At 36.9% G+C, this 144,179-nt stretch overlaps 4 protein-coding genes and 1 long non-coding RNA gene across 8 annotated transcripts in view; 3 read left to right on the forward strand and 2 right to left on the reverse strand.

The window, feature by feature from the left end:
- The first annotated feature begins 7,150 nt into the window (after positions 1 to 7,150).
- Positions 7,151 to 59,187, forward strand: Cont (Contactin). The gene is given in 27 exon segments (XM_067100561.1): positions 7,151 to 7,283; positions 16,710 to 16,947; positions 18,504 to 18,736; positions 18,960 to 19,216; positions 19,332 to 19,474; positions 19,589 to 19,766; positions 21,372 to 21,572; positions 22,026 to 22,128; positions 32,579 to 32,760; positions 33,075 to 33,212; positions 33,501 to 33,656; positions 34,604 to 34,747; positions 34,979 to 35,000; positions 35,002 to 35,105; positions 40,074 to 40,255; positions 41,889 to 41,930; positions 42,069 to 42,152; positions 42,325 to 42,463; positions 42,645 to 42,799; positions 43,056 to 43,187; positions 46,634 to 46,723; positions 47,137 to 47,322; positions 47,657 to 47,842; positions 48,225 to 48,393; positions 49,298 to 49,431; positions 53,579 to 53,762; positions 55,293 to 59,187. Coding segments are annotated over 26 exon segments (3,906 nt in total). The 5' UTR covers positions 7,151 to 7,283; positions 16,710 to 16,713; the 3' UTR covers positions 55,421 to 59,187.
- Positions 58,507 to 100,909, reverse strand: LOC136836367 (uncharacterized). Of its 4 annotated transcripts, none has more exons than XM_067100556.1 (9): positions 100,722 to 100,909; positions 97,011 to 97,221; positions 92,955 to 93,041; positions 82,431 to 82,595; positions 81,393 to 81,585; positions 72,120 to 72,271; positions 70,428 to 70,617; positions 65,490 to 65,600; positions 58,507 to 61,159 (listed from the first exon to the last, which is right to left on the reverse strand). In XM_067100556.1, exons 2-8 carry the CDS (start codon positions 97,137 to 97,139, stop codon positions 65,515 to 65,517), a joined length of 1,002 nt encoding a protein of 333 aa, XP_066956657.1. In that variant the 5' UTR covers positions 97,140 to 97,221; positions 100,722 to 100,909; the 3' UTR covers positions 58,507 to 61,159; positions 65,490 to 65,514. The 4 variants fall into 4 exon arrangements, with proteins under 4 accessions (XP_066956657.1, XP_066956660.1, XP_066956656.1 ...); XM_067100559.1 differs by having other exon boundaries at positions 100,706 to 100,816; XM_067100555.1 differs by having other exon boundaries at positions 60,942 to 61,849; positions 100,722 to 100,856.
- A 6,726-nt stretch (positions 100,910 to 107,635) lies between these two features.
- Positions 107,636 to 115,286, forward strand: LOC136836458 (small ribosomal subunit protein eS19-like). Its single transcript, XM_067100725.1, has 5 exons — positions 107,636 to 107,719; positions 110,963 to 111,036; positions 111,222 to 111,264; positions 113,186 to 113,312; positions 115,047 to 115,286. The coding sequence occupies exons 1-5, from the start codon at positions 107,714 to 107,716 to the stop codon at positions 115,268 to 115,270; spliced, it is 474 nt and encodes a 157-aa protein (XP_066956826.1). The 5' UTR covers positions 107,636 to 107,713; the 3' UTR covers positions 115,271 to 115,286.
- Positions 115,287 to 118,118: 2,832 nt separating this feature from the next.
- Positions 118,119 to 132,021, forward strand: LOC136836371 (uncharacterized). The gene is made up of 3 exons (XR_010852379.1): positions 118,119 to 118,232; positions 122,676 to 122,958; positions 128,587 to 132,021. It is a non-coding gene; the product is annotated as an uncharacterized lncRNA (long non-coding RNA).
- A 4,868-nt stretch (positions 132,022 to 136,889) lies between these two features.
- LOC136836370 (transmembrane channel-like protein 7) overlaps positions 136,890 to 144,179 on the reverse strand; it is a 101,097-nt gene continuing 93,807 nt past the window's right edge. Inside the window, exons 14-15 of the mRNA XM_067100562.1 lie at positions 141,521 to 141,751; positions 136,890 to 141,170 (exon numbers count right to left, since the gene is read on the reverse strand). Coding sequence (XP_066956663.1) covers positions 140,872 to 141,170; positions 141,521 to 141,751 — 530 coding nt within the window. The 3' untranslated portion in view covers positions 136,890 to 140,871. The remainder of the gene's footprint in view (positions 141,171 to 141,520; positions 141,752 to 144,179) is intronic.

Raw genomic sequence — 144,179 nt, forward strand, 5'->3', positions numbered from 1 at the left:
AATTAAGTATAATGAAACTGGAGCAGACGAAACGGAAAATTAAGTATAATGAAACTGGAGCAGACGGAACGGAAAATTAAGTATAATGAAACTGGAGCAGACGGAACAGAAAATTAAGTAAAATGAAACTGGAGCAGACGGAATGGAAAATTAAGTATAATGAAACTGGAGCAGACGGAACAGAAAATTAAGTATAATGAAACTGGAGCAGACGAAATGGAAAATTAAATATAATGAAACTGGAGCAGACGGAATGGAAAATTAAGTATATGAAACTGGAGCAGACGGAACGGAAAATTAAGTATAATGAAACTGGAGCAGACGGAATGGAAAATTTAGTATAACGAAACTGGAGCAGACGGAATGGAAAATTAAGTATAATGAAACTGGAGCAGACAGAATGGAAATTTAGTATAATGAAACTGGAGCAGACGGAACGGAAAATTAAGTATAATGAAACTGGAGCAGACGGAATGGAAAATTAAGCATAATGAAACTGGAGCAGACGGAACAGAAAATTAAGTATAATGAAACTGGAGCAGACGAAATGGGAAATTAAGTATAATGACACTGGAGCAGACAGAATGGAAAATTAAGAATATGAAACTGGAACAGACGGAATGGAAAATTAAGAGTAATGAAACTGGAGCAGACGGAACGGAAAATTAAGTATAATGAAACTGGACCAGACGGAATGGAAAATTAAGTATAATGAACTGGGGCAGACGGAACGGAAAATTAAGTATAATGAAACTGGAGCAGACAGAACAGAAAATTAAGTATAATGAAACTGGAGCAGACGGAATGGAAAATTAAGTATAATGAACTGGAGCAGACAGAACGGAAAATTAAGTATAATGAAACTGGAGCAGACGGAATGGAAAATTAAGCATAATGAAACTGGAGCAGATGGAATAGAAAAGTTAGTATAATGAAACTGGAGCAAACGAAATGGAAAATTAAGTATAATGAACTGTAGCAGACGGAACAGAAAATTAAGTATAATGAAACTGGAGCAGACGGAATGGAAAATTAAGCATAATGAAACTGGAGCAGACAGAATAGAAAAGTTAGTATAATGAAACGAGCAAACGAATTGGAAAATTAAGTATAATGAACTGTAGCAGATGGAACAGAAAATTAAGTATAATGAAACTGGAGCAGACGGAATGGAAAATTAAGTATAATGAAACTGGAGCAGACGGAACGGAAAATTAAGCATAATGAAACTGGCACTTATGGAACGGAAAATTAAGTATAATGAAACTGGAGCAGACGAAATGGAAAATTAAGTATAATGAAACTGGAGCAGATGGAATGGAAAATTAAGTATAATGAAACTGGAGCAGACGGAACGGAAAATTTAGTATAATGAAACTGGAGCAGACGGAATGGAAAATTAAGTATAATGAACTGGAGCAGACGGAACGGAAAATTTAGTATAATGAAACTGGAGCTTATGAAATGGAAAATTAAGTATGATGAAACTGGAGCAGACGGAATGGAAAATTAAGTATAATGAAACTAGAGCAGGCGAAATTAATCCAGAGCAAAGATAATTAAAACGGGCTTCCTCTTGGAAGAAAAATATCTTTTTTTTTTCTTCCTCCTTTTTGGTGTTGTTGCTCATATTTTGTTTTTCCTTGTTTTGAATCTCATACCACCCCACCCCAACCTCTCTCTCTCTCTCTCTCTCTCTTCAAGATTTGGTGGACTTTTGATTAAAGTTCTCTCTCTCTCTCTCTCTCTCTCTCTCTCTCTCTCACCCTTATCTTTGCCTTTTTGTAACTTGTCTGTCAGACTCTTTAATCAGGATTTCTTCTCTTGATTGGTTTAGCACTGAGTGTATTTTTTCCCCTCTGCTTAAGGCCACGGTGATGACAACAGTTATGATATATCTAGACGTTATTTATTATTATTATTTTTTTTTCGTCGATTTCATCGTTCGTATTGTGAAGGTGTTTTTCCAGGTTAATTATCACATTCTTCGCTCTTTGTGGTATCTCAGCTCTCGTTTATTTATTTATTTTTTTAATGAATTTCGTCGTGACTTTTATGCAAATTCCTTCAGCAAAGGGCCAACGATGTTGTAATATTTAATACAGCATCATGTTCCAACACAGTTTCTCGCGCAAGTTAAAGAAGCATTCCTTTTAGTTTTCTGTGAAAGAAAACTATTGTGCCGGCTTTGTCCGTCCGTCCGCAATTTTTCTGTCCGCCCTCAGGTCTTGAAAACCACTGAGGCTAGAGGGCTGCAAATTGATATGTTGATCATCCACCTCCAATCTTCAAACATACCAAATTGCAGCCCTCTAGCCTCAGTAGTTTTTATTTGATTTAAGGTTAAAGCTAGCCATAATCGTGCTTCTAGCAACACAAACCACCACGGCCGGCTGAGAGTTTCACGGGCCGCGGCTCCTACAGCATTATACTGATTATGCGTTGTACAGAAAACTCGAATGCGCCGAAGAAACTTCGGCGTATTTTTTACTTGTTTGTAGATGTCTTCAGTGTTCCTGGGTGTGTCTCTGTCTCTTGGCTCATTTTCGTCGTAGTTATAGAAAACGGGAAGGAGCTCATTTCCGTCTTGCCTTTTCGTTGCTTTGTAAATCAGAGAAACGTTATGGAAGCAATTTTGATGTGAAATTTTACTGGTGAACATTGAGTTAATTTGATTTATGGCGTTGGACTTTTTTTAATACAAGATAAACGTTCCGCTGATATATATTATATATATACTCATATGTATACACGCACATGTATATATATATACTCATGTATATGTGTATATATATATATATATATATATATATATATATATATATATATACTATATATCTATATATATACTTGTGTATCATCTATATAAATTTTGTATTATATACATATATATGTATGTATGTATGTATTACTGTCGAACTCATTATTTTAGTATTTTCTATTTGATGTTTTGTAGTTATCTAAACAACTTTTTCTCCCCCCCCCCACTTCTCAGAAATCATAAAAGATTGTGCGTATTTTCGCCCTTTTAATAATCGACATCCGTTTCTTCGCCTGGTGGCGACGTCGCCGGGACTGAATTAACATACGTGGAAATGCGTACTATATTTACCCTACCCTTTTGTTCGAGGATGAAAAGAACCCTCTGTAAAAGCGAAGTGTCCACTAAAGATAGAGAAAAGGCTCAGCCGTAGGAATAGGGGATTACCCAGATGAAAGAGGAAAACAAACAACTTATAAAAAGTGCAGACGAACTTGTACGGTTGAATGGAAGGTTCCACCTTGAGAAGCATAACAGAAGGAAAAAGGGAGAGAATGGTCTGTGCAGTAATTACCATTGACTTGATTAGAAATTGTCTAAGAAAGAATATGTCTGCTGGTAGTATTTTATACATACGTGTGTGTTTCTCGTGATTTTTGTGTGTGTATGTATGTACGTAGGCAGACTTGCCTGTACAGAAAATAGAATTTCTAACGTTCCATTCACTCTCTGGCCTTCTCAAATGGCAGTTGTATGTGTCAGCTCTTGTGAATACACGACGTTCTTATAATTTCCCCAGAACTTCCACTTGGCAAGAGCCCAAGTGACATCGAGTAAAATCAACAGAATACAACCTAACCTGGCAAACCCAAGGCCTTAACTTAAACACACGGGGCCGGACTTCAGAGAGGAGTCATAATAGTGTCCCATTCAAGGATCATTTGAAGCGTTAGGACGCTGTGTAAATACGGCTGACTAGTTTTGAATGTCAAAAGGGGAGGCTGATGGATACTTTCTCTGTAGGTCCCCTCCGCTGGATGGACAGTTTCAATTGCGCGTCGTGTTTGAAACAGAAAAGGAACGCGTTTAGGGGAATCGGGGCTGCGAAAGCTTCTTTAGAAGATTTGGTCAGTAGTGTAATAGGATGCATATGTATCGTTAGCAGATGTGTTCTGTATGGTATTAATTATATACAGTGTATATATATATACTTATATATATATATATATATATATATATATATATATATATATATATATATATATATATATATATATATATAACTGGTTGTGTTGTCGTTTCCTAGAAAACTTCAATTTAAGGATGAACAGGATAGCCAGAAGACGTGGTAAAATTGCAGACATTATTATTTCTTAGAATATAAGAGGGCACAGCCGAGCTTTCGGGAATACATAACTTTTCCCATCATCAGGGTCATTTATCTATAGAATGACGTAAAAAATAAAGAGAAACAGTAAGAAAACAATACTGATAGACTAAATCTAAAAGTATTAAAACACTTGTAATTGACAAAACTTTAAAATACGTAATAATATCAAGTAAAAAAGGAACATAAAATCCTAAGTTAACTGCAAAAGAGCAATGACTAAGTAATAAGAAATCACGTATTAAACAGAAATCGTCAAATAAAATTACTGAGCAGATAGATACTGAGAGGGAGAGAAAGAGAGAAAAAAATGAATATTCAAAATAATAAAAATGATAATGTAGAACAAAATACCGGAGAACCTACTGTTCATGTCGTAGTTAAATGACAACTGGGCGAGTTAGAAGATTGCGAATGGAAGAGGGTGGAATGGTGTGGAGAAAAAACAAAAAGAAAAAAAGAAGAAAACTATGCAATGAACAATGGAACAGAGGTGGTTTGGCTACTGAGTGTTGGTGATTGTTGTTTAACATGGAGGGACTCTAAAAATGGAAGCGAATGGCTGTTTTTTGTTTGTCCGAGTATTTGAAAAAAATGTCTGCAATTTTACCACGTCTTCTGGCTATCCTGCGTGTGTGTGTGTGTGTATGTGTGTGTTTAACATATGTGCTTGTTTTGCTTGCATATATGATTACAAACCCTGTATACTCCATCGAGTATAGTACGTTCTTGCGCGAGCGTTAGGAACTGAAAGTCAGCTTCCGTCGCACCTTCTCCGGAAGTCCCACGATTGCACTGGCTCCCAACCCATCCCTGTCTCGCTCGGGCTTCTCTTAACGAGGTTCTCAAGCAAAGTGGGATTAGAGTAAACGAAACCACTGACGAAGTGACAATAGTTTTTTTTTCTTCTTCTTTTTACAAAATATTATGTATTGCAAGCTCCTGCAAAAGTGGTGGGTCTTTTCTTAAGACGCAGAGCTGGGCCAAAATTATTGTTCCGTTTCAAGTTGATCCGCTGGTATAGTGGTTAGTGTCGTGGCATGTCACTCAAATGATCAGTTACTGCTGCAGTGTGGGGTCTGCAACATGAGTCTTTTCCATCACGACATTCATTAATGAATCAACTGCAGGCTCCCCCACTCACATTTTTTATCGGTCCTATATCCCCTTCTTGTCTGAAATTTGATACTTCTAGCCCGTTCCTCCTCCTCCTTCTCCCCCTCCTCCTCCTCCTCCTCCTCCTCATCATCATCATCATCATCATCATCATCAGCGAAGTTTTTACATCAGACTTTCCCTTTACGAGGTTAGGCATGCAATGCTTTCTCTGCATTGCATTCTTTCAGATACACTTTTTGTGTAAACTCCAATCTTGTCGAGGTCCTCGTACAGTGGTCCTTATTTCATGATTTCCAGGGCCTGCCCACCGGCTCGTCATGCCTGTTACATGTCTGCTACTTATTTTTCCAAGCCTTCTTTCTTTCTCATCACATGTCCAAACCATGTCATTCTCTGAGATTGCAGTTTGTTTCTCAGGCACTGGACACCACAGATTCCTAATTTAAATTAAGATTTTTACAACCGCACCCCAGCCGTGAATATTAGCATTTTTTAGTCACACTTCCAAATCTGTACTATCTTTGTAATTGCTCCTGTCTTTAGCGAGCGTTTTCATAGTCTATTTTTGGTCTTGAACGCCCGTATGCCATAACTTGCGGAGAAATGATATTCCATATGATCGGTTCCGTGCTGGCATTTCTTAGTTTCCAAACAGTTTTACTCAGAAAATCAGTTTAACTAAATTCTCGAACATGTGATTTCATTATTGGCAGCCACCATGCCAGACATCTAACACGGTCTGATTCTTTTTATTAATGTTCTAAGTGCCATATCTTTCATGTAACTGAAAATTTCCTTGTTCATTGTATGTGATGCCCTTCTGTAGGCATATTTTAGAAGATTAATGTTGTTTAGTTGTATCAAAATAGATTTACAGGCTGCCTGTATGAGAATATTGATTTACAATGTGTGGCGGGCTCAGCATGAAGTCGCACACTATCCGAATGCGGTATAATACTTCTTTGTTTCATGTTGGAAAACATTCCCACTTTTACTTTTGTATGGAATCTTCACCAGAATTCCTCAAAATGATAAAACTTATGTTTACAGAGAATCTGATTTTATTTTATATATATATATATATATATATATATATATATATATATATATATATATATATATATATATATATTATAAGCAAAATCCACAGGAAAATGACAGGCACAAATTTGTGCCCAGACTATCACGTTAATAAACGTGAAAGCGCTTGAAAGTACTGAACTTCTGCCTGTCATTTTTTCTGTAGGATTCGTTTCTCCCCACTGAAGTCACGTGCATCTACTGCGATTTTTTTAAGCAATATATATATATATATATATATATATATATATATATATATATATATATATATATATATATATATATATATATATATATATATATATATATATATATGTGTGTGTGTGTGTGTGTGTGTGTGTGTGTGTGTGTGTGTGTGTGTGTGTGTGTGTGTGTGTGTAATGTAATGTAATTACGTCTCTCACGTAAATTTATTCCTTTACATTAAATTGTTGTAGCGTCCCTTAAACATTTGACTGGGTCTGCAGTTAGAATCAATATCTTGCTTGGGATGGCTGTTTTAGTTTCAATTCTTGACAACCACGTTGCTGCAATTTTAAGATTAAAATAAAATATGAATACTTCAACCTGAAGTGTTTCCCGATACACAGTATGCCATTGATGAAGTCAGTGAATACGCTCGTCTTGTGTCGAGGAATCTAACAAGTAGATGATGTGCTTATCCGATTGCGTTGTTGTAGATGAGTAGCATTTTTTTAACTATTAATAATTCCACGTTGATTATTCTACTTGATAACTTACGTTTATCAGTTATTGCGCTTATATTCTGTATGCTGCAGTAACTATCTTCCGTTACCTTTAGTGAATCGAATAAATCAATAATTATTTGTGTCTCCACTTGAACAAGAGAATCGGACGAAGGATGTTTTTAAACCAAAGGAAGAGTAAAGGTGTGGTTGTTGTTATGTTGTAACTCCGTCAGCCTCGTAAATGTTTGTGAGTATTTTCGTGTGCTGTGCTTCTCCTTTTTGTTGTAGTTATGCGACTGACATTTCTGAACTGTTTTTGTATGGAACTGAATGTAATTAATCCCCTAAATGCGAAAAGGTGAAATCCGGTAGGAGTGTCTGTGAGTCATTCGGTACCCTAGGACGCCAGGTTGCCTGGCTTGGTGGTCCTACGCTAATCCTAGATTCAAAGCTTGGGTAAGCCTACCCAGCCCCTGATGGTGTCTTTGTTCTGGGGCTAATATTAAAAAAAAAAAAACAGTTTTATACGAAATTTCCTCACAGTGCCCTACTATTTTGAAATAGGGCAAGCCCACGGGTCCCTTAAGGCTGTATTTAGGGTATTTCCTATATTCGAATGACAGATCACACAATTGAGGTGCATTTGGCAGCAGTCTAGCTTTATTGCACATAAAATTCAACATATTAAAGCAGATTAGCCTAACCCCAAACAATACCCTCCTTTTTATGACAGGCTAGCCTACCAGTTGCGTAGGTGTCCTTGCCTAATGATTGTTATATACTCAAGGCTAGTGTTAACACCCAAAATGGAAGCGTAATCAAAACCTAGCTGAACTAAAGAAGGGCTATTACCGTATCCCTCTGGGTCACAACTAACAGTATTTTTTATTTTTTACTGACTGATTTTGCAAAAAAAAAAAAAAAAAAACTTTTTCCTGTAAAGACCTGCAAGCTATAACATGAGTTTGGAAGGGTAAAGTTAACTGAAAGATGCCCCCATTTGAAAGTTCAATTTTGCATGTGACGCTGAGTATGTAACAATGGAAATATAAATTACTGTCAATACAATTGATACACTTGATGAGTTGAAGGCATGTCAATTACCTAGGTTGCAAGTAGCGATTACTAATATATTTGGTATTTCTAAGTAATAGAGACACCGCAGGTATTTAGCGAGAAATGGCAGTTTCTTATAGTATTTTGGTTGCTTATTTACAATTCAACGTTATTTTTTGGCGGTCGGCTGTAATTAACCTGTAATTGTCCCCTGAAGTACATCCAACAAGGGGTTTCCTAACGCGATCTTCACAAGACAGAGCACGGCTACGTCTGTTTTGAACGATTCATATCCCGTCCGGCAAGTCACTGGCGGTGCAATAAGTGCATTTGTTTGTCGTCGGCCAAATGGAATGTCCCTTCGCCGTGTTTAGTACTGGCCCGGGGGGGGTTGAGTTACCCATACGTTAACAAGTTATTGCACTTGCCAGACAGGATATGAACCGTTCGAAACATGCGTGCTGGTGCTCTGTCTCGTGAAGATCGCGTATGGAAACCCCAGATTCCCATCGAAGTCCCCATACGTGGGGTAGAGTTCAAAAGGTAAATTGTAAGTTAGTACAGCCGACCGCCAAAAATTAACGTTAAATTGTTAATAAGCATCCAAAATACTATAAGAAACTGCTATTTCTCGCTAAATACCCGCCGTGTACCTATAACTTAGTTCTACCATATATTTTTTTAGATTTGGGTTATGCACAGATTTGGAAAATTATACATTTACTTGTGTATTCATTAACATTTATCCTGTGATCTATGGATTAATCCCAGATTAGAAGTTTATATTATCTGTGTGATGATCCGTCTCAGGTTTATGTAATGATATTTGTGGAACTCTTAACCATTATCTGCTCTGGTATATTTTTGTTGCTGTGTATTTTAGATCTTTTTCCTACAGCTCATTCATGTCAGTATTTCCATTTGTTGATAAACGAATGTTTACTTCAGAGACGGATGGTTGGACGTCAAGTTTTAGGTGTTTACAGTTGAGAAATGTAAATAAATGTGTTGCCCCAGGTTCAGGTACATAGTCTGCAGCTTGCCACTATTACTGAAGCAAGTGTTGTGAATAGTTGTACAGAGGAGCAAGGTAATATAAATTATATGAAGGTAACTAAATAGTTTTGTTGCTGTGTTAGGCTTTTGAAAAGTCATTCTTTTTGATGTAGACAGTAACACGTTAATTGTTTGTGTTGATGGGTCCAAGGGAGGTGTGAATATATTTGGTATGCTTTCACAGGAATAGTAACTAAGCTATCCTAGGCTATACAGTACTATCTTAGGCTGCCCCAACATCTTAAACCAGGCTAGCCTATGAAAACGTACGTTAGCTTAAAACTTATATAGAATCCAAAGAAATAAGAATTATTCATGTAGTTTTTTTTTTAACTCTACATTAAGCACAAAAAAAAAACTAAAATACGACACAAACAAGAAAAAATGTCACTCGAGATCTTCATCTTGGTAGCGTGGCCTACCCAAATTACATATTCATTATTAAGTAACTATCACCAGCACCAGATATTCTATTTAATGTATGTGTGTATTTATAAGAAATACTGTGTATGTACAAGTTTCACAAGAAACTGACGATATGAAAGATATAACACAAGTAAGCGCAGTGCTGCCACACTTTAGCTAGACTTCACTCTTATTTTACAAATATTATGGTTCCTATTTTCCAAGTACTGAACAGTACAGTACTCAGTTGTATTAATATCAGAGCCTAGCTTACACCAAAGAAGCAACGGCTTCCATAGCGAACAACTGGTAACAATCTATAGGGCACAGGTCAGACAGCATGTCATATGATTGAAGCAGATCGAGTGTGCAAATTTATTACAGCATACACCTTACACTTTTGATTACCCTTTTCATCCCCCATATCCTGTGCTCGTGATTGCCCATTTCATCACCCCCTCATTTGTAAGACACAAAGAACACATTCTCATTGAGCCAGTCAGTAGATATGCAGTACTCGGGTAGTTCACATGGCTGAGCTGAGTTAGTCTTCCCATCTAGACACCTCAGACTTCCCTCTGCGTCATGAATCAAGTGCTTATACCGTTTAAGTGAATATTTCTACCATGTCTGTTAAAATTTTTAAATTTGTGAGAATGGTTAGTGGTCATTTGAGAAATCGCAAAATGTAAATTTCATATTAAACTACAATTAAAGTACTGTGCTGTGTTTCATAGCGTTGGAGACTTTATTTTTTCCTAAAGTCTTGGTAATTTATCATGCAGTGTAGATCCCAAAGATTTTTTCATTGGCCCATTCTTAACCCAGTGGAAGGTTATCTTTGCTAGACAGTAACCAGAACTCCTCCTGTATGTGACCTATAAGTGAAGTGTATAAATTATTCCTAGTTAAAATAAGTGAAAAAAAGTATAAAAACAAAAAAAGTGTGTAGTCACAAAGATTCCTTTTTCCTCTTTTCAAACATCCCTGACTTTAAGGGTACATTATGAGCTGACAGCAGTAAAATTGGGTATGTACTGGTAAATCATACCGTAGGAACAACATCATAATCAGTATGTAAATTTTATACTAGATTGCTTTTTCATGATATTTTCTTAGAAATTCAGTCCACTTTTTTATACTTGGTAATGGTGTGTAAAATATTTAAGGTTTTGAAGATTGAAGTGTTTTCCAATTTGTAGGATCTGTATTGAGAGGAATTTAGTACTGTATTCTATTTCTGTTGTGTTCTTTTTGGGATGTGCTCGTGCAGTGTTTTAAAAAGTGTACTGTAACAGTGCAGTAAAATGTTATTCCTTATTTTTAATATTTCCCATTGCTATTTGATTAATAAAAACTACTGTGTAAGCCTGCGTCCAGTATTGTACCATCAAAATCTCTAAGTACTGTGACAGTTGTGGCTCCATTGTATTTGCATGAGCTGAGACACCGTTGACCAGGAAAATTTCTGACACAGCACAGCTAGGCAGATCATATCATGGACATTACATCCTAATCTGTTCAAGTTTTTCAGTTTGGTGGTATGTCAGTCTTCAGAAGTGCTTATTTAATATTGAAAAAAACATGAAACAAAGATTTTTTAGGATAAATACTGTAAGTTGAAAGTTACAATTATCATTATGCCATTATAACCAAACTCACAGTACTTCAGTGCATTGGGACTGTGAAATGTGCACAGTGAACCAATCAGAACAGACATCAATGCATGAGTTACACTCCACCTTATATTTATTTGTATTTTTTTTTTTTTTTTTTTCCAAAAAATTTGCTATTCAAAATTGGGGTGCTTCTTTGGAGGGGGTGGGAATTCAGTATCAGGAAATAAGGTAAAAAAATTTTTGTTCTGACACGATATACAAACTGTCGGTCCTTTACATTAGGAATTACTTTCAGCGTAGGCTGGAAACAGCCACTGAACTTTCAAAAAAGGTGGTTAGGCAGTTAACTACCATCCGGGAGGCGGAAGTATTGCCTCCCCTGGATGTAAACATTCCAATTTGCTTTCGGCCATCGTAGACTTCGGACGTTGTTTTCTCACTCTCTGCCTGACTGCTGTTGAGCATTTCCCGGTGGAAACTTTCCTTTTTGTCTTTCATTACAAATGTGGGTGGGAGGCAAAAAATGTAACACATTTAGATCTAGCGTGGACACGGACCCACATGCCCTCTGCCCCACCTGCAGGGGACGTGTGTTCACGCTCTTCGCCCTTTACTGAGTGTTGCTCCTGGTCTGTCGAGTGGAAGAAGTTTGAAGGGAGGAGACGATACCATAGGAAGCCCACCAAGGGAATGTCCGAGGGTAACACGCCCCCCATTTACTCCCCATGGTGGCTGATCCGTCCCGGATCGTTTCTCCTCCTGGCAAGCTTCCCCCTTCTTGCTGCCTCTCCCTCGGTGAGACTCCCCTTCCTTCCTCATTGACGTTTCATCTCAGGTGTAGAAGGCTGCGATGGAGAACGGTTGCTCAGACATCTCTGGAGCTCTCCTCACTTCGGGGAATATTTTCCCCGGAGTGAGTAGAGAGGCCTTTGACCCGACTCTGTCCTCAGGTTTGGGGTGGAAGTGTCCCTCTGTTGGCCAGGTACCTGATCTCACCTCTGCCTGGCTGCACCTGGGTCTGCCTGGCATTCCGTCACTGGAGGGTCTGGTGTCCCATTTGTCTGGCGCTCTGATGACGACCCACACAGCCACCACTTCCACCACCACGACTATCACCATGTCGTCCTTCGGCAAGCTGCCTGTGACGATGGCCTCGCACCTGGACACCCAGGTGTCAGCTGCTCCTGCTACATACCCCTCCGTGCCGCTGCCTCCTGGGTTCCTGGCCCCTTTATCCCTGCCTGGCCTCTCGCACACAGTGACTTCATCGGTGCCCTATATGCCGGTGCCTGCTCCTGTTGCTGACCCACGCTCGTTTATGACTACGGTTCTGGCTCCTTGCTTCCCTGACACTCAGCCCGGCCTGGCTTCCCATGCACCACCCATGCCTCCAACCCTGGATTCGTCTCCTGACTGTCCTGGCTCCTGCACTGCTGCACCTGCTGCGGTGGACAAGCTTTGGGCTGATGACAGTGACCGGCTTGGTCACCAGGCAGTGGCCAAGACCTCCCCTCCGGATCTTAACGTTCCACTGTGGCCAGGCCCTCGGGTCAGGCTAGCACTTCTTTGGCCCTAAGTCCCAGTCTTCAGAGGATCCCTGGAAACACAGTCTTCTTCTTCCTCTGGAAAGGTGGATCTTCCACCCCTTTCAGCCCACTTCCAATCCGGAAAAGAGAGGGTGGGGAAGAAGAAGAAGAGAAAGAAATGGTGGCATCTCCCCAGATGCTGCCGAGGGAGGTTGTGCCTGCTCAGCCATTGGGCAACATGGCAGCGACACGAGCCGAGACCTGGATAGTGGATGTTCTTCGGGAGGGATATCTACTACCCTTCGAATCTCGGCCACCCCTCACCTACTCTCCGGTCCGTCTCTGCATCTACATCCAAGGAACTCAGAAGGACTCAAGACCACGGCAAGAAGTGCAAGCCATGCGAACAAGGGTGCTGTGGAAGTCGTGTCAGACCAGTCCCCAGGGAGTTTTTACAGCTGTGTCTTCCCCCTTAGAAAAAGCCATTAGGGGATGGAGATTGGTCATACTCTCTCCCCTTGAACTGATTCATTCGCCAGACCAGTTTCACGATGCGTTAACATGTTCCATGCTCGCTTCCATCAGGGAGAACGACTTCATGCTTACGGTGGACTTGAGGGATCACGTGTTTCCAAATACCCATTCATCCGTCTTCTGCTAAGTACCCCGCTTTATCCCAGGAGACAGTCTTCCAATTCAGGGCAACTGTGCTTTGGGCTCGACCGCCTTCCCCGGTGTTCACATGAGTCTTCTCTCATGTCAGCTTGGCCCATTCGCACGGGATCTCGTCTACTGGGGTATCGACGACCGGCTAGCCCCTGGCGAGGTCCAGCTTGCAGTTGCTGCAGGACAGGGATCAACTCCCTGAGTTTTTTTCGGATCTTGGGATCATGGTGAATCTCAAGTCAGGTCTCACCCCAAGCTAGAGGATAAAGTACCTGGGCATTGCACATAGACACGGCAGCAGCCGCAGTCTTTCCTCGGACTCTCGTATCAGCAGGTTCAGGCAGGCAGCACAGCTGTTCCTTTCTTGACAGGAACAGCCAGCCCGGCAATGGCAAGCTGTCATCAGTCACATATCGTCGCTGGAGAATCTGGTACTTCTTGGGCGTCTTCACCTGCAGTCTCTACAATGGAGACTAAAGGAGTATTGGTCCCAGTCCTTTCTCATCCCTCTTTCCGAGGAGGTGAGAGGGGACCTTCACCCGTGGATGGACGACAGGAACCTCTTGATAGAGTATCCGCAGACTCCCCCTCCGGACATGCTGCTGTTCTCCAGGCGCATTGACCGAGGATACACACCTGGAGTGAGTTGTGATTTGGGAGTGTGGCACCGAGGCGACTAAGCACCTTCCACATCAACATCCTGGAACTCAAGGCAGCCTTCCTGGCTCTCCAAGAGTTCCGGGATTGAGTTATGGGACACTCCATGGTACTGATGAGTGACAATACCACCAGTTGATGGTGCAGGTGCATGAGTGGGCTGTGGTTCACTCGGTAGAGCTGTTAGCCAGGTACATTCCAGGCAAGAGGAATGTCGTGGCAGACAAGCTCAGCCACCCGAATCAGGTGATCAGAACCGAATGGTCCCTTCACTCGGAAGTCACGGAAAGGCTATTTAACCTGTGGGGGCGTCCAGTCATCGACCTGTTTGCCACCCAACACAACAGAAAACTCCAGGCCTTCTGTTTCTGTCATGCCGGACCCATGGGCGCCTGAGGACGCGATTCCAGCACCCATGGGACAACCTCAGTGGTACCAAGCCTTTCCTTCATTCTGTTCGAGTTCCCAGGTGATCAGCCAATGATGATCCTCCGAGATCTCAGTATGATTTTGGTGGCACCCAAATGGCATGCAGGCCGTTTAGATCCCGACCTACTGGCTCCTCTCTGAGGCGCAGAGATCCCCGGCCCAACCTGCTGCGTCAACCCACGAGCGGTACCACCAGGCAGTGCAGTCCCTGTCTTCACGGCTGGAGGTTATACACCATATCTTTGAAGCAAGAGGCTTTGCATCACACAGCAACAGAGATGGCCGGGTACCTCAGACGATCCTCCGCAGCGGTATAGCAGGGGAAGTGGTCCATCTTCTGTGGTTGGTGTCGTGGAAGGGGTGTCTCTTGGTCAGAGCTACTATTCAGCAGGTGGCAGACTTCCTCGTCTTCCTTCACCGAGAGAAGCTTCTCTATGTTTCAGCTGTAAAAGGCTACCGTGCCGCACTCGGCCTAGTCTTGCAGCTGAAAGGAGTAGACATCTCCCCCTCCTTCGAGATTTCCCTACTGATGAGAAGCTTCGAAAGGTCTTGCCCACCCAGGGATCTCAGGCCCCCTGCGTGGGATGTGACTCTCGTTCAAGGAGCCTGACTCATGCACCATATGAGCCTTTACGAGAGTTGTCAGACAGGGATCTGACCCTCAAAACTGTCTTCCTGCTAGCCCTGGCATCGGCGAAGAGAGTTGGCGAACTGCACGGACTTTCCTTCGATGTTAAACACTCGAGGGGATGGGTATTAGTTACGCTCGATTTCGCCCCGGATTTCGTGTGGCGAAGACTCCAGGAATCCTTGGGGTCCCTGACGACAGTTCCAGTCCTTCGCAATTCCCTCCTAGAGGACTTTGTGAGTAATGAACCAGACCAGATGCTTTGTGTCCTGTTGGGTGCTGCGCGCTTATCTGAGGACTACGACATCTCAGCCTGAGTGTTGCGACTCACCAGTAGTACTGGCCCGACCAAGAAAAGCAAAGTGTCAAGAACACGATCTCTTTCTGGCTTTGTGAGACGATAAGAGAGCGTATTTGCTCCCTGGGAAGACACACAGTGCGCTTCATCCGAAGAGCTCACAAAGTCCAGCATTGGTCCGTCCTCACATTCCTGGAAGATCATGTATCCCAGTTCTGCAGGTGCTGAAGGCCAGATGTGTGGTCCCAACAGACCACCTTCACCTCCTTCTACCTCCAGGATGTTGCTCAAAGTCCTTGGACACTTGTTCCTTAGGTCCTGTAGTGGCTGCTCAACAAGTTGGCCACTTACCCGGCTCCTCTGACAGACAGATTGCATCTCACCTAAGATGTATGGTTGTTATTGGGAGAATGAATGTGGAGTTACAGGCATCTCTTCTTTCTCCCCATCTCATCTGTCTTCCCATGGGCAGGGAGGGGACGTGCCGTTACATGCTGGATCTGGCAGTCGATGCAGGTAAGCACCCAATAGGAGCTCCCGATCTATTTTCCGTTCATGCTTATAGAACCAACCCCACTCCTTCCCGTTAAGGAGGGGAAGAGACTGATGACAATAAGACAAACCCAATGCTTGTGATTGCCATAGTGTCACCAACTCCAAGTTCTTCCTAGCCTACTTTGCATGAGTTGACGATTCTTCTTTCATGCAAAGGGACCCAGAAGTCTAACAAATTGATCCCGCGTTTCTTACAACCCGATCATTTTGTCAGAGGCAGTTTTCCCTTCCCGCTCCATCGACCAGGAAGGGAAGACAAGGTGTCGTGAACCAGTCAGTTCATAGAGACTCACTCTGTATTCCTCCCTCCAACCAGTGAGTCTTCCCTAGCAAGGACCAGCGGTTTTGTATATCGTGTCGGAACAAATCACAATTTTTAAAAAGTATTGTATTTTCCTAACTATACAAACCTGAGGTCCTTTTACATTACATTCATGCCCACCCTTGCCACACCTCATCCTGATACCTGGGCCAAGGCAGAATTGGAATGTTTACATCCGGGCAGAATGGTACTCCCCACCTCCTGGCTGTAGTTAACTGCCCAATACCTTGTTCCAGAAAGTTCGTGGCGGTTTCCAGCCCTCTACGCTGAAAGTAATTCTAATGTAAAGGACCTAGGGTTTGTATAGTTAGGAAAATACAATTTGCTTTTAAAAATTGTGATTTTATAATCTTTTTATTTTGCATTCAACATTAGTTCAGTGTTAGATTAACCCTCATTAATGTTTATCTCTGTTACAAATTGTTGATATGGAATTTTGTATTTTTTCTCTTTCAGTGCAATGTTGTTAAGGGACATATGTGCGCTTTTGGTGACACTTATAATTTGTGAGCAGCTACTTTATGCAGAAGGACAAAAGCCTGTGGCAAAGACAAATGTTTTATCGGAGGCAAAAGGTCCAAAAGGTGAAACTGATGTACAATGTCCAACAAACTGGATTCATTATAAGTTATCATGCTACAAGTTTATGAGGTCTCCTGTCAAGACACGAAAACAAGCAAGAATCCAATGCCAGGTTAGTATTTGTTTATGAGGAGTAAAATGATTTGTTAGTATTAATTCATGAATTAAGAACTTACGGTAATATATTCATTTTAGTACGTTTAGATTTTAGACAGTACATTTTAATAATCTTAATCTTGAATCATTTGGTTGTAGATATTAATGATCTGAATTATGTGAGAATTTTGGAAGCTCTTGCATAACAACCCAGAAAAGAGAGTGAGTTACTTTTCATGTACAGGCAGTCCCCGGTTATTGACGATCCAGTTTTATGGCGCTTGTCTAGTGACACCAGTAACTGCCGATCCCCACTTAGCAATGGCACCAATCCCTGGGTATTGGCAATTTTCGGTTATCGTCACACCATCGGGAACGGAATTCCCACCGATAACCAGGAACTGCTTGTACTGTTCTTTTTCTCCTAAAGAAGGAGGAAGATATAGTGTAGCAGTAGTGAATTTGCTACATACTGGGTATACCACTTTCTTGGCTTTAGCCCCACTTTTAGACTTGAGTCTCAATACCATGTATTACATCTCTTTTTGTTTATAAATAGGTTAAGGTCCTTCACTCACAGGAAGGGTAGGTTCTTACAAAGAAGTTGGATTCACCCTGATAGGTCAGACTGGTTGTTAACTTAGCTACAAACAGGTCAAGTTCCCTTGTGTCAGACAGGTTTGGTTCCCTCAATTAAAAATAGGATAGGTTCCCCAGTTTACAAAGTTTTAGTATCTTACAAATAAGCTAGATTCTGTTGCTTATGAAGAGGCTTCGCCCACAAGTTAATTAGTTATGTTCCTTTCAGGAAGGTTAGATTTCCACGATAATAAAAAGGAACGATTCCCCTTCTTACAAATAGGCGCAGTGTCTACAGATCAGTTAGGTTTCCCAATTTTACACAGACAGGTGAACATTTTCACAAAAATAGGCTGGGTTCACCCATCTACAAATAACTTTTGTGTCAGTATTAGAACAGGTTAAGTTCATTTTCATATAAAGAGATGAACAAAACCTTTTGTTTACAATTATTTGGTCTTGAGTCTTATGCTGTGTAATGCTTGATAACTGCTTAAAACACTGAAGGGTTTAACTACAGGTAACTATACAAAATAATTAGTGTGCAACCAGTGGAGAAAATGAGAATTTTAAATCAACTTTTATGAGCTTAAATAACACTGATGGTCTCTCAGAAAGTTCATTTATTAAATAATATTATGATCTTATTTTGATCTTTTTTAAGCTAATAATTGATTTATCTTTGTACATCTGTTGCATTTGTGGAAATTTTCCATGATTACTTTTTCAAAGATTTACCAAGTGAAGCTGAAAATTAATATGAAATTTAACCTTCTTGTAATTCCATTTTATGATATTTTTGAACTGTTGGTTTCTTATGTAATTTGGTTTTGTGTAAAGTAGTATTGAGAGGAAAAAGGTCTACATTCATAGTTGTTTAGATTTGCTCCAAAATACAATTGTTTATGCACTGGAATGATTGACAATTTGCTACGTATCGAACAAACAGCTCCTGGAGAAAAAAATGTATTTTTATGGCTTTTTTATTTTCAGGCATATGGGGAAGGTTCTGATCTAGTGAGTGTTTCCAACAAGGAGGAGCACGGGTTTTTGATACGCCACCTCCGTGAAAATGATCCCCTTTTGAGGAACTGGTATACTTCTGGTATACAGAAGACACCTAATATATGGGAAAATGAAGGGGATGGTACATCATATCAGGATATGATGGAGGCCTTCCTGCCCAATCAGGGATCTAGTCCTAAAAAGCAGTTCTTGGCATATATGTAAGTTTGTATAATTCTCTCTCTCTCTCTCTCTCTCTCTCTCTCTCTCTCTCTCTCTCTCTCTCTCTCTCTCTCTCTCTCTCTCTCTCTCTCTCTCTCTCTCTCGTGTATTGCCATTTTGTCATTGGGGAATTCATGCAGATACTAACAGTCTTTATGTTCAAAATACTCCTGACCATTAATTTTAGCGCATAATAACAGTGATTTTTATCTCTCATTGCAGGTATTCAGTTCAGTACAAGGAATGGGGTTTATTGATGGTGGATGGCGAAGACCCTCTTTTGTATGTTTGTGAAATACCTCAAGCCAACCTCAACAATCTGTATGATGAATCAATTGAACGTAGTCATGAATATGGCCTGATCATCAGTGATCCTGAAAAGGTTCCTCGTGGTCCAGCTATTATCAAGCAGCCTAGGAATACTATGTTTGATCTTGCTCGTCGAGAAGTGATTAATTATGTGTCAGTTATGTGCTTAGGTAGGTTGAATGGGTTAAATTGAAACATTATAATGAAGAGTTTTAATAAGGTTAAACTCTACTATTAATACCGTAGTTGTTACAGGAACTAATTTTTCTAAATTTTCTTCCTTAGCTGAAGGATATCCTCATCCAGCGTATGACTGGTATAAAGAAACCTATGAGGAAAATAAACTCACACCTAAGCGTATAGATCCTCTGCAAGACCCTCGATTTACTGTTTCTGGAGGAACCTTAATAATAAATAATCCAAAGCAGGTATGAATAAAGAAACTAGCCATGCACATGTTGATATTACTGTTGTGGAGAAGCGCACACCTTCTCTCTGCTTAATAAGGATGTCTATAGTAATGGTGTGGTTGATGCTTACAGGTTGAAGACCGAGGGAAGTACCATTGTCGTGCCACCAGTGAGTTTGGCAGCGTTACATCAGAAAGTGTTCAGCTATCATTTGCATATGTTGCTGAATTCAATCTGAAGAGATCTGATGAACAAGGAAACCAATTTTGGGGCAAAGCAATATATTGTGACCCACCTCAGCACTTTCCTGGTTAGTAAAGTAAAACCAAAGAATATTCATGTATCTTAAAATTGCATAGTAAATAAGAGATAGTACAGTAGTCTGAAGCATTTAAGAATCGATCGGTATTTTTTAAGAAATGTATAAGGCTCTTCAAACTATTAATGGAGCATCCATGAAATTTGTTTAAAACCCAGTGGTTCCTATGGAAATACAAACCTTCACCTTCTATATTGGAGTATCCTGTAGCATGACTTGGATCAGTCGAACTTTGTCACAAGGGAATTAACTTGCTGGAGATAGGGTTGACTGGGGGAATACCCAACTCACTCTCTCTGGCTGTCAGCTAGTGTGGACGTGCTTCTCTTGACTATGTGCCCTAAATGATCCATGAAAACTTAGATGAGTAGCCTGCTATGCTGCCTGCTTGTTTGTCAGTATATTTTGTACTTTATTGCTGTATTCTTTCACAATGAATAAAAAACATGAGCAATGCCATTGCAGGGGGGTTGGGCAGCTTGATCTGTAGCCACACACCAAACCCTCAGAGGATGGAAATAGGCCTTCCAGGTGCTAAGCTATAAAATCTCATTTGAAGGTGAGTGGGTGGCCACCAGAACTGTTTCAGAGGATGAAGGCCATGAAGATAGATTCCTGTCACTTGGCAAAGGGCCAAAGTCTGCCCAAGGTTGGTCTGCTGGGGGTCACTAAGGGATCATTTTCTTTTTTGGGGAAGGTGTACCAAGAATGAGATAATTGCAGAGGCCATTAGGGTACAGGAAGATGCCTTGCCTGATAGTAGGGAAGAGTGTTGACGATGATGACGGCCTTCCATTTGGGGCTACGTAGGGTAAACAATAGTTGGATTTAAACTCCTTAAACATTGTTTCTGAATTCTTAATGATTGCTGTATCTATGGTCTGGGAGTAAGTGGCTCCCCTAGAGAAACCAGCTTTGTGGTGCAGTCCCATAGCAGCAAACGTGCAAGCGCCTGGAGGAGGACATGGAGTAAGTTGACACTTACTCTAGATAATAATTCACTACCAGATACTACACAGTTCCACATAAATATAAAGTTAGACTGAAGCAAAGTTTCATCTGAGTAAAATTGACCAGTCCAGACAAAGCTAAAATTAAGATGAAAATTATAACTCAGTAACCCATTCTAGGGAAGTGAGGAGATTTCCACACTATATACTGGAAAATTGAAGGGAAAGTAAGCATTGATAATATGAAACAAAGAAGGAATCATCTACCAGTGAATAAGGGCCTTCAGAATAAAGAGAAATGTTAGAAAGTAGAAGCACAAAGGCAATCTAGGAAAGTCCTGCTGAGACTGCTAAGGATTCACACATTGGAAGGAATGTAGTTTCGAGTGGCAATAGGGTGTCAGCTGGATGGTGGGGTATGGTCTTTTAAGGATTGTGGTGCAACTGTGATCATCTGTACACAGAATAAGGCATCTGATGATTAATGGGTTGTAATGAACAATCTAAAGCTGGTGGTGTACTGAAGCAGGGTTTTGGAATTTGTTAAGTGTCATTTTTATATGGTAATAAGGGAGAAATACAAAAAAAACTTGAAAAGGCCCTGGATAATTATATTGTCTAATAATTAGATGTTTTTGTTTTGCAGATGTGAGGTATTACTGGGCAAAGGGTTATTTCCCTAACTTCGTGGAAGAAGACAAAAGAACTATGGTTTCATTTGATGGCAATTTATACTTTTCTTATCTTGACTACATCGATAGTGGTACTTACAGCTGCAATGTTCAGAGTTCAGTGTCAGGAATTGGTAAAAATGGTCCTTTCTTCAGATTAGAAGTCTTTCCTCACCGTAAGTAATTGCTTTTTATGTGCAATGTGTAATGGATGTTTTCCTCAGATGTTATAACATCACATGTCAGATATTAATTTGGGTAGGCTACATATACTGTACTTTTCAAGGTCATCATCTTATAAATATATATATATAAAGTTCCAGATTGCTGTTGAATTTCATGTTTTACATTTTGCTGAAGCAATAAAAATATTCCTTTTGTTGTCTGTGCACTTAATTCTATTTTTTATACATTAATACTTGTAATTTATTGTATTCTTAAATCTAATCTAAAGTAGATTTGAGTTGTTTGGGAAACAGTTGCCTCAGAGATAGCCATGGAAATTTAATCGAGTATTTTTTAAGCTTTCCAGGAGTTGATTGCAGTTGCATACATGAATTATGTCTTGTGAAAAGAATTAGATAAATTTATTTTTGGATGACATCTTCATTAAACAATTATTTCCACAGCTAACTTCCAGCAGCTGAAGTTTGCCAATAATTTCCCCAAGGCATTCCCAGAGTCTCCTGTTCGTGGGGAAGATGTGAGGTTGGAGTGCATTGCATTTGGCTAGTAAGTAAATTATGAGTCGTGTTTTTATTTGTAGGGGATTTCAAGCTATTTGATGATTTTACTTATCCTTCATGATTTCTTTCCCTTAAGATACAGTGTTATCTGCTAATAACATCCTCTGTGCACATTTAACTCTCCTATAGGTATCGTGTCTGATAGCCTTTCCCAGTATTCTTGCTTTTCTTCATCTTCATGATTGTGGCAAGTAACCTGAAAACTCAACCATTACCTTCTTTACTATGATCATCTTAATCTTCACTGTTCTTTCATTTATTTACTCCACTTAATTGCATCTTGAGCCATGTCATCTTCAAGTAGTATGCCTACTCGCGTTGGCTCATCTCACAGATGTTGTACCAGAATTTATGCTTTGTTGCATTACTAGCTATAGATTTTGTGTCAGCCCCCTTATACCTTAACCTCTTGAATGATGTGTGTCCACATTTCTACTCACCGATGTGCACCTCATGTATGCCTCCTTTCAGTATTGTTCCCACAATTATGATGTTCATTTTCATTGAAATTGCCATGTTTTATTCTTTCCCTCAGATTCTTCATGCCCCCACCTACTCAAAGGATGCTGAGTGTGGGTGGACAATTTGTTTTTATTATAAAGTAGAGTGAATTAAGCACAATAGAAGTGGTATTATTCTTTCAGAGAATTTGGTAGGCGTATTTAATGTGTAGGTACTTCATAGTGTCCGGTTATAAAGAATATGTTACAATACTTAGAAACACATTTTGTATGAAAGCCCAAATTTCATTTGACAAGGCATGACAAGTACAGGAACACAAGTCACAAATGGGTAATTGGCTTTAAGGGGAGTATCGACGCCATAAGGCCCCATTATAAAGTAAATGACTGTTTCTACCTTATGATTAAAGGGATTTGCTTCAAATTGTTACAACTTATTCCACAACTAATTATGAAATTCTCTCGCAGGGAAATATATAAATTCAACCTCTTAAGTTCATTTGTGTTGCAGTTGAAAAAATCATGATGTCACTTTTCAAAATTAATATGTAAAATTAAAAGTTGCACATTTCAAGATATGCTTATTTACACATAAAATAGTCCAAAACAATTATTAATTCAAACGTGATCCTATCCAGGATTATTCATAGACTCTTTTATGTGTTTTACAATTTGTCGTTTACAGTGCCGTTTAAGCAAAGAACAAACTTGTCTGTGAACAATCTAAACAATTTTTTTGTAGCAACATTTCTAGATATGTTTGTTTACACGTAAAACATTCCAAAACGGTGTATAACTTACTTGATCCTATCCTTTGTTTACACGTAAAACAGTCCAAAACGTTGTATAACTAACTTGATCCTATCCTGAATTATTCATACAGATGTTTTTTTACAAGTCATATGAACAAAATTGTCAATAAACCAATCTAAATATTTTTTTTTTAGCATTATCGTTTCAGGATATGTTTCAGACATAAAACAATTGAAAACTGTTGATAACTAAAATCTGATACAGGTAGTCCCCAGTTATTGGCGGGCTCAGTCATCTGCGATCTGGTTTTATGGCGCTTGTCTAGCAACAAAAATCAGCGATTCTCAGCGCCAATATGCACTGATTTCTGCTTATGAAAGTTGATAATGCGTATTGTTAACGCCCGATACATGCTAACGAAGTCGATAACTGAAAATCGCTATTTATCTCGTAACTTCCCAAAAGTAATTACATGGCTATTGGTTCCCTAACCTATAGCGGCAAAAATTCAAAATTTAACAGCGGCAGCACTACTATCACCAGTGTGTAGGTGACGAGGTCCTGCCCACTATCCGGGACTCAAAAGAACAACATAGCAGAGAGTTCAATTCATTTCCTGCGGGCTTCCAGTCAACATCAGAAGTTTTATGCAGCTGCTTCTTCGCTTTTCGGCTAGTTATTTGCCCGATCTTGGTGAAGTATTCAGGATTGTTGCTTTGTGGCTTTCTGTCATTGATGATGATGAATTGTTGTTTCAGGTTAACTGTAGGAATTAATTTAGTTAACGATGTTGGTTTCCAGTTCATCCAGTGTCCACTTCTGTTCTGAGGGTTGTAGAACTAGGCTAACCAAGCTTTCATACGATTCTCGTACAAAATGCACTAAATGTTTCGGGCAAGAGTGCAGTAAAGATAATACTTGCATAGAGTGTCATGATTTGGGGGATAAGAAATGGAAAACCTTTAAGTCTCATCTAGAAAAATTAGAAAGAGATAGGAAGAGGAAGGCAGCCATTAGGGGTGAGGATAGGGCTAATGCAGGTTCTATTCCTTTGGATAATGTAGGGATGATGGAACTACTACTCCTCCAATTCCTCCTCCTCCTCCTCTCCTAGGTCTTCCTACGTTACCATCTACTCCTGTTCCAGGTTCCCATGATTCTGCTCTTAGTGCCATTGCCAGCCTCAAATCAAGGTTCAATCAGAAGTTTAGTGTGTTATCTAATACAATTACAGAAATGGGACCGGCCATTAGATCTCTAATGGAAAAAAATGTGAGTAATGAAAGTACACTGAGAAGTGAGAGTGCTGTGAATGTTGAGGAGGTGGCTGTCCGTCCCACCAGTGCTCCTAGATGGTCACTGTCCTGCTCCCCCGCACTGGGGAGAAGACATACTGGAGGTCCAAGGGAGGCTGGTTGGGTTTGCCCACAGGCAGTCACCCCCCTCTGTCTAACCTGTCGGTTGCCCCAGGCTTCGACTAAACACCATTGGAAAGCCATTCTAGTGCATCAGCTTTCTTCAGATTTGGAAACTTCCAGTCCATACAAGAAGCTTCCATATCACTACTCTCTTTCTTTGCGCCCGCTCATGAGACATGCAGATCTTGGCGACACCTCTCCCCTGGCTGTCAAGAGGTACAGGGAGGCTAGCCCACAACTTCCTGTAGTTTTCAAACCCAGCCTGATTCTCCTGCTCATCGTCTTCTTTTGTTGAGAGAGTCCTGAGCGCTATAAGCATTCTAAGCGCCCAACCTCTTCTGAGCACCCGGCGCCCACAACTCACACCAGACTTCCACTGATGAGCGGCCACCGTCTCACGCCAGACTTCCACTCTTGAGCGCCCGGCACCAGCTCCCGAACTTCCAACGCTAACAGCTGAACGCCCAGCTTCTGCTTCTGGGACCTGTGCACCTTCTTCTATTAATCCGTCATCCTCTTCGGTTCAAGAAGATTCTTTAGCCCCACTCAACCATCAATTGACCTAGCTTATGGGTTTTTTGAAGAAATCCTCTTCTGCTCCGGAGTCCAAGGATAAATCCTTGTCTCCTGTCTCTTCAGAGGAGGAAGAGGTTGTTCAGGATACGGTCCCCCCCTTCTGCTTACTCATCTCTTCTGCGTTTCCTCCAGCTCCTACCTTCCTCATGAAAAAGCATTTGTCAGAAGGTACCAGGTTACCCAAACTAGTTCTTTCCTCCTCCTCGAAGAAGGCCCAAAAAGAAGTTCATGTCTTGCTGGCTGCTAAGAGAGAACAGGGCAAAGCGACATTTGCTTTTCCCCCCAGCAAATTGTTAAAGATAAGGTACTCTTCTATGTCACTGGGAGGCTCCTTCCTTCGGAGTTTCTGCCTCCTCCCAAGGGGTCTTCTCCAGTCTTGTGGATTCGACTCGTAGAACGGCCTTTCCTACGGCCAAGATAATGTTTTCCTCATCTGAACTGGAACATCAAGAATATTTTTAAGGTGTTTTGAGTTTTAGTTTCCTCAGTTGGGCCATGAGGGCGCTAACGAGGAAGATTGAAGATTGTCCTGATCTAGCTGAAGACTTTGCCTCCGATTGGCTAGGAGTTCGTTCGTGCTTAGATACAGCAGTTAGAGACAGCTCTTTAGAACTTGTATCCCTCTTTTCTATGGGTGTCTTTGCTCCTTTAGATAGGTCTCACCTCTTTCCACAAATCACTGTGAGGGAGATTCTATCAGACTTGCAGAATAAGTCTACCACTGACTTGATGGCACAGTCCACTAGACGTCCGAGGGAGCCTGTGCCTTCCACATCAAGATCATTCTCCCCTCTACAGTCTTAGCCCTTTCATGGAGGGAAGGCTAAAACCCAGTCTAGACCTAGATCAAACTTGCGACCTCCTACGAAATCCATTAAGAGGTTCCTTCAAGACCAACTCCAAGAAGTGAGAAGGTAGTCCTCCACACCCAAGTAGGAGCCAGACTTCTACTTTATTGGAAGGATTGGGAGCGCAGAGGAACAGATCCTTTGGTTATCAAGGTTCTCAAGGAGGGCTACTCCATTCCTTTCGTAAAGACTCCTCCTTTAGTTACATCCCCAATCACCTTGACAGCGTATTCAAAAGGTTCCACGAAGTTTTTGGCCCTCTCTCAGGAAATCGAATCCCTTCTTTACGAAGGAGCAGTGGAAAAAGTGCTAGATCCCCACTCAGAAGATTTTTACAATCGCCTTTTCATGGTTCCAAGGACCTTGGGGTGGCTGGAGGCCTGTCCTGGACATCAGCACCTTGAATGTGTTTTGAAGACGAAATTTCATATGGAGACCGTTTGCTCAGTCATGTCCTCGGTACAAAAAGGACTGGATGGTCACCCTGGGTATATGGAATGTGTATTTTCACATCCCTGTTCATCCAGACTCACGGAAATTTCTACGCTTCGTTTTTCAGGACAGAGTACTACAGTTCCGGGCCCTATGCTTCGGTTGGTCGACGGTCCCTCAAATTTTCACATGAATCCTTGCTCCTCTAGGGAATTGGCTTCACCTTCTGGGGATCAACATCAACTTAGATCTAGGCTGATCGAACTACTCCGGCTCGTCGTTGGAGAAAAAGTGCGGAGGACTTGAAAAAACTCTTTACCTGACACAGAGTTAGGTATTCTCATAAATGAAAAGAAATCCCTTATGACACGATTCAGAGATTCCTATTTAGGGATGATACTGAACTCTCAGACTTTGGGCTTTTCTGTCGCGATGAAAAGAGTCGAAAAACTGCCTTCAGACTGTCAGTCAGTTCCTTGCTCTTCCTTCCTGCTCGGCAGTGCAGTGGATGAGTCTTCTGGGGAATCTCGCTTCAGTAGAGCAGTTTGTAAAATCAGGCAGACTGCACATGAGACTCCTTCAGTTTTTCCTCAAAGCGAACTGGTGCAGAAAAACCCAGCAGACTCTTTTCGTCTTCTGAGTTCGTCAGAAATAAAGGATCTCTAGTGGTGGTCATGCATGAAGAAGACTTCAGGAAGGAATTCTCTTCTCCCAGTGCGCCCAGACCTTCAGTTTTATTCAGATGCCTCCAGCCTAGGTTGAGGGGCTCTTCTGGACGGCAGAAGTCTCCAGAACATGGACTATTTTAACAGAATTCTCATCAGCGTAAAAGTAACTGAGAGCAATTCACCTGGACCTTCAGTCTTTCTCGGATCTAGTTTGCGGCAAAAAGATAGTAGTGCATGTGGACAACACCACTGTACTTTCATAAATTCGCAAATGGGGGCACTCATTCCTTCGCACTGTACAAGACGGTGAGAGATCTCCTTCTGTGGGAGGAGGAGAACCAAGTCACTCTTGTCACCCAGTTCATTCAAGGAAGAACGAACGTAATTGCAGACGAATTAAGCCACCTCAAACAGGTCCTTCCAACCGAATGGACCTTAGACCCATTAGTCTGCGACAGTCTGTGGAAACTATGGGGCAAGCCCACAATGGATCTTTTTGCAACATGGAGAAACCAGTCTTCCACTCTTTTGCTCTCTGGTCCCGGATCCTCAAGCATGGAGCGCGAACACTATGCTTTTGGACTGGATAGGCTTAGATGTGTATGCCTTCCCTCCCTTCAGAATGATCAGGGAAGTAATCAGCAAGCTGTCGACTCATCAGAACACCTCCATGACCCAAGTCGCTCCATTTTGGCCGAACAACGGATGGTTTCCAGACCTGATCGACTCCTGGTAGGTTACCCAAAACTCCTTCCACAAAAACGGTCTCTGCTCAGACAACCCCACTTTCTCAGATTCCACCAAGGGTTGTCCACTCTGTCCCTGACAGGCCTCAGACTGTCAAGTGCCTCGTTAGAGCAAAAGGTTTTTCGAGACGGGCTGCAGAAGCAATTGCGAGATGCAGATGAGCATCTTCTACAAAGCTCTACCAATCAAAATGGGCAGTCTTCAGAAGGTAGTGCAGCTGCTATAACGTCTCTTCTTCTGAGACATCTATAAGTCAAATAGTCGACTTTCTGATATTCCTGAAGTCCATCAGGAAGCTGTTGGCCTCTACCATCAAAGGGTATAGGTCGATGTTCAGCTCAGTCTTTAAGCACAGAGGATTGGATTTGTCTTCTAATCAAGATATCAGCGACTTGATCAAATCCTTCGATATGTCTAAGAAAGAAAGTTCTTCCAGCGTCTCTTGGAACTTAGACGTTGTACTGAAGTGGTTTTCAGGTCCTCATTTCAAACCTCTCAGTTCTGTTTCCCTCAGGAATCTCACGAAGGAGACTATCTTTTTAGTGGCTCTCGCTACTGCCAAACGTACTAGCGAGTTACAAGCAATAGACAAAGACAAGAGAATAGGTGTTGCGCAAGGGGACGCAGTCTGCTCTCTTTCTCTTGGTTTCCTCATGAAGAACAAGGACCCCTCTAAACCCTGGCCTAGATCCTTCATCATCAAGAGTATGGATATCTTAGGACATGGAGAAGAAGAAAGACTTCTCTGTCCAGTGAGGTGTCTCAGGTACTACCTTCATAAGACAGAAAAGATTAGAGGACCTACGAGCAACCTCTGGTGCTCTGTAAGAAACCCAGTTCACCCACTCCCCAAAAATGCCATATCCTTTTTTCTGAGAGTTAATATTAGAAGCCCACTCTCAGATCCAGGAAGAAGCCTTTCCATTAGTTAAGGTTAAGGCTCTCGAAATTAGGGCAGTTGCAACTTCCTTGTTTTTAGACACAACTTGTCTCTTTCTACGATCTTACAGTTGACGTTCTGGAGATGCAAGTCCATTTTCGCCTCATACTTCCTCAAGGACATAGAGACCGTGTTTGAAAATTGTAGTAGCTGGCATGGTGCTGGGAGAGGAAGCATAGGGAGCTCTCTGTTCCTTTGCTATCCACTCGCCTTGACTTAAGGTTTTGAGTCGATGGGAAGCCTGGGGATACTTTGTACCTGGAATACCCATCAGTTTCGTTTTTTATTTTGTAATGGTTGGGTTATGGTTTTAATTCTGTGGTGTAGGTGATAGTGTTGTTATTTTGCATTCTGGTCTTCACCCAGGGCAAGGGCATCCTTTTAAAACTTTGTCAGCATACAGTACTTCCTCCGCTGCAAAGTTCCCACTAATGTAGGGACGACCCTTGGCTACACTGCCACGCCCACTGCAAGTTGAGAGAAGCACCAACCAGAGGCAGTACCTACCTGCAGCAGCTCTCTCAACAGGTAAGGAAACAACAAACATTTATTCAATGTTAGCAACCTTTCTATTTAAAATTTATTATACTTATTACTTTGGAGTAGAATATGCCCATGCTCTTTCCCACCTCCTAACAATGTGGAATCAGCCATCTAATTGCTTGGTAAGTTACTTATATGAAAATTACATTTTTATAATAAAATAAAGTTTTTTATATACTTACCCAGTAATTACATGATCGGAGCCCGCCCTCCTCCCCTTGCTTGGACATTAGAGCATGAAACGAATTGAGCTCTCTGTTAAGTTGTTCTTTTGAGTCCCAGATAGTGGGTGGGACCTTTTCATCTGCACACTAATGATAGTAGCACCACCGCTCGAATTTTGAATCTTTAGGCTGCCGTAGGTTAGGGAACCAATAGGTATATAATTACTTGGTAAGTATATTTAAACTATTTTATTATAAAAATGTTATATTTTCGGTTATCTCCGATTTTCGCTTATCGTCACACCGTTGGAACGGAACCCCCACCAAATTAATGAAGTCTTTCATATAATATAGAATGCTATGTCTTCTCTTAAAGCTCAGTAACGCATTCTTTTTCTTGGCTCTGGTGGTTCTTTTGATTACATTATATCAGTTTCATATCATACCTATGTACAGATTGACCATTCATTTAAAATTTTCACAGGGTAAGTAATATAAATCTTGAAATTAACCACTGATGGCCAAGGAACATCTTTTTTCCCATTTTAAGTTGTGTTTATCATTCATCAGTTGTCACATGCAACATAACCTAGAGCTTCACATCAAGAATATGCTCTTTTGCTTGCCAAAACTAAGCATCATATGATCACAAATTGCTACTTGAAAATGTTACTTACAGCTAACACTGGTTGCCTGCCTTACCAGGTTCATATGCTGGTAAAATAAATGTATATTTTATTAGTTTTCATTGTGCAGCTTTACTTTCTGGTTTTCTTTTTATTGATTCTAAACCGCAAATTAAACACCTTAAGGGAAAAAAATCTTCCATCAACCAACTTCATTCTCACCAGACTCCTGTTGACAGTGTGCAAACCTCTGTAAACAGAATAAAATCTATGAAAATAGTATTGCAGATGTATTATTTATAACATACACTGAAGAGTTTTACATATAGGCATTTTTTATCAAATTCTGCTACTTCCAAATAATAACTATGTAGCAATGTATGCGTTTAAGCCATTAACCTGTAAACAAAAGTTGATAATAAAATTGGGAGTCCTTTATTGTTTATTGTTCACCATAACTTTCAAGTACATAAATATATATATTGTACAGTATATATGCTATATTCTGTCCTAGAGTTGTGTAAGGTAAAAGCTGATTACATTTTGATGCCAACTATATCTTAGTCCTTTGTGCAGTTCTAAGTTTGTGATGCGACCCCTTACAATTTAGCTAAAAAGGATGCTTGAACCATGTGTATATGCAGCATTCAAGATAGTTTGAAAATGTGCAAATTATACAGGTTTACATGAATTTTAGATTTACGGCACTAAACATTAACATTTTGGAACCTGAACAGGTGTGACAATGACAAACAGCTTATCTTGTTATGCAGTACAGTATATTATACTGTTATTAATTTTCATTGTTGAGCTTTTTTATAAAGTAACTCATTGAGGTATAGAAAGTTTTATTTATTTTATTAGAATAAACCATTCATGTTGATTTAATTTTTACTTGAACGCAAAGGGTTCTTAGCTAACTAAATGATGCCTGGCCTGATCAAGTGACTCATAGTATTACCCATAAGGGATACCTGGCTTGATGAAATGACCCATAATGTTACCAAGTAGTAGCAGTGTTTATTTTTCCATGCCTTAAACCCTTTTGCTTGTTTTTCACTTTTTTGGATGTAGTTTTGATTCATCATTTTCTTACTGAGTAATCCTGCTTCATCAGAATTTAAAATTTGTTTTAGAATGCATATTTTTTTCCTATTTCATTCAACTTCAATTCTGCTGGAAATCTGGCAGCTGCCACTTTATCAGCAAATGCTGCTTCAGAGTTATTTTTTAGTTTGCTGACTCAAGTGTGATGAGCTATTGTTTTACCTCTAGCATTGTCCTAATTGGCAGCAGCATCCTTGAACAGCAGGTTAAAAAAGTTTTGCAAGTTACTTATCGCTTTCAAAACTTTATGCATGTAACTCATACCTTTCGTATTAGAATACCTTTTAGATCTAGTCCTTGCAATCCATAATTTTGGCTTTGATCTTGCTTAAAGATCAAAATTCAAACCCATGTAGCGAGCTCTTTTGTCTTCTGACAACAGTTTGTAAGTTAATACAATTTCTGCATCTGTGATCCTATCCTTTTCTCATGATTTTGCCATTCTACCAGATCCATAAGGGTTCAGGGCTTTCTGACACAACATTACAACCTATTGAAGCATATTTTCTGTTCATGCCAAGCCACAAATTCAATGTTTTTGCAGTCTTCATTTAGTGCTTATCATCTCTGACTCTTCATGAATTAATTTTTCTTGTACGTTGGAACAACCATGAATTAATTTTTCTTGTACATTGGAACAACCACTACGTTTTTACTTTTCTTTATTCACTGAGTTGGGAACTTTATCTTTTCTCAGAAAGGAAGGACTTTTGTGATTCTCTTTGACTTAGCAAATTTGACATCCTCACGATTAAGCTTTGGGCTATGTTAATCAAAAGTTATAGTTTACAGATTGGGTGACTGGGAAAACATTTGACTAGGGAATTATTCACAATACTGCCTGGTCAACCAGGCATAGCCCAAATGTGAAATCAAATTGAAGAATTTCTAAACTTGGGTTAGTTTTATTTAAAAATGTATTTAATACAGGTAACTCAAACCACATATGATCTATTAGATAATAGGGAACACTGAACTTATGTTCACTCCCATGCAGTCAAGAAAAAACTTTAATGTATATTAGACTTGAAGATTTTAATGGTATTTAAGAGGCCAGATATCCAGTAATGTTGATTTAGATATAATTCGTAGAAATATTGTGTGAAGTTTTGCTGACACTCAATTAAAGGTTTTAAACCCCATTCTATACCAGCCCTGTGCCATCATACAACTGGACTCGAAAGGATGGCCAGCTTCCCAGAGGTGCTTATTTTGCAAGCTACAATAGGGTCTTGATTTTACCAAAAGTAGAACCCTCTGACATGGGAGATTATGTATGCCGTGCTCAGAACAACAGGATTTCCATTGAAAACACCATTTCTCTCAGCATCCAAGGTGAGTTACATAGATTTTTCATGGTTATAGTTTTTGGTTATTGCAGGAAGATGAAATTATCATTGGTTCAGGTAGACAATCTCCCTTGTTTCATGAAATATTTAGTTACAGGAAATGTACGAGATTGAGCAGTGAATATTCAACCAGGTAACATGTAGTTTGTTGTTGTATATCATAGTGATGTTTATTTTGATAGTGTATCACAAATCAGTGTTTTTATGATACCCTTTGAAAAAAAATATTTCTGTGAAGAGATCTTCAGGTGCTGACTTTAACATTCAGAAATGTAAACTGATATTTTTTCCCGTATGCAGCAAAGCCTAGCTTCACTATCCGTCTTATGGACCAGTTTATCGCCAAAGATGCTGATCTCATATGGGAATGTGAGGCCTTTGGAATACCAGATGTTGACTATGAGTGGTTAAGAAATTCTGAACCGCTAAAAGACGTTTGCTGATGAAGGACTGACGATGAAGTTTCTTGTGTGTTGACATGATGTTATTCTGACGTATTATTATGGCGGTGTTTGCTTTCTGAAACCTGTACACAATGATATTGTTGATAGTCCTTGTTGTGGTTATGCGATGTGGTGAACATTGGACAGTCTTCTTTATTCTTTATTTGTTACTAATCTAGTTGTGTTTTGCCTTTTCTATATTATATTTAATATACTAAATGTTGGTATCAGTAAATGTTATGCCATAAAAAAGAAATGTAATTTACAAAACCCTGAAATAGAGATTTGATAAATATGTCCAGTACTCAAAAATATGTTCCTCTCTAGGATAGTATTTTGAAAATCAAATCTGTTACTGAAGAAGACCAAGCAATGTACCAGTGTAAAGCTACTAACCAATTGGGATCATCTTACTCATCAGCTGAACTTAAAGTCCTCAGTAAGTATTGACTTCTCAGCAAGTTTTTCTTAAGTTCTTTTAGTGGTGTCTGTATTGCTGATTTGTATTTATGTTTTTAAATGTGTATGTTTTAATAGTATTTTCTCTTCATTTAGTTCCTGTGTAATTTTTATTCCATTTTTTTAATGACTGCCATCTTTTATTAATAGAATTCAGGAAAACAGGTTTTTTATTGAGTTTTTTGTATTTATTACATAGAAATAATTATGTACAAGTTATAAAGTTATAATTTTTCCCATAATCTGTAATATGCATTTTAACCAAAGGTTGAAAGTTATTGTTCATGCATTATTAGTGGTGTAACCACTGCCTACCATTTATCACTCTTTGAAAACTAGATTTAGAGCTCTCATACTTAGTATAGTGTTTGTAGACTTCAGATTGTAGAAACTAACTGGATATTAAAAATTTGATGGATTTATATTGATTTAAACATATAAAGTTAACAACATTTGGCCCACATCCATCAGCAATGTATGCACTACCCCTTGAGCAAAAGCACTTTAATCTTGAAGTATTCATTCTGAATGTACTGGTCAACTTTTCCATTCTCAGGGCTTTACTAGGTGTATATCCAAAATTGTCAGAGCTATTCTAAAATTAAGTCTCTTGCTTTTCAAATAAAAATGCACAGAAAATTGTAAATGGGAGTTTTCTGTGTGAAAACTTGCAATTACACTGGGTAGTTAAACCGAGTAGAAATTGGAAGGGTTGAATGATTTGCTGCTTCCCGTGGAAAGTTGAGAAAAGCATCAGACTTATATACAGGGCATGTTACAAAATATTAAGATATGTTTGATTATTGAAGATTACTCATGGAAAAATTATATTTTCATCAGCTCAATCTTGGCACAAAATGTTTGTTATATTTAATCTTCTGGAAATTAGGAAAGTGCTTAATTGTAAAACTGAATATTTTTCTACAGAATTGGCTCCTTCGTTCCGTAAGAAACCTCTGGAAGTGGAAATGTATGGGGCTGAGGGAAAAAATGTAACAATTGTATGCAACCCAGAAGCAGCACCAAGACCTAATTTTGAGTGGAGGAAAGATGGATTAGTTGTAGGAAATGGTAAGTGCATATAAATCTTTTTACTTTGTTACATTATTCCTTCCTCTTGTTTTCTTATTAAGTACTCTGTATACATTATTCCTTCCTCTTGTTTTCTAATTAAGTACTCTATATCATAGAAATACTAGGAGTGTTTTCTTTTGTAGAGTAGAATGTTGAACAAGAGCCCAACATTTTAAAATTTTTATCCTCTAAATTTTGTTTAGAATTTTTGTGCTTTGTTATTTTTAGGTGGTAGGAGAAAAATTCTTATGTAACAAGTTGTGTATTGATTTCGAGAAAGATGAAGGTAATTACACTTGTACTGCCAAGAATGTTTATGGAGAAGATTCAAGCACAGGCAAACTTATAGTGTTGCGTAAGTACATATTTTTTTTTTTTTTTTTTTTTTCAGAAACAGTATAACTTATATTGAAGAAGTAAGATTGTGTATTGTTTTTGTTTAAACGCAGCAATTTCTTATTTTAATGTAAATAAGACAATATTTTTTTAAATATAAGTTTTTGTTATTTTAACTTATTTTATTTCCACTATGTGATTTGCACTTTTTTTTCATTGTAGATTTATTATTTATGGATTTTTAGTGTTTCTTGCTGACAGATGTAACGTCCCACACTCTGACAGCAGATTTTATTTTTACTTATTTTTACTCATACTAACAAAAACATTATAAAGTTACAAATGAAGAAGGCAAAATAATGAAGGTGGAAGTATATCTGTATAACAGTATTAAAAATATATCAAAAGCAAATGTTATACATTATAGCATCTTAATGTATGCAGTTTGGTTAATGTTGTCTGAACCTGTATGTGTGAGTTTTACATTTCTAAGTATAAATTCTTTAACTACAGGTTTCTAAATCGTAAACATGCAGTCATTTTTTTACCATACTATGTTAAATAAATGTTATATAACTGAAGTTGAGTAAATATTACATAAGATAAACTCTGGAACATAATTTTGTAGAAAATGCTGTAATTATTAAGTTTTGTATACTGTGTACCAGTATAATGACACAAAATGTCCTAATCCTTCGTCTTTCTCTAAACATATATATTTGACATTACCATTTTGTTAATCTAAAACCCCCTCATTGTACTAATAAAAAATATAAACATAAACATGCAGTGCACTATTATTAATAGTAAACAGTTAGGTACGGGCTCTCATAAGAAATGCGAGAAAACAGGAAAATCAAAGATTTTATATACTGGGAAAATTAATCAGACGATCTAACTAAATGTTGAATTTATATTTACTGATAGTACAAAATTCCGTATGTTCAAATTTGTTAATTGGTTTTTATCATCCATACTGGAAATTTATCATCAGTTTGTTATTTTTTAATAAATAATTGACAACTATAAATCGAAATCTTTACTATTCATATAAATATTTGCAAATTAGAAAATTCTGGGCATATGACTCCATTAGTCATTTTAAGTGGTATATTTAAGTGAAGAGCATGCAGCCCTAGAATATCAAAATTAGTGTCTCTTTTCCCATAAAGTTTATTCAGAAACTTATTATTAACTCTCTGGTGATCCGATGACACGAAACAGCGTCAATAAATTTTTTGCCATAATTGCTCCAATGACGCGATTTCCGCGTCATCCGTAAGTTATTTTCGGGGGAAGTTCACAAAAAAAAAGTTATCCGAAGAACACGAGGACTGTGCCATTGCGTGGGCAGATCTCAGACCAACAAGAAAACGTAAACAGGAAACCGATAGGTATCACGCATGCGCCACAGTCCTCCCCCAGTTCAATCAGTTCACCTCCTGTTTTGACCGAGTCCAGCACGTCTTTTTAGTGCTCTCACTTTTTTTGCTTTGTCGTCATTTATCTGCGTTTGTGAAGTACTTTCGCTTTTGTTATTGTTATAAAAGTGTTCAAGTGAATGTTGAGTATTTTGAATAATATTTCAAGTGTTTATTGATAAGATGAATAGTGAAGAACAATGGCCTAGGGTTTAAAATAGTGAAGAACAATGGCCTAGGGTTTACAAGTGCGTGAATAATTTTTTTACGCCTGTTTGTGCATCTGTAAATAATTTCTATGTGCATGTATTATATATTCGAACGGCCATTCTTTGTACTTTATCGGGCTGAATGGCAAAATGTAAAAATATCAACATTTACTCTATAAAAATCTTTAGCGAACAGTTGACTTTACATGAAGAAAATAAAACTTACATCTTTGAGCTTCAATTGCTCAATTATTTACTGGGAACACCTATTGATTTTAGGATATATATATATATATATACAGGTATTCCCCTACTTACGATGGGGTTAGGTTCCAAAAAACCCATCGTTTGTTGAAAAAATCGTAACTCGAATATGGCCTAGCCTACACTAGGGTAATCAGTACCATCTATACATATATGGTAGCCTAGCCTACACTACACAGTATACTTTATACATATATGGTATAGTAATTATTAGTGTCAGTTAATTCTGCAGGTTCAATGCAGACTGACATGATAAGCCAGTATTAAGAGAAATTGAATAACAAACATGGCCTGGCCTGCACTTTCGTATATCATATACGGTAGCCTAGCCTACATTATACTGTATTCTATTTTCACATAACACCGCCGTATTATACAAACATCAAAATAGCGAATGTGCATCTTTTCCATGGACCTTTTAAAATGTTATGCTTTACTACACTGTATCCAATCGTAAATATTTTTATATTACTTTTGCATTATAAATTCCGATCATAGCGATCAAATGTTTTGGTTTCGGAATCGATCACGCGGTCTTTATTTCGATGCATTTAACTCGGTTCAGAGGGCATTTCTTGCTTCTAGTTAGCGTAAATGAATCTCTAGATACTTTATTTATAAGGGACATATGTATTTTTCGTTATACGAAGTGTTTTTATGTTGAAATATAACTTAAATATGTCTCGTTGTGAAATTATTTTAGCCATTTTTTTCGTTAGTAGATGACGTTGGCGGCTGGCCCTTTGTTTTGTGTAAATAAAAAAAATAAAGATTCTGTTCGCTTTTTTCTCTTGATTTCATCATCATACCACGAGCTTTTCGTATGTATCTTTTATCGGCGTGAAAACAGCAGTAAGATGTGTTCTTTCATGTCCAGTAGTTTTGATTAAAATACTTTCCAATTTTATTTGCGGTCGAGTTTCATCCATGTTGCCAATGTACGATAATTTATAGTCATTAGCAGCTTGAACATTCTTTTCTCAGCGTCAGCTACAACTTGCAGCTTAATTTTACTGTAGCAGTATATTTCCTTGCCAATCTTTTCTCCAAAGCGGATAAGGGTAGTGTAAAAACATATCAGTACTTAACGTCATTTTTAATATAACTACGATAATTGTTTAACCGTACGATGGTTGAAATACAAGCAAAACAGTTGTTATCCGATTTGGTTATTAGCAAAACAAGTCTCGTTCGGTTGTTTATGGCTGTACGCATTTTCGCAAGAGTATAAGGTTACTAACAATGCTTTTATTATTCTCTTACTTTTTTAACTAGAAGATGGAATAAAGAGATGGAGAAAAAGAAGTTGGTCTATTGTAAGTTGGTCTTTCTTGCTGCCTGATTCTACGGCAATTGTAGTGTACGCTGTTGCTTGTGCCCGCTCGAAATTTAAAAATATTTTCTAAATATTGTTGTACCGGTATTAATTGCTAACTCCATCGTAAACTCGAATTATCGTAAGACGAATTATCGTCACTCGTGCACTACCTGTATTTACAAACGCACAAAAATTGCAAACGAACACTGACCTATTTTAACTTCTGACACAACGAGAGCAAGTGAGGTTAGCTCATTGAATTAATGTACCTATTCCAGCCAGCCTCTCGGGCCAACGTATCATACACCGTACGCTGCCTGGTTGTACGATGTTGCCTGCGCCAGTCACCCGCGAAATTTAAAATTACGTATTTTCAAAATATTGTCGTATCGATATTAATTGCTAACCCCATAAGTAAATTGTGAATTATAATAAGTCGAATCACATCATATTTCAAAGCACTACTGTATATATATATATATATATATATATATATATATATATATATATATACTTATATATATATATATATATAGAAAATTATTCAACTTACCATTGCAGTTCCACTTTTTCTAGCATTATTGTACAAGTATTTACGAAAAATGTCAGCATATATATACATGATTGAGCATGTAGTTCAACCAGTTGCTTTGTCGTAAGAATAATTTTTATGCTGTTTATCTTTGACTGTAACTAACTTCTAATGTTTATGTACTATATATCATTCAAACAACCATTCTTGCACCTTATCATGCTGAACAGTAAAATGTAAAAATATCAACATTTCCATATAATAATAGTTACTATTTTGTTGCCTGTGAAAAAAGATCAGTCATTAATCTAACATAACACTGAATTTTATTCTAACAATACATATATCTTTCTTTGTGTGTTTTATAGAGGAAATTTATTCAGCTTTCTAATGCCACCTATATTGTTTTTATCTTTATTCCTTACTTAGTTACGATCTAAACGTCAACATAAGTAGATTGAAAATCTGAAAATTGCATATAAAAAATTAGTATTTTTAATCGGTAATAACTAATTAGCAAACACATTTATAGCAAGTAATTTCTTCCATGTGGAAGTTCAAACATTTCCATAATTTATTTATAAAATAAACTCTATGAAAACCTAATTATTATATTTTTCATGCTTATTTAAAAAAATATCTCTGCATTTTACTTAAAAATTTCTACATTCATCACGCCTTATTATTATTTCTAAGCCTTGTAAAGATTTTCTGATTGCTTTAGGAAAAAAATTCAATCATTTTCTGACATCATAAAACAAACAGAGAAGAGTATATCAGTTATAGTTTGACGACGATTTTTACAAAGAAACTTTTCCACGCGAGCCCCACTTTTCCCTCCACAGCATAAGTCACGTACCGGGTAGCACTATACAGTAGGAACCCCCGTAAACGCGAGAGGGTTAATAATTTTAACGTCAGTATCTAAGAGGGATCCTGTATTTTAAGGGTCATTATTAGGATTAGAAAATTCCAGTAGTCTGGGTTATACTGAATTAACATCAAATATATCTCTGTTATTTATTGATGTCATATATGTAAGAGAACAGGACAATTAAATTTGTTATATACTGTACTGTATTGGAAGAACTGGTCAGACAATCTAGTTGATGAACTTTACTTAAGAAGTGTTGAGAGTCATTTGCAAAGTATGAATTTTTTGTTTTAAGTATAAATAGAACTGTTAGATCAATTGTAGTGTATCCTTGGAAGTATATTATTCTTATGTTCACCTTGGTTGTAGGGAAGCCTGAATTTTACCGAAGTCCACCCGAATTTATTACAAGCTCCATGGGCGATAACATCACTCTGGAATGCGAGGCATATACAGACAGCGTACTTGATACCTCTTATATTTGGCGTCATAATGGCTTGCGTATTGAAGTTGATGATACAGATTTCCTTCGTCATCTTGCTTACGAGCAGGTAAGAAATTACCTTTAATATTTATAGGTAATTCATATATGTAGAATATCAGTTCTGTGTTTTTAAGTTATACTAAATAGTAATTTCAGTAAAAATACTGGGCTGAAAACTTAAATTTTTCTATAGAACTAGTAAATAGAACAAGTAATTTTCTGTATGTATTCATTTAATTTATTATTTTGCATTCATAAGGTTTAAATTTATAATTTTGCCAAGTTTGCTGCATTTTTTCCTTTTTTTTTTTTGTGTTGATTCCAATTTTTTTTATTGATTGCAAATTGTTTGACAGAAGTTTCTATGGTAATGTTGGTAAATTTATCCAGTATAAAATGACTGCTGCTGCTTCACTTTCTACATTGCATTGCTAAATGGAGGAGGTATTATATTTTCTACAGTGTAACATTGTATTGCTAGGAGGAGGCCATATTAAAAGTTTTTATGCTGTACAGAATGCTGCAAACTTATCAGAAGTAATTTTTCCATTGTGACACCTTTTAGAAAAATAGAATATCAGAGCCTTGCCAAAAATGTAAAGTCTATGTTGGTTATTTCGTCCATATACAAGATATAATTACCTATGCTTTGGCAGTGTAATGTCTTCTAAGTTATGTAGTACATATGTAACTTTATCTTCCAAATCATTCTCAGGCATGTAGCTTCTAAGAGCTTTATGAAGCTTACAGTAGAATATCAATAGGTGTGAGTGAATTAGCAGGAAGGTTTAAAGGGATTTGCCTTAAGCTAAGCTACAAATTCTATTTTTAGTAAACCAAGAAATTCAATGTCTTAAGTTTATGTGATTTACATGAAAAAAAATTGGGTAGAAAGCTGGTAATACTGTACTTTTTCATATAAGAAATAGACCCTAACATGTATAATTCTCATTACTGTAAGTTACTTTATTTTCACTTCCACTCAAGGAAAACATTGGCATCTTGTTAGGGTGACACTGAGATAAATACCAATTTCCAACTGGAAAATTTGGAGCAGATGAAGTTTTGCAATTTTTGTCACTCAGTCAAAAATGGACTGTAAACATTTGAAACATTTTTTCAAGCAGTATTACTTTTGGATGTGTTGATTTGTTCAAAAATGTCAACACTATACCTAGTTTTTTAATAACTTCTTGAAATTTAGCCATTGAAGGACTTAAACCTGTTATATAACTTTGTTGAGATTTATTGAAAAGTGTTAAGATTTTGTGAGTGTATTTTCTTTGTAGAGTAAGTTTTTTTTATCGGCTGGCAGTTATGGAGATTAATTGGGTAGGAAATTACTGCTATCATCTTCCCATCCTTGTGCTCTTGAGTAAGAAAGTCATTTAACATATTGCAAGATTACATTTCTTTTTAGAGATTCTACGTAAGTTTTAAATTGACTACAGCTTGTTTTATTGCTTTATGTAAATTTTGGTTTGTATATTGTAGTTGCTATATTATTTTGTATATATAGATTATAGGAATATTTTTTAATGCTTATTTTTGCATACTTAAGATGAAAATTTTTTCTGCAAATAAGTATTTCATTTTATGTATTTTTATTTTTGTAATACTTAGCAGTAATTGTTGTTGGCTTCTTACGGTATTTTTTATGTTAATGTACAGTTGTTTTAGTTTTCGGTGACATTTTGCAGGGTTATGACTATGATTATCAGAGACGACGCAATGCATTATTTGTAAGTACATTATTGTGGCTTTTCTTCAACTTGAATTTTGGTTAAAAGTATTACTTTATTTTGTTTCTATACATGAAAATAATTCTTTTAGTATTTTAATTTACTTAGTTGTAATATTTTATGGTATTTCTTTTATAGGATAATCCTTTGGAGTCAACTCTTCTTGGTCAACAGAGACAGCCAGATTTTTATGTTTCAAAACGAGAACCTCCTTTCGAAAAGGTATGTAGTAGACTATTTACTTCATAGAATATAACAATTATATATTTATATTTTTATGAAGCTTAACGGAGTGTAACTTGATACTTGCAATTTAGTAGAATTTCACATTATGCTTGTATGCTTAATGATTTTTATCTAGATATCATACTAATATGAAATATTTGTTTTGCAGGGCTATCGTTTGGGGCATCTTCGTATCAAAAAGTTGACCTTGGCTGATGCTGGAGTGTACGAATGTGTTGCCATCACCCCAGTGGCTAAAATCAGCATTTCCACCACACTTATTGTTCACGGACCACCTGGTCCTCCTGGTATGGTTATTGATGTTAATCTCCTTGTATTATCTTTTTCCATACTAGTGTTTAATCTGGAAATCATATTTATTTTGTTTACTCCATATGCTGGCATACTTTATGAATACTGACCTTTATATAGGGTTTCTGTGTACAGTAGTGCCAATTTGAAGGACAATATATAAATCTTCTCTCTTAGGTGGTGTAACAGCAGTTGATCTCACCAGCACTTCAGCACGTATCCATTGGACCGATGGGGCTAGTAATGGAAAACCAATAGCAGTCTATAATATCCAGACTCGTACACAGTGGACCAGGGCCTGGATGACTGTTGCTGAAAATATAACAGCCAAGGTAATTAATATGTTTTGAGAAATTAAATTTTTCATAATTGAGTGTATGATAGACATGTCAAGAGGAAAGTTCTCATTAACTAATGTTTTGCTGTAGTAAGATTGTGGAATAAAGTTTAAAATCTTGTTTATAATAACTTTGAATATATAATCGTACAAATTTTATGTCTTAGAATATTTAGCTCTTGGACTATATTACCAGCTTAGAAAACAAAATACTGTGGAATTTATAACAATATTACTTCATCTCGTCTCAGCTAATTGATGCTACAAATGGAAGAAGAGAATATCAGTTAGGTGATGTGCTATCTCCATGGTCCTCACATGAGTTCAGAATTCAGGGCATCAATGATTTAGGCTTGGGCCAGTTTTCAACCAGTTCACCTCAGGTAAAGTGTTTATTGGCTGTGAATTTTTTTTTCAGTAGCTGACATTGTTAATTATCACATTTTATTTTTTGTCAGATGTGTTAGTATTTTTTCAGTGTTGTTAGTGAGAGGTGCAATCTATGGTTAATGTTGAGTATCCGTCAGTATTTTTAAAAGTGTATATTGTCCAGATTTACCTCAGAGTAAGCCCTCATGTTTTGGTGTTCTTAATAATGTGAAACCTTCACAGCTACTACTTTTTTTTCAGTAAATTGTGAACAGTAAAAGTTATCAGAGCACTTTTGAAATTTATTCCATGTATTATATGTGTGAAGTAAATATTATACAAGTATTATGATAAACTGGATGTTGCCTCAGTAGGTATTTAAGGAAAAGAAGTTGTTGTTGGTAAAATAATCAAATATAATATGGTGGTAGAGCTGATCACAGTTAGTGGCATTGGAACTGATCAAAGTCTGTAGCAACTAGTTTATACGTACTCTTTAACATTGCTTGCGGCCTCTACACATGATTATAGAAGAATGAATTGAAAATACAGATGCAGGCAGTCCCCGGTTATTGGGATTGGGGTTCCATTCCAACGGTGTAACAATAAGCGAAAATAGCCAGTGACCGAAAGTTGGTGATTTTTGGCACTTATCGGCACCGATAACTGCAGATCACCGCCTCTGTTAGGTATGTATCGACACCGATAAGCGAAAATCGAAATCGCCAATATTTGTCGCTAGACAAGCCCTGTAAATCTGGATCGCCAGTAACCGGGGACTGCCTGTACGGGTTTACATGCTGAAATTTATGGCTTTACACACTTGTCTCATTGTGTTTCTCAAATTATGATTGGTCAGTCCAGTCCTTTACTGGACTGTTGCTTGAAAATATATGGAGCATCTTGAGCTCCTGCTGGCTTGTATAGGATGCTTTGAAATGGGCAGTTAAGTGGGGAATCTTGGCATGGCCAGCTGTTCTTATCTACTGCCCATCTTGGTTGGTTGGGAGATGCCTGGTGTTGACGGTGCATTTTTGACAAGGGAGGGTGAAGATTCCACCTCTTTTTTGGGTTTATATTTCTTTATGTACAGTATTCAAAGGTGTGGAGTCGTCATTTACTGGGGTAGAGAACAAGATTACTATGGTCTCTAATAGGGATTGGTGTCAGGCCCTTGTCACAGGATCATTAATTATCATAAATTGCACCCTCCTGTTATTTCCACTGTCTGACCTCTTAAATTCAGCACTCCATGATCCAGCAACTCCCATGATCTGGGACTTTGAATCAGCCACCATTAGTTCTTCAGCAACTATGAGGGCGGCACTACACATCGTTTCAGTTTTTGGATACTTTCGGATTTCAGAACTGAAGCTTGCTCCATAAATACACAAACAGAATTTATTTCCAGAGAAAACATTCTTTGAAACTCAAAAATATACAGCATACAAAAGAACTGTGGTATGTATACAGTATTTACTTGTGTATAATCTGATCTCATGTATCATGCGATCATTAAACTTTCGTCTAAAAGCTTGATTTCATATACATCTTGTATAGTGCAAGATGTGTTTTCAGTAGAGACACTAGGCTAGTCTTTCTGTGCCTGTCTCAGTTTCATTAGCTACCACTGATAATGCATATTATATATGAGTTAGCTTTTAACTAATAAATAGGCCCAGAAGCAAAAGTTCATTAGGTTAAATGTGAATCTTCATACATTAAATCAGGCTTACCAGCCTTGTGACTTGTCTAAGAATTCATTACTCCTCCTTATAATTAACAACCACTTACTACTGCATGCAAAAGACATGCATAAACAACAGCAAGCAGTGACATAAACAATCAAATCGAGAACAGCCGTTTCGCAATGTCAGTTACCATAACTAACACATTTATTAAGAGTTGCTTTACAGTTGTCGACTTACTAAAAAATTTTTAATTTTCAATGGTGACTTGTGTAAATGAAAATAACATAAATCTTTATTCTTCCTTTATGCATAAATTATGATACGATAATAATGTGACAATAATGCATGAAGTAAATTAATTGCATACCATACATAAAACTAGTTTTATTAAAATTATCATTATTCTTAATACAACTCTGTTATATTTGACTTTTGCAAATGGATATCTCTCGGTGTATCAGTCTAACCAGGGCCAATAGTTTACACACACACACATATGTGTGTAGGTTTGAAAAATGAAAGCACCAGATTTTTAGCTTTTTGTTGAAAATGAAAACCAGAAAAGTTTGAAGTGCCTGGAAACATTAAAAGGTGCCAACAGATCAGAATTTGACAGTGCACTTATAAAGTTGTTTAAGCTCCAACGTAGCGAAGGTGTAAGCCATTTTTGGGGAGACACTTATGGAGCAGGCCAGAATTTTCGTAAGGAACTAAGCCTAAGGAATTACATGATTATTCGTAAGCTTTGTTGTACTCTTGATAACACAGCAATATATATGTGGAAGGAGCTGGCAAGACTGCCTGCAAAGGGGGTTTTTCAGGTGTGATTTCTGTCATCTGGGATTTTCTGTGGTCCTGCAGTGGCCTGGTCTCAAGGGTTGGACTGTATCATTGTTGTAACAGAGATGCATAAGGGGTTGAGGATCTTGGAGAAGATTTTTTCTACTTCAGTGCCCCTTTTGTTCCAAAATGATAACCTTACAAATATTCGAAATTTAGTAAACAAAAATAGATGAAATCTTACTAAGTATTAATGATGAGCTCATAAATCTTAAGCTAGAATAAGAAAATAAATATGAAAAGGATCAAGCGGTAAATGATGCTGAAAATGAAGAACTGAAGGTGACTCCTTACTGTGAAACAGGCAAGTAAGAAACTGCATTAAATAATGACAAATTACTGATAATTACCACTGAAGGAATTTACTGTCTTCTGTCACAAAGAAAAGCCCAAATTGGAAAGTTGAACAGGCAGTTGCCAGAAAGGAAAAGAATAATAGAAATTACCTATAGAGGCTAAAGAAAACTGTATTCGCAATTACACTCAAAGGCATGTGATACCTTCAGCACAGAAAGCTAATAATCCTCGTAACAAAAAAATTTTTTCGAAAGCTGCATTTTATTTTTTACTTATACTATATATGCTAAAATCACATATAGTAAAGTATTTCAAGAGTCACCGTTATTTACAGATTCATTTTCCAGTTTATTTCAGATCATATGAGCATAGCAATATGTATCTTGAATGATAAACATTCACAGAGCTGTAATAAATGTAAAACTAGCCAGATCTTTATGGAATTTAGAAGTAGCACACATAAGTGGTACATTCTGATTAGATGGCACAATTTCCATATTAGGTACCTATCTAACTCACTTTATGTATGAATTCCCCAAGGCAGTCTTGGAATTGGAAATTATCTTCACTTTGTCAAGTTAAAAAGTAGAATGGCTCTATTAATATTAATGATTTACATTTCAATTCCTCAGGCCAATACTAAAGAGGACCGGCCCTTCACTTACCCAGAAAATCTAGGTGGAGGAGGTGGAAAAACTGGTGACCTGACAATTACATGGGCAGTAAGTTTTCTTTATTTTTTTTTTATCATATTTTTACCTGTAGTGAGGTGACTTCTTATAATGTGCCTTAAGCAGCCCACTGCAGACAGCACTGAGAATTATCTTCATGTAATCCTAGCTGCATTACTTGCTTCTTTATGCTTTTCCATTCTTTGTGGTCTCTTCTCACTTAGCTGTCTAACAATTAATGTTTACTTTATTTCATTTTGGATTTAATTAAAGAACTAATCCTTCAGAAGACCCCATTGAGACTAATAGGGTGACTCACTAGTCTTGTTAAACTATTTGTTTCAATTTTTTTTTAGTTTCTTAGTAGTATATATACAGTATTGCATACGTATTAGATATTCTTGTTTTGCATTGTAGTGCCATGACTTAGCAATATTACTTTTAATATTGGTTATCATTTTCAGCCATTACCCAATGAGAAGCAAAATGCTCCTGGGGTGTACTACAAGCTGTTCTGGAGAAGAAGTGTGTTAGAACCAGAAACAGAATTTCAGAAAATTATCTTGAAAGACCGAGGCAACATTGGGATGTATGTGGTAGATGTAGACCCTGTCAAATATTTCTATACTCAGTATGAAGTCAAAATTCAGGTAATAATTTTGGTTCTCTGTAATATTGATTTAGCAGTTGTTGATTGAAGAATGTTGTATGTTAGAGGTTTTCCCATCATATGTGTTGATCTTTTATTACACGATGAAGAGAATGAGAAATATTACTTAAGAATCTGTACTGACTTTGTTAAATCAAATTTAAATTTATCATTTAAAAGACAGCACCCGCAGGTTAGGGGTATTGACTCAGTGGTGTGGTGTAACTACAAAATAATGACCGTAATGATATATGTAGTTTGTGTTTTGATGTTTTCATTTAGAGAATAGTGGACATAAGAAAATTTTATCAAAAGATATGACATGGGTTTTTCAGGCTTGGAACAGCCAAGGGCCTGGACCAATAAGTGAACCAGTTGAGATCTTTACTGCTGAAGATATGCCACAGGTTCAGCCCACGGAAGTATCAGCCTTTGCTCATAATGCCACCTCACTTAATGTCACCTGGCAGCCTATTAATCCCACTAGAGAAAATATTAGAGGAAGGCTTATTGGATATCGGGTTTGTATCCAGCTTTATGGTGCTGTTAAGATGAATTTGAAATATGATTTCTTATTAATCCTTAGAGTAGATTATGCTAGAAGTGGAAAGACCATTTTTTCTAACTAAATTTTGTTGCATGCTGTTGTATACTTTGAATAGTCAAAAGGTTTTGATGAATTTGGAATCCTTGAAGGACTAGTGTAAGAATATATAATGTACGGCAGTGTTCATGTAAAGTAAGTGGTAAATGTACCACATTACATTAATTCCAAATAGAGGTCATCAAATAATTGAACAGTTCTGGTTTTTATCACCTGAAATTGCAATGTTCTGTCTCTGTATCTTGTACTTTACTTTAAAGTTGATTTGGTTGATAACTTATATTACGATACTTTTTCAGATTAAGTATTGGAGACGAAAAGATAATGAAACAGATCACATCATCAAGCTTCAGATTGGTACAGAACCTCATGGGCTTATTGTTGGTTTGGTTCCAAATACATTTTACTGGGTACGAGTCATGGCTTACAATCGAGCAGGTTCAGGACCAGAAAGTGAAAGATTTCTTGGTAAGAAGGGTTTATGTTTGCAATTAAAATCATACTCACTGAATCTTAAGGATGTATTGCTGGATGTTTTAAAAGTTGTGGGCTGTAAAGGTTCATCTTTGCCAGAATATTGTAAATTTTTCCTTATTTAACTGTTGTGTGTATGGGTCCTCTTTGTTCTTCAGTTGTAAACAGTATTGAGTTGTTTTTCTAATCATTAAAGGGAAGTTGGCAGGAAAGTATTTTCTACATAACTTCCCACCCAATCTTAAGTCCAGGTTCACTTTTTATTTATTTATTTGATTTTTTTTTTTTTTATTATATTTGCCCTTAAATGTTGTTATCCTTTTGCATGTATTTTTTTCCTTGTTATAGAGTTTTTTTTAACTTTTTTGCCCTTTAGTTGATAATTTTATCAATTCCCATTCATTTTATTGCTCTGATATGTAATGTATAAATTGGGAATTTCATGATTGTTTTTACTCTAGATATTTTTATCCATTTCTGTACTTCTTATTGTTTTCATACATTGTCATTTATGAGGAAGAATAGTAAATGATGAAGAAGGAAAAGATGAAAGGGAATACTAATGTAGATATTAAAACATTAAGGATTTTAGAGAATGCACAGAAAAGAGGGATAAGTGCACAACGAATAAGATGTAGAAAAGGAAGAAAGTATGAAGCAATAGATAACAAAACCAAAGCAGCATATAATATGAGAAAATACAATCCCACTTATACAAGGCAAAAAGTCGTGAAACAACAAGAAAGTTAGCAACCAGAGTTTAAAACATTTTTAAGGCACTTTGTATTGCTCATTTTATTGAATAATTGAAAGGCATGAATTGAATATAGCTCCAATAGGAGTAATACTTTTTCATTTTATGAGTAGCTTCAACAACAAAAATTCCTTTTTCCTAAAGAGCGAACTTGGCGAGATAATCCACGTATGCCTCCCAACGCTGTCAAAGTTTATGCCATTGATCCCAGTACAATTCGTGTTACCTGGAGAGGTGTCACTCCTGGACCTATGGAGGAGCCTCTTATTGGCTATAAGGTATGTTATTATTATTATAATTGTGTAGTTCAACCAGACCATTAAGTTGTATTCAAACTGCTGTGTATAAATTTGGGAGATATCTATTCTTTTGATCTTGAGGTGTTGAATATTTTGAATGCTTTTTTAACTGAAAAGAACTGAAACATCTGTATGACTGTATTTTGTACTTAAGTATTTTAGCTAACCAGCTTAGAGAGAAATTAGCTTATGAGGATATGCTCATCCTAAAGTGCTCTCAGATCATACCTTCAAAAAGTGTCATGTGACAGATAACACTTTTTCAACCCCTCTTCTATACTATGGGATTGTACTAGAGCACATAACAACACTGGAAAAATTATTAAAAGTTAAACGAAAAAGAGCACTATTTTGATCCTTGCATCTGCTACCTCCACCAGTCAAGGTAGCAGTGTGTTGAAGGAAGTGGTAGCAGCCAGTGAAAATGGAGTGCAGGAGCAAGACAATCTGATTGGCTGGGCTGCTGAAGAGTAGGTTGTGGAGTATCATAAAGAGCCCTCCTCAGTGCATACTGTTTTGTTTTGGCTATTACCAGTTCGTAAGGATTAGTAAAATTTTACAGAAGTTTCCTGGTGATATTATGGTGCATGCTGTTATGATGTTATTACAGCAGTCTCATGTTGCAGAAACAAACTACTGCCAGGAAACAGTTGATAAGTTAAATAAAAAAATGTCTAATAGCCATAGATATTAGAATTATTGTTGTTGATATTATTAGAATTATTGTTATTGATAATATTAGTTAATTAACCCTTTAACGCCGAAGCCCTATTTACAAAAACGTCTCCCGTATGCCGGCGGCGTTCGGTGAGTTAGCGCCGAAGCGGAAAAAATTTTTTTTTCAAAAAATCACAGCACGCTTAGTTTTTAAGATTAAGAGTTCATTTTTGGCTCATTTTTTTGTCATTGCCTGAAGTTTAGTATGCAGCCATCAGAAATGAAAAAAAATATCATTATCATATATAAATATTGGAATATATGACAGCAAAAAAAAAAAACTCGTATATAATTGTATACAAATCGCGCTGTAAGCAAAACAGTTGAAGCTAATGAGTATTTTTTTTAGGTTGTATTGTACACTAAATTGCAATGATTTTGGTATATAACAAATTTTAAAACGATCAAAGCAACACAGAAAAAATATTATCACAAAATGATGCATGAATTCGTAACGCAAGGACGTAAAAAAATGTTTTTTTCAAAAATTCACCATAAATCGAAATATTGTGCTAGAGACTTCCCGTTTGTTGAAAAATGAAGCTAATTGATTGAATATTACTAGACTGTAAGTGTTTTAGCTTACAATTGCAGTTTTCGACCATTTCGGTCGAGTTAAAGTTGACCGAAAGTCGAATTTTTTCTATTTATCGTGATTTATATGGAAATATTTCAAAACTGATAAAAGCTACAACCATGAGTTATTTTCTGTTGTATTCTACATGAAATTGCGCACATTTTCATATATAAAACTTTATGTAACGACTAATATAAAGCGGTGCAAATATTACGACAACGAGACGAAAGAATTTCTGAGATGTTTGGCCGAGTTACCACACAGACATAAGGAAAATGTTTTTTTAAAAAATTCACCATAAATCGAAATATTGTGCTAGAGACTTCCAATTTATTGCAAAATGAAGTTAAACGATTGAATATTACTAGAATGTAAGAGTTTTAGCTTACAATTGCGTTTTTTTTACCATTTCGGTCGAGTTAAAGTTGACCGAAGGTTGAAATTTTGGCAGTTATCGTGATTTATGTGAAAATATTTCAAAACTGATAAAAGCTACAACCATGATTTATTTTCTGTTGTATTCTACATGAAATTGCGCACATTTTCATATATAAAAGTTTATGTAACGACTAATGTAAAACGATGCAAACATTACGACAACATGACGAAAGAATTTCTGAGATGTTCGGCCGAGTTACCGCGCGCAGACGTAAGGATTTTTTTTTTTTTTTTTTTTTTTTTTTTTTTTTTTTTTTCACCATATAAATCGAAATATTGTGCTAGAGACTTCCAGTTTGCTGCAAAATGAAGGTACATGATTGAATATTACTAGAATGTAAGAGTTTTAGCTTATAATTGCGTTTTTGTACCATTTCGGTCGAGTTAAAGTTGACCGAAGCTTGAAATTTTGGCAGTTATCGTGATTTATATGAAAATATTTCAAAACTGATAAAAGCTACAACCATGAGTTATTTTCTGTTGTATTCTACATGAAATTGCGCACATTTCCATATATAAAACTTTATGTAACGACAAATATAAAACAGTGCAAACATTACGACAACGTGATTTAAAGAATTTCTGGCGCGGACGTAAGGAAAAAGTTTTTTTCAAAAATTCACCATAAATCGAAATATTGTGCTAGAGACTTCCAATTGGTTGCAAAATGAAGGTAAATGATTGAATATTACTAGATCGTAAGAGTTTTAGCTTAAAATTGCGATTTTTACCATTTCGGTCGAGTCAAAGTTGACCGAAGGTTGAAATGTTGGCAGTTATCGTGGTTTATATGAAAATATTTCCAAACTGATAAAACCTACAACCATGGGTTGTATTTTGCTGTATTGTACATGAAATTGCACACATTTTCATATATAAAACTTTATGTAACAGCTAATATAGAACAGTGCAAAAATTACTACAAAATGACGAAAGAATTTATGAAATTTTCGGCTGAGTTACCGCCCGTGTGTGAGAAAAAAGTTTTTTCAAAAACTCACCATAAATCGAAATATTGTACTAGAGACTTCCAATTTGTTGCAAAATGAAGGTACATGATTGAATATTACTAGAATGCAAGAGTTTTAGCTTACAATTGCGTTTTTTTACCATTTCGGTCGAGTTAAAGTTGACCGAAGGTTGAAATTTTGGCAGTTATCGTGATTTATGTGAAAATATTTCAAAACTGATAAAAGCTACAACCATGATTTATTTTCAGTTGTATTCTACATGAAATTACGCACATTTTCATATATAAAAGTTTATGTAACAACTAATGTAAAACGATGCAAACATTACGACAACATAACGAAAGAATTTCTGAGATGTTCGGCCGAGTTACCGCGTGCAGACGTAAGGAAATTTTTTTTTTTTTTTTTTTTTTTTTTTTTTTTCTTCACCATATAAATCGAAATATTGTGCTAGAGACTTCCAGTTTGTTGCAAAATGAAGGTACATGATTGAATATTACTAGAATGTAAGAGTTTTAGCTTATAATTGCGTTTTTGACCATTTCGGTCGAGTTAAAGTTGACCAAGCTTGAAATTTTGGCAGTTATCGTGATTTATATGAAAATATTTCAAAACTGATAAAAGCTACAACCATGAGTTATTTTCTGTTGTATTCTACATGAAATTGCACACATTTCCATATATAAAACTTTATGTAACGACTAATATAAAACAGTGCAAACATTACGACAACGTGATTTAAAGAATTTCTGGCGCAGACGTAAGGAAAAAGTTTTTTTCAAAAATTCACCATAAATCGAAATATTGTGCTAGAGACTTCCAATTTGTTGCAAAATGAAGGTACATGATTGAATATTACTAGAATGTAAGAGTTTTAGCTTACAATTGCGTTTTTCGACCATTTCGGTCGAGTCAAAGTTGACCGAAGGTTGAAATTTTTTGTAGTCGACGTACGGTACGTCCACTCGGCACCCAACAGACAATTTTAGTCGACGTATGATACGTCCAATAGGCGTTTAAGGGTTAATAAGGCAAAATAATTCAAGAACAAAATTCTACAAGCAAATATTCTCCGTTGAAAGAATATGGCTGAACTTTGACTCTTGGAATTGGCACAAGAACACTTCAGGTTGTAGATACCCTCAAATATTATATAGTTAATTATATTTTTGTAAAATATAGTAATATTTGATTAAATCCAGGATTTTGTCAGTTATGCACCTTTCTATTTGTTTTTGTATTGTCATGTAAAATTTGTAAATTATAAATTTAAATCATATATGTTAATTTGGTCTGCTCTTGCTTAGCTAGATTTCTCCTATCCATATCTTTTAGTTTTGCTTAGCTTTCTTAACAATATCTTTAATTATTGAAGTAATTAACTTGATCAAGCTATTTTTTGCACCTGATTTTTTCTTTACAGATTAAAGTATGGGAAGCTGATCAAGATTTTACAAAAGCCAATGACACTTATGTCTACATTGGTTCTCCCTTGGAAGCATACATCTACGACTTGATACCTGGCAAGACTTACAAACTTCGAGTGCTTGCTTACTCTAGAGGTGGGGATGGCAAAATGTCATCACCACCTTGGGAATTCCAGCTAGGTAAGACAGCACAGCCTTAATTAATTTTTGTTCCTTCCAAAATACAAACCACGCCTTTTGTATGGAGTCTTCAGCACGCAGTTGGAAAGAACATCTCCTGTATCAAATAAATTTCTCAATAATCAAAATACAAATAATAACCCAAATCAAAACTCATTTACTAAAAAACTAATCATCTATTGAATTTACATAACATGATACCCATATTTACCCAAGAAATAAATCAGATCACACCATGGACACTAAAAAGGGCAAAAATAGGCACATATCTATCGTATCTTTCAAAAAAATATATGTCCAACACAGAAATGTACCATCGACATGCCATGGAACACATAAGACAGAAGGGTAACCCCTTCTTAATCTATACAGATGTTGGGCTCATCAGCCTATTCAAGTGATGAAACTATCCAAATGGGCCTTCCTCTAATATCATGAGTATTTACAGCTGAATTAACAGCCATACAATTGGCTCTCCACATTATGTAAAAAAAAAAGCTATTCCATCAGCACTCATTGAGCGACTCAAGAAGTGCAATTGAAGCAATAGGATCATTGAAATCAATCACCTTGTCAAAAATATCCAACGGGAAATTAATCAGTTAATTACAAACGGCCTTCAAGTTTATATTTGATGGATCCCAGCCCATGTAGGCATTGAGGGTAATGAGAAAGCAGAGAAAGCTGCTAAATTGGCATGTACAATCCCCCCAACTACTACGAAAGCTCCAATATCAGACTGGCTAGTATCATTAAACCTTTAATTTATAGGGATTGGCAAAACGATTGATCAAATACACCCCCTCAAAACAAACTAAGACAAATTAAGAGCGAAGTTAAAAAGTGGCATTCTTCTACCCAAAAACAAAGAAAGAAATGCTTATTTACAAAATAAATCAATAAAGGATATTCTAGTTGAAGGTAATAACTTTTCCATTAATAATATCATTCTCTTCTTAAACAAAATTAAATTAATAAATAAAATATAATTTTTTCTCCCCTTTTTTCCTCTTTCCCTCTCAGGTTTTTATTTTATTTTAATTTTTCTCCTTTTTTATTTTTATGTAATTACCTATTTAATTTTTTATGTATGCTTTCCTTTTTTTCTAGCCCGAGAACCCTAAAAGGGTTCAGAGGTCTTGTTAAACAAATAATTTATAACCAACTAACTGACCATCAAGTCTGGAGGACACATTATCCTCTGATGTCTATAAGACATACAGTATGGACACATTACCCTCTGCTGTCTATAAGACATACAGTATGGACATGTATATAGGTTTGTGTGGAAAAGCCTTTGTAACAAAACCTTTGTTTTGTCATGGCAAAAAAAAAAAAAAAAAAAAATTTTTCTCATATAAATTTAAATATATCTTGGTTTAGTTTTTTTAATATACTGTTAATATTCATGTAAAGGTATTCAGATGATTTTACAGTTCAGTGAATATGGTATGCATAACAAAGAAAAATTCCTCTTCATGCTCAATTTAGCATGTCATTTTGTTATGCAAGATTTTGTTATATTTATAGGTGATCCAGATATCCTGAGAGGTGAAGCTCCTTCTACATTCCATGTTTTGAACAGCAGTCTTTTGCTTACATTTTTGGTGGCCTTTTTTACTCCACTCGTACGCTCTCGCTACTTCACCACACACTGAGGAGAAATATGCTTGATGTATGATGGATTACTAAACTCCGCTCCAGAAACAATTCGTCCATATTTTTTAAGTCGTAATAGTATTCAGCAGGAGTGAAATATTTTCATGTACTGTATTAAGTTTATAACTTATAAAACAACTGGTTTTGTTTTGTCACCAATTTTAATTTTTAATGAGATTTGTTATTTAGTAAAACATTTTTATTTGGGGTACAAGGACTCCACATTCCAGAAAAGTTCAGTTCTTAAAGAGAAAATGGATTGTAATATTCTACAAATGTATAAAAATTTTATACTATGACAATTGTTTTAAGTTGGGCGTACAGGTATTTGTAAAGAAAAGTTCTAGGTTTTCTTCAAGTTCTCTAATACCTTAATGGTTCCACAAAGCATAACAGTGTGGCAAACATACTACTGTATTTACAAGGATTCCCTGTTACCATAAGTTGATTAATGTTTGAAATTCAAATAGAAGATCGATAGAATGTTTATTATATTACAGTATTTATGTAAATTACATAATTTAATTCATATGCCAAATGAAATGGAAAGTATTTCATAAAAAACAGCTGTGCAAAAAAGTATTTGATGTGAGCACTAAATTGTCTACCAGGTTTTTATTACAAATTTAATTTTCAGACTTATATACAGAACATTGCATGATTTATGAAATATAGGTATAAAGAAAAAGTATTCATTGCCCATTTGACAGTCACTGATTTTCTTTAGTGAACATAATGTATTACTTGGCAAGCAGTTTTTAAATTAGGTTTAGATTTATTAGTTTTTTAGTAGGATGGAGTGTCAGTTTATTTTTCAGTAGTATTTCTGTACATTTTGTAATTATGGACAGCTGTTTGCAGTGTTATTTTTCAGTCTTCTTATAGTATAATAGACAGTCTTTTTTAATTGATACACAAATTTTGGAAACCATAACAGAGTAACAGAACAATTAGTGAGATTAAATTTCTGAAGCTTACAGGCATGTGCTGTGTACCATGTGCACTATCTCCTAACACTGGAAACAGCAAAAATATGAAACACAGCTAGCTTTGTAAATATCAGATAATTGTATAGAATGACCTTTGCTTTGTCATTTTGATGGTAAGAGACCTCATTATTTATAAGTCTAAATATGTTTCTCATATTTTTCATTGAAATTTGGAAAAATTACTATTCAGTTGATCCCTTGTATTGAACATTTTATCTTTTATAGAAGTAAAGAAACTGTGCCAAATGCATTAAGAATGATTTTGTGCATAATGTGAACAATTTAAACAAACATTTGGTTCACAGTGGTTTGTAAGATGGCTCTAAAATTGCATCACGTATAATTGTGTGTGCTGTGATGGTACAGATTGCAAAAATTGTCAAAGTTTAGTACAAAGGTTTGGTGGTATAACATCAGTGATATATTGCAATTATTCAAGTATTTGAAGCATACAGTGATCATTTTACTGCAAATAATTACTTATGTGATTTAGCAGTATTGTAGGAGAGAGTTATGATTCCTAGTTGAAAAGTTTTTAAAATTTGTGTAATGCTATAAGTTGTTATGAATTTGGAAGCTAAAGATAGTGTACTTGAAGGATTGAGAGATATTTTTTATCTTTATTAACTTTAAATAGTAATCCATGTTGTGCATTGTATAGCCATGTAAGAATGAACTACTCATCCTTTCTCCACTAATGTAAAAGTAGAGCTGCATGTCAAGTAGCATCTCCCTTTGTAGTACTGTGATCCCTGAAGTTCTTAAAGAAAAGGAAAATAATGGCCATGATGTCAGTTATTGAAATAAGAATGGTAGAGTGAAGGAAACCAATTGCTTTTAGGATGCCTTATATTGAAGTACAATTATTCAAAGTTGATATTCGTAAGATGCTTGTTAACAGGAAGTAATGATACAATGTTTGTGAATCTCCAGTTTTTAGGTATATTCTGAAGCAACCTACCCTAAAGTTTAAATGGATTTCTTAAACATAAGTTTAGCTGATGAAATTTTAATTTCGCCACTTAGCAGATATGTATAAGCTTTAGTCCTGTATTGGAGCAGCTTAATCATTACCTCAGATTACATACATTCCATTCAATAGAACATTCAGAGCTTTCTATTGTAGTTTTAAGCAGTAAAAGTACAAGTTGTCTTTTGACTACTAGTTGTATTCTAATCTTAAATTTCAATTTGAATCTCTGTGTCTTTGTATGACCTTTGATGTTGTGATTTGAGCTGGAGACATTTCAAATGATAAATTTGATGGGTATTATGTCCAAAATTCAAGTACCGTTTGCAGGTGTTGTAGTCTGGTAAATTATTTTTGGCAGATTTGTTAAACTATTTAAATCTGCATGCATAGTACAGGAGCATGTTTGTGGAAGTTTTCCAGTTTGTATAAATTTCCATATTTTAAGTTGGGTAACTCCAGAACATGAAAATTCTTGAAGTTGCTTATGGTCTTACAATTATAGTTAAACAAGGTTTTTTGGGAAACCAGTATTATTGTGCTTGTCGTACTTGTTTACAGATAAAATTCTCGTGCATATGTTTCTCAGTATCTGCATTGGTTTTTATTTAACTTGTATAAGTAGCTTGGATTTTTGTCTTTAGATATTGTAACATCTGAAGAAAATTTAACATTAGCTACCCATCTCTAGGGGAGATGTGTATTGTATAAAATTGTTGTTGTGCCTTCCTTTCGTGGAAGATCATTTTCAATAATGTTGATATTTGTGCAGATTATATTTTCTGATGATGGCATTTACAATGCAGGCATCCTCTTTATGTGCTTAAGGTAATATTTAGAACACATAAGAAACATGTAATAGAAGGTGAAAGGTATAAATATAATGAACATTTTTTTTATTTGCCATGTACTTTGTGGTAATGATGCACTTTACATTTGTTTGTTATAAGTTAATGTAAGTCACAAAGTATATTACATTATATGACTCTATTGTGATAAGGAAATAAGTTATATTTCCAGTTTCAGTACTTTTGTTTGTGAGAAGTTTCCGTCCACTTTTATTGTTAATTTTATTTCCTTTAGTAGAGTAAGTTTAAGAGCTTGCAAGGGTAAGTGAAAATGGCAGTTAAAAATTGCCGCTTTATTCAGTTTTATTTAAAAGAAGGTAAAGTTATTTTTAAATTCCTGAAGATTAGAATTTACATACATATATATTTGCCCTTCAGTTACAATAAGATCTCAGATTAATTTGATTTTAACCTGTGGAATGCACAATTACAAAAATATTTTTCTCATAGCATAATGTATTGAAAGTACTATCCTCCATAATAAATTATGGTTTCTAAGGAATAAGCTTAATAAATCTAATATTTTACTTTTACAGAAATATTAGTTTTTCTCAAAGCATATTGTATTAAAAGTACTATTGTCCAGGGTAATTTATGGTTTGTGGAATAAACATAATATTGTTTCTTAGAAAACAGTAGAATATTAGATTTATTAAGTAACTATTATTCCATCGTAAAAAAACGAACTTGTGCAGATGTTTCATAGTCAGGACAGTCTTAGCTGTTGCTCACAACCCACAGGTTAACATATATGTTCATCTTAGCATTACTTGGACCACATGGACCACATTACCATCAAACATTTTTATAAGTATGTCACACAAGTTTTGACATTTTCTTTTGTAAACTCATGATAGTATTGAACATATCAGTATTGCATGAAAGTGTAAATGTACTTGTACACTGTCAGAATTCACACTTTTTTATAGAAGTCCATTTTAAAAAATTTATTGTTCTAATATTTATTTTTATTCCTTCCTCATTCTCTGACATATAACGTCACTGTATTGAAATAGTTCTTTGACAATTTAAATATATATATATATATTCCTACAGAAAAACAGTTGCCTTTTATGTACAAGTACTATATTTGTCATGGAAGCTATGAAAATGACTTGAAGCTTGGTACCACAGTGGTTAATTGGAGGCAGGTATTTGTGGAACTCCCATCCACTTACTGTAAGACCCCACTTTTTCTTCAGTCATAGCCAAGTTAAGATGTGTTGCTACACTTGTGACACCATCAAGTTGAAATTTTATCTTTTTTTATTGGGTATAGTTTTGTGTTTTTTTGTTCGACAGGAATTTATTCAAGAGAGTGGTTACGTTTACCAGTTTTGCAGTGTTGGGTCCCTTGGTGTGAGTGTGCTTCATATTGAGAGGTTTGGCAACTGCAGAGGATGGCCAAGAGATATTTGCTTGTTTCTTTGAAGAGGACTACTCTGCCTTCAATTCCACCAGATATTTTTGGCTTCTTCCTCTCAGACCACCCACTCTCTACCTTGTTTGTTCTCCTCCATCTTGCATTCTCCAACAGTGCAGACCCAGTTGTTAAAAGTGAGCTCTCCCCAGTTGAGTCTGCAGTTGTGTGTTCATGGTTCACCACCACTCAGCCGTACTTCATCAGCGACTTCAATGGAGTAATAGCAGACATTTCCGTCCCTCCATATTACCAGCAACCCTTCTTTCGCTGCTGTTCCAACTAAGAAATATAATGCTATTGAGACTCCCGTAGCAGTCATCTTACCTGTGGAAACACCTCAGCAGTACAGTACTGAGTTTAGGTTGTTCTCATCGAACATCATCTTGATTATGTGTGCAGTGCAGATAGCTTCAGCATTCTTGAGATCATTTGATGGTCACTCCACAACAGTCACCCCCATAGGGGGTTAGTGCCATCAGTGCATCTCATCAGGTGCACTGTAAGCATTACTTAAGGTTCTTTGCAGCATGCCTTTGGTCCCTAGCTGCAACCCGATTTATTCCTTTTACTGTACCTCCTTTCATATTCTCTTTCTTCCAACTTACTTTCCAGCCTCTCATAACAATTTATTCATAGTGCAACTGCGAGATTTTCCTCCTGTTACACCTTTGAAACTTTTAGTCTCAATTTCTGTTTCAGTGCTGAATGGCCTCAGAGGTACCAGTGCTTGGCCTTTGGCCTAAACTCTATATTCCATTCCATTCCATTCCACAGCAGTCACAGAACTGCTGTGACATTCATCAACATGAACAAGGAGGACTGTCTCCCTTTCCAGACCCTCAGACTGCTTGGGGAAATGCTTTCCAACTGCCCCTGGGACAATCTTGTTAGCTTCACCTTTCTTCCTGTCAGATTGATTTACCAACTGACCAATCATGTGTTTCTCACTCCAGGTCTCATATAAATGGTATTCCCATCTGTTAGGCCCTCTGGCCACCCAGAGATTCCCTTTGGCCCACTCCTATCTGTTAGCCACATATTTTGAGGTACTGACGACTGACATAAATTATGCTCGACTGTTGTCATAGATTGGGAAATATACCAATTACACAAGACAAACCCTCTAATTTGAATATCTAAGAGACTGCAATGAGACAATTTCTTTTTTTATAATTTTATTACAAATGCTGCAGATTAATCCATACCTCATACTGTGCCCCACCCTGATATGGGAAGGGGTGAAGATCCTTTCCCCAAACCTGTCTGGAGACTGATCTGACACAAGGATCACTTGGACATACTACAAGAATGCTTGGCTTTCCCCTTCCTCCTTCATCAGAGTGAAGGATGATAGTCTCGAGGAAGAATGCCTAGTCACACTCCTTTTCCTTGCCTCATGTACACTTCCTATCTATTGACCAGGACTCGTAGAAGCAAGCACTAATGAAGTTGGCTCTCTAGAAGGAAGATCCATAGGCTGGACCTCTTCAAGTGAATATTCACACTCCCTGGAAATAGTAGCAGTTGCATGAGATGTGGACTCCATGGACATATTATCAACAACAGAACCACCACCACCACAGACCCTCTTCTAATAGTTTCATAGTGCAACCAAGTGTTTTTCTTTCTGTTACACCTTTAAAACCTCTTACTTTCAATTTCCCTTTAAGCGCTGAATGACCTCAAAGGTCCCAGCGCTTGGGCTGTGGCCTAAATTGTATGTTCTGTTTATCACCACCACATGATTATGGTGATGAGGCTTTCTTTTTCTTCCCTGCCAAATGTTGAAAGGGATGGGCTACCTAGAACATTTAATTGGGCCAAATTTTCTTAAGATACTTGTAGGATAACATAAGAATGGGACACAGCATCACTATTACAGTATCAGAGGGGGGGGGGGTGTTACTGTTGTGGGAGCATCAACCCAAGACAAATCTAAACCTCGAGGAGACACGGATAAGATTTCTTTGGTGGGGGAGAGCTAACTCTCAACGAAAGAGAAACAATCTTGGGAGGTGGTAAAGGGAGAAAAGAGGTGGAGGAAAGGTCCCAGCAGAATACAGCGTCACCGATGGAGTGAAACCACAATGACGACGGCAAGCACCTCTTGTCCTTCCTCCTTCCTATTGTTAAGTCTTTCTCACTGAGAAGCCTAATCCACACATTCCTCACATGGAGAAGGGCAGACACAGTTCTTTCTGCAGCAATGAGAACAAAATAGATGAGTCTACAGGTGTAAGACACAAAGCCCAAACTTGCATGTCAACGTTGCTCATTTCTTCTCATGAGAAAAACACAGCATCTGAGACAACAGAAAACAAAGTAATGTTAAACATCAGTACATTCCTTCAAGAGAAATAGAGCAGCAGCACGCACAATGGTTGAAGAAGTGGACAGGCATTTTTGAGCAGGATGTAGGGTTCCACCAACCCACTACTGTATATCACTATCCTTGTAACTACATTCATTCAGCTGTTCATCTCTTATGAGCAAAGATATTCACTTAAAAGATATGGTTTGTATTCCAATAGCAGCAAACTGTAAATACATAGTGTACTACAACCAATATACAATAAACTCTGCAAAGTTTTGAAAAAAAGTTACACAGTACATGTAGACACTGTTTATCAAACATCTCCAGCAACACATACTACAAGGAATATGACAAAAATAAAAAAAAAATTGAGACATTTGTCACATTACCAAGACACACTAGATTAGAGAATGGTCAGATTCTCAACTCCCAAGAATTAAGTAACATATTGGATGAAAATTTGGCAAACAAGCGGCAACAAGAACTAGATGAACAGTTTACTTAATAATTATAGCTGAATCAAAGTCACTAAATTCTCAAGTGACAAGGTATATGTTTAAATATAAAATTAGTTACAGTATATAAGAATTAGATTATGCCCTTTCAAACTCTTGGTATAAAAAATGTTGGTTTTGAAATGACAAAACTAGCATCATTAGCTAAATCATTCATTTTACAAATGTATAATTGTTTGTGGCTCAGAAATTTCTTCCATGAAGAACAGCATAATGCCATAATTATTTCCAACCCCAACCCCTTAAAAGACCAACATAACGTAAACAGTTACAGATTGATATCCCTAACACATTGCATATGTATAATGTTAGAGAAAACGGTAATGCATGACTCGTATGGCATATATATAAAATACTGAAACTTACCCAGTTTGGATCACAGAACAATACAATCTATTATAGATTCACTGTTGCATCTGTTGAGTATCTGAAGGCCAGCAAATAATGGCTAGTTTCTTTCATAAACAAAAAGCTCTTGATACCACATGGACAAACTCAATATTAGAAACATTATGCAAAAAGAATATGCACAGCCACTTGGCAATTTTCACAGAAAACTTTCCAGCAGACCATACCTTACAAAATAATAATATTCATTCAACAACTTTCCCACCTGAAAACAGAGTTCCTCGGGGAAGTGTTCTTAGCAGCTTACTATTTGCACTAGCAATAAATGGCATCAATAGCTGACTAACATTCAGAATCAAAAATAATATTTACTTGGACTATTTTGCTATGTGCTGCACAGCATCAAATGCAAGACAACCCAAGGGTGTCATTAATAATGATATGGTAAAAATAGACAAGGCAGCTCTCCATAGAAAAGACCACAGTAGTTAATATTTTATGTGAAGTGGAAAAAATTATGAGACTGATTTGAAGATTAAAGATCATCATATATCAAACAGCAAAGTTCTTGGGTTTAACCTTTGACGCACACCTAAACTGAAAAGCCTATATAGCTTATGTAAAAGACAAATGCATTTAATTTGATACAGACATTATCTTGTGCAGTTCAGCCTCGGGTACAAATTCAAAAAGTCTATATCAAGTTCAAAATGAGGGCTTAGCACACTAGAGCTTTTAAACTTCTCCAAACTCTTCGATCCAAGTTGACTCCCGGTAAACCAGCTCAAATTCTTCATTATGGCTTAATGATAAAATATAGTTCAGTAAAAATACAGGCAAATAGTTCACTAACAAAAAGCTTTTTGATCAAAGAGATATATTTATAAATAATCACTCCTCAGTTAGAGAATAAATCACTCCTCAGTTACAGCCAACAGACTGCCAGAGTCAGCAAATATAAAATATTCTTCTATAATAGAACTGCCTCATCTCTGGATTATGTTTAAAGTACAAACTTGAACACATCTTAAAATATTCATCTAAAACCTGTATTATACCCTAGGACATCATTAAAAACATATAAGATGTAAAGGTTCATAACATGCAATATACAAACTTGGGTCCAAATCTGCTTCAGGTATGGGATTTGCAGCCATACTGCCCCCCCAAAAATACCAAATTTCCTTGACTAACGATGCTTTTTTTAACATCAGAATTATATGCAACAAGATCAGCCATTAAAATTATTATAGTTATGCCATCACAGAAATTGCTAATTGTCAGCAACTTAGAACTGTTTTCGAAGCCCTTGAAAGCTATAATCCAAAAAGCTACCCTTACACAAGAAATTAAATTTTCACCTCAATTTTATGAAGTGTAAAAATGTAGAAGTATGTTGGATTCCTGCCCATGAGGAAGACGATAAAGCAACCAAAGCTGCAACTATTATGTCAAGCTTACATGTAGATATTCCAAATAAATGATTAGATAACATCCATAAAACTCATTATAATCAAGTGGCAAAATACTGTAAATAGAATAACAAACTTAACTGAAACAATTAAAACATCAAGCCAGATGAATATAGAATTCCTCAAATCACAAAAAATGACACGCAAGGAACCTGTCCTCTCTTAAGAACTGATTACTCAATTGACCCACTGATAATTTATGAAAAGCCCTTATGGTTAAATCCCTAAACATACTGAATGTCAAGTTACATTAATGGACAATTAAAAGGTTTTTTTGGTGTGAATGTCCAAATTATAAATGACAAAAGTCTACTTTTGTACACCATTTCATTTTATCAGTACTTCCATCATTTTCAATTAACCCATTTATAAAATTCTTATAGAGCTGTAACTTGATAAAATCTCAGCTTATTATTAATAAAATCTAAACTTTATTATTAATAAAGACAAATCCTTTGTCTTTATTGGTGTTTTTAAACAACCAGTACTTAATGCTGGCCTTCAAGGTGTTTGTTACCTTTTAAGTAGCGACTGCTTATTTGCACTGTAGAATAGCTGCAACTCTTTGGCATCCCTACCTCTCCCAACTCATTGCTTTTAGCTTATTACTTTTTAGCCACTGCCATCTCTTCCCACCTAGCTCTTCAGCTACATCAGCTTTACCTTGCTCCAATAACCAGTTCTCATTTTACAGCAATCCTCCTGAAATGTGACTGTGGTCTCATTAAACTACTTTGCAATACAGAAGTAAATAGTTTGCTGTCTCTCTCTCTGGTGCTTAGATCTAATTTGTCCAATTCACTAGCTCATATTACTAAGCCTGATTTCCAACAAAAGTGAATCGCCCTCAAGACTATTAATTCGCTCAATTCATCCTCAATATCAAGTTGAAGAACAAAAATTTGTTCAAGTTAAGACTGTCCATATTACTGACATTCAAAACTGTATAAAGTGTAATACAGTACCCATTATTTATTGAAGAAGGATATTACCCTAGGCTAATGTAAGAAATCTGTTTTGGCATATATCATTTACTATTATCAAGCATACCAAAACCCTGAGGGCATTATTGGAAGTTATACTGTGGACAGGTAAACATTAAATAAGGAGAACCCTGAGATTTTACAAGTTCAGTGCAAGAACAGAACCTGAGAAATAATGATCTGTTGTAATATTTCCCTCGAATTACCTTAAATTAATAACTTTCACTTCAATCAACATTTGGCCACAGCCTTTCGTGCTATCCAGCGACATGGGAACTCTGGAATTGCTGGAACTGCTTGTAGATCTAGAGCTGTACCTGGAAAATATAATGTATTCAGTTTAACAATACAAATGAGGCCTGAAAAAGAAAATATATGCAAATACAGTACTGTATTCTATATTTATCCAGTGCCTACCTCTACAAGTAACTGGGGGAAAGAAGTGCAAAAAGTATTAGGGAAAGAAGAAAAATCATAAATTACATCATAAACTACACTTATCAAAGGATATCAATATACATTAAGTCCCACTTACAAAATAGGTAAATTAAACAATCAAGCAAAATTATGATACTCAAAATAGAGCCAGTTATATTAAATTTCTGAGATCAACTGCCACAACAACTATAATCATATATAGTACTTTGGTGCTTGTTTGTGTTTGTTAATTTATTCTCTATAACGATCTCTTCAAGCTGAGGAGGGGAATAACCATTAGCAGTCTTTCAACTGTATCTACTGTATACTGTTTTCAAGGAAAGGAATACAGCTATATTCATTTGTGTAAAATATTACCCCATTTAATTTTTCACCTTAGGTCAAAAAAGGTACCAGGATAAAGTGTCAGTAAATATAGCCTCAAAGAGTAGTTTGCGGAAACTGCTGTGAAGGTATACACAAGGCAGCAGCAGTATGCAGTGACATTAGTGATGGGTTATGGAGAAGAGAGACATGGTAGTGACAAGGAGATGAAGAGCCATTAAACTCTGGCAGAAGATATGCAGGAAGAGGACAAAAAATGTATACAGATAGCCTACCCCTCGATCATTCACACAAATATATCAAATGTAGAAAAAGGAGTGGTAACTAGGCTATGCTACCTTTATGCTATCCAGAAATCTTATCATATCACTGGGTATCCTATGAAAATACACAAATATACACTAACTTAAAACTAATACTGCCACAGAATCCAAAGAAATAAGAATAATTATTCTTGTCTTTTTTATAATGGTACATATTACACACAACCACCAAAACATATGACACTCCAGCAAGTACAATGTCATTCAAGAACTCTGTTACAGTAGCCTCACCTACAAAAAATATCTTTCATGATCAAATAACTATATCATCACAAGCAAGATATCCAATGGTAATGTATTTATGTAAACTATGACACTGTATAATGCATGCTGCATTTGTACAATTGTAACAAGAAAATGAAAACACAATGCCCAGATCAGCATTAATTTTGATGGCAATACACACACAAGTTCGATGCTAGCACATATCATGTTCACCACACTCCCTTAAATTTTCTATGGATCCCATTTTCTTATGTGTTAGTACATACAGGTATACAGTTATATTACCCAATCGTATGTACAGTATTGTACAAAATGTACAAGGCACCCTCAAATAATCACTAAAAAAACAACAATTATGCAATATGATTACATACAGTCAAACTTGAGTAACAATACTTTCAAAATTCTCTTTCTCTCTATTATATATACATCCACAAAATTTTATCTTTGTTTTGCATTTTACACCTTTGCCATTTAGCGCGCCTTACTTTATACATACATTCAAACTGAGAAAGTTCCATGCTGTACATGGACAAGAGGGACACTGCAATGCAGACAGCAAGGGCAAAGAAGCAAAGATGGGAGGGAAAAAGAGAAAATAGTCAGGATAGTAGTAGTAGCTGAGCAAAGATGTTAGAAAAAGAGAAAATATTCAGAATGGTACAGTGGCTAAACACAGATGTTAAAGGGGCAAGTACTGTATAAAAAATTAAAATGGAGATAAGTGGAAAATAAAGAAGCACTGGAACAATGGAGGCATAACAGAAGAGCCAATACAAAATATAAGAGGTTAACAGGGCACTTGGGAAGGTGGAAAATGCAAAGGTAAAAGAACCATCTGGATTTACATGCAGCATGAGGGCCAGTTATCCATGTGTTTGCTAGAATATTGTATTTGGAAACTTAATAAAACAGGTTTTGGCATAAGAAAAACCAATTTTTGGTAGCCGCTGCTCATTCTCAAAGGAGCTAGACTCTCATGGTCCCCCCAGACCTCCATAAGACAGACCAACCAATTACAAAGAATTCTCTTATAATTGGTCTTGGCCAGAATAATGCTTGTCAGCACAGTGGTAGAATATAAAGGACTCAGAACAGGTCATCTCCTGTCCTACAATGACTGCCTTGGCTCTCTCTATGTCCCATTTGCACAGGTGTGACAACAACATATGTCGGCCACCTTCCTCATTACACTTTGGTCTGTCCAAAAGTTAACTTTTCCCCAGGTTGTGCTCCAGATATTGTGTCTGATTACAAATTTTTCGAGCATCATTACAGTACAACAATCAAGCTAAGCACTGTCCTTAGTTGTAAGACCCAGAGAAAAGTTTTAATTCCTTAAAATTTTAACGGGTAGGCTTATACTATTTGTTTAAACTGGGAGCCAGCAGGCCTCTTGCAAGGCGAGACATTAGGAGTAGATTGCTGCACATAATTAGAAAAACTGGTGTAAAAGTGTGTGATGATAATGGTTTAATTAATTATACGACCCCAACCTAAAAGACACCAATTTTTTCCGTACTTATCATTATCAAAAAAAAAGACCTATATATTTATGCATGAATATACAGTAAACCCCCCCGTACTCGGGAGGGATGCGTACCATAACCCCCCGCAAATACCTAAAATCTGCGAATACTTAAAACCTTTCTAAAAACACTTAGAACCTCCTATTTTGATAGTTCAAACAAAAAAAAACTCTAAAAATGCTTATACAGGTATTATCCTACTTACAATGGGGTTAGGTTCCAATATATGTACTGAATACACTAGTGCAGGCTAACCTATATTCGAGATATGATTTTCCAACAAATGATGGGTTTTTTGGAACCTAACCATATACTGTACATACATGGTAGCCTAGCCTACACTATAAAGTATACGCTATACATACACAATATAGCAATTATTAATATCAGCTAATTCTGGAGGTTCATGCAGAGTGACTTATGATAATTCAATACAAAGAGAAATTGAATAACACACAAGAATTAACTTAGCCTTCACTATGGTATATCGTATACATATACAGTAGCCTAGCCTACTTTATACTCTACTCTATATTCATATACACTATCGAATTATACAAACATCAACATAACGAATATGCATCTTTTCTATGAATCTTAAAATGTTATGCTTTACTTCACTGTATCCAATAATACTGTACAGTATATATTCTTATATTGCTTTTGTATTATAAATTGCGATCATAGCGATCAATGTTTTGGTTTGGAAACTGATTGCGCAGTAAGTTTATTTCGCCGTATTTAACTCGGTTCAGAGCGCTTTTCTTGCTTCTAGTTAAAGTAAATGAACCTCTAGATACTTTATTTATATGGGGCAAGGTTATTTTTTGTTATATGAAGTGTTTTTAAGTTGAAATATAACTTAAATATGTCTCGTTGTGAAATTAATTTAGCTATTTTTTCCATTAACAGAAGACGTTGGCCGTTTGGGGGCATGTTTGTTTTGTGTAAAAAAAATCATGATTCCATTCACTATTTTCACTTGATTTCATCATAATACCAGCTTTACATATTTATCATTTATCGGTGTAAAAACAGCAGTAATGTGTTCTTTCATGCTCAGTCGTTTTGATTAAAATACTTTCTCTCCAATTTTAATTATGGTCGGGTTTCATCCATGTTGCCGATGCATGATAATTTATAGTCATTAGCAGCTTGAACATTGTTTTCTCAGCTTCAGCTACAACTTATAGCTTAAATTTAGCAGTATATTTCCTTGTCGATCTTTTATCCATAGTGAATAAGGGTATAATGTACAAATATATCGGTCCTATTCTACTTAACATCATTTGTAACATAACTATGGTACTGTAATTGATTACTACCGTACGATGGTTGAAATACAAGCAAAACGGCTGTTGTTATCCGATTTGGTTATAAGCAAAACAACAGCTTCTCGTTCGGTTGCTTATGGCTGTATGCATTTAAGCAAGAGTATAACATTACTAACAATACTTTTATCATTCTCTTTTACTTTTTTAACTAGAAGATGGGATAAAGAGATGGAGGAAAAGAAGTTAGTCTATTGTAATTTGGTCTCTCTTGCTGCCTGATTGTATGCTGCTGCCTGCGCCCGCACAAAATTTAAAAATATTTTATAAATATTATCGTATTGGTATTAACTGCTTACCTCAGTGCAAAATCGAATTATTGTAAGGCAAATTATTGTAACTCGAGCACTACCTGGGTATCTGAGTATTTTAACAGTTTCATCACAAAAAGTGCATTTAGTCATGAAAATTATATGAAAATACAGTAATTAGTGAATATATCTCAGTGAAAAATACCACAAATGGGAGAATTTTCTGCAAATAATATGTATATATGTTCCACAGAGAAATCCACGGGGGATTTACTGTATGCGCTTGTGCTGAGTACGCTTTCTCCACTATTTATGGTTTAAACTTAACAGATCTCTCATTTTCTTTCTTTAACAAAATGGCAGTGCTGAAACCAGAACTCCTGATTTCCAATTGAGAATAGATGACAAAAATTGTTCCATATACATATACAAGTTTTTCTGTTATTACTATCAGTGGTTGGTCTGATTAAACTATCTTATATATTTATATTAATACTAGACACTCCATAAAGCATTTACTAAAATTCATATTACAATGTGAACAGTTTTGGGTTAGGTTGTGTCCTGTTTATCAACAGAATTAATATTTACCATCATGAACTGATAAATCCTGTTTATCACTTGAATTAACATTTACTATCATGAATTGATAAATCAATGTTGTCAAGCACAAGAGCTTTAGAAATCTTCGGATATCAGTAAGTTTTGATGCAAAACTCTTACCTTCTGAATAAGACTCTCGAAGATCAAAATTACTGAGGGAAACGTTGTCTAAGTATGAATTTTTGCGATGAAAGAACACAGTCTCCCAGGTATTTCTCCGAACCATCCAAAGAGCAATCCCACACTCTTCATTAAATAAACTTAAGACATTGCCTTTAGCTGACTTCACAGCATTGTTGACTTCAAATGCCTGGAATAAAAAATAAATTATTTTTGGAATCATACAATACATCAGATTTTAAAAGTAATTTCTATTTTTCCTTGGTATGTAGACCACAGCCTGTTATGTATATAGGGGTCTTCATCGGGAAAGTTAGGAACTGTTTAAGCTTGGTAAAACAGTGGTTAATTGGTGTTAAGCAGCCTGAGTGGGGGTTCTTCACTAACCTATAGAAAGCCAGATATGCCATGTTTCCAGTCACTATAATAAGAACATGGCCTTGGAATGTGAGACTGATAGGGCCCTGACCCAGAGTAAGATGCCCCTGTAAGATGTCCCTGTACTCTCACTCTAGGAAACTTTGGAGAACCATCTGCTGTCTGAATAAAAAAAGTCAGAAGGTAGCTACCATCTTGGTCAAGTATAACTGATTGGTTTAGATAATAGCTTTACTGGGTCCCCTTGGTAAAAGGGAGAGTAAAGAGAGTCACACCTTAAGAATGCAAGCTCTTAAGATGGGAAGCTTGATTGTGAAGTCTACTTGCATCATGGCCCATCCAGCATGCACTTAGCCTAATTGCAGCCTTGCAGAAGAAGGAAGAAAAGCAAAAGGGAAAGAGAGATACTACTAATCTTCAGCCTCAAGCCCTCTGAGCACCTTAGCTGAGATCATTTTTGTTTGAAAGGAACTTGGAGATTACACAACCTGCTGAGCAGCCACCATAGCTCCCACGAAAAGGAGCAAAGAGCTAGTGAGCCTCTGCAATGATTAAGACACTCATCCTCCTTGCAGGACGAACAGTATGTATACCTAATTGTTTCACAAACCAGAAAGGGTGTTTTTGTTAAAACATATTTTGATGAAGAAAAATTTATATCTCCGAGATGAGTGATTGAAATTCAATAAAACCTTCAGCTTATGTAATATACTTAGGAAAAACTGTCTGGGCTACATTTTTCCTACTGTAAATTCATAAATACAAATCATAACCTTTGAATATTACCTTATTTCTTAAGCCTATTTATAAGTATTGAATAAAATTATAACATAAAAATCTAAAGCAAATCCCTTCAATCGTAAGATATAATGGGGCCTTATGGCATCTGTGCTCCCTTTAAATCTTTAAGGTTAAAAAGCAAAAATTAAACCAAACTGTTTATATAAACTTTGTTGTTAACATTACAGACACTACCTTTTTTTTTTATGTCTATCCACACTAGCAAACAAAATTTCCAAGCATTATAAAAAATAACTATCACGATGAATCAGCAAAATCTTTTGACTCCGGGTGATGATTTTAATTCTGACAGGTCTGGAATGCTGACAGGTAAAGCCCTAGACTGAATCACTTATTAATTTCAGAGAAATCCATCAACCAACAGTCAAACCTATAAACATTACAAAAGATTCATATTTATGAACATATTCTGTTCATATAGGATTTTAATGGTGAAAAAAATTTAAAGCACTGTACTTCAGAATAACTATACTTTCCTTATGCTAATTCACTTAAATAAGAAATGCCTTTTACCTTATAACCTTGCTTGTCGGTCACAGAACGCGGAAGCCCAAGAGAAGGGAATTCCTCGCCAGAGAAATCTCTTCCAACACCACTGACATTACTAGCACTGTCATCAGCAGTTACATCATCTGTACCCGAAGCTGGAGTCCATGTAGGTGTAACTGTGAAAGAATGATAAAGTTACACATTAACATTACTTCTTGCATATCCAGTAATGCATTGAGTTATGCTATAAGATTCATTATTATACATGCAGTCCCAATACAGGTATCCTCTAATTTACAAGGTTAGGGACTGGGAACAATGTTGTAGATCACAAATGTTGTAACTTAAGGTATCTACTATTATTCAATAATGCTAAAGTATATGGATATGCAGTATACTGTATATGTAATGTACACTAATTTTGTTAATTTTGATAAGAGATTATTTTATAACCTAGAATTACTGAACACTCCTGTCAGCTGGCAATCACCAATATCCTCCTTAAATACTTCTCTCCATATGCAAAGAAATTCCTCCAGAATACAGCCTCTTTTGATAGTTTTGTGCTTCAATTTTAGGTAAATTTTAATACTTATTTTTTCCCAACTTAACTTTCTTAAACGCTGGAGCCTCTATTTATAAAAATCTCCGTATGCCGCAATGAGTTAGCACTGCCGGAAAGTTTTTTCAAAAATCTCCCACCCACAGCATCAGCTTTAGTTTTTAAGATTGGTGAGTTCATTTTTGGTCTTTTCATTGCTCAGTTTAGTATGAATCACTTGAAATGAAAAAGACACATTACATAGTCACGAAACAGTGACACGCAAAAAAATATTTTTCATATATAATTTTATACAAATCACACAGGAGCAAAACGGGCAAAGCTAACGGCTATTTTTTTCTTTGCATTGTATAATTACATTGCGATGATTTTGGTATATAATAAATTGTAAAACAATCAAAGCAACACAGAGTTACATATCACAAAATGATGCATGAATTTAACGCATTTGACGGATTTAAAATGTTTTTTTTCAAAAATTCACCATAAATCGAAATATTGTACTAGAGACTTCCTGCTTGTTGAAAAAATGAAGCTTAATTGATTGAATATTACTAGACTTTAAGTGTTTTAGCTTACACTGTAGTTTCTTTACCATTTCTGGTCGAGTTAAAGGACCGAAAGTCGAATTTTTTCTATTTATCGTGATTTATATGAAAATATTTCAAAACTGATAAAAGCTACAACCATGACTTTTTTTCTGTTGTATTGTACATGAAATTATGCACATTTTCATATATAAAAGTTTGTGTAATGACTAATATAAAATGGTGCAAACATTACGACAACGTGACGAAAGAATTTCTGAGATGTTCGGCAGAGTTACCACAGAGACGTAAGGAAAATGTTTTTTTCTTTAAAAATTCACCATAAATCGAAATATTGTGCTAGAGACTTCCAATTTATTGCAAAATGTAGGTAAATGATTGAATATTACTAGAATGTAAGAGTTTTAGCTTACAATTGCGTTTTTTCGACCATTTCGGTCGAGTTAAAGTTGACCGAAGGTTGAAATTTTGGCAGCTATCGTGATTTATGTGAAAATATTTCAAACTGATAAAAGCCACAACCATGAGCTATTTTCTGTTGTATTCTACATGAAATTGCACACATTTTCATATATAAAAGTTTATGTAACGACTAATGTAAAACGATGCAAACATTACATGACAATGTGACGTAAAGAATTTTGAGATGTTAGTCGAAATCACGACGAGACATAAGGAAAAAGTTTTGTTTCAGAAATTCACCATAAATCAGGAAATATTGTGCTAGAGGACTTCCAGTTTGTTGTAAAATGAAGGTACATGATTGAATATTACTAGAATGTAAGAGTTTTAGCTTATAATTGCGTTTTTTATCATTTCAAGAGTTGTGCTGACCGGTTTTTAAATTTTGGCAGTTATCGTGGCTTATATGAAAATATTTCAAAACTGATAAAAGCTACAACCATGAGTTATTTTCTGTTGTATTCTACATGAAACAACTACATTTCCATATATAAAACTTTATGTAACGAGTAATATAAAACGGGCAAACATTATGACAACGCGGATTTAAAGAATTTCTGGCACGGATGTAAGGAAAAGTTTTTTTCAAAATTCACATAAATCGAAATATTGTGCTAGAGACTTCAATTTGTTGTAAAATGAAGGTAAATGATTGAATATTACTAGAATGTAAGAGTTTTAGCTTACAATTGCATTTTTTACCATTCTCGGTCGAGTCAAAAGTTGACCAAAGGTTGAAATTTTGACAGTTATTGTGGTTTATATGAAAATATTTCAAACTGATAAAGCTACAACCATGGGTTGTATTTATTGCATTTTACATGAAATTGCACACATTTTCATATATAAACTTTGTAATGGCTAATATAAAACAGTGCAAAATTACGACTAAAATGACGAAAGAATTCCTGAAATTTCGGCCGAGTTATCATATGGGCGTAAGGAAAGTTTTTTAAAAATTCACCATAAATCGAAGATATTGTGCTAGAGACTTCAATTTGTTGTAAAATGAAGGTACATGATTGAATATTACTAGAATGTAAGAGTTTTAGCTACAATTGCATTTTTCGGGACCATTTCGGTCGAGTCAGTTGACTGGAAGGTTGAAATTTTGTAGTCGACGACGCACGCTCCACTTGGCACCCAACAGACAATTTTAGTCAACGATGATACGTCCAGTAGGCGTTTAAGGGTTAAATTTACATCATCCAGCACTAAAACACCTACATTAAAAAAATATAAGGTACACTTATGAAATGGCACAACATATGGCTCTGCTCCTTCTGAGCAGTTATACTCTTGACAATAGATGGCTTTGTTTGCTTCTGTATTTTTTTTTTTGCAGCCTTTACTTCTGCTTCCTTGACATTGGGCAGAGGAAACAAATTACACTTTGCATCGTCTGAAGAAATATTAAGCAGTTTTACCAGGAGTTATCCCAGTTACAACAGGGTTATACCAGTTATCCTGCTTATCTCAGGTATCACAGTTATAGCAGTTATTTCTCCTGCTTAGAAGTGGATTTTCCTTCAGACTCTCTGTATATGTAGTATGGTCATTTGTTTTAGCCATGCTGCTCTCCATCATCTGTCAACACTCCAATCCACAAGCTGGCAGTTCATCCCCATGCTCCGACAAGCCTTTTAAGAGCATGTTCTTCAGAAATTCCTAACGGACAACAGTGCATTAGTCTAGTAAGTCCCCTTAATGTTTGTGGTAATATAGGTTGTGATTTTGCAGTGTACAGTGGACCCCCTCTTATTCACAGTTCTGGATTCATGGCTTCACCTATTCATGGACTCCTCTGTGGAATTGTATATACACATTATTCACAGAAAATTTGCCTATTCGCAGTATTTTTCATAGAGAAATATTCACAAATCACTGTATTTTCATATCATTTTCATGAGTAAATGCAATTTTTGTGATAAAATTATTAAAATATTCAAGTATAAGCATTTTTTGGGGGTGTTTGGTGTTTTGAACTATCAAAATAAGCAGATAAAAGCATTTTTAGAGGGGTTTTAAGTATTCATGGATTTTAGCTATTCACGAGGGGTAGTGATTTGCATCCCTCGCGAATACCGGGGGTCGACCATAGTGACTTCTTATTGCCACAATGATGTCCAGGCTCAACAGTGCCTTATTAAACACACTTACCTTCAGTTTCCAATAATTAATGTAGTTATGATTGTTCAGAGCCAACTAAGCCAAAGTGTCATTATGACAATGGTAAATTTTTTTATGGAAGTTTAACGTAAATTTTTTGTAATTTTTATGGTGTTACTCTTTTACCAGTCCTGTAATTGACTTGTTGCCATTATTAGATACTTACTGGTTCCTTCTGTTGCTAGTCACAGGCTTGTTTGTACAATTATTGGCTTTCTGGTTTTTGGCAGAAAGCATTCACTTTCAGAAAACTATAGGCTTTCGATATGGCACTTGGGAAGTTCGATTCCACGTAAAATTTCTCCAAGATAGGGAACCAAAACAGATTTTACCACCATCAGAGTCCTAGGATGCCTGTCACACATTTTGGTTCAAATTTCATGCAACTAATTTTCATGTATTTATGATTAAATAACTGAAAATGCAATTAAAATTCTCATTCACTTAACTCGTGTTCTGTTTTCATCATAAATGACAAATTAAAAGTATAAACTGTTTTCAAAACCATAGTTTCTGTAGGGGAGAGAACAACCGAATGTATCAGAAAAGAAGACAATGAATCTCTCACTAAAGCTTCAATAACTAAAGGAGGTTACTTGGCAAAATGGATTGAGGTGCCATTACTCGTTGACTTGCAAATGCAACCCTTTGCCACGGTCTGGGGAAACTTTTGGACCCCAAATGCAGAGGTGGAAATTTCTCCAACCCTAACAGAAATGATAGTCACATGGAGTTTTTTTTCTTGAAGACCAAGATGATGAGCCACTCTTAAATGAGGGTTACATTAGCCAGCATAATTATGACCTCTACTGAGACAAAGCATCCCAGAAGAGTTGAATGAGTGGAAATTAGCAGAACTGTTCACAGGAATGTCGGCATTAGGTGCGAGAGGCATGTCATAGTCAATACCCCAAGTCGAGTCCAAAAAGTAGAAGTCGTAAACATGTCAATCTCTACTGGTGAAGACTGGGAATGATTCTTTACAAAAATGATATTTTTATGATAAAATAGTTTTATATGTACTTACCAAGTAATTACATACCTATTGGTTCCCTAACCTATGGCAGCTTAAAAATTCAAAATTCGCGCGGTGGCGCTGTTATCATTAGTGTATAGGTGACAAGGTCCCGCCCACCATCCGGGACTCGAGGAAACAACCCAGCGGAGAGCTCAGTTCATTTTATGCTCTACTGTCCATGCAAGGGGAGGAGGGTGGGCTCCAATCATGCAATTACTTGGTAAGTATATATAAAACTTTATTTAATCATAAAAATTTCATTTTTATATAAGTAACTTACCAAGTAATTACATAGCTGATTCCACATTGTTAGGGGAAAGAGCATGAACATATTCTACTCCAAAGAATTAAGTAAGTAATGAATTTGAAATTGAAAGGCTGCTAACGTTGAATAAATGTTTGTTGTTTCCTTACCTGTTGAGAGAGCTGCTGCAGGTAGATAGTGCCTCTGGTCGGCACTTCTCTCAACTTGTAGTGGACGTGGCAGTACAGACAAGGGTCGCCACTATATTAGTGGGAACTTTGCAGCCGAGGAAGTACACTGTAAGCTGACAAAGTTTTAAAAGATGCCCTTGCCCTGGGCGAAGACCAGAATACAAAATGACATCACTATCACCTACACCACTGAATAAAACCAAAACCCAACCATTATCAATAATAAAATACGAACTGGTGGGTACCCCAGGTACAGTGTACCCCCAGGCTTCCCATCAACTCAAAACCTTAAGTCAAGGGGAGTGGATAGCAAAGGAACAGAGATTCCCTATGCTTCCTCTCCCAGCACCATGCCAGCCACAGATAAAGGTCTGCCGAGCAGGAAAGAAGAGCAATGAACTTACTGACAGTTTGAAGGCAGTTCTCAACCCTTTTGGGCACCAGAAAAGCCCAAAAAGTCTTAGAGTTCAGTATCATCTCATCCCTAAATACAGAATCTCCTGAGTCAGTGTTGGAAGGGATTTCTTTTTGTTTATGAGAATGCCTAACTCCTGTGTCAGGCGAAGAGTTCTTCTCAAGTCCTCCACACACTTTTCCTCCTCCGAGGAGCAGAGAAGCCAATCGTCTACATATAAGTTGATGCTGATTCCCAGAAGATGAAGCCAATTCCTCAGAGGAGCAAGGATTTGTGTGAAAACTTGAGGAGCCATCGATAAGCCAAAGCATAGGGCTCGGAACTGTAGTATCCTGTCCTGAAGAACGAAGCGTAGAAATTTTTGTGAGTCTGGATGAACAGGGACGTGAAAATACCCATCCTGCATATCCAGGGTGGCCATCCAGTCCCCCTGTTGTACTGAGGACATGACTGAGCGAAACGGTCTCCATATGAAACTTCGTCTTCGGTAAAAACACATTCAAGGCGCTGACATCCAGGCCCCTGAGGCCTTCGGAACCACGAAAAGGTGGTTGTAGAAACCCTCTGAGTGGGGGATCTAGCACTTCTTCCACTGCTCCTTTGGAAAGAAGGGATTTGACTTCTTGAGAGAGCCAAAAGCTTCATGGAAACTTTTGAATATGCTGTGAAGTTGATTGGAGATGTAACTAAAGGAGGGGTCTTTACGAAAGGAATGGAGTAGCCCTCCTTGAGAACCTTGATCACCCAGGGGTCTGCTCATCTGCTCTCCTATTCTTTCCAATAAAATAGAAGTCTGGCTCATACCTGGGCACAGAGGACTAACTTCTCACTTCTTGGGGTTGGATTTGAAGGAAGACCTCTTAATGGACTACGTAGGAGGTCGCAAGTTTGATCTAGGTCGCGGCTGGGTCTTAGCTCTCCCTCCACGAAAGGGTTGAGACTGAAGAGGGGAGAATGATCTTGATGTGAAAGGCACAGGCTCCTTCGGATGTCTAGTAAACGGTGCCAACAAGTCAGTGGCGGACTTACTCTGCAAGTCCGAAAGAATCTCCTTCACTGTGTTTTGAGGAAAGAGGCGAGACTTGTCTAAAGGAGCGAAAAGTAGAGCTGACTTCTGAGTCAGCGAGACTCCTTTCGAGGTGAATGAACACCAGAGCTCCCTCTTCTTAAGGACTCCCATAGAAAATAGGGAGGCGAGTTCTAAAGTGCCATCTCTAATTGCTCTGTCTGAGCATGAAAGAACTCCTAGCCAATCGGAGGCAAAATCTTCAGCTAGATCAGGACAGTCTTCAATCTTCCTCGCTTGATAAGGTGATTCAGTTCAGCTGAGGAAAACATTATCTTGGCTGACAAAATGGCCGTTCTACGAGATGAATCCACCAGACCAGAGAAGTCCCCTTGGGAGGAGGCAAGAACTCCCAAGGAAGGAGCTTCCCCAGTGGCATAGTAAGAGTACCTTATCTTCAATAATTTGCTGGGAGGAAAAGCAAATGTCGCTTTGCCCTGTTCTCTCTTAGCACAGCCAGGCATGAACTTCTTTCAAAGCCTTCTTCAGGGAGGAGAAAGAACTAGCTTTATAACCTGCAATTTTGACAAATGCCATGAGGAAGGGAGAAGTTGGAGAAGTAGGCGACAGGCACTAAGAAATCAGGAAATTTATCTAGGAGGAAACGCAGAAGAGAGAGTAAGCAGAAGAGGGGGCAAGTATCCTGAATAATCTCTTCTTCCTCCCAAGAGTAGAAGAGGATTTCTTCAATAAAACCCATAAGCTCGGTCAACTGGCACTTCTGAGGGACTCAGCACCTTCCTGGACCAATGAGAAGATGAATGAAGAAGGTGCATGCTCATCAGTGGTATTCTGGCGCGAGAAGGCGGGAGCTGAGTGCTCATCAGCGGTATTCTGGCACGAGGAGGTGGTATTCTGGCGCCAGGCGCTCATCAGCGGAAGTCTGGCGCGAGTCAGTGGGTGCTTGGCACTCGGAAGAAGTCAGGTGCTTAGAACGCTTATAGCGCTCAGGACTGTCTCTGAAGAAATGACGACGATGAGCAGGAGAATCAGGCTGGACTTGAAAACTGCAGGAAGGTTGTGGGCTAGTCTCCCTGTACCTCTCAACAGCGAGGGGAGAAGAGTCACTAATATTCGCTCGTCTCTTGAGCGGGCGTGAAGAAGTAGAGTAGTGATATGGGAGCTTCTTGTGCGGACTGGAAGATTCATAGTCAGAAGAAAGTTGATGCACAGGAATGCCTTTCCAATAGCGTTTAGTTGAAGCCTGGGAGCACACGACAGGCTCGACAGAGGGGGCAACTACCTGTGGGCAAACCCCACCAGCCTCCCTTGGACTTCCCGTATGTCTTCTCCCCGGTGCGGGGGAGCGGAACAGTGACCTTCATCTAGGAGCAATGGTGGGACAGACAGCCACCTCCTCAATATACACAGCTCTCTCACTGCACTGTCAATACTTACATTTTTTTTCCATTAGAGATTTAATAGCTGATCCCATTTCGATAATAGTACTAGATAATACACTAAATTTCTGATCGAATCTAGATTCAAGGCTGGCAATGGCACTAAAAGCAGAATCATGGAAACCTGGACTTAAGATAGGAGGAGGAGGAGGAATTGTAGGAGTGGTAGTTCTTTCATACCCTACATTTTCCAAAGGAATGGAATCTACATTGGCCCTACTTTCAGCCCTAATGGCTGCTTTCCTCTTCTTATCTCTTTCTAATTACTCTAGATGAGATTTCAAGGTTTTCCATTCTTATCGTCCCAATCCTTACTATATTCTTGCCCCCTACATTTAGTGCATTTTGTATGAGAATCGTAAGAAAGTTTAGTTAGCCTAGTTCTACAACCCTCAGAACAAAAGCAAATACTAGATGAACTGGAATCCGACATCATTAACTAAATAATACCTCGAACAACAATTCGACAACGGTAGCCAGCCACAAAGCAAAAAATTCTGAATACTTCACCAAATTTGTGCAAAGAAAAGCCGAAAGCGAAGAAGCAGCTGCATGAAAACTTCCGATGTTAACCAGAAGCCAGCAAAAAACAAATTGAGCTCTCCACTGGGTTTTTTCCTCGAGTCCCGGATGGCGGGAGGGACCCTGTCACCTACACACTAATGATAATAGCACCACCGCGCGAATTTTGAATTTTTAAGCTGCCGTAGGTTAGGGAACCAATAGCTATGTAATTACTTGGTAAGTTACTTATATAAAATGTTGGTATTAAGTTCACGAAGAAGAATGTGTATCAATAAAAACATGCATTTCTTCCAATAGCTTATTTTTGTGTAAGCACCAGATCCACAGGCGCCGTTGCTATCCAACAAAATTGAGAAGCTGCATGCACAACCTGGTCAAGAGCAAGAAGGACGAGACCAACACAACTCATCAACTGACAACAAAAGTCAGAGAGGGTTGTAATCAACTGGAATTACTGTAAGTCATCTGGCTGATCATTCTCAACCCTTCCTTGTATCACAAGAATTACCATCATCATCATCTCTGGCAAAGGAAGACAAGATTTCTGGACTTGTGCTGACAAAAAATAGGCTACTGGAAGATTCTGAATTTGTCTATAAAAAAAAATTACTTTTGTTTTTCACAAAATTATATATTTCACCAGGGATTTTTATGATTCCAGATACATACAATCAAATAGTACCTTATAGCTACCTACCTTGAGGTTTTTTTCCCTTCCACACTAAACAAGCAAACCAGTTGCACTTGAAATTATCTTCATTAGGCTCACACTGTTCTGCATCAAACTGTAATGGGTCATTTTCACTTAAAAATTCTTTTAAACTATGCTTCCCAGCGGGACGTTTTCCAAAGTGGTAATATTTTGAGCGCATGAAGAAAACCCTTTCTTCCTGAAATAAAAACACATTGGTACAGTACTGCAAGAATTCAGTCTCACTATGTTTCAAATTTATGGATTTAGGCCACAGGACATTCACAAGGACCCATAAGGTCATTCAACACTGAGATGAAAGAGGATGAAGTCTAAAACTTTACATTCACACAAGTATTTACATGCACATTAAATACATTTACATGTTTACATACATACAATAAATAAATTTTACACAAATAAGAACTAATAATACTAACTAAAATCTTAGAAAAATCGCTCATATAAGATGGTAAAAATTTATATCTTTTAAAAACATCATCAAATTTAATACACAGTTGTTATCTAAAATCTCACAAATGTCCTTGCCTTGCAGCTAATGTCTGTAGCAAGTACAGTGATAAAATTCACAATCCACAAGTACCTATGTGTTCCACTATCAGACCTGCATGACAGTTAACACACACACATAGATTACCTTTCTCCAATAAAAAACTGTGATTTAGAAAGATGTGACAATTCTAAGGCAAGAAACACATGTCTCAAACCTCTATTAATATATTACATCCATAGTACTCCATATGAATTTTCTCATACCCATTTTTCCAGACAACTGAATCACAAATTGAGATTATGAAATAATGCTTTGTTGGTATAAAAATAAAAAACTTGATCAAATGCTTATACGGTAGTATGGATGAATACCTCATTGTATATACCATACATTCAGGACTAAAAATTGACTGTATAGTACTCTCATTACTGACAACGAGTCAGGAATCAATTTTGTAGTCACTTAAGCTACAAGATCAATAAATCAATTTTGTAGTCACTTAAGCTACAAGATCAATAAAACTTACTTACCCTATCATGAAATTCAAATAAAATGACACCTTTCCCTGGCTGAATCTCAGAAATGTATCCATTTTGATTCATTATCCGAGTTACAGTTGGTGTACTTTGTGGGAAGTCCTCTGACTCTTCCTTAATTGCTTTTGCAGCAAACCACTGGCAATTATCACGTGATTCCTGATGAAACAAGACTAGTAAATTTTCCTGTAACAAACTGCAAAAGCAATATAATCAAAACAGTTTGCAGTACACAAAGAAATTAAATAAAACAAATTTTAATATCTAAACGTGAGCTGAAACCCCTAATTGAACACAAACTTTTTAAAACAACCAAAATATCCCACTGTAAACAAACTAGTTTTATTTTCTTCAACTTGATGTTAATACTGAAAGACTGGAATTCAAAGGGAGTCTTGTTAAAATATCCAATAACAATAATACTGTTACCCTGTAATTATTTAATAATAGTATTAAAAAGCCTTAATCCTTTTTCTACTGGATACTCAGGGCCTCCTGCTTGGTAAAATCAACTGTACAAAATATCAGGTACATTGCACTAGTCCAAGTTTTGGAAACTTACCAACTGTTTGTGACATGGCTCTTTGCCTATAAGTGAATCCCACATGTCCTTTGCTTGAAACTCAAGGCTGTACTCTTCAAACTTCTTTTCTTTCATTTAAAACATCTGTTACTGTAGACAACTAAGTCCCTGAGGAGCTCAACACAGTCCAAGGAATCTTTTACAATCTGCTGCCATTTTAATTTAATCAATTATTCAATTTTTATGGTCTAATACAAAGAGAATGCATGGCTGGAAAACAGACTAAATAATTTCTCACTTGTAGCACAAATAAGTCTTCATGTTCAATACACATAAATGTTCGGGACTTCATGCAACAATTCAATTTAGAGGAGAGACTATTCTAAAAACTATGAATAACCTAAATGATTTCCTTCTATTTGTCTACTATATTTTGTTGCTGAGTGGGAGCACCAGTTAATTCATCTACAAAAGGAGGTCTTCCAATTCCCAGCACAAGCTAGAAACAGAAACTGTAGCTTGGTAGTAAGGTGGTTATCTAGTGAAAGGTAGGTGTGTGTGGCAGGGTACAGCCAACTCACCTATCTGTAAACCATCATTTTTTTCTCAAGCAACAGGGACTATGCAGGGTTGATTGAGGTGGCATTAGGATAAAATGCCCTAGTTTGTATATCTAGGGAAAATTTGTATACTATTTGAAAATTTGGTATCTGTTACTAAGAGAATACAAACCATTGCCTTTTATATCAGAGACTTACTATTAAGAAGAGAGAAATGCCTTGTGAAATTGACTATCATGTCCCATAAGTCTTCACTTAGATCCCTGGTCATGTACACAGATTTTGATGAAGCATAAGACGCATGTCTAGCATAGGGCCTTAATTTCAGCAGGACATTGAGGGAAAAAATGTTTCTAGCCTATGCTCATATGATTTTGGTGAAAGTGAAAAACTAGCAGTATTAGGGTTATCCATGCATATTGTTTTCTTACAACAGAATCAACAATAAAAACATTAATAAAGAAGTTATTTACCATATTTATTTTATCAAAAATATATTATACAATCAGCCATTTACTACGATCGAAGATGTTTCGTCTGCTGTTGAAAGCTACCTCATAGGTTTACCAATAGATTGCAACACATTCATTTGTAAACAGTGTTTCTTACAGCAGAATCAACAAAACATTAATAAAGATGTTAACCTATGGTAATATGCTTTTATATATCCATTATATATTATAAAAGTTATCGCGTAAAGAGAATGTAAGAGAATTGCAACTACCAATTGAACGTAAGCCTTCTTATCTGTAAAGCTCTTGAGATAATCACCAGCCAGGTGCAGCACACGTGCTGTAAGTCTGTAAAATGTGTGGAATCACGGCGATCCGCTGTAGATGAAAACGATAATGATATTAACACATTTTTAATGAAAATATCGAATAATAACAACGTGAGATATTGGATTATAATACTAGCAGTAATCAATTGCGGTGATGGTAAGTGTGATAATGATAAATAATTTATAATAAACTTTAGTTTTTAATGGGCTATTTGGATAACACCAGATGTTAGGCTAGGCTACAACATCTATGTGACGTTTGATGTATAATTTCGGCCAAAATTTTAAATTTTGAGCCTACATTATGTACATAGGACGCGGGGGGATTTTTTAGGCCATTTTTTTATTAAAAAAGTGCGTCTTATACGCCGTCAAATACGGTATATAGTAAATAGGCAAGGGCTGACTCCTGTAGCCTCCATGTCAAAATTTGGTAGCAAGGAGGGCCAGTATTGGCAAACCTTCTGAATTGGTGACACAGGGAGAGCTGTGGCAGGGGAGGGGGGAAAAGAGAGGGAGACTAGCTTTCTGTAGTAGAAGTTTGTCTTCTCAGAAGACTTGACAGCCAGCTCCTTGGAAAGAAGAGCCTCAACAAATTATACAAGACAGAGGACCCAATAGAGGTTGTAGGAACAATGCCATGGGGGTATTTTAAGGTGGTCAGGTTTCTCCAAGAGAAACAGAATCTAACTTAACTATGCCTAAATCAGGAACTGCTAAGGTTCTTCAGAAATCAATAAGCAATTCAGGTTCCTCTATATCTGAAGCATGAGGGCTCACATTCTAATACTCTGATTTCCTCCCTGGGGGGAGAATGTCACTAAGTGATTCATGAGAAGGTAGAGAAAAAGAATGGCCATATAAGGCTTCTTGGTTCAAACCACAATGAATAATCAATCTTCTTCTACAGTACAAGAGTCCCCCCCACCAAAAGCTGGATCTGTGCTTGATAAGAAGTTGGTACAATGAAAGGTTACTACAAAAATGGGCCAGTGTACAAACACAGGCACCTTCACTCCAAAATGGAACTGCTGGATTGGACTACCTGGCACAGGTGGCATCAGTTAAAGGCCAAATATGGAATGTGCTAGGAGTGGTCTGTATTGGGCAATAATGTGCATAATGCCTATGCCATCCCAGGAAAGATTGCAGCACCACCCATATTCCCATATTTTCTCTCTACAGTCAAATTTCACTTAAAGAAATGTAAATTTAAAAAAACTTTTATTAGTGTTGCAATAAACCTTCCATTTGCCCTTACATAACTGTGATCATAGCTCTGAGGAGCTGTTCACATCATAGCTGCTACATGTGGCACCTCATCATGTTTAACTAGGAGTTCACGTATTGTTACAATATTACTATAATCACTAACTACGCTTCAACTCTAGCTGGAAAAGCAAAATTTTACACAAATCCCAAACAGGGAAAGAAGTCTAGTAAGGAAAACGAAATACAGAACAAACTATAGAAGATAAATAGCACAAAAAAAAATGCATTATATACTTGTGTACCATGCAATTTTTAGAAAATTTTTTGCCTAACTTCAGACAATTGCATCAAACAAGAAGTACTAAATGTGTGTATGTGGCATGGCTTGTTTAACTGGAAGCACAAAATGTTAGGCTAGGCTATATTATGTATTAAAACATCAGGTTCACACATCAAGTACTCTAACTGTTGATAAAGGTTTATGCTTTTAACATTTAAAAATGATATTTTAATGATAAAATAAAGTTTGTTCATACTTACCTGGCAGATATATATATAGCTGTATTCTCTGTTAGTCCGACAGAATTTCAAAACTTTCGGCACACGCAGTGAGATCAGGGTAGTTGTTGCCCATTCCCGCCGCTGGGAGGCTGGTGTCTGGTATTCCATTTTCATTCAGATTTTCAGTGCCACTGTCTCCTGAGGAGGTGGTATGGGCACTATATGAATAGATATATCTGCCAGTAAGTATGAACAAACTTTATTTTATCATTAAAATATCATTTTGTCTCATGAAACTTTACCTGGTCAGATATATATATGGCTGAATACCACCATTGGAGGTGGGTACAGACAGAGAAACATAGAGTTGACAAAGATATTTTGGTTCCTTACTCAGTGATAGCTGACTTCAGGATTACTGTCACCCAAGTCCGCTTCTGCTTTAACTAGAGTCTCCAACGAGGGTGTGACCTGTATAGCTGGTGGAGTTCTAGATGATCTGTCAACGTGAATGACCACAGTGTGACAAGACCATATTGACCATACAATGAGGGCAAATGGCAAAACCAACCCACCTGACCAAGCCTAACTACGTTAGGATAACGCCCAGCCTAAAAGCTAACAATGACAGTCCGCCCACGGGCAGACGACCCAACAACCATAAAACACTATCCAACCATTTTCTATAGGATGGGGATGAGGTGTCATCCCCTGCCCCCAGGAAAGTATCTCCGAGGAAACAATATGGTCCTAGCGAGAAGCAGTTCTCATATGTCGCCTTCCATCTCTCAGGCAGTGTGAAGCTTAACACAGAGTTGCTCCGCCAAAATGTGGCACCCAGAATGTTGCTGAGTGATATTTTTTCTGAAAAAAGCTCACTGTCGAACCGCCCTCACCTCGGTGAGCATTGACTTCAGAAGTTTCAAATCAGAGTCTTGACAGGATGAATGGGCTATTTTAATCGTGTCTCTGTGAAAGAAAGCTAGAGCATTCTTTGATTATGATAAAGTCCGGTCTCTTTCGGGAACACCATAAACTATCTGAGGGACCTGCGACTTTCTCTTCGTCTTGTCTAAGTAGACTTTGAGATTCTAACAGGGCAAAGGACTCTCTCTGGCTCTTGAATAAGGATTTCAAGCCATACCTTGATTTAAAACTCTTGGGCAAAGGGTTAGACGGGCTTTCATTTTTCGCTAAAAGGAAGGGCTTAAAGGAACAAACAGCGTTATGCCCAAAGCCTATATGCCTACTAAAAGCTTGCAGTTCTACTAACCTCTTTGCCGTTGCTTGAGCGGTTAGAAAAATAGTCTTCTAGTAATGTTCTCAACGACGAGAGCAGAAGAGGCTCAAACGAACTGGACATGAGGAACAAGCACAACATCCAAATTCCAAGAAGAGTCCTTGGCAGGGGCACCGCCGGTTTCAGGATCTGAAGAGATCGTGGAAGGTGCCTGTTGTTAGACAGATCAAAGTCTCTATGCCTAAAAACAGATGACAGCATGCTGCTTTATACCCCTTTATAGTCGAGACACAGTTTCATCACTCCTCAGAAATAAGAGGAAGTCTGCTATCTGGCTCACCAGAAGTCGTGTGGAGAATGCCCTTCTTTCACACCATCTCTCAAAATACGTCCCATACGATTGGTACAAATTGCTGGAAAAGTCTTCTAGCCTGGCAATAGCTTTCGCCACTGGTCTAGAAAAACCTCTGCGCTCTGGCCAGCTTCTCGATAGTCTGAATGCAGCTCAGACACAGAGCGAGGAGGTTTTGTGGTACCTCTCGAAGTGGGGTTGTCTGTAGATAGATCGACTCTCATGGGCAGAGATCTCGGAAAGTCTACTTAGGAAGGGACATGATCTGTGAACCATTCCTCGAAGGCCAAAATACGATCAACGTCATCCCGTCCCTTCGGCGGCGCAAACTTTCTGATGACTTCTCGATGATTTTATGCGGAGGAGGAAGGGCATACACGCGTCCATCGACCAATCCTAAAGAAGAGCGCCCACTGAGAGAGCTCTGGGTCGGGAGGCTGGGGAGCAGTAAAGAGGGAAGTCTCTTCGTCTTGAGGTTGCGAGAGATCTACCAATGAGGGCGTCCCCAAAGCTCCATAGTCTTGACACCTCTTGTGTAGGATCCATTCGCCGGGGAGCAGTTGTCGCTGCCGACTTAGAAGATCCGCACGACGTTCTCTACGCCTGCAACAAACCTCGTGAGGATCGTAATATTTCGGGCCTGTGCCCACAGAAAGAATGTCCTTTGCTAAGGCGCAGAACAGGGACCGAGTGATTCCCCCTGTTTCTTGAGGTATGAAAGGGCAGTGGTGTTGTCGAGTTGATCTGGACAACTCGGCCCGAGAGCTCCTCGAAGAAAGAAGGGCCAACTGATCGCCCCAATTCTTTGAGGTTTATGTGCAGGACACCTGTTTCCCCTCTCCAGGGTGCCTGACACTTCTTCCCTCCCCAGTGTTGCTCCCCACTTCAAAATGGACCAGCGAAAACAACACTCAGGTCGGGTTCTGTTGAAGAGAAAGGCCTTCTGCCAATCCCTCTCGAAGGATCAGGCCACCACCGAAGGTGATTCTTTACCTTTGGCGAGATACTCAGAGAAGCTTCAGATTCTCCTTGTCGTGCCAGTTCTCTGCAAGGAAGAATTGAAGCGGTCTGAGGTGCAGTCTCCCCAGGAAAACAAACTTCTCCAGTGATGAAATGGTCCCCAGCAGACTCATCCATTCCTCACCGAGCATGTTTCTTTCCTCAGGAAGGCTGAAGCTTTCTAAACACTGAAGTTGTCTTCTTGAGACGGAAATGCTCCAGCCACTGAATCCATCTGAATCCCCAGATAACGATGGACTGAGTGGGAGTCCAGATGGGACTTTCAAATTCAATTAGAAGTCCTAGGACCGTCAAGGTCAAAGTCGTGTGAAGATCCTCCAGACACCTTAGTCATTGTGAGGCTCGAATGAGCCAATCGTCCAAATAAAGAGACTTGTCCTCCAAGGCGGCCATCTTTGTATTCCTCATCAAGATCGTGAAAAAACTCATAGGAGCTGTGCTGAGCCCGAAGCAAAGGGCCCTGAACTGGAATACCTGTCCCCTTGCAGGACAAATCTCAGGTATTTCCTCGATAGAGATGTATAGGGACGTGAAAATAGGCGTCCTGGAGATCGAGAGAAACCATCCAGTCGCCTGGTCTTAGAACTCCCATGACCATTCTGGGACGTCTATCATTTAACTTTTCCTTCAGAAACGAAATGGTTCCAACTTGCTGACGTCAGAACTGGTCTCCAACCCCTGACTGCTTCGGAACCAGAAACAGCCTGTTGTAAAGAAGCCCGGGATTGTAAATCCGAGACTTGCTCCACAGCCTTCTTCTCGAGCATTTGATCGAGCAGGTTGAAGAGAATTTGTTGTTTCTCCTGATGATAGGATGGCGACAGATCCATGGGAATGGTAGTCAATGGAGTGTACACGAGGAATGGGATCTTGTATCCCTGCCTGATGACTTGGAGGACCAGCTGTCCAGAGTCCTCTCTCTCCAGGCTTTGCAAAGAAAGGAGCCTGGCTCCTACCGGTGTCTGAAGGTTTAGGGAGTCATTTTCTTGCCCTGGTCTTAGAAGGGCTCTACCTCTTGAGGACCTCTGCCTGAAAGGATGATCTAGAGGAGGTCTTCCACGAAAGGGCTTCTGAATCTTGAAGTCTGTCCAAGGGAAGAAGTCGAGAAGGGGCTGGGACATGTCTAGAAGACTGGGCCAGGAGGTCCTGAGTAGCCTTCTCTTGCAATGTGGAGGCCATATCCTTGACTAAAGGTTGTAAAAAAGATGGCTGGTGCTGGAGTTTAAATAAATAATGATTCTGCCTTCTGAGTGGGAGGACCGACCGCCGTGAAGTTGCAGTAAATGACTCTCTCTTCTTTTAAAGGCCCGCAGAAATGGGCAGCCAGTTCTTCGGAGCCATCCCTAACCGGGCCTTTGTCCATACAGGATAGGACACTAAACAAGTCTCCCAGGCTAATGGGTGGGGCTCGACCTGCAAATCCAAGACTCCCCAGGCACCAGTCCAAAAGTTAAAAACTGGGACCTGAAAAGGCCTTTCAGATGGTGATCAATCTCAGATAAAAGACCAAGGACACACCTTAGCTGAAGAAAGGGAGAGACCAGCCTGGGAGCGTCCACAAGGCTGGCAAATCCCTTGGGAAGAGGAAGGAACTCCAACCAACCTCCTCTCCTCCTGTCTCATTTCTCAGAATTTGCTTTTCCACTCCAATCTTGATGGAGGTAGGGCGAAAGAAGTCTTGCACTGAGCCTTCCTGGAGTCCATCCATCCTCTTGAACCTTGCTAAAAGGCCCTCTTACGTAGAGAGAGGCGTAGCCATCTTCACAAAAACCAGAAGACTTTTGTGACTTAGATGAGGTAAGCTGCGTAGGGGAGGGCGAGGGAGCAGAGGGTTGAAACTTGTCCCCAAACAAGTCTTTCAGCAGCCTATTAAGACTCCTGGTAGTCTGCAGAAGCTGAAAAGAAGAAGATGTCTGATCTCAACTGCAGGATCCAGAGCGCCAAGAAAGCTCTCCTTCTTCCCACAGGAGCTGAAGGGGCAGGAAAGAACGGGAAGGACGAAGTCCTTGCAGACCAACATGCAAAAGGGACTTCTGCTTGGAAGAAGTCCGAGAGGAGCCACCGAAAGTCACGAGCAGAAGAACTCAAAATGAGAGTCGACGACGAGCTGGAGTTCCCCCTTCCTGCGAGAATCCCGACGGAGCTTCTTGGCGGCCCGATCCGGCGAGAGTCCTGGTAGAGCGAGCAGCGGGGCGCCCTGCCTGCCGCGGCAAGAAAGGCGTCGTGCCGAGCAGCAAAGGCGTCTTGGCGAACTGCAAGGGAGGCGTCTGACCACAGTCAGGGGCGTCATGGCGGCGAGCAACGAGGCGTCGCGGTCGAGCAGCAGGGAGGCGTCCTGCCGAGCAGCATGAGCGTCACGCTAGCAGCATGGCGTCCGCCGGCAGCATGAGCAAGCGTCACGCTTAGCAGCACATGAGAAGCGTCATGACGTGAAACAAGAGGGTGGAAATGGAGTGGCGGCTAAGCCTGGGCGTGAAACATTGGCGGAAATTGCGATCCCTGCCAAGACCAGTAAAATAGTTGAACAACAGGACTTCTAGCTGACGTGAAGCATGAGACGGCGCATTAACGAGAGAAGAGAAGGAAGGTTTAGACCTCTTGATCGGCAGCGGGAATCGCTTCCGGCGGCGACACGCACGTCTCCTTCTGGGCCATTAAAGAAGCCAATTGCTCCTGCATGCCAAGGAGCAGCTTACGAGTAGGGAGAAGATTCTACTTCAGGAGAAGGACTGATCCTGGCGAGAAGAAGAGGGGCTAGGGGACGCCTCTTGCTTCTCAGCAGTGCTAACAGCCTTCTTTCTGGAGCGAGCGGGCGCTCAAAAGCGTCATCGTCCGATGACGTCCTGGTCCTCTTCTGCGGTGGGATGGCGTCAAAATCCTCGGAGAAGAGCGAAGAGCGTCACGAGAAAGGGGACGTGAAGCGTCCCCTTCTTTGAAGCTTCTCTTCAAAGGCGAGAATCCCGAGATTTCCATTCCCGGCGCGGGGAGGAGGAATCGGGAAGAGAAGCAATCGCTTAAGGATTCGTGCCCGTGCACGATCCTTGGCAGCCTGGGAAGCGTCATCAGGACATGCCGAAGGGAACGCCAGATCGGTGGGGGTCCGCGTAACCCTCTTGCGGCTTTCGACTTGCCCACTCCCTGAGTCCTGGGAGTCCGACAGAGGTCTAGACCTAGAGGCGTTATAGGGCCGATCTGACGCCCCTCCACAACACTAGGGGACGGACACTATCACTGCACTTCACAGCACTTTGAAGAGCGAGCATATTAGCTTCAAAGGTACGAATGGAAGACATAATAATCGCCAGGGCATCACCATCCGCAGACACAACCCCAGGGTTAGGGGGCAACACCACAGGGTTAGGAAGAGCTACGTCTACAGGAGGGTTAACAGGTGAAAGCACACTACCCTGACTCCTACCACTTCTGGAGGAAGACCTCCTGAGCCTATCTCGCTCTAGCTTTCTCACATAAGAATCATAAGTCCTCCAACTAGCATCAGACAAAGATTCACACTCCTTGCATCGGTCATTCAACAAACAAACATGTCCTCTACAACCCGAGCATACAGTGTGAGGATCTACCGAAATTTTCGGTAGCCTCACCTTACAGTCTTGCACACACACAAACTCGATAACTAGAAGAACTAGATTCAGACATCTTACTCCCAGGAAAAAACAAAGCCAAATCCAAAACAATCCACAATAGCGTATGCCTAGCCACAAGTCCAAGTCAAAAAACCAAAAATCAAACCAATACTCAAGTGACAATCAAGTTTTATCGAAATCCAAGACGGAGGTACTGAAAACAAGTGTTGACAGTACCGGCGACAGAGAAAATCTGAATAGAAAATGGGAATGGTTCCTGATACCCGCCTCCCAGCGGCGGGAATGGGTACTAACCACCTGATCTCCCACTGCGTGTGCCGAAAGTTTTGAAATTCTGTCGGACTAACAGAGAATACAGCTATATATATATCTGACAGGTAAGTTTCATGAACAAATACTATTTTAGGTGGTAAATCACCACCTAAACCTAGTGAGCATAGCAGCTAACTTGTTTACAATAAAATCATTTTCAAAGCACTACTGGGCAACATAAACAAATTCAATGAAGCCAGTTAAAAAGCACAGGGCAGAAACGCACAGAGAAAGTGAAATGAATGATAGAAAAGCAACACAACGGTGTGTTTATTCCATCAAGTCACGTGAAGAATGAAGGGTAACTGAAGAGTCAGGAATGGGCATGTGGAACATTATCACTTGTAAATAACAAGTAATAATATATCACACACATCTTCATTTAAAAAAAAAAAAACCATGATAACCTTACCTTATCGTAAATGTGGCAATCAAAGTTGACCTTATCTCCAACATTGAGCTTCCCTATGAAGGAATCGGTAAGTTCCAAATTTTTACCCTGAAAAGAAAATGGTACTGAATTACTACCTTACTTTTTTTAAAGAGATTTTTTAAAACGTGCAATATTATGCCACAAAAGCAGCTCCATTCTGTATATAACTTAAAAACCACCCACAAGTTAAGAACAAAATCATATGCTTAAAACTTCATTAGCAATTAAGAGACAATTAAAAACGAACATCAACCGACACAAACACACTTGGTGTTATTGGAAAGCGTGGATTACTTACCTCATACAAAATGCATCATTAACAGAGAGGAAGTTTACTTATCTATCATTACAAATACAGTAACTGTATTCACCAGGCTATCACCATTCCATGATTACTAATTCATATACAAAGAACACTTCAAATAAATCATCTCAGCCCATAACTAACACAATGCACAATCGCATTCAATTCTCCGCGAATGAAAAGGAGTACAATACTGTACAGTATACCTGAGAGCTAAGTTGTAGTTCATTATGCCAACTACTGTAATTTGTTCTCATCAAAATCTAGGATACCTTTATAATGAGCAGCTCTTCATTCAAGCAAGTTGTGCAGTCCTGCACTTCTGAAAAGATCCATCTACATGAAGTATAGAAAATCTAAAAGCCAGAAATCCTGTTTTCATGTAAAGTCCAGAGGCAATGGTAAAAGTGTGTGGAGAAGAAGGTTCTAACATGTGCCATAATAATCATAGGTTCAATTCATCAGCAAAGATCCTTCTGACACGATTGTTTGACACCTCAAATAAAGGCGACAGTCATGGAGCAGACTTCTGCAGATAACAACAAATGCTTAAACTAAAATTACAGAACCCTCACAAGGTTTATCCCATATGAGAAACTTTTCAATAAGTTGGCAAATGACATATCTCAGTCACTTCAGTCCTCTTTTCATTGATTTCAAAGTGAATTATCCTCATTCAACTTCAAGTTGCCTTTCATATAACAAATTTGGTTTAGCCAAGGCAAGATCCATCATGCAGTTTCTTTCTAATATTCCAAATGTTTGGTAATTTTTGTGGGGCCTTGGGGAACCCTCCATAATTGTTCTTAATATTATGTAAGGTATTTTACAAACCACCGACTTGGCTTTGTATTTATGGCATTACTCTTCCCCTCTCTGTGCTTATTTTTAGCTTTTCCTAGCAGTTTGTAACCAAAGCCACCAGCAATAACATCGGAGCTCTTTTCCATTTCTGGTGGTATTCTCCTCAGTACACTTCTATTTTATAAAAAAGGCTGATTTCTTCTTCTTTCTCACATGGGCACTATTCAGTGGAGACCTGCCTGTAGATTATCAATACAGTAATAATAACAATAAGAACCAGATATGTCCAAGGAACAATAGATGGAAGTAACATCCCACCCATATCCAAGGAGTGCAATATGAAAGACAAGACCATAAACCACATAGCAAGCGAATGTCTGCGCTCTCACAGAACCAGTACAAAAAGAGGCACGATTCAGTAGCAAAAGCCCTCCACTGGAGCCTGTGCAAGAAACACCAGCTAGCTTGCAGTAATAAGTGGTACGAACACACATCTCTGGGACTATGGCATCAGAACAGATAGGGTGATACATGCCAATAGACCAGACATGACATTGAATGACAAAATCAAGAAGAAAGTATCACTCATTGATGTCGCAATACCATGGGACACCAGAGTAGATGAGAAAGAAAGAGAAAAAATTGATATGTATCAAGACCTGAAAATCGAAATAAGGATATGGAATATGCCAGTGGAAATTTTGTACATATAAACATAGTAACACTAGGCATGATCCCGAGATCCCTGAAAAGGAACCTGGAAAAACTAGATGCTGAAGTAGCTCTAGGACTCATGCAGGAAAGTGTTCTACTACAAACAGCGCACATAGTGAGAAATGTGATGGGCTCCTAAGGAGGCAGGATGCAACCCAGAACCCCACATTATAAAAAAAAAGTCAAATAGAATGACTGTGATAGACCCCCCCCAAAAAAAAAAAAAATAATAATAATAATTCACTCATTCTGTTAGCTATTCAGTCTTTACTGTGTCCAAACGCTGAATACATACCCCTGAGAACTATGGCAAATTTCAGTAATAATTGGCTCTTTTTTTGCGGCACGGGCATTTACCCTATGTTATGACCTCTTTTATCTAGTTTTTTGTCAGGACAGTGATGTCCTTCCAATAAGCAATGATCTTTGGGATGAAGTTGCTACCCTCATCCCATGCATCTCTATTGTTCGTTCAGTTTTGTCCTTCTGAACTAGATTTATTTCAAGTCTAAATCATAATCAAAGTCAAGTAAACATTCATCAAGAACAGAATTCTTAGTGAAAGCCTGAGTTGGTAAGCAGATCAGAGGTTCGCAAAGATGTCTACACACAATAGTAACCCAAGAAAAAGTGCTGGGTTGCACTAGGTGAGTGGGCAGTAATCTACACTTATCCAATAAGTATCAATTGTTACACTGTTACCAAGCTTCAATGACTGTTCCCAACCTGAGTTGAAAATACTCCTGTGTAAAAGATGAGTTTTTATTTTCACAGGAATAAACAAAGTTGGATGTATATCATGTGGAAAGAAACCATGGGGAATGTATTAAAAATAAAACCAAGATGGCAAACAGTCCCGGGCCAAAGGGTCACTGCAAGGAACCTTTAGTACCTTCTACAAAATGCTGTGTAAAGCATAATGAAGTAATAAGCCCCTAAGGTGTGTTATTCACTATGAGAGCATACATCTGCATTACTCATTATGAATAAGGTGGTGCTCCTGGAATCAGAGAGCTACCATTTGAACAATGATGGGCCAATATCTTTGATTGTGACAAAATACCACACAGTAATTATAACAAAGATGACATTCCCTTGCAATCATTTGACAAAAGAGATGGGAAATTGGATACTAATTTTATTGCACAAAGGACAATGTAGAATGTCAATGTGAGGCCTCTGTACAATATCTTATACAGTATAGCTGTGCTTGACTTTTTTTTTCAAGTAGTGGTCCTGTACACTTATCATCCCCATTAAGTATCCACCCTTGTTGCTGAGGGAACCTTGTGTTTTCTCTCTCTAAGAAGTCCACTGAATGCAACAGAGGACTTGTAACACTGCATGTCCAATTTAGGATATAATGCTCTTTCTAACAGAAACCACAGTCCTACATAGTTAGTACTATATTTAGTGAATAAGTCTAGTGTGAATCTGGAAAGTAAATTTTTACTGCTTTCCTCCATTTGGTAGACAACCTAGCCTGTGCCATACTTAAAACCTATTTCAGACTTCCTGGATCCTGATGTAGTTTCCACTCTTCAAGGCGTTCAAAATGAAATGATAAATAGGAGCGGTCCCCCATTAAATAAAGTTCAGTGTTGGAAGAAGGCTACCTCAAATGACCTTACTCAAAACCACATACATCCCTACACAACTTTTGGATGAAGTTCTTATATAAATATACCAGTATTCCACAAACAAATACTTTGAGTATATTAAGTACTATGAATGTGTCAAGATGGGTCATATTATACCCATCATCATTCATTTATTTAGACAGAGACTTGACAACATCACTTTGAGGCTCCCTAGGACACTTAACCTGACAGGAAGGCTCAAGACTCATTTTGCCTATCAGTAACTTTATTCTTGGTTAATATCATGTCACACCAATCATAGCAGGGCAGTGCAACACAAGTTAAATAGGTTTTTACACTGTATGGACACACAAAGGTTTTAATTTACACATAAAACTACACTGTGAAAATTTAGACAAATTAGATTCATAAGGTATTATTCATGGTGATATTAACATACTGAAACAAACATGCTTTCATAATGCTGTACACAGCTACAAATTGGAAAAATACCAACAATAACATATGCAATACAAAAACTACATTAAAGAAAGAACAGTTTAACCATTACTATTAAAAATTTTAAATGCAAATGCACTTGGAAATATTACCACGATTTCTTTCCATAGTTACCTTAACAACAAAACTCTTCACCCACAGAAGTACTCGTTGGGGCTGGTTATGAATGTTGAAACTTAGGATCGCCTTTCCAGGAGGAATTATTTCCTCAACAACACCACGCTGATTAAACAAATATGACATGATGTTTCTCTTGTTCAAAAGAGCTGGCTATGTATCTTGTACAGTCTTCTACTGAGTGAATAAGTTTGCACTCAGACATATGCTGCAAAACAGATTACATTTTTATAAACTTTCAAGTTCCACAAGTACAAACTAACTTACTATTACTATAATGTCTGGTACTAAGGTATTATCAATATAGCATGTTTTAAGAATTGTGTCATTCCCTAAAAAAAACAAAATTTTTTTTAGGGCCAAGTTAAAGCAACCCTCTGTGAAGTAAATATCTAGGGAACTTTGAACAGTGTGGTAAGTTTCTGAGGTACATGTGAGGGTCAAGATGGCATATGCAAGGTGTAGACTACCTTTAGTGACAGACAAATAGACTGATGAACAGGGAAACATACAGGAAATGACTGTAGCCATATGAATGATTACAGGAGTTGTGATGAAACAAAGTTTGTGCATTATAAGGACACATCATCATTATACAAATATTTAACAATTTTTACATATGCATGAGATGTATCCATACAATGCACAAACTTTGCTTCATCTCAACATCATTACAGTAAACCCTCCATATTCACAGGGTATGCGTACCACCCCCTCCATAGCTAAAATCCACAAATACTTAAAACTCCTCTAAAAACACTTAGAACTGCCTATATTGATTGTTTAAACACAAAAAAAAAAATCTAAAAACACTTATACCTGAGTATTTTAACAGTTTTATCACAAAATGTGCATTTAGTTTATCACAAAATGTGCATTTAGTCATGAAAATTATATGAAAATACAGTAATCAGTGAATATTTCTCAGTGAAAAATATCGCGAATAGGCAAATTTTCCGCAAATATATGTTCCACAGAGAAATCCGCGAATTGGTGAGTCCAGGAATCTTGAGAATGCAAATACGGGAGGTTTACCGTAATCATTCACATGACTGTAGTCATTTCCTGTATGTTTCCCATTCACCAGTCTTTTATCTACAAGATAAAATGTGGTCTACACCTAGCATGTGCCATCTGAGTCTGTAAATATTTCTCAAAAACATACCACACTGTTCAATGTTCCTGAGATTTTTACATCACAGAGGATCACTAAACTACACCCTCAATATATCACATGCTTTGGTGGATCTGCCCTTCTGATACGTGGCAAAATATGGCATGTAACAAATCCTACATTACAGTCTACACATGAACAACAATTATATATTCCACAGCTAATAGTAATTCCATACAATTTCTAGCCAATATACAGAATACTGCATTTTAAATTCACAAAAAAAGAAGCCTACCGAAAATCATAACACCAAAATGTGAATTCATCTGATAATTGGGGGGCTACTGTACAAGTGCTTCATGATGGTACACTTCCCATCTTTCTTATTGTTCTTAAATGATTTCTCCTGTTTCACTTTAGCGCACTCAGAAAATAATGAGTGATTTCTGCATTTTTTAAGTACTGTCTGATTGCCAGTATCATCTCTGGATCACCAGATTCAAGCAACTGTTACCTACTTAGTACACTGAAGCGAGTTCTTGTTTGCACTAATCATTTTTTTCCCTTTTTTTATTTACTGTACTATAACAATGAACAAGTGCATCCCTTTATCATTTACTGTACTGTAGCAAAGAATAAGTGCACTATGTTTTACTTCTTTGCTTTGTTTTGGGGATTTTTGGTAATTTTCAAATATCTTTTGGTACTAAACTTTTCTTGGATTTCCTTCCTAGCTGTAAAGATCTGATTCTTTTGTCTCTAGGCAGGATATTTTTAGAATTCTGTACTGATTTTATTAAATTAGTGTATCAATGACTAAATGTCTGTTATCCTTAATCTTGCATAATATCAAATACAGAAGTTACTTCTTCATAATTTAATAAGAATTACCCATACTGTTACTGATAAATTTTTCAGTGTAATTGGCCAATAATTTATGATATTTTGTTTAATGCTTTGTGTACTACGGGCTTTATCCACACTTTAAATGTAAAACTGAAAAAAACTGTTTTTTTTTTCTAATCCAAAACTCCAATTAGCCTAATTTCCTAGGTAATAGGCAGAAAAGTTTCACACATTAGGCTAGGCTAGGCCTATTTCCCCAGGTCACCACCTGGTTCAAAGCCAGAATGAATATAGAGTAGGGGGTCAGGGCTACCGTAGGCTAGTCAGCATTTCTGAGGGCATTTAACCTAACCAGGCTTACTTTTACCTAACCTAACCTTGGACGCCGTGTCCTAACCTAGCAGGGGGACCCTGCACACCTCCATGCAATTCGTGATCCCCTATTCTGCATATTACCCCAGAAAAACATTAAAACAAATAGGGTAGACCTAAGCAAGTGCTCTGCATCGGATATTACTTTGGAAATTGATTTTTCCTATGGTATTTTGGTTGCTTATTAAGAGTTTACCATTATTTTTTGTAGGTCGACTGTAATTATCCTGTAATTGACCTCAGAAGCTGTATGGTGGCCATCCTGGAATGCTAATCCACATGTGCAGTGTTATAGGGGAGCTTTTGATAAAAAGTAGGGTTTCTTTCACGGGGGCGGAGCCCTACTAAGTAACACAGCCTGCTAAGTTAGGTTAGGTTAGGGTACGTTAGGTCAGTATGGTTCCTTTTATAATAGGTTCCATTAGACAATCCCTTCTTAATCATATGGCTCCCTGATGACTTGCAAAATAAAAGCAGAACCATTCCATAACAACAAAACATGGCAGTCCAGTCTTTCTCCGCTTCAAAACCCAGCGCTTCAAGGGTCCCCAAACCGTGCTGTGTAGATATGTGGTTACTAATGATTTACCGCACAACAATACTACTTTCTGCATATTTTAGCTATGATATACTAGTTCAACATAAATATAGTTTTTTCAGTTGTATTATGATGTGATTTTATGATTTTGTATATTTATCACAAATGAATACTTATCCTTCCCCGGCAAATGATATACTTGTATTGATTAAAATAACATGATGATTGTCATCATAGATACCTCTTCTCCATAGCTAATACGGCAAAACTGTGTTTACTGATTACAGTCTTTGCCGTATTAGCTATGGAGAGGGGGCAGTATTCTGACAGTCGTAATTTTATTAATTTTGTATATATCATTTGTCAGCGAAATGTATTCATTTGCGATGGAAATAAACCTCAAAATCATTCAAATCACATCATAATACAACAGAAAAACCTATATTTTATGTTGAAAGCAATTAATGTCCATAAGTAAAATAATACCCCACCTCCTTCACCAGCATCACTAAAAGTACAGGAAAAATCAATTTCAAAGGTAGGCTAATAAGCTAGTCCATGCGGAGATATTGCTTAGAGATACCATGGATAGTTTGCCCCAAGAGTCACCCTAACGGTTGAAAATGCATGGGCTAAAAACCAAGATAACTAGCTGGAAAAATATATGGTTCATATATATGGATGAAAATTAGGGTACCATTGTGCTGGCTTTTTTTTTTCAGGTACGACCCGGCAGAGGGTCTTCTTAAACAAAAGAAAACCTAGGCAATGACAACTAAGCTAATTTGATCCCCGTTTGTTGTAATTTAAAGCGAGACTCACACAATACTATCGTTACCTTAGCTGAATTACACCTTTACAACAATTCACTTTAAAAACGAAGACAATATAAGATCCATCGGCGATTTTCAATCAACATCGTCGAGTAATAGTAGTACCAGAGAGATGAAACTTTATAACGGCTCGTTTTCTGGTTCTCGTAAGCCGGTGATTGTGCTTGTTTAAGTTTAGTTCCTATAGATTTCCTCGCTTTAAAGATCAATGAGCAGCAATATTTTGCTAGTAATTATATTTATCTACACAGTACGGTTACTGCAGGAAAATAAATATGTTTCTTGTATAACCACATGCTCGCACCCCCTCACACAAACAGTCATACTGTTGAACTATCAAACTTTAGGAACCAATTTGGCCGTGTATAGGGGTAGTTTGAACTGAATGGTTGGCACGTGGCGTGAACTAACAACTGACGCGATTTCCGAAAAAAATAACTCCATTTCACTTGAACTGATAGGTTAACCCAGTTTATCGTGCGTAGGGTGGTTTGCAGTCAGGTTGCCAAACAGAGGTAACTCATTGTACGGTGCAGTCGTCTGTTACACCATGTTGACCTCACAGAAGGACAAAGCTTTTAGGTTCGAGTTGATAGAACATTATAGGGCACAACCATTCTGTGGAAAATAATAAAAAAATAAAAAGTACTCTAATACCAGAATGAGGTCAATAAAAAAAGGCTGCTGCAAATGACGTTTTAATTGGAAAATTGAAAGAAATGGATATGTAAGCTACAAGGGACATCTTAAAGAAGAAAATTGATTAATCAGGCGCTGACACTGAAGATCTATTCCATCGAAGAACCATGAATCTCCAACAAATTTAGTAATCGCATATAGAATTTTCAAGTAAATCTCCTGTCTTATTAATGGATAGATTTTACTGCTAATAGAAAAGACCTCATATATTTCTTAATTAGTTCTTAATAGCAAGGTAATTTCTCGTGGTTTTATTAGAAAATTGCAAAGCTTGTTTCACGAAAATGGAGAATTTTAAAGAAAATCGGGCCATAGATACTAGAGGATTTATATTTTGATATTCTAAAACCACCGTTTTGAGAAAATTGCCGCCAAAGAAACCGAGACAATTCCTACAAAACAAACTGAAGAGTGTGTGAGGATCGTCAGTTCTTCACTTCACTGCAACTGACTGTTCGAGCTGAAAATACCACAGCAGTGTGTTATGAGGGACTGTGGGTTTGAAATTACATTAGATGATGCATCAACGCATCATAAGTAGACCGAAGTGTTAGTGAGTGCCATTCTTCACATATTCCTTGTATTTGTAGAATTCAAATTTAGTACTGGTCCCCTTGGTCGATTTTGTAAAGAGATTCATTCTGTTTAAAGATGTACGTGTGTGTATAAATTCTTGCTGAATTGTTTAATGCAGATGAATAATTTTTGATAAAGTAAAAGTAAATCTGTTCTGTTCACAAACCTCAAGAACACATATGTCTATGATTTTCTGTTGTCCAGGTGGTCACAAGTTCGTGGATTCTGCAATTATTTCTCTACCATTTACCGAAAACTAAGCCTATTTTTTCATGGACTTGTCTACGAAGTGAAAGAGATGCTCTTTGAATTACGGGTTATTGAAGAGTTTTGTGAAGTGATCGGTAAATGGAAATTGCAGATCAAATAAAACCTCTACATTGCAACTCTTCAGTTTTAAGTTTAAAATATATTTGGAAATATAAAAGAAAATGTTAGAGAGAAATTGCCAGCGAGTGGTGACCAATTTCACTAAATGAAATTGGGAATCCTCTGAAATACCATAACTTCTTAGATCCCTTTTCCACTCTCTTATCCCATTACTCATAATAAGTAAAAATAAATAAACAGATGAATAAATAAATATATTATATATATATATATATATATATATATATATATATATATATATATATAATATATATATATATATTATGCCCTTTGACATTTCCACTAAGTACGCAAACCTAACTGAAACCATCATGACCAAAGTGGATTGAAAGTTAATGTTGATGGGGTCTTGTGAAGAGATTGTGCTATAAATAGTGGGGTGCTACAAGGGAACGTTATTTCACCTTAGCTGTTTGCCTTTCTATAAAGCTTTTATGATGACAAAGTTTTCTAAGATGAAAGAGGTTTAAGGAGGATTGGAGTCGGAATATGCAGACGATGCTGTTGTAATCGGCAGAACACCAAAAGATTTACAAAGTTTGCTTAAGTCAATGTATCAGATATCCTAGATAGATTGGACTCAAAATAAATCTAGGAAAACAATTAGAGGTAATGAGGACAGAGTATGCACAAATGGACGAACTAACACCAGATAGAGAAAGAAATAATGTGGCTGAATCTTAAAAATATTTAGAGCAGTGATATCCTGTGAAAGGTCTCTCTAGCTGGAATTTGGTGAATAACAGAAGAAAATAAAAGTAAAAAATCAACAGTGGGTGAGTTGAATTAGATATGGAAATCAAATAGACTGAAATTGCATACGGAATTAAGCACATTACACATAAGTTTTGTTCGATAGGTATTGATATATGAATATGAATCATGGCATGACAAATAAACTTTCACTTTGTTTCACTTTGTTTGGTTTTATGCACAGCCCTCCACAGGGATAATTCCCTCTCTGGCGGGCCCTTGTACGTTTTCAAAATAAGGTGCTTCTTATATTTTGTAATTGTCTTTCAGTGTTTTCTCGTCAGTATCGTAGCTCCTGCAGAATAGGAGAGTCTTTAGTTCCTTTTTAAATTTGCATTATTCTTGTATACACTTCACTTCAGACGGTATTTTGTTGTATAGTCTTGGTGCGCAGTGTACAAATGCTCTCTCGCCTGACTTACAATTTGTTCTAGGTTCAAATAGCCTATATGCTTCACTTGCATGTCTGATTACAATATCCCTTTCGGGCCTAAAGAAACTTAAGCCGTTTCTCAGATATGTTGATTCATCATATTTTAGCGCTTTAAAGACTGTAAGTAGTATTTTATATTCTATTCTAGCTTTTACTGGGAGCCAATGTAGCTCAATTAGTACTGGGGTTATTCTGTCACGGAAACGTAGTCCTTTTATCAACCTAGCGGCTCTATTTTGTACTCCTTGCAATTTTCTTAGTAGGTAGTTAGGGAGACCGTAGTATATAACGTTGTAGCAGTCAAGCCTCGATAGTATTTGGTTGCAAATTGCTGTTTTCAGAGTATCTTCGTTTAGGTATTTTCTAATAAATGCAATGTTTCTAATATGATAGTTGCAGGTTTTTGTAATATGCAATGTATGGCTCTTCATCGACAATTTATTATCCATAAATACTCCTAAGTTCCTCACTGCTGCTACAGTATTTATTGTTGACGAACCAATAGTTATTCTTTTAAAGTGTTCATATTTTCGTAGTGCACTGTCAGATCCAAATAGCATACATTCAGTTTTGTCTTCATTAAGTTTCAATTTCTTCGCCGACATCCATTTTTTGATATCTTTCATTATTGCATCAATTTTACTAATGGTGTTTTCTATCGTTTCAACAGGAAAATAGAACAGGGTATCATCAGCATACAGTTTATATTTAACCTTGTGCTTATTTAGAATTCTAGATAATTCAGTTGTGTAAATGCCAAATAGCAGTGGACCCAGAACGCTGCCTTGGGGGACTCCTTTTGTTAGGCTTTTCTTTTCTGATTTCACATTTGATATAACCACTGTAACCTTCCTATTTTCTAAGTAATTTTTGTACCATTTGTGTATGTCATCTTCGATGCCTACTGCTCTCAGGTCTTCAAGCAGTAGATTGTGGTCAACTTTGTCAAATGCTGCACTTAGGTCAAGCATAACCAGGATGCCACATTTTCCATTTGCTATAATTTCTACCATATCATTTATAACTGCACACAGTGTAGTCTCTGTTGAGTGGTTTTTTCTGCATGCTGACTAATCATCAGGTATAACGTTGAGTTGTTTCGGGTGTTTCCATGTTTGTTTGTGAACTTCCGTTTCTATAAGTTTTGATAAGTACGATAGGTTCGATACTGGTCTATAGAAGCTTAGATTTTCTTTATCATCTTTTCCTTTATAGGCCGGCTTTATACAAGCAAGCTTTTTACTGTTTGGGAAAGATGCCTGTGCTGGACTCATGTTGACAACATCAAAATATGGCTCCCGCAGCTGATCAGTTTTTTGCCTCTTTTATATCTTTTATGGGAAACGGGTCATTTTCACAATATGTGTTTTTTGCTTTTCTCATCGTTTTGTCGAAGTCATTCATGTTCAGTTCTTTAAACTTGATGAATTTGTTATTTCTCATTGCGATCACCGGTAGATGAGGAGGGATCTCCTTATCTAAACTATGACAGATTCTTTCAATTTTTTCTTCAAAGTAGTTCACAAAGTTATCGGCCAGGTTTTTGTAGTCCTAGTTACGTCAGGTAGAACTTTTTCTTTCTTGAGTCCCAATATTCCGGCTAAATTGTCATGGATTTTTGGGGGAATTTTCTCTACACTAAACTTCTTATTATAATATATTTTCTTGGTTTTCATAATCAAGTCGTTGTAGTGATTTCTAGCTGTTTTATACAGTGACCAGTTTTCGCTACTTTTTGATTTTTTCGATCTTCTCCATATAGATCCTCCATTTTTCTTTTCTTCTTCTTAGCTTCACGTAATTCACTGTTAAACCATTTGGCATTTTCTTTAACTGTTATTTGTCTTGTTACTTCTGGACATTTATCGTTGTAGTTTAACGCCAATATACTTTTGCTATAGAATGTAAAACAGCTTACACATACTTGGTCGCCTGTCAAGTTATCCCTCAAATTACACCTGCACTCCTGGATTGTTTCTCTTATTTTCTTGATGCTCTCAGCAATAAATTCATCAGCTTTAAAGTTGGTTTTGTTTCTGTAAGTGATATTTTTTTTCAGTGCATAACCTTTCCAAATATTTATACTAAATATAACTAGTTTATGTATTGGAGATATCACGCATTCAGGCTCAACTTGTATGTCACTCACAATCTCGTTGTTTTTGTTTCGTATCACTAGGTCAGTGGTATGGTTCAGTAATGATGTTCGTTTTTTCACAACATTTACGAGGTCGTGGCTTTCAAGTAACTCTATGAATTCTTTGGCATATTTGTCACCATTATCATCCAGATGTAGGTTGAAGTCACCACAAATCAGTATATTTTTGTTAACGGCTACCAAGTCGAGGAAGTCACTGAATTCATCTAGGAATGATCTCTTACTTGTGCTTGGTGGTTTATAAACTATTATGATTTGTATGTGTTTGATATGTGTGCAATTTTGGTGTTGATGTATTCAAATGTACTGAACACATTTTGGTTCAGTATAGATACTTTGTGCACTTGTTCTTAAATGCTTTCGTGAATTCACCACCTTTTTTTTCTCTCTCGGCACATGATAAAAGTTGTGAGACCCTGGCGTTATTTCTCTTATTTTATAATAATCACTTACACTATTGCTTAGCCAAGTCTCTGTTAGCATGCATATATCTAGATTGTGATCATTTGTAAGATTTCTAATAGTCTTAGTTTTATTTCCTACGGACTGTATGTTTATTAAATTGCATTGAAGATTATTAGTGAAAGCCATAGTCCGTATTATTTTTCACCTCTGACACAAATTCTGTATATACTGTGCACTTATTGCTATCATATATTTTGTGTTTAGTATTGGACTTTCTTTACACAATTTTTACACTTGAAGATGCTGCTAGCACATTCATTTGATATTTGATTTTCACCACATCCAGGGCAAAGTTGGTCATTTCTACAATTTGTTGCGCTACGACCAAATTCCTGACATTTATAGCATTGATGATAGGGCATGTAACAGTCGTGTACTTTGCAACGGCTATACAGCGTAAACAATATGTCACCTCTATCATGGCCTTTCGTATTTGTGGTGTGCATTTGATGATATAGTGTTTATATTTGTCACCTTTGGCTATCATTTCCTTTAAATTTTTAGGTGACCTATCCATGGATTTTCTTTACAATGTTATCGACAATGTCATCTTCATCCATCGGGACATAGACTACTTTTATTTTTGGTTTGAGTTTACCCTTCTCATCTACTGATATATTGCTGATACTCTGAATCTCCATTTTTGCCTTTTCTAAGTTTTTCCTGTCTGGAAATCTTACAAATAAGTGTCCATCTCTTGTTTTAACCTGTTCAACTGGCGCCGTTATTTCACTCATAATTTGTCTCTTTTCATTTGCTGCTGTGCTCTCTTCGTTTGTAGATCAGAAGCACTTTCCTGTCTTTAGTGACTCAGCATAAGTTTTGTCCATGTTTGTCGTGGTCTTTACATCTTTATCAACATTGTCAATTTTTTTTGGATTTCATCTGTGTTGATCATTACGTCACTAGTTTTCTGAGCCGAATCCTGAATCAACTTTGTTAATATCTCTGTTTTCTTTTATTTCTTGAAGTTCATCTTCAATGAGTTTTTTGTGTGTTCTTTGTTCAGGCCTCTTGTAATTATTACACATGTAAAGGATTTTGTATTTTTGGGAGCAATGTATAGCTCTAAGAAGAATGTTAGGAGTTCCACATATAGATAAAAAATGATATAATGTAGATGAAGACGGCTTGGACACGTCCTTTGAAAAATCTGGGGGAGAATAGTACATGATAACCTTAGCTGACGTGCCTCAAGGCCTCGACGAACTTGGATAGGAACTATTAAAAGGGATAATGGAAATATGCGGAGGTTTGCGGAGGATAATGTACAAGAAAGACATGAGTGGCGGATTTGTATGGAGGCCCTTTGCGTCACAGCGTTTGAGGTGAAGATGTATATGTGTATATATATTTATTTATTTATTTATTCATATATTTGAAGATGTTTCTGTAAATTTGTCTCTATTTTACGAACAGTGATCTCCATTCAAGATTGCGGTACGCAACCGTGCCTTCTTATGTTTCAAAGTAGTTCTGCAAACAGCCGCTAGGTGCCTTTCCTCTCCAAAATCGTCAACAAGATGATGGTGAGTCAAACATTTGCGTTTATATTATTGTAAATATATATTTCTTCGGGGTATTTATTTGTGCTCGGACAAAATGAAAATGTGCTAGACGTATGGGGGTGATAATTAGAATATAATAATGAAAAATAAGACATTTGTAATGTGAGAAATTAATATAATTTGTCTGGCCATGATGCTTCACGTGTTCGAAGTATGGTAGAAGAATGTCTTGATGTATTGTTATTGTTCGTGGTTGTTAATATTATTAGTAGTTCTACCTTGGCTGTTTGCTTTAGAATCTTGTTGCTGTGCAATTTGTTTTCTACAAGAAAAGACAGGATTACATATGCTTACCATAGGTGTCCTAGTTTACCGTAAAGTCAAAACGGCGGTAGACAATTGAATTTGGTGGTGATATCTGGGCAGGGTACCGGTTTCGGCGTAAAATAATAGCTTAGGTATTAGTATCCTAGCTGTTTAGTTAGTTTGGGCCAAGCTACCGTTAGCAACTGACCTACCTTACCTACTCTGAGGCTAGGAACGATAGAAATAGCAAGGGTTCACGATAACCTATCTGAGAAATTTTTACATTTCATAACGTTTACATTCGCATGAACGCCGTGTTTATTACCAGCCCCACGGCTGTGAATGTTGAAACATGAGCAAAGATAGCAAATATTTAGGTAACAGTAAATTTAACGGTCAGGTTTGGTCATGTAGCCTACCCTCTGAACTGCCGATGGCAGTTAAGGGGTACCCTAGGCTGGACCAAGTAACCCCTCTGTCTGCCTTGGTTCCTCCAGGTAAAACTGTAGACTACTACTGCACCCCTTTGGTAATTCTAAGTATAAGCTCAGCACCTGTTTTTACCTTAGATACTGGTTTGTTCTACACTTTTAGGGCTTCTGATACTGGCGGTGCATTTGTTTGTTGTCAGCCAAATGGAATGTCCCTTCGCCATGTTTAGTACTGGCCCGGGGGCGGTAGTACCCATACCTTAACAAGTTTTTGCACTTGCTGGACGGGATATGAACCGTTCCAAACAGATGTACCCGTGCTCTGCCATGTGAAGATCACGTATGGAAAGCCCTTGTTGGATGGCCTTCAGGTGTTAATTACAGGTTAATTACATTTGTGCGACAAAAATAGAAGGTAAATCCATAATTAGCAACCAAAAAACTGTAGAAAAAGTAAAGTTAGAAGGAAATCGCCGCCGCGGAGCTACTACTTACATCTACCAATATCATAAATATAAACTAAAGGCAGTAAATATTATGTTTGGTGGTAGTAATCTTCAGTTTTGCCGTATCAAAATACCCTCTCCCCAGTTTGTTCTGATGTAGGTTGCCATAAATCATGATGAGACAATTGTCTTAGTCTACCTATCTTCCCCCCCCCCTTCTCTCCCAAGGAAAAAAAAATTAGTAAGGGACTATGGTGACCTACAGTGTTTAGTAAATTAACCAACCATTTATGGAAAATTAATCTCGTCAGAAAGTCCAAATTTCACGCTTAACTTGCCCTGCTTACACTGAAAAACCATATTATTCACTTACTATAAATCATTCTTTTGAGCACATGGCTGAAGGGATTCCAGTATTAAGAATCTTTTTGGCGTGCCCTAAAGCTTCTGAAAATGGTCTTGCTTATTCAGTTAAGATTATAAGAGATTTGGATTGGCGTAGTTTGGTCCGGAATTTACCTTTTATACTCAAACTCAGACTCATTTATGGTTAAGTCTATGGTCTAACTTTTTCAGAAATACTTTGGCAGTACTCTAGCCTAACCCCTTAACTCAAAACTTCTTAGACAATCGGCTATATTGTTGTGATGGTTATATTAGGCTATTTTGGGCATGATGTAATTAAGAATAAATCTTTCAATGATTGACAAAGACTGGTTAGGGTAAACTAGAAAGGTTGTGGAATTACTGTTAGTCATGAGATGTCTTGAATGTTCAGTTGTAGGCCATACTGTAGGGTCTTTGTTACTTAACAGCAGAAATGAAGACAGACTCCCTTAACCCTCTGATAAGTTGGGGGATGCTGTAAAGCAATTGCTCCACCAGTATCTATAAAGCAGTCACACAATATCAAACATATATTCCCAGGACTCTTATGCTCATGTAACTATTTTTGCAGAATTAAAGGATTCATGCTAACCCGACCTTTTCAAATTTTGTCATCATCAAAAGTCCTCATTTGTTAAAGGGTTTGGCAAGTTTTGACATTTCATTTTGCCATATTACTCTTGCTGTTTTACATTTTTGAACATCCTAAAACCAGGTTTATGTCATGAAAAGTAGGTTCACAGCAAGCAAGAAAAGAAAAAACATTGATCAGATTGTGATTGCCATGGGTAAATTTGGAAACCCTATCTAAATCTTAATTGTTTGTTCAAGGTGTTTGCACTTTGTTAAAGAGTGTGACATTTTTCATTTCACAAAAGTAACTAATATTCAAATTGAGATAGTCCACTGAACAGTCCATTGAACAGAAGTTTAGCAGGTTGAAATGCAAACGCAACTTAAAATAGGCAGTCACTGTCTTTGATATACTGTATTAACATTTATCGTACAAAATCATGTCTGAAATTAAGATTCTTTAATGTCCCTCATCAATTTAAAGAAAAAACCTATATTCAGAGTACATTATGACATCACAATACATGATTGACTAGGCCCACACTAATCACTGCTATGAATAATGGGTGTGCAATGCTATAACAGATAAACTATACTTGTATGCTGCTGTTAGTAAATGTTAACAGAAGCAGGGGATACCTGGAGTTTCAAAGTCTGGTGTAAAATTCAAAATTAATGTGTATCGTAATAAATTATTTACTTGGTGTTTGCGTGAACACCCTTTACCCAGGCAAATATTTTCCATTCACCATTTGAAGATACATATATTCAAAGATTGTAAACTGTATAAGTCAAACCAGTAACTAGATGGCATGTGTGGAAAATCTTTGCATTTGTAACATTGCTACTTTTCTAAAAAGTAGTTTTACAGGTTAGATAGTTCTCAGTCTTGTAAGATAACGTAATGTAAGTACTGCATTAAGTTTATAATTAATTTTTATTTTTTGTTTCTTGCAGTCCTCACTCGATGCTGATGTTATTATTTAATTAATTTTAATTTTTTTGTCACCTGCATCCTGCACCTGATGCAAGCATTAATGCAATTTTTATTTTTAGTCTCCTGTAGTCTGCACCTGATGCAAGCGTTAATGTAATTAATTTTAATTTTTTGTCTCTTGCAGTCCTCACCTGATGCCAACGTTAAAGACGTGAACCAACAGGCGTTCACGAAGGCTTTTGCCGAATTTCTTAAGAAGTAAGTGGTTCTCTGCCATTTATTTATATCACATGGGGCTTAGTTCTTTCATGCTTATATCATGAGAGACAAGATGCAATAGTCAAAATGATCATAAAGTGTTCTGGTGCAGTATTTTATCTTAGACAGCAACAGTTTATTTAGCCTTTGAAGTTTTTCGGGTACAGTATCGTTTTTATTTTCAGGTCCGGCAAAGTCAAGGTTCCTGACTGGTCAGATCTTGTAAAGGTATGTACTATGTGGGCACTCAAGTTTTACTTTATGGTTATACATAGGGCTTTTATGTCATAATTTAGGTAGAAAGTATCCCAGAATAACTTTTAAGTCTACCATATGTCTACCAGATTTCATTGATACTGAACTTGTAGTGAAGTTCAGATTGGTCTATGCAGTGGTAGTGAGCACTGGAAAAAAAACCTTATCTGGTTGACCTGTTTTCTATTTCCAGCTAAGGGGAGGTACCATCCCTTTTGACAAATATAGTTCTGACCCCAACCTTTTTTAAGATATCCAAAATCTATGTTGAAATGACTTGGAAGTAACATTGTCCCTATTAACTATTGTAAAGTAATTTGATATCTGTGGATCATGAATTAGATTTTGCCCAAAGTACATAATGTAGGAATAACAAAATTTGCTAAATATAAGGCATAATGGTAAGAAGTAACCAAAGGTAATCAGTAGAAAGTAAAAGGAAGAAAGCAATGCATCTGGTGTGAAGGGTTACAACAGATAACCTTCATTCTACAAGGATTGTAGCATGGCTGAGTGAACATTTGGCCAAGGTTGAATTCCTTGTTATATCAAGTTTTCTAAGTGGTTCAGTGGTGTACTGTAAGTATAGTTCATGACTCCATACTTGAGATTACATATGATGTCTAAATACAGCAGCAGGAATTGGCTGTTGTTTTTGCATTTTAAATTGGTAAGAGCAAAAAATAATGAGCAGCAAAGCAGAGGTAACAACATAGTAAATGTTATAGCCTGGTGGTGCTTGGTTGGCTGGAAGGAGGAAATATTTTCTCAGTTCATCTCAAGTGTCCAGAAGGGATAGATTTTTAAAGTTAATGAAAGGGTGATATGTAAAATTTTTTTTTTTTTTTTTTTTTTTTTCCTCTCCAGGGAAAAGTATAAAATTCCTTTCCAATAATACATTACTGCTATTTGTCACCTGTTCATTTTAAAAAATATGTGAGGAAAAGTAAGCAAAAAGTTATGAGGGGATTGGTTGGGACAGATTTGATGAATCTCTTTCAAGAGCCCCTACTTGCATGTGAGATGTGATTAAAGCATCCCACTAGTAGACTTTCGGTTACTGTTTTGTGTGGATAATGTGATCAGAATCTCTCGGTGGTTAATTGATAGCTGGCATAAGGGGAAAAACTCTGTTTAAACAATAATCAGAATTTTTTAATAGCAGATTTCGAACTTGTAAGTGCTGTACTGTATGCAATGTTTTCAGAGGCAGTGTCTTACCAAATATTGGTTTGATAGTTGAGATATTGCCTAAAGTGGTTTTGCATCTTAAAACATTTGTAGAGCTCTTAGATAATGTTTAGGACACATGTTAGGGTACAAAAAATCATAGCCTTTTACTGAAGGGGTGAGTTTGTAATTTGCTCAACCAAGGCCTTGAGTACATGGTTACCATTACTTGTAACGATGTTATTAGCTCTTGGGATATGAAATTTTCTTTGAGTGTTGTAATGTACACTTAAAGTTGTACTGTATCATTTCTAAGAAAGACATGGACTAATTCACGAAATTTTATTTTACAGTATAGTTGTATATTGTCCTAAGAGTAAGGACTGCTTTTACCTGTAGTTTGTTTATGTTTAGTATCGCTTAAAATTCATCAGTGGCTGAACTTTGTAATGAAGTTCAGAGTTCTTGTCAACTATATATATATATTTTTTTTTTTCCAAAAGAAAAAGTAGGCTTTGTGTATCACTGAAACCATAAATTAGGCTTTAGAGGGTATGATTCTCAGATTTTATTGTATGTTATATATACTGTTCAATTGTTATTTATCCTCAAAGGGAGATACAAGTATGATACTGTATATATACCAATTTTCATTCTGATTGCTACAGAAGTCCCTTGATTTTTGTCCATGTTTATTTCTTAAGTATTTTATTTTCCCTTTCAGACAGCAAGATTCAAAGAGCTAGCTCCCTATGATGATGATTGGTATTACACTCGTGTTGCAGCCATTGCCCGTCACATTTACATGCGCTCCCCAGTTGGTGTAGGTACCATTAGGAAGATTTATGGAGGTGAGTAATAGGGAAGATTTTATAGGGGATTGGGTCAGTATAAAGTTCCTTACTTTGTTGAATTGTAATTTGATGAAAATGTGTTACTAATAGTGACACTGCTGTATTAAAATGATTGGTTGAAATTTCATCTATCTTTCAAACCAGTAAACAAAAGATTTAGTTGTACGAAAGAAGAATAAACTTGAAAAGCAGAAAAGGTGCATTCTGAGACTGATCTGTTTAGCCCTTGCACAGTTTAACTGTGTTAACTGACTATTGTTCCAAATTCTTAATCTTTGTTTGAAAGTGAGAAAAACCTGTACAGTGAACTCCCCGTATTCGCAGGGGATGCTTACTGCACCCCCCTGCGAATAGCTAAAATCCGCAAATACTTGAAACCCATCTAAAAACACTTAGAGCTGCCTATTTTAATAGTTTAAACACAAGAAAAACCCTGTAAAAATGCTTATACCTGAGTATTTTAATAGTTTTATCACAAAAAGTGCATTGATTCATGAAAATACGGTAATTAGTGAATATTTCTCAGTGAAAAATACCGCAAATGGGTGAGTTTTCCTCGAATAATGGGTAGATATGTTCCACAGAGAAACCCCCGAATCGTGAGAACGCGAATAAGGGGGATTTACTGTATTAATGTTCACATAACCATCTTTAGTAATTTTACTAAGTAGATTAATTTTAGACCACTACTGTTTTAGCTATTGCATCACATAAAACAAGTTTCCATGATGTTTTTCCCAACTATAGAGTTGTTCAAAATACAAGAGGTTGAATTGTGGGAGTGCAAGATTTTTTGCTACTGAATGTTTTTAGTGATTCTTTGGTCAAAGCACTCGATTTTAAAAGAAAAGGAGCATTGTCATTACAGTATCATGAGTTTTATAAGACAAGATAAAATTTAAATTCTGTCAGTAAAGATAAACCCTTTGGGCCAGCTCAGTGAGAGTTACAGTGGTGGATTGGTTAAACTACAAAATAATTTAGTAAGTTTTACAGATTAGTAATAGGATTGGGTCACTTTTTCCATAAGGTCACCAAGTGACCACCAAAACTGACAAAAGAATGGCTGGATTTAGTTAAAATCACACAGCAAGAGTATACTTGAAGGAAAAATAAGGAAGTAAAGTAGATTGTAGACTAGCATTTGCAATCTGTATGAAAGAGGCGCAGTTGCATTCCAGCTGGAAAGGTATAATAGGTACAATGCCCTGAGTAGCAAGTAGGTATTTAACAAAAAAAAAAAAAAACTTGAAAATGTGAGTCATTAGTGAGGGCTGATGAAAATGACAGATGTATTTTAGAACCATCATATATTAACTCTTAATTTTAGAACTATTGTATATTAACACTTACAATTTTATCACACTACAATTTTATCACACCATGGTACATAATTGCAGGGCAGGTCTTAGCGTAGCGAGCAGTGTTGTAGGTGTTTTTTTTTTTTTCTCTTTTTTCTCTCTCTCTCTCTCTCTCTCTCTCTCTCTCTCTCTCTCTCTCTCTCTCTCTCTCCTATATGGTTGGCTCAGGTGATTGCCTGGTACAGAGTATGGGGTTTCCTGTCAAATACAGTTTTCAATGTAAATTGATGAAAGCCATTCGGTGCCTAACACTACTCTAATTTTATAACGTGTGTTAATCGTTTGTTATTGCCAGTATTGTATACATATGTTTTAGGTGGTCATCGGTTGAGTAAGTTTGCTGATGTATTTGGTTGTTTTTCTCCTACAGGACGCAAAAGGAATGGCACTGCACCCTCACACTTCTGCCGTAGCTCTGGTACAGTTGCCCGCAAGGCTTTACAAACCCTGGAAACGTTAAAACTAGTTGAAAAAGCACCTAATGGTGGTAGGCGACTGACATCGCAGGGCCGTAGGGATCTTGACCGCATTGCTGCTCAGATGAAGGCAAATGCCAAGGCCAAGGCTGTACCTGCTGTAATTGGAACTGAATAAAGTCCATTTATAAGAATTCTGTCTCTCATTTACATTGTCATCTCTAGTTAAAATACAAAATTTCAAGGTAATAGTCATTAACTTTACATTTGATAATAGACAATACAGAATTTGTAAATGTTATACATTTGATGATAATAGATAGTACAGAATTTGTAATTGTGAAGTCTGCACGCTGTGAGAACATTTTTCAAGCTGCTTTTGTCAGGTACAGTAACTAAATTTAGCCAAGGGTAGTCATGACATACATTTGCACTGTCTTCAACTGCAAACAGTCAGCTTGCTCACACTAACTGTATTAACATATGTTATTGGAATTGAACTTCCTTGACTTTCAAAACAGTTATCAAGGGCCAGCAGGTGACATTCTTTTGAAGATAGTGATGTGCTTCGGGTTGAAGTGAGAAAATGTGTAAATGTGCATGTGTTGAAGACATCAGTTGTATTTTAGGCCACATTTTGAAATCAAAAGCTCTTATCTATCTACCCTTGATTTGTTGGTAATTTTAGTGATAAGTTGATCCACAAATTAATAACTGTTATTATGATAAAACTGAGAAAAGTAACCATTCTTTAAGGAGTTACTGCACAACAGGATGCTTGCTAATTAATATTTTAAATATCTGTGGATCGTGTTGCTGTTACACCTTTCAAACCTTCTACTGTCAATTTCCGTTTCAGCACTGAATGACCTCATAGGTCCCAGAGATTGGCCTTAAGCCTAAATTCTATATTCAGTTCAGTTTACTATTCAAATGTGGAAGTCACGTTTTTTCTTGTAACATAGAAGCAAATGACTTTCTAACCAGAACAATACTTGATATAAACTTTAATTATTAAAGTCAAGTTTCTACAGCGACTCCTGTTTCTACTAGTAACCTTGAGAACGTGCAGATACCTGTGAAGTTAATTCTTGGCCAATTTTCCCTCTGAGGATGGCCACAAGATTTTAGAACTGATCAAATGGTAGCTGGGTGAAATCACCTTCATTAGTGGAAAACGGGTGTCTTGAACGGTACAGTATATTTTATACAGTTTCCTGAATTTACACCCAACTATGCTTTAAGGAAAAATTCAAGGTTGAGTATCAAACTATGTGCTCACGACAGAGTCTTAGTGGCATGGGCTTTATTGTAATATCTAGCTTAGCAATTGGGAAATCCTAACATTACCACTATTCACAGCAACACAGTCACTGATAAGGTTATGGAAAGCATACCACCACATAAATTTGTCTGGCAAAACTACCGTTGCAGAACCTCCATAGTCCTATGTTAGTAGTTTAAGTGATTATAGTAATCATAAGCAGGCGATCACATTTTGAAATAGATGATATCAATATCCTTATTACAAGGATATTGACAGCAACTAAACCCTTATCTCTTAAGAATAGGTCTAAAAAATTTCCTTGAGTGCTGATCATGACATTGCTGGAATTCATTGCAATGTGTACTATTGATGTGGTTCCTATAATGGATCTAATGCTAATAAAACCAAAGATATGATTATGGTTTATTCATTGATAGTAAAGGAAACCCATTCGAGAGTTAAACACATCAATGTAGTAAAGTGTACTCAATGGGCTTTAGATGTTTCTCTCATAAGTAATGAATACATCACGCAAACTGCAGCCTGCAGGCTGTTACTAATGAAACAAGGTGTTCCAATTTATTTTTCCAGCTGTGAGATGCTTGTAGTTACTCGAATGTTCAGAGTGAACTCTACGTATCCCTTAAACTGATGAAAAAAATTAGTTTATTGGAATGTTTCATAATCGCCCTTTTTTTATCGAATGTTCAGAGTGACCTCTACAGATCCTTTAAACTGATGAAAAAAATTAGTTTATTGGAATGTTTCATAATCACCCTTTTTTTTTATGTCATGTAAGAACACTACTGTGTTGTTTAATGTCCCAGGCTAACCCTAAGTTAATATATGTAGCTCTGTGGTCTGGTAAGGCTATCCCACATTACGTGTGAAAAATTTTTTCCAAGCATGGAATAATTTGACAGAGGCAGAGTTCAATGCTGACTTACTTGACAAATGAAGGTTCATCCTACTGTAACCCATTATAATAGCTGTACTTGTATAATAGAATGTTATTGAAAGATAACTCGGTATGTAATTTAGGTTCTGCACCTATGTGCTATTATTCAAATACCCTGGGAAGCTTATTCATATTACCATTTTTGAAAGAATTAAATAGTAAATCCATTACAAAAATATTTCATCCGTGGTTAAGTTCTTGCTTACAATGTTTACACTACCAGTTCTGGGTTATACATGCACAAGAAATTTTTTTTAACATTTTTACTTGTGAAAGAAAAATGACAAAGAAATGAAATTTTCAGGTCTAATGAGAAACGTAAAGGCAGAACCGTAACTGGGAATTGTAAAACTGTCCCCGTCTTAACACTTACAGGAAACAGAACCAAAAGCCTATTATAGGTTGAGACAACCATGAATGTCAGCAGTTTTTTCGCGAATGTACAATAGCTGTAGTACTAAGGTCTCTAGTGAATATTAGAGGTAAGTTCAAGAGTGTATTTTTGTAACTTTTATCTAAAATGTAAAAATATGCGTTCCTTCACTTCTACCTTTATCATAGAATAATAGCAGTTTTGAAATCCATTAATAGAAATGGTGCGTTTTCATTCTCAGTCAACCTTCTATTAAAAGTTTAGTTTGCAGTGTTATTATATTTTATGCAATATATATATATATATATATATATATATATATATATATATATATATATATATATATATATATATATATATATATATATATATATAATCGACATTTATAAACGTACGAGACAAGACTAAGCTTCATAAATACGCATCATGTCCTAATTGAGTGAAGGAGAAGAAGACAGCCAATGACCAAAACAAGTCGCTTTGTAAATATCGGAACTCTCGGAAACAGTCTCGTCCTGGATGTAAATAACCTATTACAACAGGTAAGGTGCTAGACTACCATACAGTAACGAGATGAGAATTGACTTTGCGGCAATTTCTCCTTAATAATGGACGTAAATTAGCTCTGTTATTCATTCAGAGACCTGTGCGTTAACCTTCTGTATCCTGGACCATCAGCCTTAGACAACGGTAGGTTTATTTACCACATTTTCTTTTAGGCTGGGTTAACGAGATCTAGCAGCCACATGAAATCATATCAGCCAGAGGGAGTAGTCTGTATGAATATAATACCTTAAACTCTGGCAAGGTTAGGTTAGTTGAACTACGAAGTACCCAGACCGAATTACCGGTGAATTCCAGTAGCAGCCTGTTAGTGAATCTGGTTTGTCACCAAAATGCAAGGTGGGAAGAAAGGGTCAAAATACATTGACCCATGATTTCCCTCAAAGTAGGCCATAGGCTATAGGCCTACAGACTAGCCTAACAGGCCTAAAGGTGAAGATGGCATAGGCTAGGCTATAAGCCGATCTCACAAACATAAAATTCCATATTCCTGGTGGTCAATGGAATTTGAATCGGATATTTTGGTGTTTTTTCTTTATAGAAGGAGAGCAAGCAAGTGAATATTGACGTAGCACGAATACTTTTTATGTTTTCTAACTATTGTTGTTTTCAAGAGCTTTGTGACTTCTTATATGCTCTGTTCTCAAGTCTTGGTTGCATATCCCATAGAGTGGGCTATAATGGCTAGGTTTCTTTCCTTTGTTTTTCTTCATGGACTTTATAATATCTTGGCCAAAAAAATATCAGAATTTATTTGGTTAAAGTTCTTGGCTATTTTCAAACTCTATTCAGCCTTCCATCTTTGCTAGACTTCAGGCAGGCCATACAAGGCATAAGAACAAATGAAAAATCTTGTGCAGATCTGTTCAAAGTGTTTTATGAAGATGAAGTAAACCATTAAAGCCGTGAAGAGAAATATTAAAAGGTTACATTTACAATCAAAGGAAATAAATTTGAAACATTTTGAGGTGATTGATATTTTATGTGGTTAGTTTGGAAATAAGTTTAGCCCATGTAATTTCTTTTGCACATGACATAATCATCTTCATTAGATGTGATAAACTCTGTCAGTATGCTACTAAAGAACTAATAGATCTTTTTGTCAATTTACTGTTATTATTGAGCCAGAAATCTGGAAGACTGATCATGGCTTCGGGTAGTTTGCCTATCCAAGGGACGCCCCTGTAGCTCATTAACAATGACTCCAAATAGAATAAAATTTGTTCAGCTGGCCCGATTCTCCCCTAAAAGTAACTTACTTGACCAGTCTGCTCGATTTTCCCAAACGAGAGTTTTTTCAGCAGAGTGTAACTTTTTCTAAGTACCAAGTTGACGTGAACGATGTCACGGAGCACCGCTCTCCCGTAGTTCTTCAGATGGCCGAAGTGCGGCGCTTCTCTCAGCCCATAGTTCCTAAGGCTGCCGCTGCACGGCGCCCCGGCCGTACCATGGGAAATTTAATTCCGTCCAATCGTATCTCAGGCTGACCCAGGTCATGCCAAGAATCATTAAAAATGCGGATAAGGCGCGCAGCGCCGTTCCGCCACCCTGGTCTGAGACCTGATATGTTAAAAAAATCACTATTACAAAATTTACGCCCGTTCTATTGTAGGTAGGGAGGTAGGGAATAGCCTAACTGAGGTTTCTTATGTTGGCTACAGGTAGTCTAGGCTAGCGTTTTCTGTCCGCCCTTATGTAGGTAGGGTCAGCCTCACACATGCAGTGTAGCGGGTCAGCCTCATGTACGTAGATTAGCGGTTCAGCATCACGTATGTACTTTGGTGGGTCAGCCTTACGGTGGTAGCCTAGTTGGACAACCTTTTGTATGCAGACTAGCGGGTCAGAAAATAGCGAACACTGTACGTTTCGGCAAGCAGGAAACCCGACTTTCGCTTCTGTAGTTTAGCGGGTCAGCCTTATGTTTGTAGCCTAGCGGGTCAACCTTTTGTATGCAGATTAGCGGGTCATCCTTATGTTTGTTGCATAGCGGGACAAACGTTTGTATGCAGACTAGTGGGTCAACCTTATGTTTGTTGCATAGCGGGACAAACATTTGTATGCAGACTAGCGGGTCAACCTTATGTTTGTTGCATAGCGGCACAAACGTTTGTATGCAGACTAGCGGGTCAGAAACTAGCGAACTTTTTTACTATGGCTGCCACAAATCCCAGCTTTGCTTCCCACCAACCCAACCCCGTTCCTAACACATTATCCCCTTACTGTTTTATTAATTTTTCTGTTGCTTTCCCTTTGGGAAACCACAAAAAACTAGCTTTTCATTACCGCCATGGAGCAAAACGGGAGCTATTTAAAAAGGGCGCGTTTTCTATAGCGATTTTTGGCACCAAAAGTAGTGTCCTGCGGACTTTCAGCTGCTCCATGGCTTCTTTATTTCTTGATAATGTACTGTACGTAAAAGTGCTACTCTGATGGAAAAAATTAAGGTTTAAGAAATAACATTAACCCTTAAGGGATGGGCTAATTATATATCATGCAACCCCAAGACCATGACTGTAAGGTTGGCCAATTTAAGAAAAAAATGCATCAATGGAAAGTGGAAGATAAGCAAATGCACATGGTGTAAGAAAAGAAATTCTAAAAAAATTTCCCAACCTTCCACGGGAAGTTGAAAGTGACTTTTTACAACTGTGTGTGGGGCCTCTTTTAGAAAACACTCATAAATTTTACCAGGTTATACATGTTTTTTCTAATATTTTATTTTATTTTGTAAAATTATAATTACAGCTTACACAATATCATAACAGATAAGAAGTAAAATCAGTAACAAATTCTGTGTATATTTGTTGTAAGATATTTACGTAAATTTACTGAGATCAGGAGATGCAGTAACTTTTTTGGAGGTATACTTGTTTTTTCTAATATTTTTTGCACTTTTCTCTGCAAAATTACAATTATAACTGACACCATATCATGAAAGATAAGAACTAAAACAAACAGCAATCTCAGGGTATATTTATGAGCAAATAAATAAAAAGACGTCATGAGAGAGAGAGAGGAGCAAGACATTCCCCCTTCAAGTCAAGAACGATACTGATCTGCCTGAGATGCCCACGATTTACCTGAGCTGATTTTTTTGGTTGCCACTATTCATTTATTGGCCATTGAAGTGATGGAAACTCTCTCTCACTTGATACAGCCAAATCATATGACGCGTAATATTAATACTCCTGTTTTAGATCCTCTCAGTAGGGGATCTGTCCATTAAGGGTTAAAGGTAGGTTAAGGGGGATCCAGGAGTTAGGTTTGGATAGGTTAAGGAAATTTAGGCTAGGATGCATCCATATGTTTCACAACATGATTAATAGCATTTGGGGACCAGCTTATCACCATAGCCAGGCAGGGCAAGGCTTCTTAATTTAGGATAGGTTCGTATGTAACCTTTTCTTTTCTTTAATTTGTGGTTTTTGCTTTGCCCACACCTACTTTGAATAGTCCGGCATATTTTTACACATTATTCCTTTTGTACACATCAGACAGCATTGAATATGCTACTGTTTCCCTTTTTCCATCCTTGTCAAAATTCTTAGTTTGTGGATTAGAGTTAATGAACAGTCAACAGCTTGGAGAAAAGTGGAGTGAGTTGAGTTCATCAGTAAGGACATACAAAACTTTTATAAGATAGCAGATACAAAATTAAAGATTACTTTCAAAATAAAATGGCCCATAGTTATGTTGTTGAGAATTCTCTTAGATATGACCATATCTGCTATCAGCTATGGTACGGGTATCCACTTTTTCACTTTGAGACCATTAGGGGGGTCCTGAACTAATGAAGCAACTACTCATTGTGCCCGAATTGTGCAGGTCATGGGTGGATGATGAATGGTTCTCTTATATTTATATTGTATGTATTTCAACATTTCGTGGCAGCTATTTACTTCAGGATGTCCGTCTTGTATATAATCTTTTGTTGTGCGTGTGGTTGTTTCCAGTGTGATCAGTTCATATACTGTACTGAAAGGAGAACTAGATACCAACTGTTAATAGTTTGGCTGTAGCCAAATCTGGAGGTAGTAGTAGAAAATATTCCCAGTTTATGAATCAAATGGGCTGTTGGTAGCTACTAGTGTGAATACAGACAGTTTTACTTGACTCAGCCAGATATGGTTTTTTCCTTTTTATTCATGAAGTCAGCTCAAGGGTGGCTGTTAAGCCACAGGGCTTATCACAGCAGGAATTGCAGTACACCTCACGCCACTAGATTTTTTTTATTTAGTGGCCATCTGGCATAGCCATGGTAGTGAGGCTGTTCTTTGCTTCTAGACTCTTCAGTTATTTTGTAGACTCACAAAGTAATTTAGATTCAAGAATTTATTTGACCTACAGAATTGGTATTTGTAAGTTATGTGAACTGTAGATGTTGTTTTACTCCTATGAGACACTATATTTTTCTTTTGCAGATGTGTTAAAGATGTTACGGGATTTGACCTCAATATTAGTTGGAGGGTCACGAGGACTCCCCCCTACACTTGCATTTCTCTTCAAGTTAGCTTGGGCTTCACGTGTTCGTTTACCTCTACTAATTGCAATAGGATTTATGGTTACGAACATTCATTTACGTTTAGAAATAAATGTTAATATTGAAGTAGGAGAAGATGAGCCACCTCCTGAACAACAGCCTCAAAACCAGCAGCAGCAGCTGCAGAGTCAACATGATGCATAATCATCATGAGCTTTAAGCAGGTAAGAATCAGTTATTCTTGTATAAGGTATGCCATTTTTTACAGCTTATATTAAATTTATTGGCTGTGTATTTTAGGTAAAATAAGTTCTGGGTATTTTTGTGATCCATTGTTAAATAGGTATAATTTATAAATTTACTTCTCAAGAATGGGCAGATATTGTCATGGTTGATTAAATAAGCCTTAAAGTTCCATTACTAGATGAATGATTCATATTAATTTCATTAGTATTCTTTTTAGAATATCTTGCTCATCTGCTGTCACTGTTGTGATCTTTATTTAATAGATATGGGCCAGGAAGTGATGCATTGGAGATTATGAAGATACGTAGATTCACATATTTAATGGTGATATGATATGAATGAGAAAATTAGGAAAATGCTTCATTTACTATTCAGCTCCTGAGGCCTCTTTAGACATCAGACTGCAATAAGCACATGGCATTAGACTATCTTTAAATTAACACCAGCTGAGATAGAAGTACATACATCTGTGCATGAAACAGAATTTTAATTTTACTTGTAGTGTACTTCAATTCATGCAGGCTTGGTGTGAGATAATGAAGGAATTCCTTGAATGTCTGTGCTAAGTGTAGAGTATATAGAGTATACTGTACAAGACTCTACTGCTTGGAGGAAGATCCCCACTCACACCTATTACCTCATTGTTGCTAATGCAGCTGAAGGCACAGTTGGTTTTTTGTGGTGTTTAGCTCTGTGTAACTCCACCTTCATTATTTTTCATTTTGCCAAGTCAGTAACTACTGTTCTTTTTTCAGTAATTTTACTCAATGCCTCTGGTGTTTTAGATGAAGGAAAGATCTGTCTGACCAAGGCAGGAACAAACCAGGGGCTCAGGTTTGGGCAAGGCAGAAGAATAAGAGAAAACTGGTATTAAAAACCATATACAGCATTCAAAGAAACAAGGACATTATTGGTTGGCAGCTTATCCTGAGATTCAAAACCATTAATGAATTGAGACCAGGGCCAACAAAATTAAAAAATATAAAGAAATTACAGAGTCAAAAGGGTGTCCTTGAGTTCTTTCCAGAACGATGAATGAGTCAGATGAGGAATATTTGTTTTATTACTAATAGATCCCAAGAAAAAGAGTGATGAATTAAAGATTTAACTTCAGAGGAGGTTAAAGTCACCACAGTCATTACAGAAATAGAAAAGTCAGAAGGACTGACATTCCATGATGAAGAGTAGACATTAAGGAACAAAAATACTTGGCATGAAAGGAAAGAACAGAATCGTCCATGTGGAGAACAAGTTTAAGGTATTGGTAGAGGACTCCTTTCTGATGGTGTCTATGACAAGGAAGAAGAGACAGGGCAGGCTGGACATTTTGGACAGGATTACATCAGTTTTTACTACACCTATGTGTAAAAATAATATGAGTTTATTCAGTACATTGCCGAGGATTCAAGAGAAAAGTCAGATTAGGTATTGTATAGAGAAAGTGTCTGCTCTAGTAGAGGCATAGGATTGGTTGTGGTGGTGTAATAGGTACTAATTTCTTACAAGATAAAGGAGGAGCTAACTAAGATTCAAAGGACAACTACAGTGAGAAGAAGAAACTACCTGAGGTCCTTAAGTTACCATGTATGCTGGCATGTTAAGGAGACTCAGCGTATAAGACGACTTCCCACTTTTCATTTAAAAACGTAGGTTTACAGGTATAAGACGACCCCAGTTTATTAGATTAAATAACTCTATCAGCTGATGTTAGTTAGTTGGTACATAAATAAACTAAATAATTATTGGAGTTATCGTACCAAAAATGTGTGAAATCAGTATCTTCAAGATTTTAAAATGCTTGGCAAAGCTCACCATTACGAAAAAATACTTTTGTCTCCCCTTGGGAAAAATATAAACATCGTGACAAATGCTGAACGCCTGTGACGTCACTATCGGCGGAGTGATACCCGTTGGAAGTAGATCTTCATGAATGTATTCCTTTAAAACTGGAAAGAACCCCTATACCAAGGGTAACTGAGGAACTATCCATAACACAAAACCCCTTAGTTTGATTATAAAATACCCCCAAGGAAATGTTGGCTTTTATTAAACAACAAGGCTCATAAGTCGAGCATGACTGGGAACTCCGAATGGTGGCCAGTAATAAAGTCCCAGGAAAAAAGTCACAGAAAAATTGTCACAACTTTGGCTAGGAAAAAAAGTCACAGGAAAAAAGTAATATTAATTTATGGTGTCTGGTAATGAAGTCACAGGGAAAAATTCACAATTTTGGCTAGGAAAACAAGTCACCAGGAAAAAATTTTTGACCTTAAAACTGAACTTTTCTTCCATAAAAATAATCATGACTTTTTCTGTGACTCTTGTCCTGTAACTTTATTACCGGCCACCATAAATTAATGTGACTTTTTCCTGTGACTTATTTCTGTGACTTTTTTTTTTTTTTACCTTTTTTCACCACAAACATGGTTATGTTTTGTAAACAAGAAAGTTACGCTACCCCAGTTTACCTTTTTGGTAACTTCAAATTATTTAGCAATCTTAAAAGAGCGCTGTATTAAGTTTCAATAATAAAATTGTCTAATATTAATGCCTTACAATAGTGGTACTCTGGATAAAGCTAGTAACAAAGTGAGAACGATCCTAATGTCTAATTATGGTAATGACCTACAGTTATTACTGTAATTACTGTTGTTTTGTTTACAGTATCAATTCTTGTGATGGTAGTGAACTATTGACACAACTATTGACACTTCAGGGGTTAGCCTGTCATTAAAAATCTTGGCAGAATTTAGGGTTTGCTTTTTATACTCTCTGTATAAGACGACCCCTCATTTTGGGGGAGATTTTTGAGGTTAAAAGGTTGCCTTATGTGCCGGCATATACAATAGGTCAGAGTCATATTGCATATCCTACTGGGTGAAGTAGTCACTTGGCTCTGAAGTGACAATTTCATCTGCATGACAGAGCATCGGTCTAATTACAGACATTCAAAAAGCCCAGTTACATATATGGTCCAGGAGTTGGAGTTTCTGGCCATGTAAGTAAGGTTTGTCAAGTAAGTTCTTTCATAGGCTGTCTATGTTGTTGCAACAGTTGTAATAAATTGCTATCACTCCATAAAAATTATCAAAATTGAAAAACTAAAGGAGAAAGTAGATACTGTTGCTAATGTAGCTAATGATGAAATAAAGAAGCAAAATAAAGTATTGCATATAGGTACTGAATAAAATTAAGTAGAAAAGTTACAAATTAAGGAAATAACTAGGTTACCAAAATGTAAAAAAATAAAGGGAAGTAGCAAAACAGAATACTTACTCTTTGCTGCTGCACAGATTTACAGTTAAGGGTAAAAGATAGACAAATATACTGTACTGCCATTACCAACAAAGTACCAAAATAATGGGAAGAAGCAAAACATACTGTACGTACTCTTTGAAGTATTACTCTTAGGTATTACCGTGAACACGAAGGGAAAAATGACTGGTTAGGTAAATTGGATCTTACTTCCAAGTGCTAAGTAGTTAACTTCTCAAAGGCCAGTTAATTTCACACAACGAAAAAGCAACTTCCCATGTAAAAAGTATGTTAGATTATGTAAAAAAAAAAGTGCACTGTAAATAAAGGTTTTGACATAGGAAAAACATATTTTTGGTGGCCAGTATGAGTCTTCAAAGGTCTCTGAATAAGGTCCTTAGACTCCTGTCAGCCCCTTAGTTCACTGGGTCCAATACAGCTACAACTCATACGCTCCAAAAGGCAGTCTTCTTGACCACTTTGGCACCAGGAGTTTGTTTAGCATACTAGCCTCTCTTAGACAGGGACAACATTTCATCAGACACCTAGTTGTCACTTACTTTTGTCTTCTGACCAAGAGTCAGGACCTTTTAAGAGGGAAAATCACCTTTCCTGATAAGGGAACTCGGTATTTTGGATTAAACATTTTGCCTGGTTCAAGCACTCAGGGGTTACCAGATGTCATGGCAAACATCCCAGATGGTCCTATTTTTCCTACACCCTAACCCAAACAAATCACTCCCTCTGCAGGGGCAGAGAATTATTTTAGTGTCCCTTATTAAAAAGGCAGAACCTTACTCCTTGCCTAAGTTGCATGACATCCAAAAGGCGAGTACAGTACATCATTAACTTTCCTCAGAAATGTTTCCCTCGAAGAAGTCTCTGAGTTTAGAGGGTGGTTATTAGAGGCACTATTCCTGAAATGTGATAATATATTTATAGGTTTGTGTGTTTCCTGTTCTTTATTGCCAAACCCTAATGGGCATTCAGAATGAAGAAAATGGTTGATAACCTATGACTTTACCTTGGATTAAAAATTCTTGAAACACTATTGTTATGAGAGTGGTGGTCACGCTGAGATATTGCCAAGGAATGCACACTAATCCAGCAGCCACACCCAATATAATTAGGAAAATCACCTTAGAATCACAAAGAGTAATATATATATAGGTTCATGTGTTGTTTATTGCCAAACCCCAATGGGTATCTAGAATAAAGAACATGGTTGATAACTGTGAATTTACCTTGGATCAAAAATTCCAGAAACACTGTTACCATAAAAGTGGTGGTCATGCAGAGATATTGCTAGGTAAGGCACAATAATTCTGCAGCCAGACTCAACATTATTATGTTAGTCACCTTAGAACCACAAAGAATAATACGTACATAGGGTCTTATGTTGTTTCCTGTTCTTTCTTGCCAAACCCAATGGGTATCTGGAATAAACTTAAATGGTTGATAACCTGTGACTATACTTCGGACCAGAAAAAATTTATCTGGGTTTTTTGGGATGTATCTATTTGGAGCTAAGCCATTATGTCACCTGTCAGTTTCTTTTGTAAGCTCCTATGAGGACAAATAGCGGCTACTCTGTCAAAAAACAGGTTTTGACGTAGGAGAAACCTACTTTTGGTAGCTGCTGTGAGTCCTCAAAGCCGCCCACTTTCCCTGACAAAAAAGCATGGAAGTAGGGTGAACATTCATCTTGCACAGGCCTGGTGTTTTGTAATAAGGAAGATATTCAGCATGCACCGTTGTTACATCTGTGAGTAGGATGAAGAAAAAACCGAGACCAACTGAAAGAGAATTCTTTGAGATTGGTTGGTCTGTCTTTTGGAGCCTTGGAGGGACCATGAGAGTGTAACTCGTAAGCTGGAATGAAACATTATAGAAGATAGTTGTTAATTGACTGTGGAGCCAATTAACAATAGATGACATTGGCATATATAGCATTTGCTGTTCTGTCACTTGCTCAGGCACTAAATGAGAGTTTAAATAATTGATTTTAAATGGAAAAACAATCAGTAACAGGTGTTAGAAAGCAGTGTAGGGACTGATTTTGTGTATTATCAAATGAAGCAAAAAAGGAATTAATATTTTTTGTGGTTTAAAGACAATCCTGCAGGAAAATCCAAAGTATAGGAACTACTAAGCTGCTAACCACTGGGTAGACATGTTTAGTACTACTGCTGCTCTTCTGTTTGGTAGACACACAACTGCAAAATCAGGAACATTTGTAAACTATGAATGTGGGCTATATATGTGATGAAATGGAGTATTTTATGAAATTATTTTGAAGCTGAGTTTTTTTCCATGAAAATTTACGATAGGTTTCATATATCTCTTTTCAGAAACAAAATACTCCATTTGGAAATGTTACATCTTATTTCATGAACTGATCTAAGTGACCTTCAATTTTATCTTACTCAGTGCCCAGTTAAGTGGAATATCTGTTTGGAAGCTCTACCTTCATTATAGGCTAATTTTTTTTATTGTTATTTAAGCTGGTAATTTTATTAGTGTTCCTAACCATCTGTAACCCTTTTGTTATGAGAAAATGGTACTATTTATGAATTCTGTTATTATTTTGCTCATAAATACAAACCCTTGCTTTGCATCAGCCTTTAGAGTTTGACCTGAGATAGTACTGTGTTGTTTCAAGATTTCAAATTGTTGGAAAACTACATGTACTTGAGTAATGCAGAGTTTAAGACTGAAGGCAGGTGACAAACGTCACAACTGTCACGGGGTTACTGCAGTTTAATTTATTCCACATCATCATCTTATTCCACTATTCACTGTTCCTTAGATGGTATTATGGTGACACTTTGTTCTTTTCAGTTCTTCACTCTTAGTATATATTCTGTTAGGTAAGATAGTAAATTATTAATATTCTGTAAAGTATTATTAAATTTATAGCTTTTTGTATTTCAATAGTTCCAGTCTTTCATTTTCAATTGCTTATAGGTTTATTTAGTTTGCTGCCACAAAAAGTAAGTGTACTTTAATTAATGAGTGTTGTGCTTATTCTTGTTTTCATGTCCTCTCATAAAGTTCTTTTGTAATTAAGGCTACAGCATTGTTTGTGCATTGTAAGGAGGATATGGCAAATTTGCCATACAGATGTTTATGTTGATGACTCATCGTTTTGATTTTGGTCATTTATCATATTTTTGTCCTAACTCTTGAAGTTTGGTGTTGTGCAGTTTTATTCAAATATTCAATGCATAATTAGTTGTCATCTAAGAGCATAATAGACCAGGTTAGGTATTAGATATGTGAGTAACTGACTGAATTAAGCCTTGGACTTTCATTATAACTTATTGAAAGATTGGGAGGCTCATTCAGCCTGTTTTATCTGGTGGAGTGTATCCATTATGACAACACTGATTTATTATCATAAAAACAGCAATATGTCAGGTTTCACTTTTCAGGATAAAAAATGAGTTATCAGTATTAACAAATTTTATCAAGGTAGTAACCTGGGGAAATCGATGTGAGATTTACTTGTAGTTTATGTACAAGTACACATATATTTAGAGGAAAATGGTTATGTTACAGCCATATTTTTAGCAGTACTACATGCCAGGCAATTACATTTTTTTCTCTAGCATCCCAGTAATTTTTTAAGCAACCAAGTGTTGTCCAGACCAAACAGATTGTCACATCAAGTTATTCTTTGTAATTGTTGTTCTAGTGACTTTTTCTGTACTTTTCTGAAAGAACTTTTCTTCTCCAGTGGTAGATTTGGGCATCTTTCAGTTGGCAAAATTATCATGTGTTCTTTCTTTCTTTATTGGTATTTTCAGAAAACTTGAGGCTGAGTCCTATCTGCCTTGAATTATCTGTGTGAAGCAGGTTGATAAGTATGATATATGTATTTATTTGTAATAATTTCATTGTACAGTATATTGGTTTTACTTAACCTCCTCACTGTTTGTTGGCTTGGAATGATATAAAACTGTTACATTGTCAATCTGCAAAATGTCCCTTCTTGTATAGATCATTGTTACCATGTAATTGTGATCATCTTAATAGGCTAAATCAGAAGCTTTCCAGTTTTTTATTAATAACCAGATCTTCCAGAGCCATCTTAGTTTATTGTTAATAACCAGATCTTCCAGAGCTATCTCAGTAACTTAATTCTGGTAGACAGCATGCTGTTCTCTTCTCTTGTCATATACTTTTGCTAGACTGCATGCATTTCTCTTCTCTTGTCATATACCTTAAGGTATTATCCAGGAATATTGTCACTCCTTTGCTTCTCCTGACTTGTAATACAGTTGAAGTCTTCTGAAAGTGTGCCTGTCCTTGTGAATTTTTTTAGGTCTTTCTGTTTCTTAAGGTGTACTGGCACTACCACCTTAACTGGCTTGAATTTTGAATCCTTCCTACAAATAGTATATGGATATTGTCAAGATAGGGTCTAGGAGATTTGGTCAATCATTTCACTTCTGAATATGGCAGTTTTCTGTTCTCTTCCATTAGCCTTTGACTTCTTCATTTTAAGGGGGCAAGTCTGTATTTACCTAAGAAAAAAAGAGCGTTTATATCTTTGATTTAGTGTTTCTTTTCATGGAGTTTTAGCTTCATTTGAACTATTTATCCAGTTACTGTGTGTTTTTCTTCTTCTACTGTGTGGTATGCATGTAAAAAGTGGCCTCTAGTGGCTTGTGGATAGTATTTATGAACAAGTTTGGAGTCTAGTCATGACATACTTTGATATCTTTGGTCAGAATTAAAGGCTTATGTAAAACAGTGGTTTATGTGCCATGAAATTTTTTATTAAACGAATGTAGATTATTGGTTATTTGTCTGTAAAATTTGCAGTATACTTTAGTATTCAAGGAACCATTGCGTTAGAGGTATCGTGAGTGAATGATATAGGTTTTTCAACTAACAATGATTAATGTATGACAATAATGGTAGTGAACCATTTTTATATGGAAAAATTATTGATATTTTTAAAAATTTTGTTCAGCCAATATATGTCTTATATAGAAATGACCTTTCTGTTATAGGCTGTTACCACCATCATGTTGAAAAGTCCACAGTAGAATTTGGGTGGTAAAATGTTGGGATTGTGTATTAGAGCTAATTCTGCTGAAAGTAGCATTTCCATATTTGGATGGGAATGTAGTATTTGATTTTCTCTTATTGTTTTGAAACTCAGGAATATATTGTTTGTAAGGAAACAATAAGATTGCCTTAATTTATTCTCCTAATCTGTTAATTTTTTAAGTTGGAATTTAATTAGCCTCTTGGTGTCCCAGTTAATTTCCACTCTGGGAACTGGATTCGTATTTTCAGATTTTGTACACTACTATTTTTAAATCAATGCATTAGCATTTTAATTTTCAATTTTTTTATAGCCTTTTATGTAAAGTTATTTAGTGTCTTGCTTTCTTATGGTTTTTAAGAGTATGTTTTGGAATAATCCCCAAACTGATTGAAATTGATATTTACTTATTAACCATGAAAAATTTTTCGTGCATTTTATCCTAGAGTGGAGGTTCAGTACAAGTGACAGCACTGATGTAGATTGCTGATCACTAATGTATTGTTTACACTTCCGACTAATTTTTTTTTTTAACTTCGTATTCTGTGTATTTTTAGATGGTAACCTCAAGGAGGTCCATTTGTGTAGGTGTGGGGACAGGAACTCCTGGCACTTGACCATTCTGTGGAACTGATAATTTAGTTTAATTTGTTCCAGTTTTTAATTATTATAACTTTTGTGGAAGTTATTGTTAAGTTAGTTGTAAAAATATACAAAATGAAATTACTTTTATTATTATCATAATCACATTTGTCATATTATTTGTCTACTTGAGAGATAAACCTCTCAACTTTACTTATGCCATGATATTCACTACTTATGGATGACTTTGGATACCAAATACCATTTAATGTTTCTGTGAATTGCAACTGACAGTAAGGGAAAATTTTCCATTTTATATGGAATTATGTTATAACCCTGTTCTAGAGCACTTGGTTTAGTGGTGCTCATCTCTATGACCATATTTTATCTTCATCATAATAGTACAAAGTCAGTCTAAATTTTAAAAAGTATTTATCAGTAAATTTTAAAAAGTATTTATTGGGGATCATGGTGAATTTTTTTTAGTGTTACTACCACTGCATTCAAGTGTAGTGTATGGACTAGTTTTACTCATCCTTATTGCTTGAAAAAGCACTATTATAATACATATAAGTTCTGGGTTACTTAAGTAAATGAGAGCTGTTGGATTGTTCTCAAGATAGTAATCCTACTTGGAGAAGCGTTGTACTGTATTATTATTTATCCATCACAACAACAATTAATTAGAGCCATAGCAAGTGTCAAATATTGGAAAAATATTATATTTTAAGATACATGCCTGACCTCTATTCCACTCCAAACCATACCAGACCTGATGAGCCTGTGCTGCTATTGATGTCAAGGTCCACTTATGACTTGTAGAATGGTTACTGAGCAAAGACACGAGACTAAACAGTTGAATGCATTTGAAATTTACTGGTAAATAAATGTGGGGGAAGTACTAACACGAAATGAAAAATGTACTCATTAAACACAGCCTGTAAAAGTACAATGCACTTTGGAGAAGAAAAGCAGCCAAATAAATCATGAATGCATGTAGACTTGTACTGGAGACCAGGCATTTGGTTAGAATTGTTGCTTGTGATTCATTTCCTCATGTATTCACTGTATTATGTTAACTTTTTACTGAAAGAAAATAAGTCATATACAGTACAGTACTGTGCAAGTAAAGTCCAGGATAGTGATGGATTATAGTAGTGGAGAAACAAGATGCATGATAAACATAACAGGGACCAACCACTGACACCTGTCCAAGAGAAGGGGATAGCTCTCTCAACTCCTCATTGAGAAGGCTTTGGCCCTAGGAGATTGGATCTGACTCATCTTATGGTTAGCAGTGAGCTGCCAGGGTTATCTGATACTGGAATGACCAGTACTTGGATCATCATCTGATGGATCAAGTAAGACCAGGGAAAAGCGTAGACAGTGAATTTTCCCTAAGGTTTTTGGAAAGTATCTTCAAACATAACTAAGGTGTATGGTATGGTACCATAGCTATCCAGCACATGAAAAGTTTAAGTCAAGAGGACATGTATACTCTTCCTCACAACCCCCTGCACAGCGGGGGAAGAGGTGATCAGGCTTCTTTATCACTTGCTTTCCTAGAGTATTCTCCTATGAAAGAGAGAGATAGACACCTGATTCTTTTACCTCTCATCCTCAAGTGGAAAGCTGAATGATCCATACTCGGTTCCAGTCAGCTCCAGTCTTTTTTATACCAGTTTTAACAGATGCAACAGCTCTAGGAATATCTCTGCTTCAACATCTTGTCATTCTTCCTCTGCAGGAGGTTTCTGTGGCTCTTCCGGAGATCAGTATGTTGGGACAAATCCTTGAGAATCTATTTCTTCAGGGGGAGGAGGGTCCTCACATTCCTTGGATGTTATGGCTTTGAAAGGTGCATCCCCTCTGGAACCTTTGCTGGCAGATTTATAACAACATTTTCAAGAGGTTATTCCATTAACTCATGAAGGCAGTAACCCAGGGCAGTAATCCTTGGCTACTTTGCTGGCCTATGGTCACGTCTACCTACAGAGTTGGGTGGGTGGTTTCTGGAGGAGTCTGTTGGTAAAGTTCCCTTGGTCACAGTTGGCACATGGTGCTTTGGAGGATAACATCATCTTGGTTTGTGGACATGTTAGTTTTCTTGCCTCCGGCAGATCTTTCAAACTGCTTCCCCAACCTCCTTTAAAACAGAAGAGATACTTTACTATACTCCAGAGAATAGAGTGTATTCCTCTTTTGTTGGATTCGTAAGTTTGTTGAATGGGCAATGACCTACCCCTCAAGAAGCTTCATCAGGAAGGTGTAGCTTTCAGTTCCTCAGAAACAAGAGTCTAAGAGCTTTAGCCAATGTCTGCTCTTCAGCAGTTTCTTGGCTAGATCTTTGGGTTAAGTTGTTGAGAGATTCTCATTGACAGGTCTTGCAACTTCAAAAGACAAGGCTATGTTTAGGAGGTTATAGTGTTTGGAGGAAGAGCTCTAACTTTCCTTGCTCATCAGTGTTCAAATCAGTGGATCAACATTGTTCTTTGTAGAAGAGGCAAGATCCTCTTTCTTCGTTCCCAGGAAGCCTCTAATGACAACACTGTGTGGAAGCTTCTAGTTCTAAGAAGAGTGATGAGGTTTCTCAGTCATTTCATCCTTCCTACCCTCATCTGCTGTCACAAGTAGGGAGCCTTTCTTATGCTTGGGCCAAGTGACATCATCTAAGGTACCTATCCCTGGGTGGTGTCTGTGCTATGGGACAGTTACAGGATATGATTCAAAGGTTGCAAACTAGACACCCCTGAACAACTTTCAAAATTTTATTTACGGACGTATATAAAACACAACTGACTTAGGAATATTACAATATACAGTAAATAGATATTCATACTGCCTAAATGATATTTAATGTGGGATAAGAATGCCTCAACATAATTGTGTACATGAAGATAAACAGCAGCTCCACTGATCTTATTTTCTTGACACAATAGTTTATTTTTTTCCTTTTTCATAATATGGCAGTATAGATCACAACACTTTTAACAATTTAAACTGAAGTTATTTTCATTTTGACAATTACAACTGAACATATAACACATTTTACTGCCTATTTGAACTGCAAAAGCATAATCACTGTAATGGGCATAAAAAACTTCAACAAACTGCAAATATCACATATAAATCATATAAATACAAAATGACTCTAGTCTACAATAATACAGAACAGTTAACAGAATTCAATAATTAATTGAATAAATACAACTTTGGCACAGAGCAGGAAGTAATTATGTACCTAAAATTAAAGGAACACAAGTTATCAGACGTAAATTGTACGGTGAAAGTAATAAAAGAGAAATGCATATCCTCACATGGAGATAATTTTGCTGGAGTTGTACAACCAGCAGTTGTCTTTTAGTACTTATACTTAATTTTACCTTAACATAACCAAGCCAAGTTTATTTAAAAACTCATTAACTTTATTTTTCTGCACACTGGTAAATTTAGAATTTACTGTATTCACTTCCTCAGTGGCAAGTATTCAATAGCAATATCATTTATTTAAATTAACCCCTTAAAGTCCAAGAAAAAATTAAGCTTGCCAAAGGCAACGTTCTTAAAATTTCCAAAATATTGTAAGTGTAGTGCAAGCTGTTTGAGAATATTGTCCCTTGAATATGTTGTTCCTCACTTGTGCGAATTTAAAACCACACAAGAATCAAACCTATTAATTATCAATACTTGTTCATCTATAAAAGCAAATATTTCAGGCTTGCAAAATGTTTTTCTGTGTTAATCACTAGTGCAACTCGAACTAGGTGGTAATCATACGTTGTACTATCTGAGAAATGCATTAAAGTTAAGACTATTATCTTATTCTACATGTTGCAGCAAGGAACATCATTAACTATAGCTGGCTTTCAGTCCTCATGATAGGTTTCTAAACAGTATAATGATAATAATGTAAAACTTGTGGCAAGTGTCTGGTATTTGTTGGCTTAACCACCGACTCAAAAGACGTTCTTACGGTATGGTTCACAAAACTCCACAACTGTAGTAAAAGACATTTAAATGATGCTTGAGAAATCATGAATTTATTAAATGAAATCCTCTAATTGCATAACTTTGCCATCTGAGACAGGATCTACAGAACTGAAATGAGCATAAGAAATATTAAACTAATAATCAATCATTTTCCTATTATTACATTTTAGAAATGGAGAAGAATTTTGCAAAAAAAATATGGGATCACTGTTAGCAGGATAAACTTGATAGCAAGTTGAAAAGATAAAATCTCTGCTTAGTTAGTTAAGGCAGGTTATCCATTGCTCAAGAGGGCTAGTTGCAAGTTAGGCACAATTACAGTAATGTTGCTAGCTGAGCTGAGCATGCAGCAGAAAGATGATCGTGTTTGCAAAGACATGATCAGTATAAGAACAATATGCAAGAATCCCATTTTTCAAGCAACGGGTAATAACCTAAATTAAATATGAGTACAACTATACAGTTTAAATATATATATTCAGTAGATAAAGTATTTATCTCAATGGCAGTGGAAAGTCTACACGAAGGATCTCTCTATACAGTAGTGAAAATTATTGTCTTGTGATTGTAAAGATATAGAAATTACTACAAAATTAAGAAACATGTTCAAAACTAATTTCTCTACAAATCTGGGAATGTGCTACATAAAATAGGTTTTCTAGGCTATTCTATCAAATAATTGTAATAAAATCTTTTAAAGACATGGTTTCAAAGTCACATGCTGCATTAATTATACAAATGCTAGTCTCATCTGCAGGATCTTCACACTTATTTTAACTTTTGAAAAATATTGTAGTAAGAAACTATTGTGGAAACTGCATGAGTTGGAAAATTAACTCATTTGGAGTTATACAGTAATTGCAAACTTGTAACTTTGTGTAGCTTTACTAAATAAAAGATCTGAGAAAATACAGAGTTTAATGGCTCAGATGTGTTAACTTTTTTTTTATTTTTTTATGAAAGCACTGACTACTATCCACTGTAATAAATCACGGCTTAAGATACTACTGGAGTGGAAAAGTATTTTCTTTGTAATTACTGGGAAGATAATAGCTTGTAAAATTATTTATGGCTGATATCATATAATGCTGGCAGGAAACCATAATTAGTGCATTTTAGTGTACAGTATTATGTTACAGTGGTACTTGGTGGGGAACATAATGTTAGCAGACAAATTAATGGTGAACCATTACAACACACCATCATTATTTAGGCTGATAATGCTTATACACATCTTCGATTTATAATACATACGTAATCTGAATACATCTATCTTTATGTTATTGTCTCACAGAGATACTAAATGAAATAACATTTATGCTGACTATGAAGAGCAGCACACACAAATAATTTTGCTCTGTGGACACTAGGAAGTTGACAAAATATTCATTTTTAATAATCTGAACCTTGGAATACAGAACATTTTTTTAAAAATCACAATAGAGTCTTCTAAAACGTTATCTAGAACTGCTTGTAGTCACTGTAATTGTAACACTAAGATTATTATTCTTCATTCTTTCACGAGACTACTCAATGCATTTTTATTGATATTCTAAATTTTATTGTCTTAATAAAGTACAGGTAGTGGCCTTCTAACACCTTATGATCTGTATTCTATGACATAAGATAACTTTTCAATGTTTCACATTATCTCAATGAAGCACAAAGTACAATATCTACCTTTTAATCACTCTTAGCCATAACTTAAAATTCAATCTGTGAAAACTAGAAATTTATTACAAATAATGATAGAAACACTGATTCTTTTGTAAAGGTAAGGTAAGTACCAATGCAATTTCATCACTACAGCTGATATGAACTTCTGCTAGCAATACTGTTTAAACCTAGACCCCTTCATGTCAAACTTTACTAACCTTTAAGAAATAAGGGTTTCTAGGAATACTGCAAGAACTCCTTCCTACAGAACTTACACAAAATGCAAACCTGACAAAAGAATAATACTGTAATACAGGGTATACATGAAACTGAAGAAAGTGACAAAATTGAAGGCAATATCCAATTTACTGTCAAGTTATTTCCCCAGAATAAGTTAACTGTTTCTAGAGATTGCTTAAATAAGAGAATTGTGTTAATGTTTAAATGAAATTTCACAAGTATAAATTTTATATGTTAAAAATAACCAACACTTCAGTTAAAGTTAATTCTAGTCTTATTACTGAAACTGGAATAGCTGCTTCAATATAACAGATTTCTTGTACAACCTACATATGCATCTGAACACGACCAAAACAATGCATAATCGTCTCTTAAGTGAACTGTAAAAGTACATGATAGCATTTGTCACCAGTTTTCCACAACCTAAACTTACAGGGTCACAAATATTGATAGACCTGCTTCAATAACACTGATCAAATGAAACACTGCACACACATGAACTGCATCAAGAATAAACTAATTTTCATAAAAATAATTATTTTGCATTAACTGGAAATGACTTCTACAGCCTATTTTTTGTCTTTAAGACAACATAGGACTTACACACACAAAGGAATTTTAATACAAAAATGTATGAATTAATGGTTCAAATTTTTCGTACAACCACGTCTTTCCATGCAGATTATCATTACTGAGAGAACAGTTTTACCAGATGCATGTAAAGTTTAATTTCCAGACTCTGTTATAGCTGGTCATTAGGGCTTGGAAAATGAAGGGTGAAAACTGGAGTGGGAAAAACATAAAGAAGTTGAAAAACAAAAGGGATATAATGAAAAATGAAAGATAAAATGAATAACAATTACAGCTCAAACTGATCCTGCAAGGTAGCTTGAATGATGCATGGCAGTAGATTTAAATAGTGTCTCAGCCAAGATTAATAACTGGAAATACATTTTCTCACAGTACTATAAAACCGAAAAAATAGGTTAAAATCTGATGCATGGTTCTTGTTTTTCTGTGTTTTGAAAGACATTAGAAGGCTGGGTTAAAGGAATAATTTTTAATAAGGAAAGGCCTGCAGTCAAGTGACCTAATAAATATTAAGGAAATTTATTACTGTATCGTTTTTTAGTAAAATACCTCAGGCCATGATGAAAACTTAGGATAAATTACAAAACTAGTGTCATTACAGTGTAAATGGTAAAAAACACTACATTTACAAATTACATGAAACAGACTCCTTCTATCATGTAAATACTGAAATCATTTATAATCACAGAGTATATTAATAATATAGCCACAACCCTCAAAACTTGCAGAGCTGATAAAACATTGGGGAGATCTGAAGAATAAGTCATTTATTTTCAGAGAAAAATAAATGAATCTGTTATCTGGGAGATTTAAATTATATAACCTAAATTATTACTGTTACATCTTTATATCTTGATCAAAATTATCTTACAACCCAATTCCTAATAAAATTTTTGGTGGAAACACAACTTGATTCCAAGTGTTTTGGGAAGAATAAGGATAATTTTTAGTAGACAATTTGGCTATATAAAAGAATGAAAAAAATTAAAAAGTACGACTTCATTAAAAATCTTAAGCATTCGCTGTCTTTAATAGGGAATGTAAGTTTTCTAGTTCTCAACTGGCATATATCAGTATTAAAAAAGGTAATAATGACTGGTAACTTTAACCTTTGTGGCAAAAACCAGAATATAAAACCCAAGAGTTAAAGCTCGGTAACAGGTACTAAACATGAAATTCTAAGATGAAAGTGATTGGTGCCCCTCCTCACTATGCAACTAATATTAACGTTCTTCAGAGACATATAACCCGTAAAATGGTGCATCTGACTTGAAACAAAGTTTAAATAGTACACTCAGATTGACTATTGTAAAGGTATAAAGAAGAGATTCATGAATGAAAAGTTTAAAAACATAACATATCAATCCTTATCATAGTAACAATAAAATAACAGTAAGATACCTGAAGGAAAATTAAATAAATATTGTCTGATAAGTATTGGACATTAGACGTAGAGAATATTTCATGACAAACTAAAAAAACCTGATTGTCTTTTGCTACCACTAACCTCTAAACCTAATACAAATGAACTTGGTGATTAATGACAAAAATAAGAGAGCTAAAAAAGTTATAAATCAAACATGGCATGACCAGCATAAGTTGACCTATAACTCCTGCTATTACAGTGTAAAGCTAACTGTCATTTTATTTGCAAACATGAAACCCTCATAAATAATGAAACCTTATCCATTGTACTAATTTATGCACACAATTTTTTGATATTTCAAATATTTCACTTCATCTCCCTCACTATGAGGGGGAAATCTCACTACATATTTTGTAGTATCAAATTAAAATGAGAAAACTTTTGTGAGCAAATACATACTGACCGCAAGATTCAACCAAAAGAAACGTGCAACTGAATTCATGCACATCACATTTATGAACTAGATAAAATAAAATAACATTAATCAGTATCATACACTCAAAGACTGTACTTTGGGTAAAACTAAAAAAAAAACACACAGAATGGAATGCTTCTTTGCAGCTGAGTCAAAAGTAAAAATTTTTTACAGCAAATGACCAAATGAAAGTAAATATTTACATTTTTCATTTTAAAATCAAAAGCTTTTCTAAACATACTCCATCCAAAACCAATCTCTAACATTCATCTCTTTCATTCTGTGGATCTGCATGTCTTTAGCTGCATGTAAACACTGCAGAATATATATATAATGTATTTATATAAATATATTTACATTTATGCTCCAACAAATGTAGTTATCCTCAATCATACCTTTAAATTGAGAGAAAACTACACGTATTTATAATTAGATGCTCTACAAACAACCTAATATTTATATCTGATTGCTAGTAACTACAATAAATTCCATATTAAGCACAAAAGTTGCAACGTTAAAATTTTTAGCAGCATTGACTACCCTTCAAATTGGACAACGGATTTAGATTTTTATGAATTACCCAGAATAAAGCATCCTGAAATATCTAGTTTCAATCTGACATACATTCCTCAAACAAACGCTAATTTCAACTCACTCGACAGTCACTAACTTGCTCTCTAAGCTTCAAGAGTCTGATCATTACCATGTCCTGTTTCATCTTCTATGCTGCGAGATGAACGAGCTGTAGCATCCTCTTCCGCTGCTTTTTTAATCATCTGGTCAAGCCTTGACAGGAGAAACTGTTTATCATGACCTTCCAGAATCAACTGGTTCTTGAGAAGTGACACCATGTGCTTATTCGCAGCTCCTACAGCATAGTAATAGTACCAGGCCAAAATCAAAATGATAATGGCAGGCACTGCAAACCCAGCAGTGCCCATGAAGAACACAACACTTTGTAACCAGTGTGGCAGTTCTGAAAAGGAATACTGTACTTGGTTAGTCACATACTGTTGACATATTACTGATGAGTTTGTCATGCAACAATTGAAGTGCTACATTTGCTGTGAATCAGGGCTTGATTTCACTGGATGTGAATGTACACTATAACAAGTCCTATCCTACACAAACAATGACATATGTTTTTACCTGCTTTACTTGGGATCACGTACTTATTTACTTAAAATATTTAGATACTCAAATTAATGTGTAGTGGTAAGTTTAATAAATTGTTAAAATGAAATATAGAGCAGCATATATAATAAGAACCATTATTTTGAGAATGGAAAGCATATACAAAACTAAAGAAGAATTAAAATCACAGACCTGATATGACACGGATCATCTGACTCCAAATTGTATTGAGCCCTCGGAAAGGACCACAAGACACAGAGGGTGCGATCTCTGCTATAGAGTATCCAACAGGGACAATGGTAACGATGAAAGAAACGAGTAGGATGCTAATGAAGAGAGAATTGGAGCGAGATGTGCGGTACAGCTGTGATGACTGACTGCTGTTGACTGTGAGGTCAAAATATTTGATGTAGAACACAAACACTGAAAACAGAAAATGGTATTAGACTTAAAGAGTAACATATGAAAATAATTATAAATCAAACAAGGGGCAAAGAGTTCATGTCAAAATAGATAAAAGTCGAATATTTAACATGAGCAATAATTGCTTTTTAGTAAAATATTTAAATCCATAATAATGCCTAAATAATGTTGCCCTTTGTATATAATAAAAATACATCCACATTTCAATAGTTCCCTTATCAATGTAAAATACCTTGCCAAATCACCATTTTATTACAGTACTCTTCCTAGTACTTGCAAAATATACAATCCCAGATAAGATGAGGCCAATAAATTCCATCTCAATATTAAGTAGTGTCTAACACAATTTCTGCTTAACAGCAAGGTCACCAGTATTGAACATCAAATTAAATTATTATTATTATTATTGTTGAAAGTTATTGCTGCATCAGTTGCATTCAGTTTATATAGAGTTTTCGCTATTTTTCTAATAATTGATTTCTCTTGGCTACTGCATCACTGTCTTGGGGAAGAAAAATTGTCATAGATCAGGGTGTGGCTTTATTCAATAAGTAAATGAAGCGTGGATATCATGATCCATGGAGTTTTGTACAATTAGGTACACGTCAAAATCTAATATTTGTTGTTATGCCAACATTTCTCTCAGTTCCGACTGAGTATGGTTATGGCAGAGGGTGGGAGTAGACTGATTTCGCTGCTGGGTTCTACTCTTTATATAGTCGATAGTCAGCAGGGGTCAACTGCATGCTGACTTTTGATTGGTCGAGGTGGAATGCAGTCCGCCTATTGGCTGGTGAGAGATTTCTTCGAGGCAAGTTCTAGGCCTGATGGTTGCACTGTTGCAGTCTCGTTGACCGGCGGGGCAGGTGCGTGACGTCACGGTGTGGTATGTGACGTTGCGTGACGTCACGGTGTGGTATGTGACGTTGCGTGACGTCACGTCCTGGCATTACCCTGTGAATATTCTCACTGGTTGCAGGATGGCTTGCCTGATCTTGTATTGCTGGGCTGGGAGTGTTGCTTGCTCTGCTGTCGATTGCAGGTCTTTGTATTGTTGGTCGTCTTATATAGGAAGAGAACTTCCTGGGTTGTATTCAGTGAGGGCTTTTCTTGTTGGATCATGAGCGCCTCCAGTAGTCTTAAGCGCACCGAGTCTGGGGCCCTTCCAATTATCGTGGTGTTCTTGATAATTACATCTCTGGTGATGCTTTCTTGGTGGGAGTTTCTCATGTGGAGTTTTATTGTACCTTCTTGTGCATGACAGGAAATCCTCTTAGACAGTTTCATAATGGTCATACCTATGTATCAGCCGGGGCATTTGAAGTGGTACACCACATTTGTCTGCTTAAGAGAATCTCTTATCAGCAGGGCCAGGTTATTCTTCATAACCATGTCTCTCGTGCGCCTATTCTGGTAATAGATGACTAGGTCCAGTTTGGTGTTGGCTTCGGTGGTGGGTATGCTCTTGAAGATAATTTTTTTCATGGCATCCTTGTCTTCTCGGTATTTTGGGTACTTTCAGGCTTTATAATGTAACCTGATTCTTTCATGTGGATGGGGCTGCGGCTGTTCTCGTTTGTTGTACCACCGATCCAGTGCTGCATGTATTTCTTTGTTAACTTGCTTGTTGGAGTATCCATTATTCATAAGCATTTGAGAGATGTGATCAAATTCTTGGTGGGTGTCTTGCCAGGTAGAACAATGAGTTAAGGCCCTTCTTACGAAGGACTTGATGGTGGTGCTCTGGTACCTCGCGGGGCACTTGCAGTCTCCGTTTAGGCAGAGGCCTATGTTAGTCTGCTTGGCATATACAGTACAGAGTTTCTTAGGCCATCTTCTGTCTTGCAGATAAGGATGTTGAGAAAGTGGAGCTGACCGTCGCTACTAAATTCAACTGTGTAGTTCAGCGAACTGCACTGCTGGAATGTGCAGCGGATCGCTACTATCTCATCCTCATCGTCTGCCTGCACGAAGATGTCGTCGATGTTATTAGAAAAATAGAGAAAACTCTATATAAACAGAATGAAGCTGAGGCAGCAATAACTTTCAACAGTACCTGTTTGAAAGAGGGTCTATTACCCACATATTATTATTATTATTATTATTAATTTAATATTATTAAATCAACCAATAAGCTGAAATTCTTCACTCATATGGCTGTTTTAATTACTAATCTTCAGATTTTATTTAATAAACTACAATTCCTTAAAAATGCCATTACTGGATAAAGGGAACATGATGAATACTGGCTACAGTTAACTCACTGATTTATTTCCAAAACCTGACATTCGTTGTTGGCTAAAGTTTGGACATTCACATAAAATATGTTAAACTGATTATGCTGATCTCCTGTGCATTCTCTGGGTGTGTAAACTGTCTTAGTGGAATACATAGCAAAGTAATTACAAAAACACAAGCAAACCAAACT

Source organism: Macrobrachium rosenbergii, chromosome 56, assembly GCF_040412425.1.
Source record: "Macrobrachium rosenbergii isolate ZJJX-2024 chromosome 56, ASM4041242v1, whole genome shotgun sequence".
In the NCBI taxonomy this organism is placed as follows: domain Eukaryota; kingdom Metazoa; phylum Arthropoda; class Malacostraca; order Decapoda; family Palaemonidae; genus Macrobrachium; species Macrobrachium rosenbergii.

Coding starts and splice junctions, on each gene's coding strand:
- LOC136836458 (XM_067100725.1), top strand. Junction 111,037..111,221: donor TTTGCCGAATTTCTTAAGAA/GTAAGTGGTTCT, acceptor TTTTATTTTCAG/GTCCGGCAAAGTCAAGGTTC. Junction 113,313..115,046: donor CATTAGGAAGATTTATGGAG/GTGAGTAATAGG, acceptor TTTCTCCTACAG/GACGCAAAAGGAATGGCACT.
- LOC136836367 (XM_067100556.1), bottom strand. CDS start 97,139: ATGTCATATTTGTTTAATCAGCGTGGTGTTGTTGAGGAAATAATTCCT. Junction 81,586..82,430: donor TATTTGAATTTCATGATAGG/GTAAGTAAGTTT, acceptor TTTTTATTTCAG/GAAGAAAGGGTTTTCTTCAT. Junction 72,272..81,392: donor GAAGGGAAAAAAACCTCAAG/GTAGGTAGCTAT, acceptor ATTCTTTCACAG/TTACACCTACATGGACTCCA.